This window comes from Phyllobates terribilis, unplaced genomic scaffold (genome assembly GCF_046119375.1).
Source record: "Phyllobates terribilis strain yellow unplaced genomic scaffold, ASM4611937v1 Scaffold_11__3_contigs__length_659146591, whole genome shotgun sequence".
Taxonomy (NCBI): Eukaryota; Metazoa; Chordata; class Amphibia; order Anura; family Dendrobatidae; genus Phyllobates; species Phyllobates terribilis.
In genome coordinates, this window is record NW_027362771.1 from 329,479,632 (window position 1) to 329,601,527 (window position 121,896).

The following is a 121,896-nucleotide window of genomic DNA, read 5'->3' on the forward strand; positions in this document are numbered from 1 at the left end:
TGGAGTCACACAGCTCCTGGTTGAGCTGTTTGCGCAGTCGTTCTAGGATTTGTTCGCGTCCAGAAACACCATTCTGCCGCGCCTCCTTCTCAAGCTTCAACTGCAAAACCTCTTCCTGGATTTTGCTGCGGTCCTCCTTAATTGCGTAGAACATTTCCTTCCACTGGTTAATTTCCTCGTTGCTTCCCTTTAGATCTCGCTGTAAGTCCTTCACAAGCTGGTGCATTTTCTGCTGTTCAGACTCCAGGATCAACTGGACTGAGGACACGTTCCCCAGGTTTCCACATAATTGCTGCCCGTCACTCTGACCCTGCTGGCCGATAGGTTCCAGCTCTTGGTCACGACTGGCCGCCTCCTCTTCCAGGGCTGTCAGATCCTTCTGACTCGGTACCGTACCGGAGGTTGCTACTGGCAACGTCACCTCTTCTTCTACCTCTAATGGAGGATCCACACTTGAAGCAAAGGCACACAGTACTACCCTCTCTTTATTTTTATTTTCAGCCAAGTATACAGGAGCAACCTTTTTGTGGCCCTTGCGCCGTCTACGAGATGGGGACTCTCTCACCTCGTCTAGTCCCTCCAGACTGAACTCACTTTTTACTTTCATAGTGTCACAGTCAGCTACGGGGTCTGTGTCACTACCCATGGTGTTGTGGACTAACAGGTCACCTCCCACTTTGACGTCACCCCCTTCTACTGGAGTTACCCGGTTATCAACGGTCTCATTGTCATTTTTAGGAGGCACCAACCCACCACCAGTAACAATTTTCAGTTTTCTACACTCCACACTCTTGTGAAAATCTGCCCCTTTTTTAGACTCCGCCCCCTTTTTAACAACCACACCGGCAGGGTAATTTTTACACAAAAAATCAGCAGTAGTCTTAGGACTCAGTTCACAACATCTCTTACCACCTCCCCGGGCACTCTGGGACAACACTGGCGCCCCCGGAGAGTCCATAGAATGGTCCACTGCCGCCATTCCATATGGTGCCCACAGCTCCTGCGGTTCCAGCACCATGTCCAGTAAAAGTTTCCCAAATACCTGCTCCGGTCCCAACCGGCCCTTCAACCGCTCAATAGCTCCAGACAGATCTGCTGCTTTGCTCACAGCCATCGCGGTACACTGTTCACACTAGCACTTCATCGCTCTCCCGGAAAAATTTTCGTGGCCCCACCAAGCCACCGCAAAACCGGATTTGAGTGCGATGAGAATCTTCGCAACCCCGCCGAGTTGCCGCAAGATGCTTTTTCCACACTCGTCGTCCTGTGCCGTTGCCCCTAGCAACTGGGGTTGTCGTTGCCACTAGCAACCGGGCTGCCGTTGCCCGCACTCTCGAACCATATGTAAGGCAGCGCTAGTCATCATACTGGGGGATATTCGCTTCGCTGCGTCAATCAATGCACACATGCAATGTCTTTACGTTTTTCACACAGTGTTGCAGTTTATTATGGCACTTCATAAACCGCTGTTCACACACAGTTCATCTTAGTCCGCCACCGGCATGTTTACACACATAAACACATTATTCATGAGCCAAGTGGCACACCGGCCCACTTGCTCCAGGTTACAGCTTACGGCAAGGTAACAATAGCAATGTTCATATCACAATGTCCATGTAGCACAGGGTATTACCTTTGCCGGGTTTAGCTGTCTCAGTCCGTTACTCTGCCACCACTGTAGCTCTGCGGCTTCCCAGGTGGGGGTCTCCAGCCGTCGTTCCCTCAAAGGCCACTGACATCCACACAGGATCCAGGCTCTGCCTTTCAGGACGCTTACTCAAGCCGGCTCTCCCTCAAAGGCCACTGACATCCACACAGGATCCAGGCTCGACCTTTCAGGTACCAGGCTTCACTCCAAAGCCGCTGCCTTCCAAGGCCACTAGCATCCACACAGGATCAAGTCTCGACCTTTCAGGCTGCCAGGCTTCACGGTATCACGGTATCCCACACACATGGGGAACAGGCCTCACGCCTCTCACACCGAACACACCTGTCTCAAATTAAGCAGGGTTTATATATGCTGTGCACAGACAGCCACATACTGACAGGACCTTGCTGATGTCACAGTCATGTGATCAGTCAGCTGTGTGTATAGGTCCTGTGTGCTGTCCTAGTCATGTGTGCAGAGCTTTACTGTGCATACAGGACCTGTGTGATGTCACAGTCATGTGACCAGTCAGTTAAAGGGGAAGGAACATGGTCCGGTAAACACATCCTGGACCATTTACAGTAATGCTAGCAAGCTGCTGCATTACACACACATATAATATAATATATAGTTTGTTAATCTCCAGTTAGCACTAGCCTTTATCATTATAAGTTGCTGTAGGAATCAATCTAAATTAAGCTAATTTCACTGACAATTAAAGGGGTGTTCCGCATTACATTTTTTTCAAAAGGCCGGGAATTTTATAAAAAAGTAAAGTAACATTAAAGTTACCACCTCCAACCCTTGCTAGTCCAGTATAGGCCATACCAGCGGCTTCCACCAGGATTGGAAGCAATGACATACCGTTCTTTGATCACTTGACCATTGAGGTATATGACTGGCTGCAGCTAGTCAAGTGACTAGAAGGGAAAATCATCCAGATCATGGTTTAAATGTCTGACAGGTTCCTTTTAAATGACATTGGTAATATGATGGCTTAAATAAACTTAGAATGCATATATATTAAGGTTTTATATGATAAAACTTTTCATTTTACACGCACATAGGCAGACACCTGTCACTCCAGGGCACTGGGTGGGGAGAAACCACCGGGGACCTGCCTGTCTGCCTACCTATGGTTTATGCAGCATGTCTCAGCTGTCAGGTTAGTTCCCCATATACATTATATGGCTGTCAGGCCAATGATTCTTTGGTTGATCGTTTAGCGGTCAACCATCTTGTTTTTTACTTCCAAACATAGAGTGCTCTTCAGCTGAGTGCTCATGTGTTCTCTACGAGAAAGCAGCTGACAGAAATCTCTGCCAGCAGTTTATCTCTTGGAGAATGAAGCAATTGACAGTCAGAAATCAGTCATGCCCAATCGATATCTCCAGGGACAATATGTTGACCAGCGCCCAAACATACATTAAAGTGTCAACCAAACCTATCGATATCGGTGTGTGCGGCCAACATTAGTTTAATGTGTATGGACGGCTTTAACCTATAGATACTGCTGGTGTCCCTTTCACCACAAAAGAACCAAAAACTATTATGAATTCTTGGCCTGAGGGAGATTTCTTTTGATAGGAACTGATTCAGTATTACAATTAAATGTATTCCTCTTAAAGTGAATGGATGATAACTTCTTGACCATTGAGGTCCAACCATTGGAACCTGGATCAATCGTAAGAAAGGGAATTTTTATCCTGATTAGAATTGAGTGGCATGGGCACGTGCAGCCTGCACTCCATTCATTCTCTATTGGGCTGCTGAGTGCTGGTTTAGCTTTGGTCGGCTGCCCTATAACGACTAAATGGGGCAGCGGTTCAGAGTCCGACCTACTGCACCATTTTGTAACAGGGATAAAATTCTCTGCTCTGCCGATTGATGCCGGTCCCAGCAGTCAGACCCCATGGGTGGTGACATATTTTCTTCACTGAACAACCCCTTTGATAGTACCTTTGATAGTAATGAAATCTCGCACATCTTTACCTTTGTGGTTGGCGTAGTATTTGGGAATGACAGCACGTTTATAACATTATCCACAATATTCGTTAGAAAATATTAATTTGATTTTTACTTATAAATGCCTGCAGACATACCAACATACCTTTTTATGTTTCACAATATGTAAGTAGTCTTCTTATATCCTTCTTCCAAATAAATAGAGCCTTCTAAATATTTCATGAAACAAAAGCAATATATTACTGTAAAGGACAATTAGGACAGTGTCAGAGTTGTTGAGTAGCCAAAAACCCGGAACACATTTTAGTGTAAATCATGTATTCTCAAAGTACCATAAACCTTACCCATATATTGTAATCCTGGTGGTGAAACAAATACATGTTCTCATTAACAACTGAAATATTCTCATTATCAAAACATAGCAACGTGTTGCTCTTTACATACAATATATAATTTAAATGTTCCTTTCTTCAGCAATCCTCTGTGTTGGTGAGACGCTTTCATCATAGAGGTTATCCTCCTGTTGACTAGCACAGCAAGTTTTATTTGGGCTGGCAACCTCCAGTATGCCTTTAGCAAAAGAAAAGTCTGCATGGGTGCCAAAAATTTTGTCCCAATGTGTAAAATGGGGCGCATAGTTGCTCATGGGTTTCTGGTGATGTACATCATGTTTATTTGGCCCCCCATAGATTCCAAATGGTATCAGATGTGAAGTGGACCATGGAAAATCATAACCACAATGGTCTTCCACAGATATATATACATGAAATACCATAAATATCCAGGTTGTGAGAATATGGCACCTGAAGATTATAGGGTTTATTGTAGTCCAGAATCCAACAGTCACCAATTCCCAGCCTCCAAGACACTGCGTGGCTAAGGAAAAAGGAGCCATGTAATCATGATGAATGGCATGGAATGTTTTGTATAGCCACCTGTTCTTGTGATGGATCATGTGCCAAATAAAATATTGAAAATCAAATAGCAGAAGGCTTGCCGTCACGCCAAACACTAGATCCAAAATGCTCGGAGCCTCTTCTGGCAACGGGCATGGAGGTCTCCAGTACCACTGGGCAAAAGCAGCTGGAAAGATAAAGAACAGGTGGTTGTATAGTGTCACTCCGAGGCAATGGAGAATCATTGGTCCAGTTGGATTTCTGTCCTGTTGGATCTTATACTTGTGAATAAAAGGCCACCTTCTGCCCATGATGTTGAAAACCAGGTAAGGTATGCAGGAGAAAGCATAGCATAACACTGTAAGAACTACCGGGAAGAGTGGAGACCTAAGAGTATCAGCATAATGAAGCCGCAGGTAGTCCCACAATGGCTGGAGAAGTGGTCCGCTATGGAGATATATGTCCAGAGCATGGGACAGACAGGAGAAGGCTTCCATCATCAGCACCTGCTTAGCTTTAATCTTCAATGGAAATGCTGCATAGGATCTTCCTTTTTATTATTCATTCGGATGGCGCTGAGCTGACTCCCCCTCCCATTCGCAGCTTTCACAAACCCAACAATTCAGACCCTTTCCAGCTCCCTGACAACACAGCCTGGCTCCAGGAGGATAATGTGACTGCTTTAAAGGGGCCACAATTCACAAACAACAGCTTTTAATTACAGCACTGAAACATTGAATAGATAAGTGGCTTTACATGTGCAATTTAATTCACATGCATACGAAATATCTGCATTTAAAGGAATTGTCGCTCATAAGAAATTATCTACCTTATCTACCTTCTTCAATTTAACCCTACTGCTTTAGGAGCACTGTACAAAATTAGTATTATGTTACCGTTGAATTATTTACTTACTGAAACCGTGCACTGAAACATCAGAATGGACTTCATTCTACAATCATCGCTATGATCAACATATTTCATACAAGAAAAGTATGACTTGTCGTCTACCATTACAGTTTGCAAAATAATGACATGTTTATTAGGTGAGTATTAGACATGTGGGATGTTGTAATTATATTCTCTTTTAGCGTCATGTGCTTAGTGCTATTGGTTACTGTATGGTACTTAGGGTTTGCCAATCTGAGAAGCAATTTTTGTAGATATTCTATGTCACTGTAGACTGCAAAAACCTGACAGTGTGTGATGGACACACAGTCACGATTCCCCTGTATTTCACGTGCGAGACGGCATGATATGTATGCGATTTTCATACTTGCGGACAGATGCTGACTACTCTCATCCTGCTTCTGTCAATAGATGAGTATTGAGAAAAGCTGGGTGAGACTAAAAAGCACTTGTCCACAAGTAGGAAAATTGCATACAAGTTGTTAGGTGACCGCCCACTAAGGGGAATCGTGACAGTGTGCACATTGCAGTCTGCAGATTCTGCAGTCCCATACGGTGACTATAGACTTTGCTTCTAAAACCAGACAACCCCATTATACTCGCAAATGTATAAAATAACTATTTCCCTGAAATAGACTTTGATTCAGATTCCATATTCCAGTGTTACGTTATAACACTGAAGTGTTTACGGTATAACAAAATATTTTATTTTAATGGTTTAATATCAATATATATTTTACTAATACATTGCGTAATATGACCATGATAAAAGTTACCAATCACGTTTTATGAATCTTAGACTGTAATCACACATGTACTGAATTGCACAGATGATTGTATATATTCCTTTGTATGGGTGGATCTGAATGAAATGCAGAGTACATAGTATATATACTGTATGTAAAAACACATTTTAAGAATCTTTTATTTCATGGATTAAACACCAGAAATCTCTATTGGTCTCTTGATTAATGTGTAATTTACTGTTTGGTTTCCCTTTACTTTGCTGTTTTACCAAGTATAGTAACTTTTACAACACAATTGGATATTAGGCTTTTGCACTAGTAGAGCAAGCAGTTCCACAAATTAAGTCCCAATGTCGAAAAAATGGAGCAAAGTTTGTTCCTGGCTTTTGATGATGCAAGTCATGGGCTAAAGTGCCTCCATATAAGCCAAATGGAAATATATGGTGAAAGGACCAGGGAAAATTATAGCCTACGTGATCATCTACAGACATCCAAATACTAATAATGTTACAAGTCCATGATGTCAATGGATGACATCCTAATTGAAGTGGATTCATGGTACTCCAAAAGCCAACAGTCATCAACTCATAGCCACTGAGGTTCTGACTAGCCCATGAAAATGGTGCCACATACTCGTGATGAACAGCATGGACCTTTTTGTATAACCAGCTGTTTTTATGGTGTAGAACATGCCATATAAAGTACTGTAAGTCAAACAAAAGCAGACATCCCAAGACCTCCCCGAAAAGAGTACAAATGGAAGGAGCACTTACTGGCAAGGATATAGGTGGCATCCACAACCAATTCAAAAATACAACTGGAAAAACATATATCACATGGTTGACCACAGCCCTCCAAACACAGAAAATCATCATCCTTATTGTTGGTTGCTTGTCCTTCTGAATTTTGTATTGATAGAAAAATTGGCATCTCTCTCCCAAAATGTCTATAACAGCAAATGGTAAACTGAAGCACAGAAAGCCAGAAAATGCAAGCAAGACAGGGAAAGCAGGGCTATTCACAGGGCCACCAAACTCCGCGAGGATGTAATCCCAAAATGGCTGAAGAACCAAATGTTGGCTGGAAGCAGATGAGTTCATTCTGATACTTGTGTTCAGAGGCTCTCACTGACCAATTTATCCGGCCACTAATCCATAGACCAAGATATAGGATGTATTAAAGCTATTTTTTCTACAAGATTTTTCAAGATCTGGTGGAACAATCTCATTACATAAAGACAAAATAAGTAATTGTGTTGCTTGCAGATTAGCTTGTAAGTAAAAGTGGATAAGTATTTGAAAGCCGCCAGCAAAGACTAGAAAAAATGCACTAGTCAAGATATCAAAGGATGAAATCTTAGTATTTGAAACTCTGTAGATATTAAAAGTATGTTAGGTAAATTTAATACAACAAAGTTTAATTTTTATTCTTTTGTCCCTTTCTATTATTAATGCACGGGAATCATTATGTGCCTTCATTTCAAGATATTTAGCACATATAAATAAAAAAAATATATAAATCAAAAAATGCTACTTACTGTTCCTACGTTCACTGTTGTAAAATTATAATTGTCAAATGTTTGGAAATATCTTGGGGAAGATTATTATTTAATTACACAAAAAGATTCATCTTTTTTATTTCATTCAGACTGCGGCAATCACAACATGGAGATGAAAATGGGCTCAGAAATGCATTCTGGCTTCTACAGTAAAGCAGCCCATATTGTTCACATTTATGAATCACACTGGCTTTTCACAAAGATACATCCACTCAAAAGCTGTTTGTATATCTCCAGAACTCTTTTTTTTTTCTTAGCAGAGGTGATTCCTTGTTAATTGATATTTAGAAATTAATTATAATTTGGAAAGTGTCTGGGAATAATTGTTCTCAGAAATTAGTTTATTATAATTATGCCCATAAATTCTTAAACTGCACATCATCAATATAACATAAATATACAAAAAATGCTGGTGTAATTTAGTGGCCGTATTAGCAAAATATAGTACTAAACAAAGAATATCAGAAATAGCGGTCATACATTAGCGTTAGCCAGAGGGCATATACTGTATGCTTCCCATCTTTGGCCTTAGACTTTCATTAAGATTACACTGTCTGCACAATTATTCGGTGAGTATTTTGACCATACCATTTTTATGCATATTTTCCCAGCTCCAAACTGTATAAACTTGAATGCTTATTGGATGATGCAGATCAGGTGATGTGTATTTGTGTAATGAGGAAGGCGAGCCCTAAGGACATCAACACCGAGATGTGCAGAATTGTTAATAGGTTTATTTTCTACAGGACTCTAAAAAGTCAAAAATTGTTAAAAGTATTACAGAGAGATGCAGCACTCTGGAAATTGCTAAGATATTGGGGCATGATCACAGAACCATCAAATGTTTTGTTGCAAATAGTCAACAGAATCACAAAAAACATGTTGAGAAAAAAGTTGAACATTAATTGCCAAAGATTTGTGAAGAGTCAAACAAGAAGCGACCAGGAACCCATTAACCTCCAGTGCTGTAATATTCCAGAACAGCAACCTCCCTGGAGCGCCCAGAAGTCCTCCACTGCTCGGCTACCAGTAAAGGCCTTAAAAATGGAAGAATAATGACATGACCCCTTCCTCATCTGACCTAAGCCCTATTGAGAACTTGTGGGTCCGGAGATTTATGGTGAAGAAAAATTGGACACCTCTCTGAACAGTGTCTGGGAGGGTAATACAAATTGCGTAATAATTGTGCACACAAAAAAGGAAAGGAAATCCAGTTCCACAAACTCGTAATCTTCTTTATTTAGGTAAGTATATACTAATGGACAACATGGTTAAAACATGCTTGCTACCAACATCTAAGTGTTTCTGGTGCTGTGGCACCCGTAATCATGATGTGCACATGTCATTACCTGTGCGAGTATAGCTTTCCGTATGGAGCTCACAGCAGTTGATTAATAGCATGTGATGATATAAAACTTTCTTCTAAAATAAACATAAATTAAAAACAAAGTTGAAATAAAGACAATTTCTAAGAATATTTTTCTATTATAACATAGGGCATAAGGCAGTGTAGAAATCTTGCCGAACATAAAGTATACGTTTATTTATGTTCGTAGTACTGATAGTAAGATTTCTTCTATTTAAAAACAGATCTCGGGGGCGTGGCCTAGCTCTTGATGTGAGAGGTCGGGTGGCAGTGCCTCTCCACCACCATTAGCTTCAATTATCCTGCACAGAGCCCGAATCAGCCAAATCCCTTATCAGGAACTGCTGTCTGAGGGTCCCGGGAGTCAGAGGCGAGCTTCTGCCAGACTCAGAGAGACCAACATGGGCCGCAAAAGGCAGAAGGATGCCGGGGCCTGCAGCAGTGCCTCAGCCCAAGATGGCACCGAGACAGAGGAAGAGGCGGGAAGGAGGAACACAGCCTATGCACGGAGGCTGGAGGCTTCAGCACGGCTGCACAGGTATGCGAGGGGCATGGAGGCAGATGAAGAAGGAAGTGAAGGCAGTGAGAAGCATGGAGATGAGGAGGAAGACGGTGAGGAGATGCCTGTGCTACATAATGTACAGCAGGAGGTTGGGGATGGTGACACTGTGCTGGCAGCTGTAAGTTCAGATGAGGCAGAGCCGACTCTGCGAGATGTATTCCAGGCTGTCTTATACTGCAAGACTGCTTTAACTGCTCTGACAAAGCAGGTGAATGGTCTGAAAGCCGACATGGGAGGCATTGAGGCTTCTATGCAGAAAGTTACAGCCAGATTGACTGAGGTGGAGGGCAGAGTTGGCGTAACAGAAGATCATTTAACCTCAGTGCAAAAGACGCAACAACAGCACACTCAGAGGATCACGGTAGTGGCTAATAAAAACGATGACCTGGAAAACCGGTCACGCAGGAACAATTTGCGTATTGTGGGCATCCCTGAAAGAGCTGAGGGTGCTGACCCCACGACCTTTGTTGAAACCTGGCTGCTGGGAAAGTTTGGGTCTAATATCCTGTCGAGGGTGTTTGCTGTGGAGCGTGCCCATCGTGTGCCCATGAGACCCCCAGTGCCTGGAGAGGGCCCTCGTACGATGTTAGCCAGAATCCTGAACTGCAGAGACCGGGACACTATTTTACGTAAGGCCAGAAAATTGACAGATCTCACCCTGGAGGGCAAACGCATTGAAATATACCCGGATTACTCGGCTGAGGTGCAAAAGCTGCGGCTACGGTATGGTGAAGTGAAGAAACAGCTCCGCTCTTTGAATGTGAAATACTCTACAATTTATCCTGCTAAATTAAGAGTGGAAGCCTTTGGAAAGGTCAATTTTTTCCCATCACCGGTAGAGGCCGCTTCGTGGTTGGAGCGGAACCGGAGCAAATTGAGAGAAGCTGAGGACTCGGCACGGGGAATACACGACCCTGCTATCCTGACTACTGGACAGGGCTGTGGTTCTACATTGCTCTGCGAAACCGAGGGGGAGAAACCCCCGCTGGGATCTACGTTTTATAGTTTTATAGTTAATTTGTTTGATTAATGGTTCGGGACTATGCATACTATTGATTATGTGGTGGAGAGACTGCCAATGCTGGAGGAGGACACGGCGCATGTTGATATGCGGTATACTACGATGTTGCTCAGGTTCTTTGAGCTCCCACTCTCACGTTGGGAAGAGAGTGACAAGAGAAGGGTGGGGCGAGGCAGTGGGGGGAGGGGGAGGGAGGGGGGGAGGTGGATGGGTTGGATTTGCGGGAAAATGGGGTTGCTTATGCTGTTTGACCTGGTATGCTGGGGAACAAAATGGAAAGATGTTACTTGATGATGGTGGATTGTTTTTTCTAATGCACAATGAGTAACCGTACGGTTCGGATTTTAAGTTGGAATGTACGTGGTATATCTGACAGGATTAAGAGGGCAGCAGTTCTGAATCACATCAGATCTTGTGATCCTATGATTGCGTGCTTACAGGAGACCCATCTCACTAGAGATACTAGGCACTGGCTATCGAGAGGGTGGATGTTAAAGACATATCATTCTACTTATTCCTCGTACTCCAGGGGGGTGTCAGTCCTAATACACAAAAACGCTCATTATGAAGAGCTGGCAGTGCAAGTGACGCGCCCCTGGGCCTGTGTCGCGCTGCGTTGCGCACGCGGGAGCTTACCCGGAGCCGGATCTGTTGAGGGTTGTAGTCTCGTGGCGGTGACCCGGTCCGTGCCCAGGAAGTCAAACTGAGCGGCGATGTATCAGCGGTAGATGTTGGACGACTACGCCACCCGTTGAGTACAGCTAAGGAGCTGCTGCTGCAGGGCAGACCGCTGAGGCTGGTGGTAGGATTGTGGAGCGTGATAGTATAACCCCCAACGGGAGGGGTATGGCCTCAGGGCAGCCGACGTGGATGATGGGGGTAGCAGGAACCACTCGGAGACGGTACGGTGTAGTTCAGGGTCCTTACTGGTGACAAAGATAGACCCTCCCGGAGTACTGGCTAGTGACTGGGGCCTGGTCAGTCCTTGGCCAGGCGGAGTTGTAGGCCTCCCAAACTAACTGTACTCTTCTGGCTACCTTGCTAGAGGCGGGTATAAGTAGCCCACGTCCCTCAGTGTACCGTGTGGTGCTCACCCGTATGGTCGGTGACTCGGGGCCTTCGGGTTTCTTGGCCAGATGACCTGGAATCCCCTGCCTGACGGATTCTGCTGCTGGGTAGGAGTTAGTCCCCACAGCCTCGGACTCCGGGTCCGGTAAGAAATCTTCTCAGTCAGGGCGAGCTCTGCAGCTGCCAGCCCCTGACTCCTTGTAACACTGCTCCCACAGAGCTCCTGATGTTCTGTTCCTATATTTGCTTCTTTTCTCTGTCTCTACTTCTTCTCTACTCACTAACCCTGCCTCAGCCCTAGGTTTATATAGGGGAAGTTCTTCCCCTCCCAGGACTGGGCAGGAGGTGTGGCATGCATAGGATCCCTGACCAAGAGACCTCCCACTTGCTCTCAGACGTAATATCTCTATCACTGTGGCAACCAGACCCCTGGGGTGTCACATTCCCCCCTAGTGAACTTTAGTACTCCGGGACTAAACATATTTTTAGAAAAAACATAACAAGGTATAAACAATAATAATACAATAAGAAAAACACATAAAGATGGTTACGGCGTGTCCGCAACCGGGTGCAGTTTTGAAGAAAACAAAGGTGTCCATTTCACCAAAACAGGGAGACGTAACCAGGTAGGGGTCTGTCCTGCCCCGAGTCCTTATCAGTCTTTTAGTCCATCCTGGGTTACGCTCCAACTAATTGTACAAGGATTCCCGGTAAATCCACCAAGGACTCCTAAAAATAACTAGAAACACATAATTATTTACAAGCAACAAGAAAAACAGGTAACCATAAATAAAACAACTTATACACTTCAAATCCTCCATCGTGCGGGTAACTGGCCTCTAGTGGCCCTAGTGGACCTACGGAGCTGACTGTCTAGCCCCGAACTACAGGGTGTAGGAACTGTCAAGGGTAAACTGGGCAGCTGTCCACGGGCCCTTTGGCTCACTAGAGGCATGGCAGGTTCACTATAAGCAGAGGGTTGATCCTCCTGGTCTGCTGGTGTGGGGTCTTCTGCCTCCTGGACCGGCTGTTCTTCCAGCTCTAGCTGTTGCTCCGTAGGTGCTTGGGATGCTGGTTGGAGGAAGGTGAGTACGGGTACCACAACTGCGCCATTGACTTGAGTCCAAGACCGAGGGAAGTCTCCGAGCACAGTACTAACCATATCTTCCCTTTCCTCTACGGGTCGAGGGTCTTCTTGTTCCTCTTCAGGGTTCCGTAGCTGTTCGGGACACTTCTTCAGGTGATCCCGGGATACAATGGTTGTGGTTTCCCCTCCGTCTTTACTGATGGTACAGACCTTTGGGTTGTCGTGGCTTGAGGGCAGTACGATGTACGGGTCCTTCTCCCACTGGTCGTCCAACTTGTGGAGCCGCCTTTTCCTCTTCAAGACCTGCTCTCCGGGTACCAGGGGAACAGCGGGAGCACACTGGTTGTAAGTTTTCTCTTGTCTTTCCCTAGCTTGACAGAGACTTCGCTCCACGCTCTCCTGTACTTTCCGGTACTGCTGCTGCCTCTCTGTGTCCCAGTCTGCTTCTGGTGAAGTGTCCTCGGGTGTCAGGACTCCCATCTCCAGGTCAACAGGTAGCTTCCCAGGTCTTGCCCTCATCAGGTAAGCCGGGGTACAGTTGGTGGAACCTACCGGGATGTGGTTGTATAGGTCCACTAGGTCGGGCAGCTTCTCAGGCCACAGACTGCGTTCTTCCAGGGGCAATGTTTTCAGAAGATCTATCACCACCTGGTTCATTTTCTCACAAAGTCCATTAGTTTGCGGATGATAGGGTGTCGTCCTTATCTTCCGGCAGCCATACAGAGTGCAGAATTCTTGGAAGACCTCCGCTTCAAAGGCAGGTCCCTGGTCTGTCAACACTTGGTCCGGGTACCCGTGTGGACGGCAGAAATGCTGCTGGAAGGCTTTAGCTGCTGTTCGAGCTGTTAAGTCCTTGACGGGGACGACAACCAAGAACCGGGAGTAGTGATCCACGATGGTTAGTGCGTAGACGTAGCCACTTCTGCTTGGGGTCAGTTTTACATGATCCAAGGCTACCAGTTCCAACGGCTGCCGGGTGACGATGGACTGCAGGGGAGTCTTCTGGCTGGCACGGTCCTTCCTCCTCAGGTTGCACGGGCCGCAGTCTCTGCACCACCTCTCGATGGTTCCCCTCATGCCTACCCAATGGAACCGCCCGCGCAGCAGGAACTCCAGCTTCTTCCATCCGAAATGCCCAGCTCCATCGTGGTATGCCTCCATCACCATGGCTGCGTCTCGTCGTGGCACCACTACTTGCCAGATTAGTTCATGCGTCCGGGAGTTAACCATCCTGCGGCACAACTTCCCCTTGTAAAGGAACAGTCTACTCTTTTCTGCCCACAGTTGCTTGGCTTCCTCCGGAGCGTCTGGGTCAAGGCGAGCCTCTGGCCGAGTCAGCATCTCCTTCACCAGCCGGACGGCAGGATCACTGTCTTGCGTTTCCGCCCAGTTGTAGTGAGGTAAGGGGTTAAGCGTAGCGCCTTGCTTACTCCTTACCCGATGGGAATACTGGATAGTCCCATGACGGTGAAACGCGGGGAGTTCGACTTCTTCCAGTCCCTCTGGATCTTCTCCTACGTCCGGTAGGTTTGGCATCCTGGACAGGGCGTCCGCGTTGGTATTGGAGCGTCCTGCCCGGTATTTGATGGTGAACTCGTAGTTGGACAGGCGGGCCATCCATCTCTGCTCTAGGGCACCGAGTCTTGCCGTGTCCAGGTGTGTCAACGGGTTGTTATCTGTGTACACGACGAACCGGGAAGAAGCGAGGTAGTGCTTAAAGCGTTCGGTGACTGCCCACACCACTGCCAGGAACTCTAGCTTAAATGAGCTGTAATTCTCAGGGTTTCTTTCGGTGGGTCGCAGTTTTCGGCTGGCGTAAGCGATTACTCGCTCTTTCCCCTGCTGGATCTGGGACAGCACGGCTCCTAGCCCGATGTTACTTGCGTCGGTGTAGAGGATAAAGGGCTGGCTGTAATCCGGGTACGCCAGGATTTCATCCCCCGTGAGGGCCATCTTCAGCTGGCGGAAGGACTCTTCTTCCAACTTCTCCCATCTGAAGGGCGGCTTCTGGTTCTTGGCCTTCCGGGACTGGCCTATCAGGAGGTCCTGCATAGGAGCTGCCTTTTTGGTGAAACCGGGGATGAACCTGCGGTAGTAGCCTACCAACCCGAGGAACTGCCGCACTTCCTTTACACTGGAGGGACTTGGCCATTCCTTAATTGCGGTGATCTTATCAGGGTCGGGAGCCACTCCGTCAGCGCTCACCACGTGTCCCAGGTACTGCACCTTTGGTTTCAGGAGGTGACACTTGGAGGGTTTCACCTTTAGGCCGTAGCTTGCCAGAGCTTCGAACACTTCCGCCAGGTGTTTCAGGTGGTCCTCATAAGTCTTAGAATATACGATGACATCGTCCAGGTACAACAGGACCGTCTCGAAGTTTCTGTGGCCCAGACAGCACTCCATTAATCGTTGGAAGGTTCCTGGTGCGTTGCAGAGTCCGAACGGCATACAGGTAAACTCGCTAAGTCCCATCGGGGTGGTGAATGCGGTCTTCTCCCGGTCCGCCTCTGCTACAGGAACCTGCCAGTACCCACTAGTGAGATCCAAGGTAGAGAAGAAATTAGCAGATCTTAAAGCAGCCAAAGACTCCTCTATCCTTGGTAAGGGGTACGCATCCTTGTGTGTGATACGGTTGATTTTCCGGTAATCTACACACATCCTCATGGTGTTGTCTTTCTTTTTGACTAAGACTAGTGGAGCTGCCCAGGGGCTACAGCTATCCCTGATCACCCCAGCCTCCTTCATGTCTCTAAGCATCCCCTTGGCGTGTTGGTAGTGTGCAGGGGGTACGGGTCGATACCTCTCTTTTATGGGAGGATGGTCTCCCGTGGGGATGTGGTGTTCTACCCCCTTGACTCGCCCGAAGTCTAACGGGTGTTTACTAAACACTCTCTCGTACTCTTGAACCACCCGATAGACTCCCTGTTTCTGGTGTGAGGGAGTGGAGTCAGTACCCAAATGTAGTTGCTGACACCAGTCCTCCATTGTTTTCTTAGAGCCGTTACCTTCCTCCGGGTGAGATGGAGGCAAGGGTTCCACAGATTGTATAGCATTTTGGTTAATGGTATATAATTTGGCTAGCGTGGCATACCGGGGCAGGTACACTTCCCTCTTCCCGATATTGATTATGCGAACGGGCACCCTCCCATGGCGTACATTAACCACCCCCCGTGCCGTCAAGATGGTGGGCCTACTGTCTGAGTAAACTGGTTCTACCATTGCCTGGTAATCTCTACCTCTCAGACCAATAGCTGCCCGGCACCAAATCATCATTTCACTTTTTGGGGGCATGGCAATAGGGAAAGGGTCACACATTCTCACGCTACCAATCTCACCGCCGGAGAGTTCCACCTGTTGCCGTCGCATCAGTGCCCGGATCTCTTTTTGGAGCACTCGCTGCTCGCCGGAGCTGGCGTTCTTGGCAACCTGCTGTAAAAGGAAAATCACCTCTGCAAGACAATTTTCAATTACATTAGTTCCTAGAGTTATCTTTGGGTGACTCTCGTGTTTGTCAATGTCTACAATGATCAGTCCCTGTGCTGCCAGTTCGACTCTACCGATTTTAATGGTCACCTCTTTAAATCCAATCTGTGGCACGGGCTGACCATTGCTGGCGATGATACTCAAGTCGTCGTCAGGGTAGCGGGTGATATCCGAGTCATTCCAGTACCGCTTGAAGAGCACGTACGGGATGGTGGTGACCTGTGACCCGGTGTCCAGTAGGGCACTCATAGGAATGCCATCCAGTACCACGGGTAAGACTGGACGTCCTCCCACATATTTGTCGCGCCAGTTCGATGGGCCTGGTGATCTTTTTCCTGGGGGTTGGCCCTCTACCCCAGGTTGTGCCAGTTTAAAGGACAGTACCTTGCCATATGTCCGGGGTGATTGCAGCGGCGGCAGATGGGTCGTCCGTCCTCGTTGTATCGGTCGCTGGGTCTCCCTCTGGCCGGTGGGGTCCTCCTTGGTCGACGCCACGGGATGTCCTCCGGTCCGGATGCCAGCTGGATCTTCCCTGGAGTGGAAACCTGTAAAGACTGCACAGTTCGGGTTAGCGCAGCAACGCTTTTAGCTAGCTCTTGAACCTGATGGTGCAGGTCTGGAGCCGGGTCATTGTTCAAAGCCTGCGCATCAGCTCCCACAGGCCCTGCCGACAAGGGTGCCGCCTCCTGGTGGTAAGTGGTAGTGGGGCGTCTGTGGGTCACAACGCCACCTGGTGCCGGTTCTCGGAGCACCCGGATGGCTCTGTCCTTGAACTGTGCAAATCCCAGATGAGGGTCCTGTAAGGCCATTGCCCGCAACTGGGTTCGGTGGGCATTGCAATATAAACCCTCTATAAATTGTTCAGTCAACAGCCTGTCCTCGTCTCCCACGCCGTCAGGGTCGGTCTGCTTAATGGCTCTCAGGGCCTCTTGTAGGTTCAGGGCATAGTCCCTTATACTCTCGTGTGCTCGCTGCTTGCACCCGTAGAATCTAAGCTTGATCTCGGCTGAGGTGCGGGTATCAAAGGTGTCCCTCAGCCGGGTTAGTATCTCTGCGACAGTCCTCCCCCCAGGTGGCCAGGACTTTACCTCCCTTCGGGCTGCCCCAGTTAATTGGGCCACCAGGATGCTCACTTTTTGCTCTTCTGTGAGGGGGTACACCTGGAAGAGGCTATCCAGCTTTTCTCTAAAGTCATGCAGGGTATGTGACTCCCCTGAGTACTGGGGTAGCCAGGCCGCTCCCGGGATATAGGGCATGGTGAAAGGCATGACTGCAGCAGCGGTGGCGCTGGCGGGGGTTGAGGCAGTGAAGCTCTCCTCCGTATCCGACATCCTCCTCCCCCCTAGTGGACCGTGGCCTACCTTGCGATGATCCTCTTCCGTAGGCCGCGGCTCCGCAGTAGATCGTCAGGGTTGAGGACCTTCCGTCGCGCTCCTGTGACGTCGGCGTCTGCTGGGCTCCTTCCAGGACCTTACGCGACGTCCGGACGTGAGGCGGGGCTTCAGTTCTCGCGCGCTTTCGGAGTCCACGCCCCTCTTCTTCCCGCGCGACGTCTTCAAGATGGCGTCCAACGGCGGGAAAACTCCACGGAAGGCGGGAAGAAGGCTGAAGATGGCGCCGGATGGCGGGAATCTTCACCACAGGTAAGTTTGAACAGTCTTTTTCAGGCACGCAGTACCCGGTGGTTGCGGGCACGAAATCCTGCCGACTACGCCAAAAGTTGACGCGCCCCTGGGCCTGTGTCGCGCTGCGTTGCGCACGCGGGAGCTTACCCGGAGCCGGATCTGTTGAGGGTTGTAGTCTCGTGGCGGTGACCCGGTCCGTGCCCAGGGAGTCAAACTGAGCGGCGATGTATCAGCGGTAGATGTTGGACGACTACGCCACCCGTTGAGTACAGCTAAGGAGCTGCTGCTGCAGGGCAGACCGCTGAGGCCGGTGGTAGGATTGTGCAGCGTGATAGTATAACCCCCAACGGGAGGGGTATGGCCTCAGGGCAGCCGACGTGGATGATGGGGGTAGCAGGAACCACTCGGAGACGGTACGGTGTAGTTCAGGGTCTTTACTGGTGACAAAGATAGACCCTCCCGGAGTACTGGCTAGCGATTGGGGCCTGGTCAGTCCTTGAGCAGATGGGATCTCCCCTGGCCAGGCGGAGTTGTAGGCCTCCCAAACTAACTGTACTCTTCTGGCTACCTTGCTAGAGGCGGGTATAAGTAGCCCACGTCCCTCAGTGTACCGTGTGGTGCTCACCCGTATGGCTGGTGACTCGGGGCCTTCGGGTTTCTTGGCCAGAGGACCTGGAATCCCCTGCCTGACGGATTCTGCTGCTGGGTAGGAGTTAGTCCCCACAGCCTCGGACTCCGGGTCCGGTAAGAAATCTTCTCAGTCAGGGCGAGCTCTGCAGCTGCCAGCCCCTGACTCCTTGTAACACTGCTCCCACAGAGCTCCTGATGTTCTGTTCCTATATTTGCTTCTTTTCTCTGTCTCTACTTCTTCTCTACTCACTAACCCTGCCTCAGCCCTAGGTTTATATAGGGGAAGTTCTTCCCCTCCCAGGACTGGGCAGGAGGTGTGGCATGCATAGGATCCCTGACCAAGAGACCTCCCACCTGCTCTCAGACGTAATATCTCTATCACTGTGGCAACCAGACCCCTGGGGTGTCACACAAGTAGACAGTGAAGGGCAGTATGTATGGATTGCGTGCAGATTGTATGGACACAAAATGATTTTAGTGGCTTTATATATCCCTCCACCATATTCTAAAAAGGAACTTCAAGCAGTAATGGACTTGACGGCCAGATGGGGGGAGGCTCCGATGTTGATTATGGGAGATGTTAACAACACCATGAATGATCACTGGGATAAAGTACGTCCGGCAGGTATGGAAGCTGGACGGGACGGAATGACTGCATTTGGCACCTACGTGGGGGAGCTGGGGCTGGTGGATCTGTGGAGAGTACGAAATGAGGGTAAGAGGACCTTCTCGTGTCACTCGGCTACACACGGAACACTGTCAAGGATAGACCTGGCTTTTGGGGATACTGCTATGGATGGGATGGTGGGGGAGGTGGAATACCTACAGAGGACTCTATCGGATCATAGTCCTATGGTTGTCACGCTTCTAGTGGGATCTGCTCAGGGTCAGAGGGGAGGTTGGCGTCTTCACCCGACGTGGCTTAAAGTGGTGGATATGGGTGGCATAACCAAAGAACTAGAGCACTTCTTCCAAGTTAATGAAGAGAGTGCTGAGGCTACAGTGGTGTGGGAGGCTATGAAGGCATTTACGAGGGGACTCTTTATAAGTGAGATCTCACGGTGTAAGACCAAAACTAAATTGGCAGATCAACAAATAAAGGATGACTTGACAAGGGCAGAGGCAGACATGATTTTGGCGCCAACGAGTGTAGCTCACAATAGACTAAAATTGGCACAGGAGGCAGTTAATAAACTGCACATGATGCAAGCCGAGAGGAAAAGGGCATTTCAGCAAGCCCAATTCTTTGAGGAAGGAGAGAGAGTGGGTCGCTTGTTGGCGGTGATATCTGCGGCACAGAGGGAGTCTTCCAGGGTGTACAGGTTGAGAGACCAAGCGGGGACGACTCTGACAGACACAAAGGACATATTGGAGGTCTTTAAGGAATATTACATGGCACTGTACAATTCAAGAGTACGGGACACAGAGGGGGCCGTAGAGGAATTCTTGGAGGGCATCTCACTGTCTAAATTGTCTGAGGAAGATAGGTTAAGGTTGGATGAACCTGTGAGTGTGGAGGAGGTGGAATGTGCAATTCTGTCTATGCCCAATAACAAATCACCGGGTGCTGATGGTCTACCTGGGGAGGTGTACAGGGAGTTGGTGGAACTGCTAGCCCCAAAATTGAAATCTGTGTTTGATGAGGCTTTGGAGAAGGGGGCGTTACCGAGATCAATGGAGGAAGCGGTGATAGTGGTTCTGCCAAAGGAGGGGAAAGACCCCATGGATGCGGAGTCGTATAGGCCCATATCGTTGTTGACAACGGATGTCAAAATACTCGCTAAGATCCTGGCCACCCGGCTCACCGGGGTTGCGCATACTGTTATTCACGAGGACCAGTCGGGCTTTATGCCCAACCGCTCCACGGCTGTTAACTTGAGAAGATTATTTCTTAATATGCAGCTGCCTGCTGATAATGGTGGCGGGAGAATAGTGATGTCGTTGGACGCTAGGAAAGCATTCGATAGCGTGGAATGGGAATATTTATGGAAAATCATGGAAATAATGGGATTTGGCCCCGCATTCATGGCCTGGGTGAAGTTATTGTACTCATCCCCAAGGGCGGTAGTTAAGGTGAATGGTGAACGGTCCGGGATGTTTGACTTACATAGGGGCACAAGGCAGGGGTGCCCGCTGTCCCCGCTATTGTTTGCGGTGGCTGTGGAGCCCCTGGCGGCCAAAATAAGAGCTGAGAGAGGAGTGGTCGGATTTAAATTTGGGAGGCTGGAAGAAAAAATATCACTGTATGCCGATGACATCCTGTTATTTCTGGAAAATGCAGGAGAGACATTGGGGTGCACAATGGATGTAATTAAACAATTTGGGAGCATTTCGGGACTGGAGATAAACTGGCACAAGTCTTATGTCATGGCTGTAGATAGACCAATAAAAGTGGAGGAGATAGATGAGAGGGGGAAGCAGCTCCAGCTGGTTTCACAATTTAAATACCTTGGGATATGGGTGGCGCTTCCATTGACACGATTCACGGATCTGAATTTAGTTCCTCTGCTAGAGAAATTTAAAAAGAAAATAGGCGCATGGTGCCAATTGGCTTTGACGGTGACGGGTAGAACTAACCTGATTAAGATGGTCCTTATGCCACAACTAATGTACGTTTTGCACAACTCACCGATATGGCTACCAAAAAAACGGTTTCAGGGTATTGATTCTATCTTCAGATCCTTGATATGGGGCAAGAGGCAGGCAAGGATTAAATTGGGAACGCTGCAAAATGGGAAGGAGGAGGGAGGATTGGCCGCTCCCAATCCCTGGGTCTATTTCTTGGCAGTACAAGGCCAGCATGTCAGGGGATGGAGAGAGCCCGATTGTGGAGGGGCAGCTTGCCGGGTGCTGGTACATGTGTCGGGGAGACGCCCACTGGTCCAGGCGTTAGAGGATGGTACCTTTAAGAAATTGGGAGCAATATATCCTACCTTAGGCTTGACTCAGAAGGTATGGGACACTATTAAAAAGATCAGGGGGGTGGACGGGCTGACTAAGTACTCACCGGTGTTGGGCAATGAACATCTGCCGGAACTTAATAAGCTGTGTCAAATGGGCAATTGGAAGGCGCAAGGAGTGAGATATGTGTGCCAGCTGCAGAGTGGAACGGACCTGAAGACCTTTGAGAAATTGAGAGAAGAATTTGATTTGCCTTTGGTATGGGGATTTCAATACTATAGGCTTCGACATGCTTGGAGGGCACAGTGTGGATTGGGAGACATGACGGTTCAGGGTGACATTGTACTAGACTTTGTGTGTATGAAGGGAGGGACGAGGGGAGTCATATCGAGCTTATATCATGACCTACTGCACTCCTATCTGGGGGGGAATCACCTCATTGCAAAGAGTAAATGGGAAAGGGAGGTGGGTACCCTCACAACAGAACAATGGGAGGCGATTCTAGAATATGTCCCGAAGATCTCTTTAAGCGAGCAGGCACGGATTTCCCAATTATACATAATACATAGGACATACAAAACACCGCTGCGCCTGTACAAGGCGGGCTTGAGGGGAGATTCCAATTGCCCTAGATGTGGCACGGACCAGGCCGGACTGCTACACATGCTATGGTCATGCCCACGGTTGGTGGCTTATTGGTTGTTCGTTGTCAGCAAACTTGAGAGGGCTTATACATGTACAATTGACAGAAACCCGGTGCTGTGTGTTTTGGGGGAGGTGGATGGAATACCTGTCTCAGAACATTACAAAGTGGCGATAGCGCGATTGCTATATGTGGCACGCAAACTAATAGCACGAAAATGGACAGATTCGGAACCCCCCACTAGGAGGGAATTTATTGCTCAGACACGTACGGTGATGCATTTAGAGGAAAGCATTTAAAGGCGGAGGCATGGAGAGAGAACTTTTGGGAAAATATGGTCCGCATGGATGGCGGTAATATGATTGTCAATGTTCCCAGGTATGCCCGGCATAAGGAGTATTGGCGGGAGGGGGGAGGGGGGAGAGGGTTTTGACTGTATTATTACACGTTATGTGAATTGTTATATGTATATTGATAACTGTTTGCTGTTAAAATTTTTGAAACCTAAATAAAAATAATTGGTTTAAAAAAAAAAAAAAAAACAGATCTCAATATATCAGACTGAGGGATTAGCTTCCTTGCAAAAGGGCAAGATATGTTCTGTTCAGAAATTAACCCTTTCAAAACCATTTGGAACCTTTCTAGTGCTTGCGTGTGAATACAAGGGATTAAAGGACTTTGACAAAATAATGTGTTTGTTGGGGGTGGGTTAAAAAAAAAGGGGGGTAGGAAAAATGCTTAAATAGTGCAGCATTATGTCTCTTCATAAATTTAACGCCTTCACCCCCAAGCCTGTTTTCACCTTGCTGATCAGGCCAAATTTTACAATTCTGACCAGTTGTAATGCCGGCATCCCTGCATGATCCCTCTCCCTCCTCCCGGCAGGGACCCGACATGCTCACTGCCACAGCCGCTCTGGTCCTTGCAGTGGCTTCTGGCTCACAGGGCCTGCACATGACGCACAAGTCTCCCGGTAACACTCTTAGGACACTCGCTCTCTCCACTTCTTAAAGGGGCAGAGAGTGCACTCCGGAAATGTCCCTAGCCTATAGCTGGGAGGGACCAGGTACTAAAGACACCATCCCCTATAGGGAGCTGTCTGTGCAATGTTAGTTCCTAGTTAGTGTTTGCACCCATTAGTCTGTTGTCAGGTCCCTGTTACTGAACCTGTTCCTAAGCCCGCCTGAACTTGATCCTGAATCTGCACTTTCTGAACCAGCACCTGAACCTGTTACCTGTTCTGTCAATACCTATACCAGAATCCTCACTGTGTGAACCAGCACCAGAGTCTGTCCTTTCTAGTGTCCCAGAACCCGCACTGTCTGAACCAGCACCAATATCCATTCTAGCCGAGATACTAAATCCTGTTCTGTCAGTGACTCCGAGTCCACACTTGCGTCCCTGACGCCTGGGGTCAGCTGCTCCAGTACCAGGGACTGCCTTGGAGTAGTACCTGGTGTCTACCTGCAGCTCAAGCATAAGGCTATGTGCCCACGTTGCAGAAATGAAGCAGAAATTTTCTGCTTCATTTCTGCAAGTCCTCTCCCGGAAAAACGCATACGGAATTCCGCACGCGTTTACCGCGCGTTTATCATGCGTTTATCGCGCGTTTTCCACATGCGGAATTGCCTTGCGTTTTTTAATGCATTGCCAAAGGCAATTCCGCTTACAGAAACGCAAAATTAATGGACATGCTGCGGATTTTTTAGCGCAGCATAAACGCTGTGGAAAAATCCGCAGCATGTGCATAGAACTTGCGGAATCCCCTTGGGGACCATGGGGAGTGGATTACCTAGCGTTTCACAAGCGTTTACGCTGCGGAAATTCCGCAGCATATACGCTTGAAAAACGCTACGTGGGCACATAGCCTAACTCTGAAAATCAAGTAGCCGCTTAGCCACACCCCTCCAGGGTAAGCCTGGCCCATGGGACAGTGGGTCCATGATCCACCAGCATGGCATCAGTGGCAACAACTCTGAAACGCTTCAATGTATTCCAGTGATTCTGAGATTGTACTTCATTTTTTAGAGAAACATTTTAGAGATAAATTTAGGCCGATATTTTTTGCATTTATTTGTGACAATATCAGAATTTTAGCGGAAATTTTGAAAATTTCGCAATTTTCAAACTTTTAATCGTTATGTTAAATCAGATAGTTATATTACACAAAATAGTTAATAAGTAACATTCACCACATGTCTACTTTACATCAGCATCATTTTATCATTTTTTAAACATACAGTATATATATATCCACTGCTCAAAAAAATAAAGGGAACACTCAAATAACACATCCTAGATCTGAATGAATGAAATATTCTCATTTAGAGAATATATATATATACGTATATAATTTTTATGAAGTTAGAATGGTTAAAAAATTCTCAATTTTCCAACATGATGTACAATACAAAGTTATATTGTGGTACCGTGTTAGCCAGAAAAATCGATGTAAATACTTGTATGCCAAAAATGACAAAAGTATTCTTGGGGTGATACCTTTATTGGCTAACCAGAAAATATACAGTCATATGAAAAAGTTTGGGCACCCCTATTAATCTTAAGCTTAATGTTTTATAAAAATTGGTGTTTTTGCAACAGCTATTTCAGTTTGATATATGTAATAACTGTTGGATACAGTAATGTTTCTGCCTTGAAATGAGGTTTATTGTACTAACAGAAAATGTGCAATCTGCATTCAAACAAAATTTGACAGGTGCATAAGTATGGGCACCTCACCAGAAAAGTGACATTAATACTTAGTAGATCCTCCTTTTGCAAAAATAACAGCCTCTAGTCGCTTCCTGTAACTTTTAATGAGTTCCTGGATCCTGGATGAAGGTATTTTTGACCATTCCTCTTTACAAAACAATTCCAGTTCAGTTAAGTTTGATGGTCGCCGAGCATGGACAGCCTCTTCAAATGATCCCACAGATGTTCAATGATATTCAGGTCTGGGGACTGGGATGGCCATTCCAGAACATTGTAATTGTTCCTCTGCATGAATGCCTGAGTAGATTTGGAGCGGTGTTTTGGATCATTGTCTTGCTGAAAGATCCATCCACTGCGTAACTTCAACTTTATCACTGATTCTTGAACACTATTGCCAAGAATCTGCTGATACTGAGTGGAATCCATGCGTCCCTCAACTTTAACAAGATTCCCAGTGCCGGCATTGACCACACAGCCCCAAAGCATGATGGAACCTCCACCAAATTTTACTGTGGGTAGCAAGTGTTTTTCTTGGAATGCTGTGTTTTTTTTGCCACCATGCATAACGCCTTTTTGTATGACCAAACAACTCAATCTTGGTTTCATCAGTCCACAGGACCTTCTTCCAAAAAGAAATAGGCTTCTTCAAATGTGCTTTTGCATACCTCAGCCGACTCTGTTTGTGCGTACTTGCAGAAACGGCTTCTTTCGCATCACTCTCCCATACAGCTTCTCCTTGTGCAAAGTGCGTTGTATAGTTGACCGATGCACAGTGACACCATCTGCAGCAAGTTGATGCTGCAGCTCTCTGGAGGTGGTCTGAGGATTGTCCTTGACTGATCTCACCATTCTTCTTCTCTGCCTTTCTGATGTTTTTCTTGTCCTGACACTTCTGGCCTTAACAAGAACTGTCCCTATGTTCTTCCATTTCCTTACTATGTTCCTCACAGTGGAAACTGACAGGTTAAATCTCTGAGACAGCTTTTTGTATCCTTCCCCTGAACAACTATGTTGAATAATCTTTGTTTTCAGATCATTTGACAGTTGTTTTGAGGAGCCCATGATGCCACTCTTCAGAGGAGATTCAAACAGGAGAACAACTTGCAAGTGGCCACTTTAAGTAGCTTTTCTCATGATTGCATACACCTGGCTATAAAGTTCAAAGCTCAATGAGGTTACAAAACCAAAAAAAGTGCTTTAGTAAGTCAGTAAAAAGTAGGCAGGAGTATTTAAAACAAGAAAATGATAAGGGTGCCCATACTTATGCACCGGTCAAATTTTGTTTGAATGCAGATTGCACATTTTCTGTTAGCACAATAAACCTCATTTCAAGGCAGAAACATTACTGTGTCCAACAGTTATTACATATATCAAACTGAAATAGCTGTTGCAAAAACACCAATTTTTATAAAACATTAAGCTTAAGATTAATAGGGGTGCCCAAACTTTTTCATATGACTGTATATATGCAAGCTTTCAGAGCACAGAGGCTCCTTCTTCAGGCAAGATTACAAATGAATTCATAAGACAAAAGGCACAACATTTGAGAGATGTTACAACAAGACATTTGTTCATGAGGTGTAAGTTGTGATGCCTCCTACAGATAAGTTAGGGAGAGCAAATTAGTTCTTTTTGTTGCAAAATGAGAGGCCTTGGGAATGTTTAATTATCTGGAGGTGTGAATTGTGTCCATGTAGTGAGTCATAAAGCCAGGTGTTATATTTAGTCCTGTTGTCAGTGAATTGAACATCCTTATCAATTTGAATTCCCAAATTTTTCTTTCTCTGTTGCCCTTGAAGTGACCTTTTAGTATTAAAACTTTTAGATCTTTCATACAGTGTCCCCGGCCAGAGAAATGTTTTCCCACAGGTGTATCCAGTTCATTCTTAATTGTGTGTCTATGTAAATTCATTCTCGTTTGCAGTTGTTGCATAGTTTCTCCAATATAAACTCCTTCCGTGCACCTTGTACATTGTATCATATACACCACATTGGAGGATGTACATGAAAAGACATCCATGATTTTGTAGTCCTGATTTGTGTTAGGTATACAGACTGTATTTGATGGTAATATGTGGGTACAAGTTTTGCAATTTTTGTTTTTACATGGGAATGTGCCTGTCACTGATGGTGATGAGAGGACACTTCTGACAAGGAGATTCCTTAAGTTAGGGGGCTGTTTGTAGGATAGAAGTGGTAGTTCTGGGAATATTTCTTTTCCGTTAATGTTTCGTAATGTTAATATCTCAGGCTGGGTAGAGAACATTCTGAAACCTCTGGTGAGACGCACACCCAGCTATATCCAGGACACCACGGATATTCTCTGCAAACTGTCAGCCATGGGCCCACTTACGGAGGACACAATACTAGCCACCATGGATGTAGAGTCTCTCTAATCCAACATTCCTCATGAGGATGGGATTGCAGCATGCAAACATTTCCTACAAAAAAAAACAATCTGGCTACAGAACCAACTCTGCAATTCATCAGGTTTGTGCTCCATCACAATTATTTCTCCTTTGGGAACAATTTATACCAACAATGTATGGGTAGCGCCATGGGAAGCAAAATGTCCCCACAATATGCTAACCTATTTATGGCTAAACTAGAGGAGGAGTTTTTGTCATCTTGCTCTATTAAACCCCTAGCATACTTCCGCTACATTGATGATCTGCTAATAATCTGGACAGGCTCAAAAGATGATCTGCTGACCTTCCACGATAACTTCAACAGGTTCCACCCAACCATCAAGCTCACCCTCAACTTCTCAAAATTCCAAATACATTTTCTGGACATGACCATATACATCAAAGACAACACCATACAGACATCAATTTACCATAAGCCCACAGGACGTCCTGCATATCTTAGATGGAACAGCTTTCATCCAAGACACACAAAAAAATCCATCATCTACAGTCAAGCTCTGAGGTACATTCAAATCTGTTCAGACAGCGAGGACAGAAAACTGCAGCTACTATCACTGAGGAATACATTCCTACAACAAGGATACCATCCACTGGAAATAGATGAGCAGATCCACAGAGCTACAAGGATACCAAGAAGTAGCCTCCTGGATTACAGACAAAGGGAGGACAACAACAGGGTTCCTCTTGTGGTCACATACAACCCCCACATGAACATCCTAAGGAAAATTGGTGCTGAACTCCAACCCATATTCCACAGAGACCACAAACTGAAAGAAATATTCCCAGAACTACCACTTCTCTCCTACAAACAGCCCCCTAACTTAAGGAATCTCCTTGTCAGAAGTGTCCTCTCATCACCATCAGTGACGGGCACATTCCCATGTAAAAACAAAAAATGCAAAACTTGTACCCCCATATTACCATCAAATACAGTCTGTATACCTAACACAAATCAGGACTACAAAATCATGGATGCCTTTTCATGTACATCCTCCAATGTGGTGTACATGATACAATGTACAAGGTGCCCGGAAGGAGCTTATATTGGAGAAACTATGCAAAGGCTGCAAACGAGAATGAATTTACATAGACACACAATTAAGAATGAACTGGATACACCTGTGGGAAAACATTTCTCTGGCCAGGGACACTGTATGAAAGATCTAAAAGTTTTAATACTAAAAGGTCACTTCAAGGGCAACAGAGAAAGAAAAATTTGGGAATTCAAATTGATAAGGATGTTCAATTCACTGACAACAGGACTAAATATAACACCTGGCTTTATGACTCACTACATGGACACAATTCACACCTCCAGATAATTAAACATTCCCAAGGCCTCTCATTTTGCAAAAAAAAGAACTAATTTGCTCTCCCTAACTTATCTGTAGGAGGCATCACAACTTACACCTCATGAACAAATGTCTTGTTGTAACATCTCTCAAATGCTGTGCCTTTTGTCTTATGAATTCATTTGTAATCTTGCCTGAAGAAGGAGCCTCTGTGCTCTGAAAGCTTGCATATATATATTTTCTGGTTAGCCAATAAAGGTATCACCCCAAGAATACTTTTGTCATTTTTGGCATACAAGTATTTACATCAATTTTGCAACAAAATTTCCAAAAACAATTTTTGTAGGGACCTCATCATATTTGAAGTGACTTTGAGTGCCCTATATGACAGAAAATACCCAGAAATTACACAATTTTAAAAACTGCTCAAAACCACATTCAATAAGTTTATTAACCCTTCAGGTGCTTTACTCTGGAATAACATCACTGTGGAAGGAAAAAATAAAAATTGTACTTTTTCCCACAAAAATGTTGATTTTGCCCCAAAATTTGCATTTCACAAGGCTAACAGGAGAAAATAGACCATACAATTGGTTGAGCAATTTCTCCTGAGTACGTCAATACCCCATATGTGGTAAAAACTACTGTTTTGGGGCACAGCAGGGCTCGGAAGCAAAGGAGCACCATTTGACTTTTGGAATGCAAAATTGGCTGGAATCGAAAGCAGATGCCATGTTGTGTTTGAAGAGCCGCCAATGTGCCTAAACAGTGGAAACCCCAAACAAGTGACCCCATTTTGAAAACTACACCTCTTGAGGAATTCATCTAGAGGAGTAGTGAGCATTTTTAAACTTCAGATAATTCCCAGAATTGTATAACATTAGGCTGAGTATATGTAAAATTACCATTTTTCAACTAAAAAGTTGCTTTGGCCCTAAGTTTTTTATTTTCAAAAAGGAAAATAGGAGAAATTGAATTGTACAATTTGTTACGCAATTTCTCCTGAATACCCCAATACCCCATATGCGGTCGAAAATTATTTTTGAGGCCCAGTGCAAATCCCAGAAAGGAAGAAGTGCCATATGGGAGTTCAGATTTTGCTGGAATGGTTTGAGGGTGCAATATCACATTAGCAGCGCCCCTGAGGTACCAGAACAGCAGAATCCCTCCATAAGTGAGCCCATTTTATAAACTACACCCCAATGAATTAATCTAGGGGTGCAGTGAGCATGTTGACACCACATGTGCCTGTGCCTCACAGAATTTTATAACATTGGCCGATGAAGAAAGAATAATTATATTTTTACTACAAAAATGTTGTTTTATCACCAAGTTTTAAATTTTTATAAAGGCTAATAGGACAAAATGGACTTCACAGTTTGTTGTACAACTTCTCCTGAGTGCGCCAATACCCTACATGTAATCGGAAAATACTTTTCAGGCACAATGGAAAGCTCAGAAGTAAAGGAGCGTCATATTACTGTGCAAATTCTGTTGCTATGATTTTCGGGTGCCATCACCCACTGGAAGAGGCTCTGAAGAGCAAAAACAGCAGAATCCCCCTAAATATGACCCCATTTTACAAACTACACCTCTTAAAAAATTCATCTAACGGTGCAGTGATCATATTGACACCATGGGTGGGTCACATAATTTTATACCATTGGGCAGTGAAGAAAAAAAATTGTTTTAGCCCCATTTTCACATGGGGAAATGGAGAGAAGTGTCATCAAAATCTGTCATACAATTTCTGCTGAAAGTGGCAATATACTGCTTAGCCACATGGCGAGACTTGGGCGGGAAGGAGGTGGATGTCCTCTGTGATATAAACCTGGAGTAATGCTCTAGTACACATAGTACTAAGAGGGGTTTATCAGCCATGACATTCCACATTTATTGTGAGCATCTGGCTGCTCACTGCCCCTGGGTGTTGTTCACATGGTAAAATGGGACCTGTTTGTCTCACATATGGTCTGTGTGTGGAGGTGCGCAAATCTCCAGGATTGTGTGCCTTTGCTAATGGAGTAAGAAGTTGGACTCTATCCCAAGCGGGCGAACCCACACTATTGTATGGACTTTTTCACTTTTTGTTTCACTTTGTGCTGGGCAAGGACTGTATTTAAGTTTTCCTGTGATGTGGTTTATGAGGAGTGAAATAAATCAGTCGGACTTTCAAATAGAAACGGTTGCTGTGATACCTCATCTCGCTCCCACATGAGTAGCATTGTTACACCCACTATATTTCCAATGACAGATGGGGACTTGCTTTTTTGTGGATTGAGTTGAGGCTTTTATTGGGAACATTTTACATAACATTTTGGATCAAATTTATTCTGCGTTCTACGCAGAGCACTTACATCAGGGTTTCCATCTAAATCCCCCAGAACTACCACTTCTCTCCTACAAACAGCCCCCTAACTTAAGGAATTTACTTGTCAGAAGTGTCCTCTCATCACCATCAGAGACAGGCACATTCCCATGAAACAACAAAAAATGCAAAACGTGTACCCACATATTACCATCAAATACAGTCTGCATACTAAACACAAATCAGGACTATAAGATAATGGATTTCTTTTCATGTACATCCTCCAATTTGGTGCACATGATATGATGCACAAGGTGCCCTAAAGGTGTCTATATTGGGGAAACCAAGCAAAACTACAAATGAGGATGAATTTACACAGACACACAATTAAGAATGAACTGGACAAGCCTGTGGGAAAACATTTCTCTGGCCCGGGACACTGTAAGACAGATCTAAAAGTTTTAATACTAAAAGGTAATTTCAAGGATGACAGAGAGAGAAAAATTTGGGAATTCAAACTGATAAGAATGTTAAATTCCTTGACAATAGGACTCAATCTAACACCTGGATTTATGACTCACTCCGTGGATTCAATTCATATCTCCATCAGATGGACTCCAGATAATTAAACATTCCCACAGCCTCTCCATTTGTAAGGAAAACCCCTAATTTGATTTCCTTGGCTTATCATTAGGAGGCATCACCCCTTACACCTCATGAACAAATGTCCGGCTGTAATATCTCTTAAATGTAGTTTGTCTTATCAATTAATTTGTAATCCTGCCTGAAGAAGGAGCCTCTATCCTCTGAAAGCTTGAAAATATATATTTTTTTTCCTGGTTAGCCAATAAAGGTATCACTCCGAGAATACTTTTGTCATTTTTGGGCATAAAAGTATTTACATCTAAATTCCCAAATGACGTGATTCAGAAGAAAACCCCTGAGGGATCCATTCACTATAATGAGGCAGCAGAGTTACTGTGGACTCCGTCTGGCCTCTGTTCAGCGGTCTCCTTATTTTCAGAGGTTCACAAAACTGTGGTCGACTGGGCTTTTATGCACGCTTAAAAAGATGGACACCGTCAAATCATAGGACAGACTGCATCCACGGTTTCTCTATCTGCATGATTTTAGGGAATCTTCAGCTAGGGGTTCTGTCTGAATCATTTCAGAGATTTACACATAGACCCCGGTGTAAGCGCTCAGCGCAGAGCGCAGGATAAATGTGAGCCGAGCCTTACTGCAATCTTTGGGAGTCAGAATAAACAAATCAACAGCAGGTGAAGAATTGGTTTTATTTATTTTTTTATGCCGTTCCTCATGTGGTATAAGTGAATAGACGACTTTATTCTTCGGATGGGTGCCATTATAGCGGTACCAGATTTATATTGTTTTTATTATGTTTGGCTGCTATCACACACTAAAAGACGCTTTTTTTTTTTGCAAAAAAGTTTTTGCATTGCCCTATTTTGAAAGCTATAATTTGTCTACATTTCTGCCAACAGCGTTATGTTAGGGCTTGTTTTTATTGGTACCATTTTTAAGCACATAACATTTTTTGATCGCTTTCTAGTTTAATTTTTGGGAGGCAGAATTATCAAAAAGCAACAATTCAGAATTTTTTTTTTAATGCCATTCCGCATGTGGTAAAATTGGAGCCTGCTTTATTCTTCTAGTCAGTACGATTACAACGAGACCACATTTATATAATTTTTTTAATGGTTTGCCGCTTTTCCCAAAAATTTATAGAATCGGTATTTTCTGAGAGCTATAACTTATTTATTTCTACACTAACTAAGCTGTAAGCGGGTTGTTTTTTGTTGGACAATGTAACGTTTTCAGTGATACCATTTTTATTTCTACTTGCCTTTTTAATTTAATTTACTCTACTTTTTTTTGGCGGTTGGATGCAAAAGCATAGTTTTTTTTGCCACTTTTTTATAAAATGTTTTTACTGAGTTCACTGAAGGGGTTAAACAGTGGGACAGTTTTATAGGTTGGGTCGTTCCTGAAGCGGCGATACCAAATGCTTCTTTTTTTTTGGTTTATTTATTTTTTTACATTTATAGACCTATTTATTGGTTTAATATTTTTTTATTTATTTACTTTATGGTTTTGGTACTGTGAAATAAACCCATATCATCAGGCTTCCTCCACTGAACTTGATAGTTCATTCAATTTCTCGATCCGTTAGACCCTTTTTCACTTTTTTCTTCCAGACCCATTTGCACCCATCAGACCCTAGATTTTCGTTTCATCGCTTTAAATCACCCGTTTACAATCTTCTACTGTGTCCACTTTTCATACTTTTTTGCGAATTTGAGCTGACGCTTCTTATGAAGATATTGAAGTCGAGGCTTCTTCACTTTTTTTCAGACCACCATTCCAAACTTTTGTAATGTGCATTGCAGGTGCTTAAATGGACGTCTGTGATCTCACTATTACGAAGCATACGAGTCACCTCCAGTACCATGTTTGTCACACCAGAACTGATAGACATTGTGATAAGCTAACTTGATAACTCCGATATTTTGCCTGGACGTTCACCTCTTGGCTTTTGAATGGATGGATGGACTTCATTTCGTATTCTTCCAACTGTCATGGCACTCACATGATGCAGTTTGTTAATTTTCTTGGCCGATATACCGCCATCGAGGAGCTGTAACAGTAACAATGATGTGACATGAAAATAATCTGCATAATTAACCATATGCTAATAATTTGCAAGTCTAATGTATGTATGAGATAGCCAAGATTATTGTCTATAAAATAATTGTAGTCTCACGTTCAAAACTGTAATGAATGGTAAGTTATGGAGCCTGAATGTCAAAAGTTAAAAACATTGTTATTCTTTTTCTCATCAGTGTAGTTCTGGATATCCTCATCATAGGTATTATATTTTTTCAGATGTAAATCCAAGGCATACAAAGCGATCTGATAGGGGGTGGAGGCATAAAAGGGAGACAAAATCATATCCTAGCCAAGAGAAATGTGAGGACCAAACAATATTCAGCATTGCAACCAGAACATCCCCAGTGTCCTTTAAATAGCCTTCTTCTTCTAATAGAAAAATATGCTCTGACATGGTCTTTGTTTTAACTTTGTTTTTAATTTATGTGTATTTGGAAGAAAGTTTTATCTAATCACAAGCTATTAATCAACTGCTGTGCACTCTGGAACAGAGAGCTATAGAGGGGCACAAGTAATGAAATGTGCACATTATGATTAAGGGTGCCATGGCACCTAAAACGCATAGATTTCAGTAGCAAGCATGTTTTAACCATTTTGTCCATTTGTATATACTTATCTAAATAAAGAAGATTACGAGTTAGTGGAGCTGGATTTCCTTTCCTTTCATGTATAATGTCCTGGCATAGACACCTCTGTGCGCCAGACAGTAAGGAGGAACTACTGCAGTGAGCTAGATCACTTTGATACAGTGAAGCTACATGCATATACTATGAACGCTGGCCATAAGCCGGCGTTTACAGGAGTATCGTTATGACAGGCACTGGGGTCTTATGCAGAACCCCGGCTGTCATAAAAACCCACCGGCGCCCAGGGATTACACGACGGGGCGCCAATGGGCAGGATTTATGATGCGCTTCTGGCGGGTGCGTGTTAAAAAAAACCTGAAAGATTGTCAGGGTGTGAGCCCGCATCAAAGATGGGTACAAAATATATAATGTTAACATAAGCCACATGTCATGAAGGGGTTAACAAAAATTTGCGGACTTTGAGATTGGTTCAGTATGGCATTGTGGCCTTTGGAATGACAAATGTTGTGAACTACTGGTCTATAATTAATCTGGAAATACCTAGAGCCCTTCTCGGATATTAGCTTTACATTATTTACTTGGCATAGTACCAGTCACTAGAGAGTGTCTAAAAATTATGCACAAGGGCATGGCTATAACCGAGCTGTGTTCTCATTGATTTTATTTAGCTTTGCCTGGACATTATCTATGTTTATTCACCTGAGTATATTAGATGTCAAATTAAGAGCACTAGGATACACCGCATTTGCCACTCTCTCTTCTTTGGTAAATACAGAGTTGAAAAACCCATTTAGCAATTCTGCTTTCTCTTGATCTTCACTGACTAACTCCTTGTTACCATTATTTGGGAAAGCCACCTTTACAGACTTTGCTTTTTTTCCCGTATTTATATATTGTAGAGATTCCATCTCTCTCGTAAGCATTAGGCCTTAGGTAGCATTCACACAAGCAATGCAATTTTGGTCCAAACATGTGCAGTTTTTATTGCTTTCCACAGGTTGCACAACACCAAAACAACAAAATCATAAACATAAATCCCTAGCCTTGTCCAAGCACTAAATAAACAGTATAAAACCCTGACTACTTCCCAGTTCGGTCAAACAAAACTGCTATTTTCCATAGTAACTAGTGTTGAGCAAGTATGTTCTGTTAACCCTTTCGCCGAGTATGCTCGGGCCGAGCTCCGAGTATTTACAGCTGCTCGGTGATATGTTTGAATCGCTCCCGTGTGCATGATTTGCGACTGTTTGACAGCTTTATTACATGTGAGGAATGTCTATTTCTTACACTCGCAGCTCGGCCCGAGCATACTCGGAACAGAACATACTCGCTCAACACTAATAGTAACCACTGATAATTGCAGTTTGGTGCACATGGCCTGTGCAGACTTCTCTCAAAGAGATTCTGGCTTATTTCTCTCTTCAAGTTCAAGATACATCCAGTCTGGTCAGCTTCCCTGAGATGACTGCCTTAGATTAACACCTAGCCTATTTACATGCAGAGCTAGCCAGGTGTACTAATCAAAGCCTGTAGAGCTAGGATTTAACCCTAGCCTACCTGGCATTGCTACATACCCTCCCCCTCTGCCCAAGGCCGAGGGCTGGGCACCATCTACCAACACAGAGCTTACAGGGCTTTAAAATTGACCCAAATGCGAGGCTCATGCTTGATGACACGAGGGTGACCTAGTAACTCCAAGAACCTGCCTCTATTTTTGAGTACCAATTTTCGGCTGTGCTAACTTTTGGAAGGCGGCAATTTTCCTGCCACTTTGACAACCGCAAGTTTGGCTTCTAACCGGGCTAACCAGCAAAGGGTTTCTAGTGGGTCCCTATCTTTCCAGGCTTTTAGTAGGTTGCCATAATATTGGGAAAGGCCTTCCTTTTTCCTGGTAGGTGTACTTTATAGTTAACCTCTCTCACTTTTTCCACCACTCTATAGTGCCCCTGCCACTGGGTAAGCAATCTACTCTATCTTGTGGGCACTAACACAAGTACCCTATCCCCAGGCTTAAATTGTCTCACTCCAATTAACCGATTATATCCCCTGGAGTTTTACTCTTGGGCCTTTTCCCTTCACTTTGCCCCCATGACACAATAAATCATTACTGGTGTTACATGCACGCCACTAGGTTCAGATAGGGCGAGACAGGTTTCATGAATTCTTTGGGGGAACTGTTACTCAGGGCGACCATAGGCTGCAGCTTCTCTCAGGCACACGATAGATTCAATTGCTGACCAGACACATCTGACGAGTCTTTTTCAACAGATTAACAGTGGGATTTAATCTGAAGCACAGCCAGTGAAATTCAGGGATATTACAGTAACAATCTTCATTGCAGTACAGTCTGAATTTCTTGAGCAACCGGCTCCAGTAACAATACAGTAGTTTCTTTACAAGGCACAGTATTACCGTCTCTTCAGTAGCATAATTCAGCATAGATTAGATCTCTTAGCAGCACACTTCTATGCATACACAACCACAGGCTTTTCCTTCACAAGGACTCAATAGTACACAGCATTCTTTATCCTGCATGGAGATGGAGGGGGGAGGGTTTGATGAGAGAGATGATGCCTGTGACAATTCATTCCAGTCCTTATCTTCCTGCCTGATAATACTCTGCACTGTTAGTTCAGTGAGTTTATCTGACCTGTGTTTAGTTTCTCTCCTCATCTGAATCCTGTTCAGTTGCCTTCTGTCAGATCCAGATAACACACCACCTTTCTCTTTGGCTTCAGCCAGACTACAATAACAAGTTCCCCGCAATCCTCCTGGGGCTCTGCTAAAACACTCCCTGTCTCCTGTGACTGTGTTAACCCCTCTAGTTGCTGTCTCCTGTTCTTGTGTTACTTTTAATAGTTGCTGGATGCTTTTGAAGCAACAGCACTACTTCTGCATGTCACACTGGCCCCTTGCAGAAACCGACTATTGACTCTCATCTCCTGGGGTACTACATTTACATTTTCCTTGGTACCTTTTACTGTTAGGTTTCTGAACTGGACAGTCCCAACGTTGTCCCAGCACTCCGCCAGGTCTGGGATATTGGCTTCAGGGGATGCTTCCTCATCCTCCTTTCTATCTAGCACAGTGAATGGAAATTTACCGCTTACATCATGTGGCTAGAGGCTGGGTAGGCAAAGTAGGAGCAGTGCTGGTCTACTCCGCAGTCCATTGGTTCCGAGGTCAGGGGACAGTTGCCTGATATATGCCCTAGGGCACGACACCACCAACAGATAATCTTATGAGATGTACCTCTTGAACCTGGCTCTGACTCCTCTTCGGACCTAGAGCGCTCCTCAGAGGTGATCTTGGGCCCCTTCTTTTGGGTATCCCTGACAGATGAACTCAAACTGCCTCGACGACTCAGGGAGTTCTCCACAGCTGAGTATCTCTCTACCAGGCACACCAGGTCATCTCCATGGTGGGGATTTCCCTGCGCAACCAAACTTTGCACCAGCTTCTGGAGTTAATGGATAAACCAGTGCATCACCACCCTCTCCACCATCTGTGGGGGGAACAAGTTTCAGGCTGCAGCCACTTCTGCACTAGGTGTGACAAGGTCACACATCTGGGACCAGGGAGGGTAGTCCCCTTGGTAGCACCAGAGGTGCACCAGTTGTGCTCGGACTGCCAGGGTGACAGCCAAACGTGTCATAATCTCTGTCTTCAGCTTGTCGTACATCTTAGTATCCTACAGGACAAGGTCATAGTACGCTTTATGTGGTTCTGCTCTCTCTAGTTGGCATGAAGCTTTAGGCCTTAAATAGCATTCCCATGGGCAATGCAGTTTCGTTTCAAACACGTGCAGTTTTTATTGCATTCCACAGCACCAAAACAACAAAATCATAAACATAAATACCTAGCCTTGTCCAGGCGCTAACTAAACAGTATAAACTACTTCAGACATCGCTGAGCCAGCTAAAGTTCGGCAAAACAAAACTGCTATCATCCATAGCAACCACTGATACTTGCAGTTTGGTGCCCGTGGCCTGTGCACACTCCTCTCAAAGAGACTCTGGCGTGTTTCTCTCTTCAACTATAAGACACATCGAGTCTGGTCAGCTTCCCTGAGCTGACTGTCTTAGATGAACACCTAGCCTGTTAATATGCAGAGCCAGCCAGGTGTACTAATCAAAGCCTATTCAGTTATTTAGTTACAGCAGGGTTTATACTCAGTGTTTCTTGTAGGATTTGTCTGTTTCATGGCCAATGTGAACATGCGCTTATATACTGCATGTATACCAACTCAAGCTCCAGCTCAATGTGTGTGTTTTTTCCTGGATTTTTTGAATTTTGTGCAACTGAGGGCATGGCCTTCCCTCATTGAGTAGGACATTACATTTAAAAAGATTCTCAAGGCTGAGGTGTCCACAGTTCAGGACCCAGTACTTTGTCTGCTCCTATTCACACAGGCCACTCTGACACATGGTAAGGTTTTTAATATTAGACAGTGTAGGAACGTCCCGAATAGGGTCAGCTTGCCGTGGTAGGATGGCTTTTATGCTATTTTTGATCAAAAACAGTGTTTCTAAGAACCCTATCCATGCTCTCGCCAGAGGTAGCTTGACTGCCATTAGATACCGAGATGAGATCCTCAGACCCCTTGTGAGACCATATGCTGGTGCGGTTGGCCCTGGGTTCCTCCTAATGCAGGAGAACGCCAGACCCCATGTGGCTGGAGTGTGTCAGCAGTTCCTGCAAGATGAAGGCATTGAAGCTATGGCCTGGCCCGCCTGTTCCCCAGACCTGAATCCGATTGAGCACATCTGGGACATCATGTCTCGCTCCATCCACCAACGTTACGTTGCACCACAGACTATCCAGGAGTTGGCGGATGCTTTAGTCCAGGTCGGGGAGGAGATCCCACAGGAGACCATCCACAATCTCATTAGGAACATGCCTAGGCGTTGTAGGGAGGTCATACAGGCACGTGGAGGCCGCACACAATACAGAGCCTCATTTTGACTTGTTTTAAGGACATTACATCAAAGTTGGATAAGCCTGTAGTGTGTTTTTCCACTTTAATTTTGGGGGTGACTCCAAATCCAGGCCTCCATTGGTTAATAAATTTGATTTCCATTGATGATTTTTGTGTGATTTTGTTGTCAGCACATTCAACTTTGTACAGAACAAAGTATTCAATGAGAATATTTCATTCATTCAGATCTAGGATGTGTTATTTGAATGTTCCCTTTTTTTTTTGAGCAGTGTATATATATATTTTTTGTCAATGATGACCTTTTTAACCATAGTTTTAAGCCATGTGGGGTTTAATTTTTGTCTATACTTGTTACTTATAGAAATACATTTTGCAGTATAACGGACCAATATACAATTCTCATGTTTACTATTTGTATCACTATCACTTTCTGACAGTAGCTGCTACCAGTCAATGTCTTGAAGAGCAGCCTTCATCCTGGAGAAATTGGCTTTTTTTAAATTAAGTGTTTTTGCATTCCCTGCCCGAGTATTTTTTTTAATGTGTAAGCAAAATTAATTTATATTTTAGTTGTTGGTAAAGTGCACAATACTGCAAGATTATTTTATCTTTTTTGGGGGGGATCCTGCAGTTTGTTGGTTTAAAGAGGACCTTTTACCAATTTTTGCCTTATAAACTATACATTCTTGCACATAGTAGCAGGAATCTATATAAAAAAAAATTTTCTCTGATCAGTTGTGGAGATACGTGGCACCACAATTACTGGAGCCAAATGTGTTTTTTTTTATCATACAATTGGGCGTTTAATTATGTTCAACTGTGTGGGTGTGTACTTTCATCCCTCTATGACACTGTCCAATCATAAATAGGCAGCATCATAGGGATGAAAAAGTGCATGCTCATGGTTCTGACTTAAATGAAACCCCGTTGTGGTCAGGAAATGTGATACTTACCCATATGCGGTCCCCAACTGTTCCCCGACGCTTCTCAGTCTGATGCTGCTGTCCGCCTCCTCTCCCGGCACTTTTACTAACAGAAAGAGCTTGGAAGGATGCTTGATCACATGAGTCAGATAAAGACTTGCACAATCACACTCCAGATCATGCTCGTGCGAAACTTTATCTGTCTCAGATGACCACGCCTTCCTCCCACTGCTTTCTGTTAGTAATGTGTTGGGAGTGGAGGCAGACAGCAGCATCAGAATTAGGAGCATTGCAGAAGCAGCTGAGGACCGAGGGGAAATATTACTGTTATGGAGGGAGGCATTGTCAGCGTGGGCCAGTCAAAGTCTCATGTGACCACACTAGCTCAGTTCCTGACCTTAAATATGAACACCTATCAAAGTTTTTATTCTATTAATATATTGCAATCATCATATTATATAACACTGTGTACGTACAATTGCTCAGTTTGCCTTTCTACCCAGTAAATTATTTTCTTTTCTCTGCTCAATGTAGAAACAGAAAGTATATTTTCACTCCATAAATCATTCCCCTTTTAAACTCCTGATCCAGTTGCTCCCTCCTTCCCATGCCAGATACTTTTGCAGTGACTCATGACTCATAAATACAACTCATGTTTCTACATAGAGCTTAGAAAGATTCAGATAGTCAGTTTTTAATCATGTGATGTCATAGACCTAATGGAAAACAGAAGAATTAGCTGGGTAGAAAGGCAAAATGACCAATTGGAAGTACACAGTGGTATATAATATGGTGATTGCAATATATTAAGAGGATAAAAACTTTGATGGGAGGGATTCTTTAATGGTTGTTTAATTTAGATCAGAAATGTGGGAATCTACTTTTTCCCACCTATGTACGCTGCCTTTTTATGATTAGTCAGAGTCATAATGGGATGAAAGTACATGTCCATGAGGCTGAATTTAAATAAATGCCCAGGTGGATAAAAAAAATTAATACATTAGGTGGCAGTAATTTCAGTGCCCTGTATCTCCACAATGGAGAGCAGAAATGTTAAAAAAAAAGATTTCTATGTACATTCTTGCTCATATGTGCAGTCGAAAATAGTCCCGGTAGCCACTGTGCAAGTTGCAAGACGCCAATTGTTGTATAAATAAAGATTGTGATACGGAATAAAAAAACATTGCTAAAAATTATATAAAATATACATGTAAAGCAAAAATGTGATTTAAACATGATAGCTTTCCTTTAAAATATGCTGTGTATTTGCTTGATATTACATACCTAAAGGCTGTAGATTCTAATGGGAACAAAGGGATCAGGAATTTGGTTTCAAACTTGTGAATTCTTCTCTCTCCTAACACATTAGATGGCTAGCAATTACTGCCAAAATCAGTGGATTAGGACAACTTTAATCTATTATATATGGGGCTTCATGATTTTTAACCACTAACATTAATTTTTATGCAATTTTTTTTCGAAGTAAAAGGAATCTGTTGGTAGGATCAACCCTCCTAAGGCGTCTACATGGGCATGTAGGTCATAGGAAGCTGCATAAAATATCTTAATATCTGCGATCTGATGTCTTATTCCAGAGGTTTTCTTATTATGTAAATAAGCTGTTAAGTTCTATGGGCCGGACACTGATCTGCATGAGCATCGGTCTCCACAGCTTATTATAAATAAAATGGGGCGTAACCGGTGTTAGACATGTAACTAACACAGAACAGTAGAACTGAACTTTGTTTCCTTACAAGCATTTTTGCAGCTCTCTGAGCTCTGCTGTATTGTACCATTATTACAACCCTTTCTGCCTGTGAGCTGGAAGTTGGAGCTGAGAGGAACCTGCAGATGTGTCGGGTATAATCACACACAGCTCTGCAGTGAGATCAGGAGAGCAGAGAGCGGCCATCAGACATCACAGTGGTAAATCCCTCTTTCATTTAAAACAAGCTCTGGGGGGGGCAGATTCTCATGCAGATCTATGTCCAGCCCATAGTCCTGAACAGCTCATTTCCATCTAAGGAAAAAGTGGATTTCTCTGGAGTAAGACATCAGTCCACAAAAATCAAGGTACCATTTTATTCAGTTTCCTATGACCTACAGATGCATCTCAATAAATCAGAATATCATCAAAAAGTAAATTTATTTCAGTTCTTCAATACAAAAAGTCCCTATACAGATGGAGTAGAAGTGTTGATCCTATTGACAAATGCCTTTTCGAGCACTGCTGGTTGAAAAGTCCCAAAAAGCATTTTTAAACAGTTAAAAAGGAAAATCCTTTTGTTTTCTCAATGTAGCAGCCCAAGGTTTCGTAAAATATATCAGTAATTTTAAATAGAAATACAAAAAAGTAGAACAATCAAGAATCCTACCCTTTAATGTGATTAATTTATAACTATAAATTCTTAATGTTGTTTTCGGAGAGAACATACAATGCAATTTTCATCATTCAGAATAAATTTAATATGACTATTGGCCATGTAACAGTAACTTTTTAATACAGATGGTTCTCATTCATTTTGGCTTGATACAATTAACACTCTGTTAGTTATCGAGGTTTAATTAGCTTTTTTGGATCAAAGGTGAAAACAAGGTTACACAGAATGGTCTGCCTTGTGTACAAATCATTAAAGCTATAATAAGGTTTTAAATCTGAAGAGAGGCATGTGGAATCCATAACACCAAGATTACCCTAGAAAGCACCCAATGAATCCTGGAAAAGGAAAGCTTAAATGTCTTACTGTGAATCTGTACAACACTTTGTTTCAGGGATTTATTACTAACAACTATTGGGAACAAGGGTAAAGGAAAGCAACTAACTGAAGTTTTATCATCAGACCTATGTGTTCCTTTAGGGTATGTGCACACGATGCAGAAATGAAGCAGAAAATTTCTGCATCATTTCTGCATCTCCCTGGCAGAAAAAACGCATGCAGATTGTGCATGCGTTTTTCCTGCAGAATACATGCGGATCCACATGCAGATTTACATGCGTTTCCGCATGCAGATTGACAAGCGCTTTCCAGGCGATGTTAGCATCACCTGGAAAGTGCTTGATAACTAGGTCACACTGTATAAATCCATGCAAACAGCATGGATTTATACAGTGTGAACCGAGAGAGTGTATATACTTACCTCCGATGGCCCGCGCTGTCCTGCTCACTCCGTTCTCCCGGCTGCCGGCAACTTTGAATTGAAAGACCTGCCGACGTCAGCGTCACGTGACCCGTCACATGACTCTGACGTCACCGCAGGTCCTACAACTCACTGCAAGTGCCGGGAACCAAGCGGGAGCGCTGCGCGGGCTGACAGATGGTAAGAATACATTTATTTTTTTATTCTTCTTTTTACAGCTTTTTCAATGGTACCTGGGTGTGGATGAGACTCTCCTCTCCTCCACACCCGGGTACCATCCGCACATTAGAACGCACCAATTACGCAAGTACAAATGCTGTCTTGCGGAATTGGCGCGTTCTAATGCAAGTCAATGGCGGCGAAATCGCCGCGTTTCCGCAAAATTAATTGACATGCTGCGGATTTTTGACCGCAGCGTTAACGCTGCGGAAAAATCCGCATCATGGGCACAGCACATGCGGATTTCCATTGGGGAACATTGCTGCCCTTCTACCATGCGTTTTTCATGCGTTTCCGCGGCGTTTACGCAACTGAAAAAACGCCGCGGAAACGCATGAAATACGCATCGTGTGAACACAGCCTTAGGCTGACATCTAGTAGTTGCACACTCAAAGCTTCAGCTGGCTCAACCATAAATGTTGATATGAAATAAAGAAAGATCATGTGAGAGGACAGTATGAGGGGAAAGTATGGGGGTGTTTTGCGCTTCGCAGAGGGACCCAGCAAGATCGGCACCTAACCAGCAATGGCGCAGCTACAGACGCACTTGGCACAAGTTGTACAGTTAGGCGACCCCTTGAGGGTCGGGAATGCTCTTCATCCAGCTCCCAGTAAATAGAAGGGGGACTTTGGCAGAGCCCTTCCCAGGCTCGCTGTTGCCAGACAGCTGGCATATGGTGACGCGGCTGGTGCCTAGTCGAGGACGAGGTGAGTACCTCTGCAAGAACCCCAGGAAGTGAGACCAGAAGAGAAAATGAAAAAACCTCTTTAACCCCTTCGCAACCTTGGGTTTTGTCATTTTTGCTTTTTCGTTTTTTGCTCCCCTTGTTCCCAGAGCCATAGCGTCTTTATTTTTTGGACAATATGGCCGTGTGAGGGCTTATTTTTTGTGGGACAAGTTGTACTTTTCAACGCCATTACTAGTTTTACCATATCGTGTACGGGAAAACGGGAAAAAAATTCCAAGTGTGGTAAAATTGCAAAAAAAAAGTGCAATACCACAGTTGTTTTTTATTTATTTTTTTTACCACGTTCACTGAATGCTAAAACTGACCTGCCACTATTATTCTCCAGGTTATTATGAGTTCGTAGACACCAAACATGTATAGGTTATTTTATATTTAAGTGGTGAAAAAAAATCCAAAATTTGGTAAAAAAACTAAAAAAAAAAATAGCGCCATTTTCTAAGACCTGTAGCGTCTCCATTTTTCGTGATCCGAGGCTGGGTGAGGGCTTATTTTTTGCGCGCTGGGCTGACGTTTTTATTGATAACATTTTGGGGTAGATCCAATGTTTTGATCGCCCGTTATTGCATTTTATTGCAATTTTGCGGCGACCAAAAAACGTAATTCTGGCGTTTAGAATTTTTTTCTCGTTACACCATTTACCGATCGGATTCTTTTTTTATATTGATAGATGGGGCGATTCTGAACGCGGCGATACCAAATATGCGTATGTGGTTTTTTTTTTTATATTTTATTTTGAATGGGGCGAAAGGAGGGTGATTTAAACTTTTATATTTTTTTTATATTTTTAAAAACATTTTTTTTTCACTTACTGCATGCTTCAATAGTCTCCATGGGAGACTAGAAGCAGCAGTTGTCTGATCGTCTCTGCTACATACAGGGGATCAGCAGATCCCCTGCATATAGCAGAAATGGTCCTGTGCTATGAGCGCCGACCACTAGGTGGCGCTCCTAGCGACGAGATCATGACAACCACAGGTGTCTGCTGCAGACCCTGGGTTGTCATGCCCACCCATCGGTGACCCGCGATCACGTGACGGGGTCGCCGATGGGTGGGGCTTATGACGCGCAACCCGGAAGAGCGCGTTAAATGCCGCTGTCGGAGATTGACAGCGGCATTTAACATGTTAACAGCCGCGGGTGGATCGCGATTCCACCCGCGGCTGTTGCGGGCACATGTCAGCTGTAAGAATCAGCTGACATGTGCTCGGTTCAGTGAGGGCTCAGCGCAGCAGCCCTCACTGAACGGGCAGTACGCAAATGTGCGTACTAATACGGCAAGGGTTGGAAAGGGGTTAAGGATAGCAAAACCTAATGCTAGCACCACTCACCACCAAGCACATAGGGAACTACAAACTGCAATAAACAGCAAAGGACTGAGCAGGGTTAAATAGCCAGCCTAATGATAAGGTGTTGATTACCTCCCAATCATCACCAGACAGCCACTTCCTGCCAGCTTCAGGAGACTGAACATAATTCCACCACTGCTCAGTACGAGACACAACAGCGCCCAGCATCCTCACACATCCTACAAAACCAGAACGCAACGCTCCACAAGATTGGGACCATTTCCCTGCACGCGTAGTAGCTACGCTTCCAGGGTCAGGACAATGGCGATGCTTGTGACCGGAGTAGCGTAGCACCAGACCTGCTCCATTCCCAGGTGGGAGCATAGAATCATCATTCGTAACAGGGGGAAGAAAATGTGAGGGATCGTATAAAGGAAAAATGTGTGACGGGACTATATGGGGGGAAGTGAGGAGTCAGTATGGGGGTGGAAGTGTGAGGGAGCAGCATGGGTGAATAGTGTGAAAGCACAGTATGGGGGAGAAACTTGAGGGGATATTATGAGGGGGATAAAAGTGTGAGGGGATAGTATGGTGAGAGAAAAGTGTGAGGGGACAGTATGGAAGTGAAAAGTGTGAGGTTACAGAATGGGGTGAGTCTCTTTTTACTACATTGTTGCAACTGCAACAGGTTATAGAAAAGTGCCATTAAATGATTGATAAGAATCTCGGTCAAGTAGTTTTACTGCCCCTATCCACTCTTACTAGTCATAATTGGGGGATTTCTGAACTCCTCTACATCTGGATTAGAGACTCGTACAATAGGCTAGAATTTTTGCAAGATATTTTCGATCCTACTGCTATGTGGGCATAGGTAGATGTAAAAGACTTACGTGTTATCTTTTAGGGTGTCAACCTCTGTGGCCAAGAAGGTGTGTTAGGGTCATCTCTCTTTTTTTGCACCTTAAATGCTCTAACGCTGATCCGGCTGTCAGTCAGTACCAGGGGTGCGGTTATAGTCGCCGCTCTCTATACACTGAGTGGTGACTGAATCCCCGCCGGTGCCACCCCTGTGACTGAAACATGCCGGGAGTTACCAAATGCTAAGTTGAGGGTGCCCACAATTTTGTCTGGCCCATTTTGGGGGTTTTGTGTGAAATTATGTCCAATTTGCCTTTTTTTCCTCAGTTGTTTTGTTCCAATACACACAAAAGAAAATAAACATATGTATAACAAAACGTGGAATTTGAATCATTTTCTGGGAGAAATACTTCATTTTCTGGAATAATTTCAATGGTGCCAACACTTTCAGCCATGACTGTATATTGTAAACCCCCCCAAAAGTGATAGCATTTTAAGAACAGCCCCCTTCAACATATTCAAAACCACTGTCAGGTAGTTTACTAACCCTTCAGGTGTTTTTCAGGAATTAATGCAAAGGCGTAACTAGAGTCCAATGGGCCCCGATGCAAGATTTGGACCTACCCAACCCCCTACTTCACCCCATTTATATCAATGTTCGGGAGTTATGTACTGATATCTTTTATTATTGAGTTGGCCTGTGGGTTCTTTGAAACAGTAAAATCAAAAAATTATGGGCGCGTGGGACAGATATAGTTCAATAAAAGGTTATCATTATTAGGATTTTGGATTTTTTTGCTTCCCTTTTTTTGGATTTATGACTGGAAATACCTTATTCTATATTAGGCCATTTATAGTACTTAAACCAGTTGTTAGATGACTATGTGTTTGCCTAATATACTGTATTTTTGGCTATTAACCCCTTCCCGACATTTGCAGTATACAGTTAGGTCCATATATATTTGGACAGAGACAACATTTTTCTAATTTTGGTTCTAGACATTACCACAATGAATTTTAAACAAAACAATTCAGATGCAGTTGAAGTTCAGACTTTCAGCTTTCATTTGAGGGTATCCACATTAAAATTGGATGAAGGGTTTAGGAGTTTCAGCTACTTAACATGTGCCACCCTGTTTTTAAAGGGACCAAAAGTAATTGGACAATCGACTCCAAGGCTATTTCATGCACTGGTGTGGGCAATCCCTTCGTTATGTCATTCTCAATTAAGCAAATAAAAGGCCTGGAGTTGATTTGAGGTGTGGTGCTTGCATTTGGAAGGTTTTGCTGTGAAGTAAACATGCGGTCAAAGGAGCTCTCCATGCAGGTGAAACAAGCCATCCTTAAGCTGCAAAAACAGAAAAAACCCATCCGAGAAATTGCTACAATATTAGGAGTGGCAAAATCTACAGTTTGGTACATCCTGAGAAAGAAAGAAAGCACTGGTGAACTCATCAATGCAAAAAGACCTTGGCGCCCACGGAAGACAACAGTGGTGGATGATCTCAGAATAATCTCCATGGTGAAGAGAAACCCCTTCACAACAGCCAAACAAGTGAAGTACTTCCCGACCAATGCAGTATATATATGTCATGGAAATCAGGAGGCTGTGCGTGAGCGATCGCTGCTGGGTGTTCAGCTGATGACACACACTGCCAGGAGCGGTGCCCGCAGTTTAACCCCCTAAATGTTGCGATCGATACAGACTGCATAGGCATGCAGCGGGAGGGAGCCCTTTCTGCTCTTCGATCGGCGCCCCAGCGACGTCATCGCGGGGGCTCAATCATTGCCATGGTGATCCGATGTCGTCATAACGACATCCTGGTCGCCAGAGCCAACAAACTTGTGACACCAAGTTCGTGTGTCAGTGCAGCATTGAGAGTTTATAAAGCTTGTGCATTGCTATGTTTTATAAGTGATCAGAAGCAATCAGTTAAAAAAGTGAGAGTTAAAAACGTTAAAAATTGTAAAAATATAAAAAAAACAAACAAATAAAAATATGTTGTACCCATGAATTATTTTTATGGAAAAAAACAAAAAACAGAAGTACGTACATATTTGGTATTGCCGCATCCAGAACGACCAGACCTATAAAACTGTCCAACTAGTTAACCCCTTCAGTGAACAACGTAAAAAAATAAATAAAAAAACAAAGCAAAAAACGATGCTTTATCATCATACCACCAAACAAAAAGTGAAATAAAAAGGGATCAAAAAGACAAATCTAAATAAAAATGGTACCGCTGAAAACGTCATCTTGTTCCGCAATAAACAAGTGGCCATCAGCGGAAGAATTAAAAAGTTATAGATTTCAGAATAAAGCGATGCAAAAATAATAATGTTTTCTATAACATGAAAAAGATATAAATGTAGTACTGCTGTAATCGCACTAACCCGAAGAATAAAGCTGCCTTATCAGTATTACCACAGGCGAAACGGTATAAATAAAAAAAAAAACAAAAAAACAACAATTCCTGAATTGTTGTTTTTTGTTTATTTTGCCTCCCAAAAATCGGAATAGAAAGCGATCAAAAAATGTCATGTGACCGAAAATGGTTCCAATAAAAATGTCAACTCGTCCCGCAAAAAACAAGCCCTCACATGACTGTCGGCCGAAATCTGGAAAAATTATAGCTATCAAAATATGGTGACAAAAAAGCCGGATTTTGGTAAGAACTTACCTGTAAAATCCTTTTCAGCGAAGGAAGGAAGGGAGACACAGATTCTCTACTTCGTGGGTAGGCGGAGCCCCATAGGATAGTCACCTCAGATTGGAAAAAGACGACCGGCCCCTCCAGTATATAGGCTCCTCCTACTCCCATGTTCATCAGTCCGTACACAAGCTAAGGAAGAGCAGACCAACCAGCAGAACAACATATCCCCTTCTGAAATTTCAGAAATGAGAGAAAACAGGTTATGTAATAGAAACACACAGTCTTAGGCATACCCCATTGGACCTGACAACTGTGTAGAGCTGGCGAAACTGGAAGGAGAGCCGTAGAGCGCTAAACCCAGTCCAGAAGATCGACATCAGGAAGGAGACGCGCTACATCTAGAAACACAAAAAAAACACTTCTGCCCTGGGAGGGTGCTGTGTCTCCCTTCCTTCCTTCGCTGAAAAGGATTTTACAGGTAAGTTCTTACCAAAATCTGGCTTTCAGCAGCAGAAGGGAAGGAAGGGAGACACAGATTCTCTACTTCGTGGGACGTCCTAAAGCAGTACCTACTTAAGGGTGGGAAATAGAGGCAGAAGCTTCCATACCCCAAAACTTAGGCAAGAGCGCAAACCGCGCTAAATAACGGAAAACTAAGTAAATGGATAACTTAAATTACCGCCGCCTGCAGGACCCTGCGTCCCAGGGCCGCATCGGCTGACGCACTTATGTCCACCTTATAAAACTTAGTAAAGGTGTGAACGGAGCGCCAGGTGGCCGCCCGGCAGAGCTGCGCTGCCGAGGCCCCCTGACAAAAAGCCCACGATGAGCCAATGGCTCTTGTGGAATGAGCTTTAACTTTAACCGGACAAGGCTCACCCTTGAGCCGGTACGCTTACAGGATAGCTGAACGGATCCACCAAGCTATCGTGTCTTTGGAAGCACGTTGACCACGCCGACGACCTGCCGGAATTATAAAAAGAGAGTCCGACTTCCGAAAACCTTGGGTGATCGTAAGATAGAACTTCAATGCCCGCACTAAGTCCAACGAGTGCAAGGCCCGCTCCCTTGGATTCTTAGGTCCTGGACAAAGAGAAGGCAACACAATGTCCTGATTAATGTGGAATTGTGACACTACCTTAGGCAAAAAATCTTCACGAGTACGAAGCACCACGCGATCCGGAAAAAATTCCAGAAAAGGAGGTGAGCAAGAAAGTGCTGCCAATTCCGATACCCTTCTCAAAGAGGTGACTGCCACCAAGAAGGCCACCTTCCAAGAAAGTAGTGAAAGTTTAGCAGAATCCATAGGCTCAAAAGGCCTATGCTGAAGGGCTTCCAGGACTAGATTAAGCCGCCATGGAGCCACAACTGCCCTCCGTGGCGGAAACTGACGTGCGACTCCGCGAAAAAAAGAGCGCACATCCCTACGAGAGGCAATAGCCTTCCTAAAAAGTGCGGAAAGAGCAGATACCTGTCCCCTCACCGTACTAACTGCCAAACCCCTGGCCAGACTAGATTGCAGAAAGGCCAAGAAGTTGGGGATGGAAAAAACCCTCGGGATTCTTGAGGATCCAGAACACCATGAATAGAAAGACTCCCAAGTTCTGTGATAAATCCTGGACGTAGCTGGACTCCGGGCCGCCCGCAAGGTAGCAATGACCTCGGGCGAAAAACCGCGACGGGTCAAGATCTCGGTCTGAAGAGCCACGCCATCAAACGAGGGGACCTCAGGTCCGGATGACGAATGGGCCCCTGAGTGAGCAAGTCCGGGCGAAGGGGCAGCGGAAACGGAGGTGCCGCCTGAAGAGACACCCGCGTCGAATACCATGTCCTCCGCGGCCAGTCTGGTGCTATCAGAATTATTGATACCCTTTCGAGTTTGATCCGTCGGATCACCAGAGGTAGTAAGGATATCGGCGGAAACGCATAGATCAACTTTAACTGACCCCACGGGGCCACTAAAGCATCCACCGCCACCGCCTCCGGGTCCCTGTACCTGGACATGAACATCGGAACCCTGGCGTTCAGCCTGGATGCCATCAAGTCCACCTGAGGAGTCCCCCAACGGGAACACAGCAGAGAAAACACTTCTGGATGGAGACTCCATTCCCCAGGGTCCACTTGCTCGCGACTGAGGAAGTCCGCCGAGATATTCAACACCCCTGGAATGTGAATTGCAGAGATTGCTGGAACTTTGGACTCGGCCCAGACCAGGATCCGAGAGACCTCCGACATGAGACTGGAACTCCTCGTCCCACCTTGGTGGTTGATGTACGCGACAGCCGTAGCGTTGTTCGACTGGATCCGGACCGGTAGACCGCTCAATAAGACCGCCCAATGTTGGAGGCAGAGAAATATTGCTCTCAACTCCAAAATGTTGATCGGGAGAGACGACTCCTTTGGCGACCAGACTCCCTGAATCCAGAGGTTGTTCCAAACTCCCCCCCAGCCTGTCCGGCTGGCATCGGTTGTCACCACCGACCAGCTCGGAGGAAGGAAGGATTTCCCCACGGATAGAGTCTCCGGACGTAACCACTATCCAAGAGATTCTCGCACCCTGCGGGAGATAATGACCGAGCGATCCAGAGAAGTTAGCGATCGATCCCAATGGGTCAGAATAAGGCTCTGGAGATCCCGGGAATGAAATTGTGCAAATGGTACTGCTTCCATAGTTGCCACCATTTGACCCAGAAGGCGCATGCATTCCCGAAGGGACATTGACAGCGCCGACCTCATAGCCTGGACCAGAAGACGAAGGTTCGTCTGTTTGACAGGAGGCAGGGACACAACTGCCCGAACAGTATCGAACTGCATCCCCAGGAAAAGAATGGACTGTGCTGGCTCCAATGACGATTTCTTCCAATTGATCAGCCACCCGAAGTCCATCAGGTACTGAAGGGAGAGATCGCGAGCCGCTATTGCCTCCTCCGCTGTGGGTGACACTATGAACAGGTCGACCAGGTAGGGGAGGATCGTAACCCCCTGTCTTCGAAGAAGCGCCATGAGAGGAGCCAGAATTTTTGTAAAAACCCTGGGAGCTGAGGCCAACCCGAAAGGCAGGGCCACAAACTGGTAATGGGTTTGACCTATAGCGAAACGCAAGAAACGCTGGTGAGCCCTGCCGATAGGGATATGCAAATAGGCGTCGTGGATGTCTATGGACACCAAGAAATCGTACTGCGACAGGGTCGCTATCACCGATCGGAGAGACTCCATGCGGAACTTCCGTGTCCGGACGTAAATATTCAAATCCCTGAGATCCAGCACCGGACGAAACTTGTCCTCCTTTTTGGGGAACACAAAAAGGTTGGAATAAAAACCCTTTCCCTGGTCTTCCGGAGGAACCTGAACCACCACACCCTGCTGTAGGAGAGAGTCGACCTCCTGAAACAGTGCGGCAGCCAGTCTTGGCACGGACGGAATGCCCGTCAGACGAAACCTGTCTGGAGGCAGCGAATGAAACTATGAAATAGCCTGCCGACATAACCCGTGTCACCCAGGCGTCTGCTATGTGGGATGCCCAGATCGACCCGAATTGTAGCAGACGACCTCCCACCCGAGAGCCCTCGGGGGGATCCCTGGCGTCAGTCAGCCTTAGCGGACTTTTTATCAACCTCCCGTCTGTCCTGACGGGACCGTTACTTCCAAGGAGTACAAGATTTCTGGGCGGATCTGCCGGAGGATGAGGGACGACCCAATCTCCAAGAAGGCTGACTGAATCGTCCCCTGGCCCGAAAGGACCGAAGACCTCTGCTGGGCCCTGTCCTGCTGGCTGTGGATGCCACTGCCTTTTTCCCAGGCAGAGTAACATCCTTAGCTTTAGCTTTGGCAATTAGTTCCGAAAGATCTGAACCAAAGAGCTGACCGCCCTTTTATGCCAGACTAAGCAATCCCTGTTTGGATACTGCATCCCCGGTCCACTGTTTAAGCCACAGAGCTCTTCTAATCGTGACTGCCGAAGCCTGAGCCCTGGACAGAATTGAAGCAGTGTCCAGTACTGCATCTCTGCCATAACACATAGCTTCTTCCACTTCTGAACGCGAAGTCCCATCCTGCCACGCCGCACGCAGCTGATCCAACCACCGCAGAGAAGCCTCACCGGCCCACATGGCCCCCAAGGCCGCTCGGAAACCATGACCCGCGGCTTCATAGATGGATTTCGCCGCTGACTCCGATCTTCTGTCCAAAGGATCCTGAAGATTGGCTCTCCCTTTAACAGGAAGCAGGGAAGACTTGGTCAGCTGAGACAGAGATATATCCACCTCAGGAGAGGGAACCCAATTAGTAACCATCTCCTTGGCACAGGCATCAAAAAAACGCGTTCCTCAGAAGCGTTTATCCGGACACTGACGCTCCTTCTCCACCACTTCGTTAAGTTCCTCATGCGCAGGTAATGTAGAACAAACACGGCGCATCTTCGGATACAGATGGCCCGACCTAGACGGTCTTGTCGGCTCTTCAGACAGCTCTAATACTTCCCGCATGTCCTTAATAAGCCCATCTACGCGACCAGAAAGAGAAACAGAGCGATCCTGTTGATCCTCCTCTTCGGACTCAGAAATTTCATCAACCGAATCTGTTGGTGAATCTGAAGCCTCTGATGCGCTCTGCGAGGGAGACAACGCCACCATAGTCTTGCGGCGCTTTTTACCTCGTGGCATTGGGTGTGATCTAGCTGACACCCACTGTCCCAGGAGACTAGAGAGACTATCAATGGAGCGAGTGAGCGCCTCCACCTTAACATCACTGAACATTGAACTTGATGTAGTAGAAGGCCTGAGTGTATCAGAGGCGTGGGACTGAACCTGAAACTGATCAGGAGACCGATCCGCACTCCCAGGCCCCTGATCCGACATGCCACCCACACCAGATGCCAGGATGTACAACAAGGATGGCAAAAAAGTGTGAAAGCTGCACAGCCTGTTTTCAAAACTCACTTTTTTTTTTTTTTTTTTTTTTTATATATGCGACAGGCTCTGAAGGGTTAAAGCTCACCCTTAGAAAAGAGCTACCCCAGAAATGCCGAGCAAAAAATCAATAGGGGGAAACTCCCTTAAACACCATGTGTTTCCCCTAAAGTTCCACTTTTTCAGAAGGGGTTAACATCACAGCAAATATAATACTACACAGCCTAAAAGGTCAGTGAAGTAAATAGCTTTAGGAGAGAAAGCGGCAGTGCTCCTGAGGACTCCTAATAGGTAGCCTGGAGAGACAGCACTGACAAAGAACCCCTGCCAGAGGCAGAGGGGACTCACCGGTACTGCGGCGACCGCTCCTCCTAAGTGTGTGGACGGACGGGGAGCAGAGAGCAGGAGGCGCCGCTGGACGCCGGAGGGAGAAGCAGGGACCGCCAGCGCAAGCTCAACCAAGTGCTTCCTGCCTAAGTAATGACGGCAGGAAGCCAGGAGACGCTAGGCCACGCCCCCGCTAGGCCACGCCCCCCGCCTTATTCAAACAACAAAAATGAGGGCAGAAAACTTCCTACCTCTATGAAGGCAGGAAGCAAGTCAATAAAAGCAAGAAAACGCGCGCCAATACAGGGAGCTTCCTGCCTCAATGAAGGCAGGAATCAAAAACGAAAAAGCATGCGCAATTAAAAAAAATAAAAATTACTGGCCTCCGTCTCTGCTCCCCAGTCAAGGCAGCGTCTGAAATAGACAAGAAACACACAGGCAGTACACTTGCCGTAGCCGTCAAAGATACTCTTTAGACCAAAGAGCACTTACCTGGTTGAACGCCACAGGGATCCTCAGGGATGTGTGGCGTCATGGCCCTTTGCTCCCCCCTATGGCGGAGCACGCAGGGACCCTCTCAGATGTGTGGTGTGCGCCTCCGCCAGGGAGCGCCCTGTATCCCCCGGGGCCGGCAGGCATAAGTGGGAACCTCCTCAAGGGGTACACAGAGCTGCCAGGGGAGGGTCAGGGGTCTCAGCAGCGCCGAGACCCCCAGAGACCTCTAGACCACGGGGGGTCCAGGACTCGCTGGATATAAAATAACAACTCTTCTGAGGAGCTGCCGAAGCAGCGACTATCCTCTGAGACCTCAGATAAAAAGACTGATGAACATGGGAGTAGGAGGAGCCTATATACTGGAGGGGCCGGTCGTCTTTTTCCAATCTGAGGTAACTATCCTATGGGGCTCCGCCTACCCACGAAGTAGAGAATCTGTGTCTCCCTTCCTTCCCTTCTGCTGCTGAAAAACACCTAGTTTTTGCAATAAAAGCGTCCTTTAGTGTATGACACCAGCAAAACAGAAAAAAAACTATATAAATCTGGAATCGCTATAATCACACCGATCCGAAAAATAAAGTTGCCTAATCACTTATACCGCATGAGAAACTGCGTAAAAAATAAATAAAACCAATTCTTCAGCTGCTGTTGATTTGTTCATTCTGCCTCCCAAAGATCGCAGTAAGGCTCGGCTCACATTTATCCTGCTCTCTACGCTGAGCACTTACACTAGGGTTTCTGGGTCCATCTCTGAAATACGTGATTTAGACGGAACCCCCGGCGGAAGATTCACATAGTTTAGCTTTCACGTTTGGCATTTTTCTAGCGATGAGAGCTCGCCTAATTTACAGGTGCGGGTTTCCAGAAACACAAGCTAGTCACTACAATGTACTGATGACTACAACTTACTGTTGACTACAACGTACTGACTACAATGGCAGTTTGCAATTTTCAGTCACCAACATCCACTACTGCTTGTTTCTAGAAAACACCCACGGGGTCAAAATCGTCACTACACCTGTCAATAAATTCCCAAAGGGGTATGATTTCCAAAATAGAGTCACTTGAGGGGGAATTCTGCTCTTCGGCATTTAAGGGCTGTGTATATGGCGCCCGCAAACTATTTTATGAAAATCTGTGCTCCAGATTTGTCCTCCAGATCTGTCCTCCAGGGACGGAGGCAAATAGCTCTCCGTCCCTCCCGAGCTACTGTACAGCCACATATGGAGTATTTCTACATTCAGCAGAAATTGTGGGACAAATTTTGGTGCCATTTTTACCCATTTCTCAGTGTGAAAATGTAAAATCTGAGACTAAAACTAAATTTTGATGGTAAAAATGTAATTATTTTTTCTTCACTGCCCAATGGTATAAAATTATCTGACACACCTGTGGTCTCAATATGATCACTGCACCCCTAGATGGATTCATTAAATGGTGTAGTTTGTAAAATGGAGTCACATATGGCTGGTTCTGTTGTTCTCAGGAGAAATTGCACAACAAAATTTGGGGACCATTTTCTCCTGCTATCCTTGTGAAAATGAAAAAAATTGTGGCTAAAAACATTTTTTTGTGGGAATTGTTTTTATTTTTTTTTCATTTTCACAGATCAATGTTGTAAAATTCTGTGAAGCACCTGGGGGTTCAAGGTGCTCACCACATGTCTAGATAAATTCCTTGAAGGGTCTAGTTTTCAAAATGGGGACACCTGTGGGGGGGTTTCCACTGTGTAGGCACATCAACGGCTCTCCAAATGTGACATAGCGTCCACTAATGATTCCAGCAAATTTTCAATTCAAAAAGTCAAATGGCCCACCTTCCCTTCAGAGCCCTGCAATGCGCCAAAAAAGTAGTTTTACCGCACATATGTGGTATCGGCATGTGCAGGACAAATTGAACAACAAATTTTAGGGTCCATTTTCTCCTGTTAGCCTTGTGAAAATAAAAAAAATTGTGTCTTAAATAAAATTTCTGTGAAAAAAAGTTACATGTTCATTTTTTACTTCCACATTCCATTAATTCCCGTGAAACACCTGAAGGGTTAAAAAACTTCTTGAATGTGGTTTTGAGCACCTTGAGGGGTGCAGTTATTAGAATGGTGTCACTTTTGGGTATTTTCTGTCATAAAGGCTTCTCAAAGTCACTTCATTTGTGATGTGGTCCCTAAAAAATGGTTTTGTAAATTTTGTTGTAAAAATTAGAAATTATGTTTCAAAAATTGTGCTGGTGTAAAATAAACATGTGGGAAATGTTATTTATTAACTATTTTGTGTGACATCTCTCTCTGGTTTAATAAGTGCACAAAAATTAAAAGTGTGAAAATTGTAAAATTTTCGCCAAATTTCCTTTTTTTTTCTTCACAAAAACGCAGGTCATAATCAATACATTTTACCACTGTTATGAAGTACAATATGTCACGAAAAAACAATCTCAGAATCAGTGGGATCTGTTGAAGCGTTCTAGAGTTATTACCTCATAAAGTGACAGTGGTCAGAACATTTGGCCTGGTCATGAAGGTGAAAACAATCAGAGAATATGAATAGCGGTACCAGAGCGCCAATAACAGGGCAAAAATAATAAAAGGACTGATTAATACACACACAACGCGTTTCGGTGGACACAGCCACCTTCATCAGGTGATGTCCTGAATTTTGTCCACCGAAACGCGTTGTGTGTGTATTAATAAATCAGTCCTTTTATTATTTTTGCCCTGTTATTGGCGCTCTGGTACCGCTATTCATATTCTCTGATTGTCCTTTTCCCCCTGTTGGGGTGCGGTAGAGCTGCCTTTAATCTATTGTTTTTTCACCTGTGGGAGCAATTTAATTAAAATTACTACCCTGGTTTCCCAAGCTGCGCTGCCTTAACCCCTCCGGAACGCTGCCGGGGGTGTTGGTGAAGCTGGGCGTCTATCTCGGCATTACATGCTACTAACCTGACCACGTGATATACCACCAAGAGATCAGGATCTGTGAACGCCGCTGGAAATAGATGACAGCCACCAACAGAGCGGAGCTTGTGGAGCTTTACACTGGGGTTGTGCAGAGGTGCACAACTTCATAAGGTTAGTAGCCATCCCCACACCCCTCTACAAATTGCATTACTGAGTCACCCATTGCGCCTTGTTCTCTCCTCTCTTTACATGAAGGTGAAAACAGGCTCGGGTTGAAGCGGTTAAACCATTGGTAATCAATGATCTGTATTGGTTTGTCATACTATGCATGTGCATTATTGTACATTAACGGTTTCATAGTGAAACATGACTCAACCATAAGAAACTAAACTTTATACAGCCCTCTTGTTCGAAAATCAACAAGAGTATATAGACCCGCTGCTGATTTGTTGCAGAGATTTCAGCTACGTTTTTATGGTAGGCACATGGATTTCTGCAAGTAGATAAATGGTACAGTCACAAAAATCTCTGCAACAAATCAGCCACTTGTGAATATACCCTAAAAGTCAGAAATCCCTTACTGCACAAATGTTAATTCTAAAGGGTGTGTGCACATCACGTCTTTTAGGCGTCAACACAACGGTCAAGTTTATCAAGCAGAAGACGCTTCAGGAAAATGGTGTTTTTACTGAAACGTCATTTCTGTTGTGCTTTCGCAGCCGCTTTGTTGTCAGCACTTTTTTTTTTATTGTGTCTTACAATACTGAACTGATTGAAGAATAGTCAAGGCACTTCTTTCAACTGCTTTGTAGCTTTCGAAACCTGAAGCGGTTCCAAGAAAATAAAAAGACTGAACAAGTAGTTTAGACATTGCCGTCAATATGTTCATTCTTTTTAGCATTTTTTAAGAACTCCCACCTGAAAAAGACATTGTGTGCACACACCCTCACATGTATCTTTCCATCATTGTGAATGGATTTCTCCCGTACAAACCAAGGGGCTTTTTTTTATTTTTACACCTACACTGTTTCTTCTTACAACTTGTTCTGCTTGATGTTTTGTTTTTGAGTAACACTGTATCTTTAAGTCGGCATTCAAAGAAAGAAATACCATGAGAAGGTGAAAAAAAAATCTATATTTTTTTTAAGTCTTTTACCAAACATGCATATTAGTTATATCATAACAGTCCTAAATATGTGTTATTTATAATTATTGTGACATCTAATCTCATTGGGACTTTACCTCTGATCAAACAAAAAGGCAGACGATTACACATTGGCTGAAAGCAGGAGACAAATCATTTTTATTGGATGTAAACAGTATTTTACAAGTTCATTTACAGGTTCATAAGCAATGAAATTATTTAAAGAGTAAAGAGAGTAATAATTATTTTTCCACTCTTGTGTTCAGTAAATGTACTTGTTCTACGACAGATACACAGTAACTCTGTTCACTCCATGACTGTTTTGAGAATAGATTGAATTATAGCGTAACACAATGGAGATGTTCCTCATATACAACTTTAGAATGGTAGTGTATACTCCTACATGCATTGTTTTCTGTACTAAAGAGAAACAGATTGGAGAAAAACTATATTGGCAAAAGAGGAAACATTTCACAAGGAGCAGTCTTGGATAAGTCACAATTCTGACTTGGATATCGGCATATCATCCTGTAATTCAGTCATGAATGATTGCAGCTTACTGATTGGAATGTCACAAGGGACAAGGCTGCAGTGCCACCTTGTGGTAAAACGTGCATTCTACAACGTAAATGGATATTTCAGAGCTGAATGACTAACTTTAATGGAACCAGTCACCCTGACAATGCAGTCCATCTGGAGGCAGAATGCTACACAGCAGAGTGATATATAGGCTTATGGGAAAAGAGTCAGTTTTTTTTAATATCTACTTATTCTGGGCTTTTCAACCAGGTGGGTGGTCCTAACCAGTGATTGACAGCCATCTCTGTATGCACACTTACACAAGGTAACCATCAATCACAGATGACGGCAGCCCACCAGACAGCAAAGCCCAGAATGAAAAGCTTGAACACAGGTTATACTGTATGTTTCCCCACAAGTCTCTAGATCACCCTGCTCGGTAGCATGTTGCCAGAGAAGGATTAATGCTGTAGATCAGGTGCTCATTTTTGCACAAAATTGATTTTATCTTAATCCAATGAGATGGAATCTGATTCTGGCAGTAAATTTAGGACTCAGGCATAACCCCACCACATGCATGAGTCAAGTCCTGGCCACAGATATGAAGGTTATTTAATGAATAAAGGTTTGTGTCAATCTAACAATTTACTGCAAAGAAAAAAAAAGTATTATTTCTGAAGGAAAACTATTATACTGGTTGGGAAATATAATGGATCAGCTACAGAAAAATAATTTCTCTAGAGGATATTGTTATATCAAAGTTAATTAAGGGGGCAATGCAAAATCAGAACTCATTTTAAGACTAATACATGCTTTATATTGATGGCTACGATAGGGAAATTATTGGACCGTTAGTCTCTCTACCATATGGGTTTAAAAAAAAGATTAAAAAAAAAAGACAGTGAAGAGACACTGGAGATCTGTCAGGCAGAGAAATCACATCAAATGGATTTGTCACCAAATATCACAATACAAATTACATGTATCAAACAGATTTCTCAGTGTACTTACTAGGAAAATGACTGTCAACGTGGCTTTATTATCCCGACAATAAAATGAACATTTCATGAGCCCAGCTACAGCTAATGCTGGACTGGAAATGCTCATTTTAATATTAGAAAATCTTTCAAAACTGATACAGGTAGTCCGACATGGAATTTCAAAGTAAGCACATCAAGCTCATCAGGTCAAAGAAATCTATTTAATAATATATGCACTTTGCATTGCGACCAAACCTCTTTAAATGTAGGGTCTAAACTGCAACATCACTTGGCTAACTTATATGGACTTAAGGGGGCTTTGTACTTCTCTCTTTATTTTCTAGCTTTATGTATAAAATATCACTATATGATACAAACCATACATTCTTTTCAGATCAGTGTCATAGTTTCCATTACAAATGGAAACAACAATGTCCTGGATCTGTTGCACACCCCAACAGACACCACCATATCTCACTGACATAACGCAGCCCATCGAGGTGACCATCATGCTGACTAGAAAGATTTATTTTTCGTCTTTTGCACTGTATTCAGAGAAATTTTTAACCCCTTCAAGATGAAACTTTAAAAAAAAAAAGGAGTTTTCCAATAAACCATGTTTCATTTTTCCATCAACAGACATATAATGGCTTCTTTTTTTGCAGGACGAGTTTGGGCATCACTTTCGTACAGGATAGATTATACAGTATATTTATAGGTGGGGTTGTTATGGAGAAGAGGATTCTAAGAAAGCAGTTATGTTTCCATACTAAAGCAACAATTATGGGGGAAAAGCTGAATATTTTTTGTCTGTAATTTTTTTAAACTAAATCATTCATATAACACACAGTAATTCTTCAGAAATACAGAGTATTATGCCAGCCAGTCAGCATAACGCAGACAGACATCCTATTAGGCTCTAAAAGGAGGACTATGATAGCGCTTGCGTGGGCCATTGTTCGGCCCAAAAATGCAAATGTAAAGGTACCATCAACCCAGCAATCACATGGTGGGTGAACCAATGGACTGACAAAGGGAGCCCCCTCTCTCTAGTGAGTGCCGCATTAAAAAGGTTAAACTGCAGGGATCGATAAGTCTCATCAATATTCAAAATCGTCGCAGGAGCCTCACATGTATAATGGCAGGACCTGCAAGAAGAGCATGACATATATGGAGAGGGGTTTAAACCTCACGATGGCTATACACTTCACAGAATGGGAAGGGGTGACAATAATGCGTGTTTTCATTCCGGTTGGATTTGCCACGTTCATGGTTATGTTCAACTGGACTGTAATTTTGTTTATTTTACATTTTCCTAAGAAAAGAAGCCTTTGCATGCTTACTAACCCTAACAAATAAACTGTACTGCCTGTGTATGACAGACTGAAAAGTACAAAACATTCATCATTTACTGCTGGCTAATGAAATGGTTACCAGTGCAAAACAGTAAAGGATTTTCACCACATTAAGACAAATATAACTAAGCAGCCTTTCTCCATTAACATGTTTATAACCCCTTTAATGAAGCAACAAAAGCAATGCATTAATAATTTTTATACTGAAATTTTTGGTATTTTTTCTGACTTCTTGATTCCCGTACTATGATCTTACTTTCCATCAGAATGGGATGTGAACCTTCATAGGACACTGAGGATAAAACAAGATATAAGTGAGAGAAGATAAAATGTAGAAAGATCATACAGCTACTAAATAACAGTAGTCACACAGGCACTCATAGAACTAGCCACATTGGGAATACAGAGCATGCTATTAATGCTTTTTCTTTTAATCTGGAAGCCATACGCCATATATTGGGAGTAGTCCGCTAAGAAACCACGCCACCTTCGGGACTCCTAGGTCCACCAGAGGAACGGACTCCGGCCCCCTTTCATCTACAAAGACCTTGTACGCCTCCAGTGTTAACTGCATGGTAAACTGAAGACATTACCCACACCGGACATTAACTCCTTCACCACCGTGCGATTTTCAGTTTCAAGAGCCATAACTTTTTTATATTTCCGCCAACATGGCCTTATGAGGGCTTGTTTTTTGCGGAACAAATTGTACTTTTGAATGACACCATTGATTTTATCATACCAAATACTGGAAAACGCGATAAAAAATCCAAGTACGGTGAAATTCCACAATTGCTTTTTTTACCATGTTCACTATATGGTAAAACTGACCTGCCATCATGATTAACCAGGTCAGTATGAGTTCCAGGTATCAAAATGGTATAGATTCTTTTTTTAAGTGCTGTAAAAAATCCAAAGTTTGCAAGAAATAAAAAATGGCGCCATTTTCAGGATCTGGAGCTGGGTGAGGGCTTATTTTTGGGTGCTGAGCTGACGTTTTTATTGATATAATTTTGGGGTAGATACGATGTTTTGATTGACTGTTTGTGCATTTTATGGCGACCAAAAAAACCGCAATTCTGGTGTTTTGATTTTTTCTCTCGTTACGCCGTTTACCGATCGGATTAATTCTTGTTATATTTTGATAGATCGGGTGACTCTGAACGCGGCGATACCAAATATGTATATTTTTGTTTTATTTAGAATGGGGCAAGAGGGGGGTGATTTTAGCTTTTAAAAAATACTAAAAAAATATAAAAAAAAATGTTTTCTCTTTGCTTCCTTCAATAGTTAATTTAACATATCATTAACTTTTTCATGATCGGGCTATTTTACATTTTTTATTTCATTTTCATCTTTTCCTCCCCCTTTTGCAAGAGACATAACTTTTTTATTTTGCCATCAATATGACCATGTGAGGGCTTGTTTTTGTGGGACGAGTTATACTTTTGAATGACACCATTCAATTGATCATGTGATGCACTGGAAAGAAACAAAAAAATTCCACATGCATTGAAATTGCAAAAAAGTGCAATTCCGCAATTGTCTTTTTTCTTTTTTATTTACCATAGTCACTATACGGTAAAACTGACCCAGGTTAGTACAATTATGCAGATAACAAATATGTATAGTTGTTTTGTTTTTTATTTAAGTGGTGAAAAAAATTCAGAAATTTGTAAAAAAAAAAAATGTTGCTTTTTTTTGCCATTTTCTGAGACCTGTAACGTTTTCATTATTCAGGATACATGGCTGTGTGAGAGCTTATTTTTGTGCCCTGAGCTGAGGTTTTTACTAACACCATTTTGGGGTAGATACGATGTTTTGTTTGCCTTTTATTGCAATGCTGTGGCAGCTTAAAAAAACAAAATTCTGGCGTTTAGATTTTTCTCTCGTTACGCTGTTTACCAATTGGATTAATTTATTTTAGATTTTGATCGATCTGACCTTTTTGAACACAGCAATATCAAATGAGTATTTTTTTTATTATTATTATTTTATTTTTAATGGGGCAAAAAGGGGGGTGATCTGAACTTTTTTTTTTCCTCATATTTTTAAAAACATTTTTTTTTCTCACTTTTTAGTGTATTTGTTAGTTCCATTAGGGGAACTAAAGCTGCGATCGTCTGATCGCTTGTACTATACATAGCAGTGCATGAGCACTGCTATGTATAGCTAAAATCACGATCTCGTATGAATGACAGCTAAATACTGGCTTGCAAAGGAAGATCGTAATGACAGGCATGGGGTGCCGATGGGCACAGGGAATGATAAGCCCCCACCCTCCCCCCCATAATCACGTGTTAAATGCAGCGGAGCTCTCAGTGCAGGTATGCTATTCACCCGCAGATTAACCGTTTTTTTTTTTACATGACAGGTTCCCTTTAAACATTATTACATGTACAGTTGTGCTCAAAAGTTTACATATCCCGGCAGAATTTTTCCTTTCTTGGCCTTGTTTCACAGAATATGAATGATAACAAAAAAACTTTTTCTCCACTCATGGTTATTGGTTGGGTGAAGCCATTTATTGTCAAACCTCATCCACAACCAATAACCATGAGTGGAGAAAAAGTTTTTTTGTTATCATTCATATTCTCTGAAACAAGGCCAAGAAAGGAAAAATTCTGCCGGGGTATGTAAACTTTTGAGCACAACAGTATAGTATTGTGTTAACACACCATCTCACTCAACATGTGGCAAATGAACAAGTAAATAAATGCCAGACTAATCAATAAATAATTCAGCTTCTTCAATAAACTTACCACTCATGTTACCTGGGGAGGAAGGAAGCTACTTCTTGTTCACACTCTTCCGTGACAAGGTCTTTGAGGCGTTCGCATATTTTTGTTTATCCTTTCTGCAAGTAAGAAGTCAATACAATGTTTGGAAGAATGGGAGGGACAAACGAAAACCGGAAAATTGCTTGGGAGTGAAGCCACCTAAACTACCTCCATTTTAAATACATGAACTAGCAATGTTTCTACATATGCTACACATGCTACCGGGGTGCTAAAACAGATATAATAATAGTGATATATATCTTAACATATCCTTCTATACTAAATATAATTCGGTTAAATAGCAAAATAAATAAATAAATCAACACTATGTAACTAGCTACTGAAGAGTCATCTGGGAGGTGACAATATCTATAAGTGTCATATAGCCCAAGCTCTAACCCCACACCTCTTACAGCAGTCCTATGTCACCAGCTTCTAAATCTCACGCAGCCAGTTGGAAATAGCGTGAGGCACAGACACATAACTTCCTAAGATAGTAAATTCCTGCTGGGACATACAGACTACGTCATATTCAGCATGTAGTGACATGTTTAGATACTTTGTCAGCTTGAGTAATAAGGTATTCATTAATTAGCAAAAGCATGGGATAATCAAAAATTGCGTATCGTTTGGACCTCCGTCTATTTTACATGCTGGCCATTCATCTTATTACTAATGTAAAATTGATCACTTGCTGTCCATCTCAGCAGCAAGATACTGTATGCTCAGATTTTTTTCAAATTATCTTATTCACAAAAAGGTGAGTTAGGTTAAATCTCACACGTAGCGTTTTCGCAGCAGTTTTTTGCCGCGAAAACGCTTGGTAATGGGTCTGCCATCTATTGCAATGATAATCCTGATGTGCTGTGCACATGATGCGGAAATTTCCGCTCAGGATTACCATTGTGGGAAAAAATGCAGCATGTCAATTGTGCGCAGCGTTTCCCGCCCATTGACTTCACTTGAACCACAGCAAATCTGCAGGTATAATATTTAATGGGCGGTGAAACGCTGCGGGTGGTACCCAGGTTGGCAGAGGAGGAGGATAACAGCGAGAGCGGCACGGCTGAGGGGAGCAGTAGTCTCCTCAGCCGAGCCGAGTACCACGCGTGTAAAAAAAGAAAAGTAAAAAAGACAATAAAAAACACTATTCTCACCTGTCCAGCGATGTCCCCTGGCGATGTCATCCTCCCGGTGGCTCCCAGCAGTGTACTGCGCTGTCATGACCTGCTGTCACATAAGCTCTCAGATGAGAGCTCACGTGACCTCACTTTATGGCACCGATGCTGCGTGGGAACATTATGAAGAATGTTCCCACCAGTATTGGTGTGGAGGTCACCAGGGCTGATCAACTGATCTCCAGTGACCTCAGTCCTGCAGCAGCAATGTACACTGACAGGATGATTTTACACTCCTGTCAGTATACATTGCTGTCTTCTACAGCAGTGACATCGGTGATTGCTGATGTCACTGCCGTAAAAGTGACCCGGATTGCCGAGGAATAATCGTGACGGAATAGTGGAAAACGTCGTGACGCCGGACAGGTGAGGGATATGGTTGTTTTTTATTTTCCGTTTTTTTCAAGAGACGAGGAATTTGGGGACTGAGCGTACAATAATTTTTTTTTTTTTTTCAAAAAACTGTTTTTTTTTTTTAAATTAAAATACTTTATTTTGGCGGTGTATTTATTGAAAAAACAACGACCACTTTACTTCGCGGTTAGTAATGGGGGCGTTTTATAGATGCCCTCCATTACTAACCTGGGCTTCACATCAGCCGTCAATACAAGGCTGGTGTGAACCCCAACCCCATTATCCCACTCGCCACTGCTAAGCGCCAGATTTGGTGCATCTAATGGATGCGCCATTTCTGGGACTGCTGAGGGGTGATATTATTAGCCGCGGAGTGGCCTAGTATCCATGGCCCCTTCCCTGGCTATTAATATCAGCCCGCAGCTGTCTGTTTAGCCTTTTCTATGTCAATTTTTTTCTGGGGTCCCCCTGTAATCTAGTCAGTAAAGGCTAAACAAACAGCTGTGGGTTGATATTAATAGCCAGGGAACATTTTTGGCTAATGGCCCCTTCCCTGGCTACTAATATCAGCCCCCAACGGTCGGCTTTCTCTTTGCTTGTTATAGAAATGACGCCATTTTTTTTTTTTATTATTTTTTTTTTACATTTTAGGCTCTGTGCCAACGATCCGGAAGTAGCAGCGCTTTGGATGCAGCATATGTTTGCTGTGTCCAAAAGTTGCATTCTATTGAACGCAAGTAAATAAGCATGTGTTCGCTGAACCATGCGGATTTATCGCATACAGTACATTCTAGTGGTCAAATTTATGTTGCGGAGACTAGCGACTCCGCAAGAGAATTTGACATGCTGTGGTCCTGAAAGATGTGCCGCATGTCAGTGTCCACGGGTGATTCGCAGCCTCTGATGCACGCATAGTGGACATGGGATTTCTAGAGATCCCATCCACTACGCTGTAACATCTGGACGCTGTGGGTTTGACGCTGTATAAACATTCAGCATCAAACCTGCAGCGGCTCCTGACCGTGGCCATGTACCCAAACTCACCTGCAGCAAGTCAATTTCTGTAGCAGACACGCTAGTCTCAGCTGCAGATTTTGACCGATTGAAGTGTCATTATATGCGGTGGATTCACATGTACCGACAACAAAAGTGTGGCATTAGAACACCGCATTTTGGACGCAGCAAAAATACGCTACGTCCAAAATGCTGCTAAGTGCTGATTGGTGGGACGTAGCGGCTAACGAAACAGCTGTGAGCTGTTAATAATAGCCAGGGACCATGTTTGCCTAATGGCACCTTCATAGGCTAAAAATAGCAGCTGCCCCAGAAATTACATGAACAGGAATGCCAATGAAGATTGGGATTAGATGACACCTAGCTCTTTTGTTTGGTGATGACAAGGTGTCAATCAGACCCTTTCATCACCAATCCTAATTAAAGTAAAGTAAAGAGATTAATAAACACACAGACACAGAGTAAACACTTTATTTAAAATACAACAGACATTCTTTAATCATTTAAATTAACCAATATACACACCCCAGTTCTGAGGGTAATCCAAGGGTTAAAGCAATGTCCCACCAAATAACTTTATTAAGCACCAAAAAGCAGTCACTGATGAACAAAAACGCGCCAAAAACCGCGGCAAAACCGTACGTTTTTTTCCGCAGTGTTTTTCCTGCCAAGGAGATGCAGAAACACTGCGGAAATTTCTGCTTCAAATCCTGAACGTGTGCACCTAGCCAAAGGCAGTGAATGCCTTTAAATGCTGTTGATAATGTGCATGATCTCCTGCTCCTTGCCTTGCTAGTCTCTATAGATATATTTAAAAATAAAAAAAAATCACATAGGTGTTAAAACATTCCTTTTCAGAAAGTATAAGTAGAAGCAGGACCTGGATTTCACTTCTGTCAGACTACATGATTGAAAGACCACAGTTTCATTATGATTATTTACAGATATCTGTTCCTAAATTTCACTTCACTAGAAATAAATTTGGATAAAATACACTGGCTGGTACGGACGCTGGCACAGGTACGAGTACTTGCATAGGTTAGTGTTTGTATACATGGGATCTAGGCTATGAGCCATACCTTGACATCTTCACTTTATTTCTGCAGCCCTTTCCTCCTTCCCAATGTATTGAGTGGATATTCTTGTTCATCATGTTTCCACATGAAACACATGGTTTCCCAGTACTGTAAGGCTGTATGAAACAGACAAATGAGGAGTTTTAACACTATAGGAATGTGATGTTAGCCCTTCCCCATTTTTGTGTGGTTTCCTCTTTCCTCCCCTTCTTCCAAGATCCATAACTTTTTAAATCTTCATTTGACGTAGCTTTATGAGGGCTTATTTTTTGTGTGACGAGTTGTAGTTTTAAGTGACACAATGTTTTTCACCATTCAACATACTGGAAACACGGAAAAAATTCCAGGTATAATGAAAGGTATAATAGTTTTTTTGAGGTTTAGCTTCTTTCTACAGTGTTTGTTCCAGATTAACCCCTTAAGGACCAGGTGTGTTTTTTTTGTTTTGCGCTTTCCTTTTTTCCTCCCCTTATGCCAAGAGCCACTACTTTTTTTATTTTTCTGTCGACATTGCCGTATGAGGGCTTGTTTTCCGCGGGACAAGTCGTACTTTTGAATGACACCATTTTGTGATATCATGTGTAGTGGAAAACTAGAAACAGATTCTAAGTGTGGTGAAATAGCAAAAAAACCGTGCAATTCTGCAATTGTTTTTGGTTTTTATTTACAGCGTTTGATCGTGCAGATACCAAACATGTATAGTTTTTGTTTTATTTAAGTGGTGTAGACTAATTCAGCAATTTGTAAAAAATATATATATATATATATACATTGCTTATGACAACATTTTCCGAGAGCCGTAACGTTTTCAATTTTTGGTATATGAAGCTGTGTAAGGGCGTTTTTTGCGCCCCGAGCCATTGTTTTATTGATATCATTTTGAGTTAGATACAAGTTTGTTATTGTCTTCATATTTTTTTTTTCCTTTTCACTGAATTTGTAAGTCTCCTTAGGGGACTTGAAGCTGTGATTGTCTGTTTGCTAGTGCTACAGAGAGCAAGGCCACAGCATTGCTGTATATAACAAAAATCACAATCTCCTATGAACACCAACTGCAGGCTTGCTTTCACAGGAGAACTGTCATGACAAGCAAGGTCTTCAGCAGACTCCCAGCTATCATGGCAACTCAACGACAGCCCAAGATCCTGTCACGAACGCGCCAATGAGCACTTTGAACACCCCCCCCTGCCAGCGCGCTGTCAAAGACATTCGACAGGTTAACAGCTACAAGTGGAGTTAGAGGCATATGATGACTGATTAAATAAGCCATCATCTGCCGGCAAAGATGCAGGCTAGGCTTGCGAGACAGCATCAGGAACAGGGGGACGGCATATGACGTATCCTGTACGTCATATGCCATTAAGGGGTTAAAACAACCTGGCGAAATGATTCTTCTTGTCAATGCAATTCATGCGATAGCAAACTTATACAGCCTTAGAAAAATTCTGAACGTTCTAAAAAAAAGAATAATTTGGGTTTGTCTTCATAACTTTACTTTTCCATTGATGGAGCTATACAATGGCTTTTTTTGTGTGGCAAGCTGTAGTTTTTATTGCTACCATTTTGTGGTATGTACAGAGTTTTGATAATTTTGTATCGGGATTTTTTATATTTTCATTTCAATTACTGTACTTTTCACATTTTTTTAGTAGGGGACTTGAATGTTTGTACGGTTTAGTGTAAAAGTAAAGCAGGCACTTGGCTGCCTTGACAAGCCATCGGGACCTGGTGCTTGAGGTGTGAGAGGGGGGTAGCGGGAGCTATTGCTGTCAGACCATAGACTCCCCAGTGAGATTGTGCCACTCAATTACTGATGTCAGAGACTGGCAGAGGCATTTAAGTGGTTAACCAGCAGGTGCCAGGGGCATAATAAACAAAAATGTTAATATTTGTGTAATAAGTGCTTACCCGTGTATGTTCCAAGCATTATCTTCACAATGTATGATCTGAGTGTACCCTCGTTTGGGTAAGGAATGTTACTGGGGGAGTTGGGGTGGTTTGGCCCATTGTAAATAAGCTTTGACACTAAAACTTTCACCAAATACCAGCTAAAAAAAGAAAAATTCAGGGTGTGAGATATATGCAAACCCTCACCTGTTCTTTAGCACAATAGCCACATAACATGCGTGAAGCCAGCTCCATTTCATGGTTTTCGGCTTCATCGTGGCAGCCATCACATGGGTAAGCCTTCCCACAGCATGGGAACCTTTCATAAAAAGGAAATGCAGGGAGAATGTGATCAATTATTACGTGCAACAAATGAATCAATACAACACAACTTCGTATACACATAATAGATATAAATATCAGAATCCGTAGAGAAAAAAAGGTAATGTGCAGGTTACACATGAACAAAGATGTATAGATTAAATGTATTTATTTTTTACATACTGTAGGAAGTAGGATTTACTAGGAGTAGTATTTATAGTAGAAAGGATAATAGGTGTTAAATGGGATTTCCACTTTCATAAAAGTAATGCCCAAACCATTGCATAGCTGTAAAAGAAACACAGATAATAATCCCTCTCCCTGGGTTCACAGCTGGCTCTCCACCGCCACAGCGCACATCACTGCTGCAGCCAATCACTGAGCGGTCTACATTAGCAGAGCCTCTGCGTTCAGTGATCGGCTTCAGCGGTGATGCGCTCTGTAGTCGACGTAGAGAGTTGGCACTGGACCTTGGGAGGAGTACAACCTGTGCTTGTTCTTTCACAACTATACAATCATTTAGCCTCCACTTTTGTCCAATAGTCGTTACAATTCACTTACAATAATTGGCTAGTGTAAATGAAGGAAAAGCCCAATGAAAATGCTATGGTTTATTATTAATCTTCATAAATCACGCCATCGCTAACAAAAACGACATGCCTTATTCAGGACCCATCAGCTATGTATGAAAATTGAAATGTACCTTCTCTGAAAAAAGTATAGGTGCTTGAATAAGAATGTAAATGACATTATAGCGACAGTGACACACAATACATTGATGTCTAATGTGTGGCAAGAGCTTTCACCAAGCACCTATCCGCTGGCAGAACAAATAATCATACCGTACACAGGATGTTATCATTAGAAGGCACAGACCCGGCAACTGTTAGTGCACAACCCATTAAAGTATTGTAGTCCATCTGGAAAACCCTTTTTAATACAAATATTCACCCTTGCAAAATAAAAAATAAACATATTCTCACCTCACATGTTCACCTCCTGCACTGGCACCATAACAGAGATACAGTATCAGCGTTGGATCTCCTGAGACTTGTTATGCCACGTGAGCGCTGCAGCAAATCTGTAGCTGCTATTGGGCTGCTGTGCTCTCACTACTTCTACTTGTCCGAGGTCAGTTTGAGCGAGGTACAGTGGGGGAAATAAGTATTTGATCCCTTGCTATTTTTGTAAGTTTGCCCACTGACAAAGAGTTGAACAGTCTAGAATTTTAAAGGTAGGTTAATTTTAATATTGAGAGATAGAATATCCCAAAACAAAATCAAGAAAATCACATTGTATAAATTAGATAATTTTTTTTGCATTTTGCAGTGAGAAATAAGTATTTGATCTCCTCCAAACCATTATGAGTTCTGGCTCCTACAGACCAGTTAGACGCTCCTAATCAACTCGTTACCTGCATTAAAGACAGCTGTCTTATATAGTCACCTGTATAAAAGTCTCCTGTCCAAAGACTCAATTAATCAGTCAGACTCTAACCTCTACAACATGGGCAAGACCAAAGAGCTTTGTACGGATGTCAGGGACAAGATCATAGACCTGCACAAAGCTGGAATGGGCTACAAAACCGTAAGTAAGACGCTGGGTGAGAAGGAGACAACTGTTGGTGCAATAGGAAGGAAATGGAAGAAATACAAAATGACTGTCAATCGACATCGATCTGGGGCACCAAGAAAAATCTCACCTCATGGGGTATCCTTGATCATGAGGAAGGTGAGAGATCAGTCTAAAACTACATGGGGGAAACTTGTTAATGATCTCAAGGCAGCTGGGACCACAGTCACCAAGAAAACCATTGGTAACACATTACACCTTAAAGGTTTAAAATCCTGCAGTGCCCGCAAGGTCCCCCTGCTCAAGAAGACACATGTGCAGGCCCGTCTGAAGTTTGCCAATAAACACCTGGATGATTCTGTGAGTTATTGGGAGAAGGTGCTGTGGTTAGATGAGACAAAAATTGAGCTCTTTGGCATTAACTCAACTCGCTGTGTTTGGAGGAAGAAGGAGGATGAGTACAACCCTAAGAACATCATCCCAACCGTGAAGCATGGTGGGGGAAACATTATACTTTGGAGGTGCTTTTCTGCAAAGGGGACATGACGACTGCACCGTACTGAAGGGAAGATGGATGGGGTCATGTATCGCAAGATTTTGGCCAACAACCTCCTTCCCTTAGTAGGAGCATTGAAGATGGGTCGTAGCTGGGTCTTCCAGCAAGACAATGACCTAAAACATACAGCCAAGGCAACAAAGTAGTGGCTCAAAAAGAAGCACAGTAACGTCATGGAGTGGCCTAGCCAGTCTCCGGATCTCAATCCCATAGGAAACTTATGGAGGGAGTTGAATCTCTGAGTTGCCAAGCGGCAGCCTCAAAATATTAATGATTTAGAGATGATGTGCAAAGAGGAGTAGACTAAAATTCCTCCTGACATGTGCGCAAATCTCATAATCAGCTACAAAAAATGCCTGACTGTGCTTGCCAACAAGGGCTTTGCCACCAAGTATTAAGTGTTGTTTGCCAGAGGGATCAAATATTTATTTCTCACTGCAAAATGCAAAAAAATGTATCTAATTTATACAATATATTCTATCTCTCAATGTTAAAATTAACCTACCCTTAAAATTATAGATTGTTCATGGCTTTGTCAGTGGGCAAACTTACAAAAACAGCAAGGGATCAAATACTTATTGCCCCCACTGTAAGTGCGTAGCAGCCCAACAGCAGCCATTCATTAATAAGCCACGTGAGCCCTGCAACCAATGTCATGCAAGCGCCAACACCAAAATTGCTGGAAAGGCACTGGTGTAGGAGGGGAATATATGATATTTTGATTTTACAAGCTGTACTACTCATTTTAAAAAGGGGTTGTCCAGTTAGTGGACAACCTCTTTAATCCCTTCATGCTCCATCATGGAGCTTGTCAGAGACTTTTGAGGGTGTTCAGAAGCAGAGGAAGTCAGATGCTGGCTATATTAAATAACAGGTATCTGCCTCTAACAACAGTGATTGATGCCATCCACCTCTTAAATGCCACTGTCATTCACGGGAACCTGTTTGGCCGGCATGACAATCGGGGCCAGGTAAACACCCCAGTGCCTGTCATATGATCCCTTCCTTTGGTTAGGTGTCATAGAAGACTGTGATTTTCACCATATACAGCAATACTGTTGCATTTCTGTATATAGTACAAGTAGGTTCAAGTCCCCTAAGGGGACTAACAAAATAAAAAGTAGAAAAAGAAGTGTAAAACAAATCAATACACTTTTCACCAGTTAAGAATAAATAAATCTAAAAATATATATATCTGATATCACTGCGTTCAGAAAAGTCAGATCAAAATATAAAATAATTAAGCCGATCGATAAATGCCATAATGAGAAAAAAAAAATCAAAAAACAACACAATTCCGTAAATTTGGTCACCGCAAAACACAAAACGATGCAATAATAAGCTGTCAAAGAATAGTATGTACCCCAAAATTTTATAAATAATTGTCTAAATAAGAACACCAGCTTGCCAAGGAAAAGACCAGCTCTAGTGATGGTGATTTTTAAAAGATACTGGTGTTTTTTTACTGCACCTTTAAAAAATAAACCCCCCTAAAAAATGCAAGCATTGCGTTTTTTTTTCCACCATTTCACAGCACTTAGATTTTTTTTGCCATTTTTCCTTACTTTATAAGATTATAGGTATGGTGTAATTCAAGACTACAACCCATCCTGCAAAAAATCAAGCCCTCGTATGTCTATAATTGTGCAGAAATAAAATAAATTATCGCTATTTAATAAAGGGAGAGGAAAAAATTAGAATGGAAATATGAAAACTGGAAGAGGAGGAAAGGGGTTGTCCGGGACCTTAACACTGATGACCTTTTCTTAGGACAGGTCATCAATCTCTGAGTGGTGTGGGTACGACACTTGGCATCCTCGATCAGCTGTTCCTGGCGTCGGCGGTAGTCAGAACTGCTCAGTTGCGGAGCTGTACAGCTACGTTGACAGAATAGTGGCTGTAGCTGGGTACTGCACATCCACCCCCTATTGATTTGAATAGGTGGATGTGCAGTACCTGCCTGCGGCCACTATACAGTCGACAGGGCTGTATAGCTCCACAACTGAGCATTTCCAGTCTCCGCTGACACCGGGAACAGCTGATCGGCGGGGATGCAGAGTTTCACAGCCTACCAATCAGACACTGATGACCTATCCTAAGGATAAGTCATTAATATTAAAGCCCTGGACAACCTCCTTATTAATGTTACTTCATTTATAAGGAAGCATGATTATACACATGGCAATATTCCAAGATCTAACCAGACATAATAATAATTATTATGGGTAGCACAGTCAATAAATAAGATCTCCGGAATTATTGTGTGTACCGGCCTTTAGGAAATTGATCTGATCATTAGTTATCGGATTAGATTACTTTGACATGGGACGGCACGTCTTAATTTTTTGATATGTTATAAATAACTGTAGAATAAATAGGAATATAAAAGCTCACCTCAGCCAACGGTAGCTCTTTCTGTAGTGTCTACAGGCACCTCGGTCAGGAAGAGGTTTCCCAGGTTGTATAAAAGGATCTCTCATTGCTTTCTTTCTGATATATCCTTGAGCTTTGTTACCTGTAACATAATTAAAGATGCAAATACATAATACTTTTTTCATTCACAATATTAAAATGACATGCCTAATAGTGTAATTCTCTCTCGTACTACAAAAACAGATCTGACCTATCAAGACATGGACCCAATAGACCATACCAAAGTCAGCAGCAAATCCTTTATGTTGCGAGCTTGAGCACCATAGATGAGATTTACTTGTTCAACACATCTCACAGATATTTGATTGGATTGAGATCTTGGGACAATGAAGGCTACTTTTCCTAGGAATGCTTGTTCCCGTATAGAAGACTGTCAGACCAGGCCAGCAATAACCCAATTAACGAGCAAAACACTCATTTGTCAAGTGCAATGTTTTTTAGCCTGTGGCTTGCTTTCCAGACGTCCGAAAATGGCGGAGGAAGTATATTTTTGGAGCGCTAGAGAGAGAGAGGCAGATAACGGACGCTGTAAATGATATAAATACAGTTATATGAAAAAGTTTGGGCGCCCCTATTAATCTTAAGCTTATTGTTTTATAAAAATTGGTGTTTTTGCAACAGCTATTTCAGTTTGATATATGTAATAACTGTTGGACACAGTAATGTTTCTGCCTTGAAATGAGGTTTATTGTACTAACAGAAAATGTGCAATCTGCATTCAAACAAAATTTGACAGGTGCATAAGTATGGGCTCCTCACCAGAAAAGTGACATTAATATTTAGTAGATCCTCCTTTTGCAAAAATAACAGCCTCTAGTCGCTTCCTGTAGCTTTTAATGAGTTCCTGGATTAAGGTAATTTTGACCATTCCTCTTTACAAAACAATTCCAGTTCAGTTAAGTTTGATGGTCGCCGAGCATGGACAGCCCTCTTCAAATGATCCCACAGATGTTCAATGATATTCAGGTCTGGGGACTGGGATGGCCATTCCAGAACATTGTAATTGTTCCTCTGCATGAATGCCTGAGTAGATTTGGAGCGGTGTTTTGGATCATTGTCTTGCTGAAAGATCTATCCCCTGCGTAACTTCAACTTTATCACTGATTCTTGAACATTATTGTCAAGAATCTGCTGATCCTGAGTGGAATCCATGCGTCCCTCAACTTTAAGAAGATTCCCGGTGCCGGCATTGGCCACACAGCCCCAAAGCATGATGGAACCTCCACCAAATTTTACTGTGGGTAGCAAGTGTTTTTCTTGGAATGCTGTGTTTTTTTGCCGCCATGCATGACGCCTTTTTGTATGACCAAACAACTCAATCTTGGTGTCATCAGTCCACAGGACCTTCTTCCAAAAAGAAATTGGCTTCTCCAAATGTGCTTTTGCATACCTCAGCCGACTCTGTTTGTGGCGTGCTTGCAGAAACGGCTTCTTTCGCATCACTCTCCCATACAGCTTCTCCTTGTGCAAAGTGCGTTGTATAGTTGACCGATGCACAGTGACACCATCTGCAGCAAGTTGATGCTGCAGCTCTCTGGAGGTGGTCTGAGGATTGTCCTTGACTGATCTCACCATTCTTCTTCTCTGCCTTTCTGATGTTTTTCTTGGCCTGCCACTTCTGGCCTTAACAAGAACTGTCCCTGTGTTCTTCCATTTCCTTACTATGTTCCTCACAGTGGAAACTGACAGGTTAAATCTCTGAGACAGCTTTTTGTATCCTTCCCCTGAACAACTGTGTTGAATAATCTTTGTTTTCAGATCATTTGACAGTTGTTTTGAGGAGCCCATGATGCCACTCTTCAGAGGTGATTCAAACAGGAGAACAACTTGCAAGTGGCCACTTTAAGTAGCTTTTCTCATGATTGCATACACCTGGCTATGAAGTTCAAAGCTCAATGAGGTTACAAAACCAAAAAAAGTGCTTTAGTAAGTCAGTAAAAAGTAGGTAGGAGTATTTAAAACAAGAAAATGATAAGGGTGCCCATACTTATGCACCTGTCAAATTTTGTTTGAATGCAGATTGCACATTTTCTGTTAGTACAATAAACCTCATTTCAAGGCAGAAACATTACTGTGTCCAACAGTTATTACATACATCAAACTGAAATAGCTGTTGCAAAAACACCAATTTTTATAAAACATTAAGCTTAAGATTAATAGGGGTGCCCAAACTTTTTCATATAACTGTATATGTCCGGTGACCTCCATATTTTGACATGTGGGAGGCTTATGACCCTAGGATATGGACACAATAGGAGGAAAAGGATCACATGGGCATTTCTCAGTAATAAACAGGATGCCACAACGATATTAGCATTATTTTAAAAGCAGAAATGGAATTAGATCTTTATTAAAAGAAAATATATAGTAGCATCTAAAAAAAGTGGAGGGTAACGTCCTGTAAGAAAAAGGTTGTTATTTATGATAATGACAAAGCAAATTAAGCCCCACCCCGGAAGTGACATGGAACGCCCAGAAATGGAGGGAAAAGAGTATATTTAAACAGAGAAGTAAGATGTGGAGGACCCCCCTTTTCTCTTTGCACTTTTGAAGGTGGTAACAGCACTCTGTACCACAAGAAATTGAAGCTCACCATTGTGAGGTCCATTAGATGATACTTTTAAACCAAATAGCACTTTATAGCACTTAGTCACTTTTTTGTAGTGCTCTCCAAGATACTAGTCACACTCCCCTGATGAATCCTCTTTGAGGAGGAAGAAAAGCGTCGGGAGGCATTATTTTGTGGGGTAATAGATACACCTGGGTACTGCGCTTGTCAGGGCGGGAGAAATTATCAGGGGCATGACAGGGTAGATTTATTTTCGGTGATACGAAACAACTGGAGGATGCCCACAGATAAGAGAACGGGTGAGATCCACACATATTGTTAAAAATTTTATATCACTATGTTTAAGTTCTATATGTACCAGATGGGATTAATACTGCTAGTTTCCCCCAACATGTCATAAGAAGTTTACATAGTGTCATGTTTTATATCCTTAATAAGGTTTGCTATAAGAGAAAATATATTTATCAGGACCAAATTAATTTTTGTAGGCCCTTTCTACTATACAAGGGGTCGGTCGTGATATTTGGTTTGTAATAGGGGTGTATGAGTGATTTATATTGGACATTGGAGGTACAAAGTCATTTTTAAGGATTAAATAAAAGTTATATTTTAAGAGTTTTCCTCTCAGCTGATTTATATATGCTTCAAAAGAAGCCATAATTTTTCCTATATAAAGCAATACTGTGGGATTGCTGTATATAGTACAAGTGATCAGACAATCGCAGGTTCTAGTCACCTAATGGGACTAAGAAATACAGTATAAAGTTTAAAAAAAAGTTCAAATCACCCACATTTTCCCCCATTAAAAAAGGCTAATAATAAACAAAAAATTTCTCGGTCGCCTAATTGGGGGACACAGAAACCGTGGGGATAGGCTGCTGCCACCTGGAGTATGATTACATCATAAATGAAAATTGGCTCCTCCCCAGCAGTCTATACCTTGCCTGTTAGAATCAGGCCTCCTCAGTTTTTTGTTGTGTCGGTTGGAGGCAACATAGGTCTTCACAGACCTGTTCCAAAGCCTTTTGACATGTTAGGTTTTTTAACCTTTTCGCTTTTGTATTTCAGATGGATCGTAAGAGTAACAGGGTGTAATTGCGTACTCTGTTTCACCCCGCCTAGTGATGGAGAGTACAGACTGTAGAATGACGAGCAAGAAGTGGCGCAGTATAATATTAAAAATTAACTTTTATTTATCTATTTAAAAAGTTCAGTGAATGTATAGAATTAATATAAAAAACAAGCAATAGTAAGTATTGCAAACGATACTTAGCAGCCTTTAAAAGTAAATATATCTGTGGAACTAGTAGCACACCTGGTATAGTTCCTATTGTCTAGGGAACTTGATGGACCACAGGTATATAATACTGTAGACCACCACCTTAATTTTAACTAGGTGGTCTTGGTCTATACCCAAGGAAATCCTGTCATGCAATCAATGTTTTCTCTATTCTGATGGTCTGGGTCCTTCCAGAGGAAATGAGTCCTGCACTCTACTGGATAATGGCACTTCCAAAGGGTCCTCTTTAGAACTGCTTAGAACTGCACAGATACGAGTCAACAGAGATGATATTGACACTTTAACGGTGAGATTGTTCCATTATTTTATGCCACATCTAGACTCTATATGGCAGTCGGTCTATCTTTTTCTTTCCCCCACCCATTCCTGAGTTGAAATTATGGGCATGGGAGATTTTTGATGTATACCTGTGTGTTCAATATGCTCTAATGTACATATAGAGAAAACATTGATTGCATGACAGGATTTCCTTGGGTATAGACCAAGACCACCTAGTTAAAATTGAGGTGGTGGTCTACAGTATTATATACCTGTGGTCCATCAAGTTCCCCAGACAATAGGAACTATACCAGGTGTGCTACTAGTTCCACAGATATATTTACTTTTAAAGGCTGCTAAGTACCGTTTGCAATACTTACTATTGCTCATTTTTTATATTAATTCTATACATTCACTGAACTTTTTAAATAGATAAATAAAAGTTAATTTTTAATATTATACTGCGCCACTTCTTGCTCGTCATTCTACTGAATATTTGTGGAGTATATCCCTTTGCTTATACTACTAGAGTACAGACTGTACTGTTCAGCCTATATCCTCTTTGATCGAAGGGTCTGGACCTTGTATCAAGACATAGTCGGCGGTCAGCTACCGGGGCGGTGATGGCTACTGCCCAACCACTCTCTATAGCCTGCGTGTCGCATGGAGCCAAAGAGAGAATTGGCAGCCTTAAGAGATCCTACGGATAGACGTATGAAGTCTATGGCCAAATCTGCCTTTGAAGCGGCAGGCTTTGCCTTGTGCCTAGCTTTTCTTGCCACGTGGGTACCTAAGGCAGATACCACATGGGCAACACACCTGCGTGGGGGTATTCTTTAAGGGTCTCAAAGAGCAGAGTTGGCAAAGGTAGCTGACCAGATTGCTCAGGCAAGCAGGTACTTGTGTTCAGCATCTTTGGATGCTGCGGAGTGCTCAGCTCATGCCGCAATACTGGGCCATCTGTCGGATTTTATGGCTGAAAGCATGGAAGGCAGATCTTGCCTCAAAATGTCTTTAACAAGTCTGTCTTTTCAGGGCTCACATCTTTTTATGACGACATTAGACAAAATTAATCGCTGATGCTACGGGAGATAGAAGCACTCTTCTCCCTCAGGCCAGGGTGCACCACCCATTTCTCATGCTCCAGTTTCGTTCCTTTCACCAATTTCGGTCACCAAGTGAGGTCAGACAGGTTAGACAAAAAGCCTATCAGGGAAGAAGGAGGTTAGCCTTCAGGTCCACACCCTCTGGGCAGCCTCAGGATCAAGAGAGACAAACCCCCTCCAGATGTAACAGAGAAGCCAATGCATGACGGGCTGCCTCCTCTTGGGAATTCTTCTAGAGTGGGAGGCCGCCTCCTGTGCATCCAAGAAGTACGGCTGGAGGCGATTAGCAATGTTTGGGTAAGAGAGGTAGTCTCTTCAGGGTACTGGATAGAGTTCGCTGCCCTTTCACCAGATTAATTATTTCAGATCCAGTACCCCCACATCCCCCACCATAAGAAACAGTTTTGACCAATCTTTTTGTGATACCTAAAAAGGATGGTTCTGTGCGACCCATCTTCGACTGGAGGTGTCTGAATAAGTGGATTCGTTTGCGCCATTTCAAGATGGAATCTCTTTGTTCGGTAATTGCTTCCATGGAACCCAGATAATTTCTGTCCTCAATAGATATTCAGGACACCTATTTTCATATACCCATTTTTCAGACTCATCAGAGGTATCTTCACTTTGCGATCAACCAGGATCACTTTCAGTTTGCGGCCCTCCCTTTCAGCCTAGCCACGGCTCCCAGAGTATTTTCAAAGGTTCTGGCACCAATCATGGTGCTTCTCCAAACCAGAGGAATTACGGCGATCCCTTACCTGTACAACATCCTTATCAAGAGCCCATTTTCTCTCAGAACTTGTGGTTAACGTCGCCTCTGTTAACTCAGGATCATTCTTTCTGCCCCATCCATTGGCAGGTGCTGACTACGGATGCCAGTCTTCAGAGATGTGGAGTGATCTTCTGCCATTCATCCATTCAAAGATCCTGGAGGGGATTAGGAGAGGCTTCTCTCGATCAATGTACTGGAACTCAGAACCATTTGTCTGGCTCTTCTGCATTGTCTATCTCTACTCTCAGGGTTACCAGTTAAAATTCAGTCAGACAATGTCAGAGCTGTGGCATACATCATTCGGCAGGGCGGGACGCGAAGTCAGTCCGCCATGTCAGAAGCCACAAGTATTCAGGAGTGGGCAGAACACAGGGTATCGTTGGTCTTGGCCATTTACATACCTGGGATGGACAACTGGGCAGCAGCAAATTTCCTAAGCTGCCAACAAATAGCCACAGAGAAATGGTCTCCACATCTGGAAGTATTCAGCGTAATCTGCCAGCGGTGAGGCACCCCGGATATCGATGTGATGGCATCCAGGCTAAACCAAAGTGTGCTCAGGTTTGTCGCCAGGTATCGAAATCCTCTGTTAGTCGCGATAGATGCATTGGCGATCCTGTGGTCCCAATTCGCTCTGCCCTATATATTTCCTCCTCTAGCCCTTCTGCCCAGACTTCTCAAGAAGATCAGGGCAAAGGCATTCCAATTATCCTCGTCACGCCAAACTGGCCTCGAAGGGCCTAGTATGCAAACGTGATCAACCTCCTGGCAAATGAGGACAAGATTTTAAGAACAACAGGTTTATTAGGGTCAGTGATCCAGACATGATGAAGGTACGAAAGCCCTCTTCACTGTGCATCTATCATCACACTTGGAAGGCCTACTTTCGGTGGCGTGAGTCTAATGACTTCACCCAAATGTCATTCTCCTTGCCTGTACTTCTCTCCTTTCTCCAGTCAGAGTTAGAGGCTGGGCTGGTGCTTAGTTCTCTCAAAGGTTAGGTCTCCACTCTGGGTATTTTATTTCAGAAGGATCTGGCATCTAGGCCACAGGTCAAGACTTTTTTCAGGAAGTGGCGCATACAAGGCCGCGGTACAGGCATCTCATTGCTTCTTGGGATCTCAATCTTGTCATGGAGGCACTCCAGTCTCCACCTTTTGAGCCTATTAAGGAGTTCTCCACTCTGTGTCTCCTATAAAATTGCTTTTCTGGTAGCCATCACTTCCATCAGGAGAGTATCAGAGTTGGCGACTCTCTCCTGTCGCACTCCTTATCTAATTCTTCACCAGGACAAGGTAGTTTTACGGCCAATTCCATCCTTTCTCCCCAAGGTGGTTTCGGCTTTTTATCTTAACAAAGAAATTGTCTCACTATCTTTCTGTCCTGCGCCCTCTCAACAAATTGAGAGAGCTTTCAGCAAACTGGATGTCGTCCAGGCAGTGCAGACCTATCTGTCCATTAATGACTGGTTCAGATGGTGAGACTCCTTGTTTGTTATTCCAGAGGGGCCTCGAAGGAGACCAACCGCTTCTAAGGTTACCATTACTGGCTGGATTGGAAGAACAGCCATTATTCAGGAGTATAAGTCAAAGGGTAGTGTTCCTCCTTTTAGAGTCAAGGCCCACTCTGCGAGAGCGCTGGGAGCTTCCTGGGCAGATCGTCACCACGCATCGGTTCTGCAAGTCTACAAAGCAGCCACCTGGTCATCTCTGCATACCTTTAATAAGTTTTACAAGTTCCACATTTTTGCTCTGGCAGATGCAAATCTGGGCAGGAAGATACTACGGTTGCTCAAACGTCAGATTGAGCTACAGTGGAAAAAATTTCTGTGGTAAAAGTAAAATTAAGTTTCTTTTCCACCCCAGGGACAGCTTTAGGACGTCCCACAGTTTGTGTGTGCCCCAATGAGGTGACCGAGAAATAACCGTAAAATCTCTTTCTCGTAGCCTCTATTGGGGGGACACAGCATAAACCCTGGGTTGCCCGGTTGGGCATGTTTTTATGTTGTTGATCGGATGGGGTGTAATTGAATTACTTTTCTGTTTCTTGCATCAATACTTTCTTTGCTTTTCCTACTGCTTTCTCACTAAACAGAGGAGGCCTGATGCTAGCAGGTGAGGTATAGTCTGCTGGGGAGGAGCCAATTTTCATTTATGATGTATTCTCGTGGGACAGGTGAGGAATATGGTGGTTTATTATTTTTTCCTTTTTCCATAATAAATGGGTAAAAGAGAGGAGTTGTGCTTATTTCAAATAAAGGTGTCAGTGTCATTTTTTCTATTAAAGGATTTTATTCAGGCTGTGTATTATTTACAATTTAACTATGGGGTTAGTAATGGGGACGTCTTATAGACGCCTCTCCATTACTAACCCTTGGACGTGATGTCAGCTGCCAATACAAAGCTGACATCAACCCCAATACTACTACCCCACTTGCCAACGCATGAGGGCAAGTGGGAAAAGCGCAGGCTAAGTGCCAAAATTGGCGCATCTTACGGATGCGCCATTTCTGGGGCGGCTGAGAGCTGATGTTTTAATCTGGGAGGGGGCCAATATCCATGGCCCCTTCCTAGCCTATTAATATCAGCCAAGAGCTGTCTGCCTAGCCTTTGCTGGTTATTAATTATAGGGGGACCCCACGTCTTTTTTTGAGAATCCCCCATTTTATTAACCAGTAAAGGCTACGTATACAGCTGTGAGCTGATATTAATAGCCTGAGAAGTTCCATGTGTATTACCCCCTTCCCAGGCTAAAAACATCAGCCCCCAGCTGTCTGCTTTCCCTCGGCTGGTTATTAAAATTTCAGGGGACCCCACGCAATTTTTTCTTTCATTTACTGAATTATTAATTACACTGTGTTCCAAATTATTATGCAGATTTTCCCAAATTATTCTGTCCTCATGCAAAACAATTGAAGCAGAATCCATCCAAAACCTGACAAATTCAATGGACGAGAGAGTTCAGAAGCTCCTTTCGAACAAGGGGTCCTATGTGCAAATGTAACATCACCTAGAATAAAGTATTGAGTTGAAAACTGTTTGATTTCAGTTTGTAATAACCTGCTACTGCTTATAATTTCAAAAATGACAATTTTTTTGTTCTTTATTAAAATGAAAAGGTTGAAAACTCTGCTGTGCATAATAATTTGGAACATGCATTTTGAGTGCAGTTTGAGTTTTTTATTTTTTTAAAAATATACTGTTATCATAGGCAGTTTGTACAAAAACCTTTCAATTGTACTCTAATAGTTATTTGACTGGAAAATTACAATGACTGAAATTCATATAGGTAATTTGGGAAAATCTGAGAAAATATTTGCATAATAATTTGGAACACAGTGTAAATACATGTACAGTAAGCTACACATGCAAAGCAATGATTATATATCTCACTCACATATTTCTATCCATCTATCTATATAAGTTTTGAAGAATATTTACTTTGAAAACTATCTTTAAATGACATACAGATTTACTCTATGTAAACGCTAATGTTAAAATTGAATTGCATTCAGATTGCATTCGCATATCATTCAGTGATTAGGTGAGAAAAATCGCATTGTATTCGCATGACACTCGTCCGACTTTTCAGGAACAACATCAGACAGTTTTATTAACACAGATGGATATGAGCCCCTACATTGATACCTTTGGTGAAGAAATCCGCTTTGTTGTTCTTTTTTAATCAGCATTTGAAGTTTTCTGCTACTTAGATTTCAGTGCACAGGGGCCGGACTGTACACTGGGTCTTCTCCTTCCTGTCTGTAATCCTCATCCCTCCGCCTGCCCCCAGACTTTGAATAACTGCCTTTTTAGTGACCTGCCTCCTCTGTATGAAATCTCCACTTCCAACAGAAGAGGCAGGTAGAGGGGCTGGGGAATCACAGACAGAGAAAAGAAGACCCAGTGCACAGTCCGGCCCCTGTGCACCAAAATATAAGTAGCAGAAAACTTCAAATGCTGATTACAGAAGAACAAAAATGCGGATTTCTTCATCAAATGTACCAATTTAATCTGTATTACAGGGCCATTAGAGCTATGTCTTTACTTTACATTACAAAATTGTGCTGACAGGTTCTCTTTAAAATATTATTTCTGTTAAACCCCCAAATTTTATACAGCAATTGCATCATACCGATATCTTTCCCAGGGAAACGTTGAATCTTTTGAAATCTGGTTGCTTCAATAAGAATGCTGAGCTTGCTGTGACACTGGACACAATTCAAGTCTTTAGTAATGCCATAAGAGAGACTCTGCAGAACAAGTAAAGAGAAAAAGAGATGACACAACCATTAACTGAGGGAGAAAAGAGCATTGGATATCATAAAATTGTCTCATCTACACTTTCCTACGTTAGGTTACTCGTACCTTTACTGGTTCTTCATGAGAACAATTTAAGCAGCTGATTATGAAGGTGCACTCCAGCAATACCAGATCTCTGGCAGTGGCTCCTTGTATATCCACATACCCCAGCACAGTTGAGTATTGGTGCAGGATACTAGAGAGGAAGGTCCCAGATATACGGCTGTTACATTTTTCACATTGTGCTGTACACGGCTGCTTTCCAGTCAATGACAGATCAGCTGTAACTTTACACCTGAAGAAACATAATTAAAAATTAGTACAAGGCCCGAAACGAATTTCCAGCATTTTGGTAGTATTTTTTATTTAGTCGCATTTGTAACATGCATATGAGCACACACAAAAGTAAAACACTTTTATTCTATGTATACACTTAGGCCCCGATTCATCATTGCTTTTGCACCTATTTTTTTTGGTCTAGTTTTGTGTGGTTTTTTTGGTCACAGTAAAAGCACTAACACTAATTTACAGAGGTTTCCATTGTATCAGCATGGTACATTACCACCGCCGTACATTTTTTAAGTTTCCCTCGAGAAATTGTGGAAGTTGCTGAAATGACACTCTGGGACTCCGAATTCTTACCTGCTGCACTCTGCGGACACTATGATGACCTGTGCAGTCAAAGTGCCCACTCCAGCTCCCAATTTTAATCCCAAGAACAGCATTTCTGTCCCCTTTCTTGGACCGCCTGCAGCTCCTCCTTCCACACTTCTCATCCCATCAATGGTGCCATCTTGGTCATCATCATCGTCATCATCATCACAGCTTATCCAGCTATCAGAGTCATCTTCCTCCAAATCTTCTTGAAGGTCAGTCTCATGTTCTGCCTCTTCTTTAACATTTTCCTTCTCGCTTGATTTAACTGTGACTGCTGCTTGCAACTGCTGATAAGGCACAAACTTTAATCCAGCCTTTTCTACGTCAATGTCTCTTTTTAACTAGAGCAATGAAAAATTCCAGAATTACAGTTAAGATACAAAACTGGATCAATGTGCATTTTATGTTACACAGCAAGGAAATAACGTTATTACCAGACGAGCTCCTTCTGTATACAAGCGCTCCAAGTTGCGATCTAACCAGTGTAAAAAAGGTCTAAACAAAAGCTCCACTTTTCCAACCAACTGATTAGTTGCATGCTTTCCTTCCAGCCATGCCTTCGAGGCGTCACACACATGCCTATAAAGAATTATTAAAATAGGTTTAGGCTCTGTTCACATCTGCATCATGCCATTAACATTAGAGTTCAGCTAATGGACCCATAAGGAGAAACAGGAGGGAGGGTTAGGAGCCGTAACGCTGAATCCAAAGAAGGTGAAGATAATCCACTGGAGGTCCCGCTGGTGAGTACAGCCATATGAAGAAAACAAAAAGGAGAAAAACGGCACTCCAATATGTAAAATATGAAAAACCTTTATTGGATCATTTTAAAAACAGGGACATTTTTTTCTCTGTTTTTAAAATGATCCAATAAAGTTTTTTCATATTTTACCCATTGGAGTGCCGATTTTCTCCTTTTTGTTTTCTTCATAATGAACCCATAAGTCAATGTTATTCATTGTAATTCTTTGGGAATTTATTATAGCTGTCATGGCTCATTATAAATGGAAACTCTGATGTTAACCCCTTCACAACATATGATATATATTTATGTTATATGTCGAGTCCCTGACTTTGATGCGGGCTCACACTCTGAGCCCGCATCTTTACTTACATCATGTGCCTTTAACAGCCTCGGGTGGATCGGTGATCCGCGGGGCACCTATAGGTTCTCATGACAGCTGGGGGTCTGCTGATGACCCCTCCTGTGCCTGTCATTATGATGCTCATGTGAATGTCGGCCCGTGCCGGCGTTGATGGGAGATTGTGATTTCTGCTATAAGTAGCAGGGCTGATGCATTGCTACGTATAGCACAAACGAATGGACGATCACAGCTTCAAGTCCCCTAAGAGGACTATTCAATACAGTAAAAAGTGCACAAAAAAAAAGAAGTTCAAATCACCTCCCCTTTGCCCCTTTTGAAAACAAAACAACTGAAAAAATAAAGAAATACACATATCTGGTATTGCTGTGCTAAGAAATGTCCGATAATCACATTAATAAATGGTGTAATGAGAAAAGGAATTGAAATGCCAGAATTATGTTTTTTTTGTTGCCACAACATTTCAATAAAGTGCAATAAAAGGCGATCAAAACATTGTATCTACCCCAAAATGGTATCAGTAAAAACATCAGCTCTCACACAGCTCCATATCCCAAAAATGAAACCACCACGGGTCTCGGAAAATGGTGACAAAAGCGGAAATATTTTTTCATACAAGTTTCCAGAAAAGTTTTCACCACTTACCGTAAAAAAAAAAAATATTATAGTGTATATAACATTGGTTCAAGAATGTAGTATGGCTGTAGGTGATTGGCTATTGATATACTCAAAACAATATATAATGTAAAGTAGAAATAAACGGGGCTAGAGATTCTCAAATCCTCCCATACAGAGCTTGGTCTCCGTCTGGTTTCCTGATTGCAAGGTAACATAATAATTTGACACTCACTTGGTCAACCGTGAAGGGTCATTGCTGCCCTCCCTCAACACTGGATCTGAATGAATGAAATATTCTCATTGAATACTTTGTTCTGTACAAAGTTGAATGTGCTGACAACAAAATCACACAAAAATCATCAATGGAAATCAAATTTATTAACCAATGGAGGCCTGGATTCGGAGTCACCCCCAAAAGTAAAGTGGAAAAACACACTACAGGCTGATCCAATTTTGATGTAATGTCCTTAAAACAAGTCAAAATGAGGCTCAGTATTGTGTGAGGCCAGGATTGGCAAAGTCGCCACTGGCGCCCTGTGCTCTTCACAGATGAAAGCAGGTTCACACTGAGCACATGTGACAGACATGACAGAGTCTGGAGATGCCGTGGAGAGGGATCTGCTGCCTGCAACATCCTTCAGCATGACCGGTTTGGCAGTGGGTCAGTAATGGTGTGGGGTGGCATTTCTTTGGAGCCCTCCATGTGCTCGCCAGAGGTAGCCTGACTGCCATTAGGTACCGAGATGAGATCCTCAGACCCCTTGTGAGATCATATGCTGGTGCGGTTGGCCCTGGGTTCCTCCTAATGCAGAACAATGCCAGACCTCATGTGGCTGGAGTGTGTCAGCAGTTCCTGCAAGATGAAGGCATTGAAGCTATGGACTGGCCCGCCCGTTCCCCAGACCTGAATCCGATTGAGCACATCTGGGACATCATGTCTCGCTCCATCCACCAATGTCACGTTGTAGGGAGGTCATACAGGCACGTGGAGGCCACACACAATACTGTGTGTATATATACACACACACACACAATACTGTGTGTATATACACACACACACACGTTTGGTATCTGCGTACTCGTACTGACCTGGAGAATCATATTGCCAGATCAGTATTACCATATAGTGAACATGGTAAATAAAAATCCCCAAAAAATAATATTGGAATTGCACTTTTTTTTTTTTTTTTTCAGTACACTATATGGTAAAATGAATGGAGTCATTCAAAAGTACAACTCCTTCTGCAAAGAAACAAACCCACATACGGTTATGTGAACAAAAAAAAGTTATGGCTCTTGGAAGAAGGAGATGAAATAAATCAAAACTAAAAAATGGAAAATGGCCATGGCGTGAAGAGGTTAATATGGATGCAGCATTACTTGTTCAATGTACCATCAGTATGGAGTTCATAAGTACTCCCAGTGTTTATTTCCTACTATACTCTGTTCTGTCTTCATGAATGGAAAAGACAGATACTGATCAGACACCAATGTGAGATGTGTTATTCACTCAGAATATAAATAGAGTGGCTTAAAGCAGTATTCCCATCTCGTACATTTATGGCATGTTACCATACCTGCCCATGATGGAGGGTAAATCTTGGTCTTCAGGAATCTGAATTGTGAAGACCTGCAAATAAAATGAATAAGTAAAGTTTTTTCTAGAATAACGACAGTCTTGAAATATTCTTTGAATGCAACAACAGTTAAAAAAAATAGGTATCCAATAAAAAATTAAGGGATATTCCGGCTTCATTTTCAATTTATGTATAGGAAAATATACAGTTTCCTAATATACATGTATATAAATCTTACAAACCTTTGCTATATCCATATAGAAGCCTCCATCTCTGCACAGTAGTAGATAAAGACTATGGATCAGTCGTGTGTAAGGCTGCGTGCCCACGTTGCGGATTACAAGCGTTTTTGATGCGGAATTTCCGCAGCGGAAACGCTTGTAAAACGCTTGGTAATCCGCACCCCATGGTCCCCAATGGGATTCCGCAAGTTCTATGCACATGCTGCGGATTTTTCCGCAGCGTTTATGCTGCGTTCAAAAATCCGCAGCATGTCAATTAATTTTGCGTTTCCGCAAGCGGAATTGCCTTTGTCCAATGCATAAAAAACGCAAGGCAATTCCGCATGTGGAAAACGCGCGATAAACGCGTGCGGAATTCCGCATGCGTTTTTCCGGGAGAGGACTTGCAGAAATGAAGCAGAAATTTTCTGCTTCATTTCTGCAACGTGGGCACATAGCCTTATGCATCTCATCTATAGGCTTACTGAATAGGATTAAACATACCAGTAGTCAACACAGAGGACACATCCATGGGATAGTTACATTTGCAGACCTGCTGCTTTTCCTTAAGTGATGCTGTTAAAGATGACCTGTCACTTGCAATAAATAAGTAATTGTTTTTATTATTTATCTATTTAAAGAGAACCTGTCATGTCCCATCTACTATCTACACTGCCCCCATTGCTTTGTTAGTGATGCAATGTGCGTCACTAATCAGCTATTTTCATTAAAATTGGTGGTAATATAATGATTCTATAACCTTTTAAATACTTGTATCCAACCTGCTCTTTTCAGTCATAGGGGTGTGATCCTCATATTCAGTGAGGGGCGGGCGCCGCATTCAGTCACTGCTGGGGCCACCCATGTATTTGAAATTTGTTCCCGGCGAGCGCTGATATAAGTGGGGCACATGCGCAGTTTTACATATTCGGCTTCGGGTTCCCGTGCGCGCAGCGAGACTGTGTAGTTCACAATCGCGGGGAGCCGCTGGTCATAGCGCAATGGCAGTGAAGCTGTGAAGTACACAGCCTCACTGCGCATGCGCGGGGACATGTAAAACCGCGCATGCGCCCCACAAATATCAGTGCTCGCCGGGACTAAATTTCAAATATTTGGGCGGCGCCAGCAGTGAGTGAATGCTGCGCAAGCTCCTGACTGTACAGTATATGAGGATCATACCCCTATTACTGAAAACGAGCAGGTAGGATATAAGTAATAAAATGTTATAGAATCATTATACTACCACTAATTTTAATGAAAAATGCTTGTTAGTAATGCACATTGCATCACTAACAATGCAATGGGGGCAGTGGTAGATAGTAGATAGGACATGACAGGTTCCCTTTAACGGCCTTCGGCTCGATCTTGAGGCATGGCAACTTGATGGATGAACGATCTGTAGGAAGATCAATCTTGTGCAAGCCTAGATGGGTCCAGCAAGGTCTCCTGTGCCATTATTTTGATTGTATCAAGCCATCGCGCTGCTTGTCAATTCTAAATACTGCTGATCTGAATCTGTCTTTTTTTTTTTTATTCTTATTCCTGTGCCTGTTTGTGAGATATGGTCAACGGATTTTTTGTGCCCAGTATGTAAACTTGGTCTTGTTAGCCAAGGAGGCGCAATCCTCATCTTCTTTCTGTGGAAGTCTTCTTGAGGATGACAACACCCTGGCTAACAAGGCTACACTTTATTAATGGCCTATTCCTTGTGCAGTACCCGGCTGCGGCCACTGGAGAAATGATGGAGCTGCTCTGTTCCGCCGGTGGTAAAAATTGATTGGCGGAGGTGCTGGGTATCGCACCCCCACTAATCAGATATTGATGGCCTATATTAATGATAAGCCATCAATAAAACAGTAGTAGTCAATCACTTTAAACTGAGGGTGCAAAAAAAAGAAGGGGTGGTGGTATATCTAAGGAACAGAGAGGTGCCGAAACAAAAACACTACTGCCAGATTCAGGAGAACACCAGCATTTAGATTAGTGAAAAAAAATGGGCATGTCTTTTTGGGTTGTCCAGCGACACTCACTTGTAGATAGGGAAGTTAGAGACGCTAAGCAAATAGCTGTCAGGATACATGCGCGATCAGGTATGTGCAGAGACAACGTCAATTGTGGCACTTACCCCACAATGCAGAAGTGCACCCCTTTAATTTTTTGAATGTATAGAAATACATACATAATGAGATATTGCTGTAGAAAGTAATACTTTTGGCTCTGCTCCTTAAAAAAAATACCAAAACACTATTAGTTAAGACACGTGGACAGTGCTAACTATGACCTGAATGCTGTCACAGGACCAATGCAACGTGGAGTAATTTTTTGCTATCCTATGGATGCATTACGCAGTAGTAATCGGGCCTTTATATATTTATAAGTAAGGATTACTGCATCGGTATAAGTAAAATATGAAAGCAGAATTTTAAATACACGTATGTTAGAAAAGTGTATGATTTCCTATTCTATAAAACTAAACTGGGTATTCTGGGTTTTTTTTATTTAAAGTATACAAAACTAAGCATTTAATATTTCTGTAGAAGAAATCTAACAGCTAAAAGTAAAAAGATAAAAAACTCCACGTCTGCACTGCAGAAATAACAAGAACTAGCTGGTCTGTGCCTGACAGAGGAAAAGAAATACAGTTTCTGCTAACTGGATGAAAGCTTAGTATGGCACTAGTACTGAGAGCGTTGGGGTTCTGCCAGGGTCTGACGCATTTGACTGCAAGAATACTACAACATGCAGCGTTAATTTTATCATAAAAAAATAAAAAATAGAAACCTTGATGAAACCGCAATGCAAAGCATTAGAAGTCAGTAGGGGTCAGTCCGTTATTCCTGGATCTGTCAGAATGTCTTAGATTCCATTAAACAAAAGCCAAGATCCAGTGGGAATACAGCCTACTTTGAGCACAAAGTATGATCAGCTACAATTCTTGGATTATTATTCAGACCCCATTTCTCAAACATGTGTGCAACATAGACATGCTAGAATGGTTCGCTAGAAAACATTCTGGTTAACAATTACAAGTCTGACATTGGCTGTTACATGTGCACCTTATCTACTCAGCTTTCCACTGGCCGGTGTAAAACACAGGCCCAGGTCCTGTTCTGCAGCCGTTTATTTTGAGAACTAGTTGACACACAGTGAGGCGGATAGCTATAGATAGGGATCATCCTGGTTGGGTACACCGTGTCGCCGGGGGATGACTTTTACGTTTTTTTGATAAAAAAAAAAAATCAACTGAAAAAGGACCCTATGTTTTTTACATGTAATACTACTACTATTTATTTACTGCAATGCTTCTACGCATTGTTTTTATTCTAGGTTATATTTGTCTGTTAATGGCCACTGTGTGTATGTGCACCTACATTTTACACTTAAACAGCTGTGCTAGCCCTTGCTTTTGGTTCAGTTTCTTGGACTCCGGATATTTGGAGGTGTGGATGCCCCCTTGGGCTGTGCACCTTAATCTGACCAGCTTTCCACAGGCAGGTGTAATACACAGTCAGGCACAGGTCCTGCTCTGCCCCTGGCTGTTTTGAGGCCTGTTGGCACATAGTGAGGAATGGCTTTTACACTTTTTTGATCAAAAAATTGTCAACCAAGTACTCTATGTTTTTTATATGTGTTCTATTTATTTACTTACTACAGTGTTTCAACGCACTGTATTTATTCTAAGTTATAGAACAGCGTTTCCCAAACTCCAGTGCCCGTGGCCATGTTTTCAGGATTTCCTTAGTATGGCACAGGTGAGAGAACCTGTGGCAATCTCTGCTGCCTTGATAATAATGCCATCAATACTAAGGAAACCCTGAAATCATGATCTGTTGGGGTCTGTTATGTTCTAGCATAAGGTATAATCAGCTAGTATTCTTGGATTATTATTCAGACCCCATCTCTCAAACATGCATGCGGTAGCTATAGACATGTTACAATGGTTCACTAGAAAACCCTTGGGTTAACAATGAAGAGTCTGACACTGGCTGGTATAGGGTGCTCTTGGTTCTAGGCCTCCCTTCTATGCACCAATTGGATATATGGACAGGGGATGTCTTCACTATGGGTAAGACCTCTCTTGAAGCAAATGGAAAGAAAGAGCTATCAGACACTCCTGGCATAGCTACCCATTATAAAAACTGGTGCCACATTGTGGAGAATAATCTAAATGTAACAATATCCTTAAAAGGGTTGTCCGCATCAGCTCACTTCCACATTTGTAGGTCGCACTGATGAGGTCTTCACATGTTTGTCTGAATGCATGGACAATCAGCAGGTATCGCACACCTATCTTATTCATTAGAAAGTGTCATCAGGCCCGATGCAGAGGAGAGCAGCACCAAACAACCCATGTAATATTTCATGTTATCTGGGATATATAAAGATTTCTTGTAGTCCAACTGCTGTTTATTCCCTCCCACTTAAATTCCTATAGTAATAACATAAATGTAAGCATGCCTGTCTCAAAGAACAATCCTATAAGATACCCTTGCTTACATATGCCCTTTAAAATGTGGTTGGATAAAACCTAATCCAATGTGCGTCTTGTTCCCACGTAGACGGATGTTTGGGACCAAATCAAGAAATCATATCTACAGTCTTACCTCATTTTAGTGGGCTGCTCTCATAGAGAACCAGAGAAAAGTACAAATCCTTAATACATAAAGGACCAGCGTCTTACATTACAACCAGCTATGACATGTGTGAAGATTTTAGATTGCTTAATAATATTGAGTGAGACGGGAACAGAGATTCGAGGTTTAATAAAGAGGGGGCAAGACAAAATAGAGCTATCTACTGTCAATCACGGCATTTTATAATTCAACACAGAGTGCTGCCGAGACGCACAAAATGATGAAAATACATCAAACATCATCTCAAAGCCAACAAACATCTTATTGAATCCTCTCTGGGAGAAAGTGTGGGGACAGCTTTAATCTCCTGAATGTAATCTTGTAAAAAAGCTCAGAGGGGAGGGAGTTGGAATTAATTGCATTGAGCAAAGTTGTTAGAAGGATCCCAGTTCTCTGCATGAGGAAGATGAAAGAGCAAATCAGACAATCAGGATGGCTTCACAAGATGATGGGAGAATTCAAGTTTATCCACAGTAAAAAAAAAAAAAAAAAAAACACTTAACCCCTTAAATGTCTAACATAAAATTAACCTCCAACCTTGAGCATAAGAGATGGAAGGTACATTCTTTACACATAAATTTAACGTGGCAAGTGGAATAAAGGCTCATTGGTTTGGCATTAAAGCTCGAAGGACAATGTTAAATACCTGCATGGGATAGTCCTCAGGGAACTCCAGCAAAATCTCTATTTCCCTTAGATCAAAAGGCTGTGGAAGACAAATATATGCATTAGTTTTTTATCCAAGTGTTTAACGTAAAATTATAAAGAAGCCAGATGAGATATGTAGCCAGTCTCTGGATGGGGACTCAAAATAAAAAAGAGAGATGTGGATGAAAATAAGAACAAGACCTCTACATAAGCTTTTAATTTAAGTGTAGCTTTAGTTCCAGGTGACTTTTCAGAATAAGCCATCATAAAAATGAGAAATAACACTATTTCTGGCCAGTAAATGATCTGTAACCTGTATTTATCAGAAGTTTTCCCCTCTGCAGGCTGCATGTTGAATTGTCAGTTTTCCCTGAACTCCGCTCAAAATGGCCAGAGGCTAGCTGCTATGGGGGTCTTCCCTACACTGAAACCACAGAAAAGAGGAGTCCTGCTCTCCATCTCTCTCACACATACAGTCGTGGCCAAAACTTTGGAAACTAACACACATTTTGTTTTTCACAATGTTTGCTGTTTCAGTGTTTGTAGACCTTTTAATCAGCTGTTTCTATGGTTACTGACATACTGTATAATTATAAGCAATTCCTAGAATTTCACACTTCTATTGACAAATATATCAAGTTTATACAAATATTTACCCTTTGACCCTTATTTTTCAATACTTCTGCAGTTTGCCCTGGCTGCTGGATGTCACCTTCTGGGCCAAATCCTGAATGATGACAACCCATTCACGACTCATCAGTGCTTGGAGCTCATCACAGTTTCTGTGTTTTTATTTGTCCACACGCTTTTTGAGGATTGACAACAGGTTCTAAATGGGATTGGCATCTGGAGAGTTCCCTGGCCATGGACCCACGGTCTCTAGTTCACCGGGGCTCATCAGCTGATGAACCACAGTGACCCCCTGCAGCATGTACACTGACGGGGTGATTTTACACCCGTCAGTATACAGTACTGTATTCTACAGCTGTGACATCAGCGATTTTTGATGTAGAAATGATCTGGATCGTCGTGGGACTGTCGTGATAGTGGACTGCATCGTTGACGGCGGACAGGTGAGGAATATTTTTGTTTGTTTTTTTTTCCAGCAGATCGAGGGCTTCACGGAGGCGGGTAATAAAAAAAATTATAGAACCGTGTGTATTTTTTATTTCATTAAAATACTTTATTCTGGCTGTGTCTTTTATTGAAAAAGCGGTGACTATTTAACCACGCAGCTTGTAATGGGGGAGTCTTACAGCCAATACAAGGCTGACGTGAACCCCAACCCCATTACCCCCTGCCACCGCTACAGGGCAGTGTGGAAGAGCAAGACTAAGCGCCAGATTTGGGACTGCTGAGGGGTGATATTAATAGCCGCGGAGGGGGCTAGTATCCATGGCCCCTTCCATGGCTATTAATATCAGCCCGCAGCTGTCAAGTTTAGCCTTTGCAAGCTAGATTTTATAGGGGGACCCTACGTCAATTTTTTTCTGGGGTCCCCCTGTAATCTAGCTAGTAAAGGCTAAACAAACAGCTGTGGGCTGATATTAATAGCCAAGGAACATTTTTGGCTAATGGCCCGTTCCGCGGCTACTAATATCAGCCGCCAGTGGTCGGCTTTCCCTCTGCTGGTTATAAAAATGAAGCGGAAGTACATGCCATTTTTTAAAAAATTTTAGGCTTCGCGCACATAATTCAGACGTAGCAGCGCTTTGGACGCACATTTTTGCTGCGTCCAAAATGTTGCATTCTATTGAATGCAGGTAAATCCACATGTGTTCACTGAACCATGTGGATTTACCGCATTCAATACATTCTAGTGGTCAAATTTCTGTTGTGGAGACTAGAAACTCCGCCAGAGAAATTGACATGCTGCGGTCCTGAAAGACGTGCGGCATGGCATTGTCCACGGGTGATTCGCAGCCTCTGATGCACGCATAGTGGACGTGGGATTTCTAGAGATCCCATCCACTATCCCGTAACATTTGGATGCTGTGGGTTTGAGCTGTAGATACACGCAGCGTCAAACCTGCAGCGGCTCGTGATCGTGGCCACGTACCCAAACTCACCCGCAGCATGTCAATTTCTGTAGTGGACACATTAGTCTCCGCTGCAGATCTTGACCGATTGAAGTGTCATTATATGCAGTGGATTCACATGTACCGACGACAAAAGTGCGGCATTAGAACACCGCGTTTTGGAAGCAACATAAATACGTTGTTTCCAAAGCGCTGCCGAGTGCTGATCGAGGGATGTAGTGGCTAACGAACCAGCTGTTACATGTTATTTAATGGCCAGGGAAATGTTTGCCTAATGGCACCTTCCCAGGCTAAAAAAAAAAACAGCTCACAACAATCACATAAATTACATGAATAGAAATGGTAATGAAGATTGGGTGAATGGGCTGACACCCAGCTCTTTTGTTTGGTTATGTCAAGGTGTCAGACCTTTTCATGACCAAACAAAGTAAAGAAACACACACAGTGTAAACACTTTATTTGAAATACAACAGACAAATTCTTTAATCATTTAAATAAACCAATATACTCAACCCAGTTCTCATGGTAATCCAAGGGCTTAAGCAATGTCCCACCAACTTTATTTAGCTCCACAAATCATTCACTGATGCTCAAAAACGCATGCATTTTTTTCTGCCAGGGAGAGGCAAAAACGCTCAGGAAATTTCTGCTTCAATTTCTGAATGTGTGCACATACCCTGACAATGACTTTTAAGAGGGTAAATTGATGTAAGTACAGAGTAGCTAGCTCCAAACACATTTGTTACTGTAGGGTGCCAGACATGCAACATAACTAATATCTACGATGTGTGGAGCAAGCTCATATCAATTTTTAATGTAGGCTATTAAAATTTAATCTGTCAGATGGATCTACCCTCCTAAGCTGTCTATATGTACATACAGATCATAGAAAGTGGAAAAAAATGATACTTTGATATCTACGATCCGATGATTTATTTTAAAAAAAAAGTAGATTTCTCTGCAATATGTAAATCGGATGTCAAGATCTATGGGCAGGACCTAGATCTTCCCAAGAGTCTGCCTCCAGAGCTACTTTAATGATTAGCGATGCTTTTCTATGTAAATTGATCCCTTTACTGGATGTGTGACAAGGCTCAGTTCATGGAAGCTAAGGCATGTGCAGATCACCACTGTCCTCACTTCTGCGCAGTGTTTTGCCCTTCTATAGGCACTGACTTTAGCTTCTTTCTGAGCAGGTGCTGCCCAGCCACGCAGAAGGAATTTTCTTTAATTTACATGTATAGTAGTTATGCCTGCATCTTTCAAGAAAACCATGATTTTTATGCAGGACAATGCTCTATCACATGCATCGAAGTCTCCACTGCTTGGTTGCCACTTAAGGCATTAAAGATGAAAGAATAATGACATGGCCCCTTCCTCACCTGACCTAAACCTATTGAGAACTTGTGGGTCCTTTTAAAACAGAAGATTTACAGTGAAGGAAAACTGTACGCCTCTCTGTCTGGGAGTCTGTGGTTGTGTTGATTGTCAAAGATTACGAAACTGAGAGACTCCATGGATGGAGGGCTTATGACTAGTATTGAAAAGAAGGGAGGCAATATTAGTCATTGATATATATTTTTTTAAAAGTCAGAAATGTATTTTCCCACAATTTGAGTTGTTTGGTTATCATCCTCACTTTAACTGATAAAAATAAACAATTGAAATGGGTAAATTTCCAATTTTCATTTAGTTACATAATAATTCTGGACACATCGTTATTCTGAGAAAGACAAAACCTCACTTTTACTTCAACTATTCAGGTTTATTAACCTTTTGGATTGACCAACAGCACTGTAGTTGTTCAATAATAAAATAATCATGAAAAAGACAAATTGCTTAATAAATGTGCACACAGTGTATATTTATTCTAGTTATTTTTGGATTGGACTGAACATATTTTATGTATTTTGTCTTTTTAATATCACTTAGTCTTTTACATTATGTATATATTATGTGTAAGTGGTATTTGTAATGAGTAGTGTTGAGCGAGTATGTTCTATTAACCCTTTCGCCGAGTATGCTCGGGCCGAGCTCCGAGTATTTATAGCTGCTCGGTGATATGGTTGAATCGCTCCCGTGTGCATGATTTGCAACTGTTTGACAGTTTTATTACATGTGAGGAATGTCTATTTCTTACACATTCCTCACATGTAATAAAGCTGTCAAACAGTTGTAAATCATGCACACTGGAGTGATTTAACCTTATCACCGAGCAGCTATAAATACTCGGAGCTCGGCCCGAGCATACTCGGACAGAACATACTCGCTCAACCCTAGTAATGAGTATATTTAAATAAAGCTTGTGTTTTAACAAGTTTTACAGACATATGGTCATGCTTCTGGATTCGAACCCTTGATTATGTGATCAGCGTATTTTTCCACTGGGCCACAGCAGATACACCTTTTCTTTGGGTGTTTTAGTTCTGTTATCTCGGTTTCTTTCGGTTTTTGGTAACAGCTGTTTTTCATTTACTCTGTTTGTCTCTCCTATCACCTTTCGGGTGCAGCTTTAAATACCTTCCCCCTACAGGTATTTCCTGCTGGTGATAGACTGTTGGATTCATTCACTATGCTGTAGTTTGCATTGGTTGCAGTTGCTTTGTGTGCGATTCCTTTTCTCCTTAGTGAGCTGCTAAGGACATTCAGGGTAAACAGTCGTTGAGTGGGGGCATCATTGTGTTACTTTAGGGTGCAAACCTCCGCGGTCAGGCAGGAACAGTCCAGGGTCAGAGGAGGGCTTCCCTAGTCTGCCATTTGTCTTCCTGGTTTGTACGTTACGTTTGTGTGAATTTGCTCTGGCAGTCATAACAAATATATATTAGAAAAAAAGAAATGTGTAATATGCTAATGAGTTGTACCAAATATTATTCCACTTTGCAATATGCTAATGAGTTGTACCAAATATTATTCCACTTTGCAATCTTTATGAGTCATATTGAGTCATATAACAAATGTTAAACAATTCAACTTGGTCACAGAGTAAGAATAGAGCGGGTATGTATATCACTGTAGGACAGTGATTTCTGTCTGTAAACAAACAATATTAATTCTTATCTTAAGCAATTCATTTGAATAAAGTCCTTTCCTATGAATTTTCTAGTAAAATGATATACTCTAATCACCAGTCAAGTATATGAATCAATGGCGCTTACAACGATTTCACATTGGTGCGTTGGAAGAGTCTCTCATCATGTGCACTCTTGCACAACATTGCACAATGTAAATCTGCTTAATGGCACTGTGAGGGACATATATCAATGCAATGATGGCGGTTTTTTGAAGTCATCCCATTAAAAACAATGGTGCTTTTTTCTGATGGTGGGTGCACAGCTTCAGTGTTTAACTGTGTTACAACCTGGCACAGTCCAATAGCTTTGTGCAGTCTTGAAAAGCATAGTGACACCATAAGTCCTTGCTGACACCGGTCAGCTGTGTGTAACAAGCCGTATGTATTGTAGTTTCCCCATGGGTTTCTGCCTAAGTGTATGTTCACACGACATGTAATAGACACCGGTGTACCCTCCTAGTTTTGCCAGAGGAAAATGCTTCAGAAAAATGATGGCGGTGATTTTTTGGTGGAATCCGCCTGAAAAAGATGTCGAGTGCACTAACCTTTTAAAGGGGTTTTCTGGTTTTGGAAAACTACTCTCTCGGCTACACTTTGTTTACAAAAAAAAGTTAATATTTACTTACTTGTTGCCCCTTCAGTGGAGGCATGGCTGGGATACTTAGGAAACATTGGTCGCTTTTGTGCAGAGGACATCAAACAATTGAAATTTTTAAACTTCAGCCCCTTTTGTCCTATAGATGTGGAACTAATATGACTGGTTGTGTCAGATATTGGGTCTAGTAAAAAATTAACACAAAGAACACTGATCACCCCCAGGATGGGCAATGTCTCATGCTTGGGTGTGTGTGCTGTAGCAACATGTTGAAGGGAGATTCTCTCTCACACCCCCGGAACTGTAGGAGGTACATGATAAAGAACCTGTATTCTTGTTAATCCAGTTTTGTAATCAATCTGATATTTTGCCCGTACAATCAGAAGGGTCTTCCTGACCTACCAATACCAGAACATTTTTTGGAATATAGACAATCAGTAAATTAGCTTAGGTTCATGGATTTGCGATCCATGTGTCTATGGAATGCTATGATGTATATGTAATGTTCTCATTTGCAATATATGTTGTATATTTTGTATTTACAAAGTTTGATGTGTAAAGTGTTTGTTGATGGGTGGTTTCTTGGTAATGGGGAGGATACATAGGCTCGATTTGGTGTTTTTCTATCAGCATTATTTAAACTTGCTGTTTGCGCTATGTTTGTATGCTTGACAAAGACTTGTATCTGGTCGAAACGTTGCACTGTATTTGGCAGAATAAAAGAAGATTTATTTGCTTCACCTGAGCATGGACGCTGTCTTTCACTTAGTTTACAGGGGTTGTCCAGGTTTTCCACGAAAGACTGCAGCCACTCTATGAATTGAATTAAGCGAGGCCAATACTCATATCACTTACCTCTGGCACCTGCGAATCTTGACAACATGCGCTGCGCATGCTGTGAGGATTCACAAGTCTGCAGTTACATAGATTAAGGTATAAAAAAAGAGAAAAAGCCAGCTCACCCAGCAATGCAGTTCAGTCTGTACAGAAGCCCACAAAATGGTTTCAATGGTTCTTCTATTTTCTTGCCCTATGCCACCCCTTCCATCTCCTCATATGGAGAGTTTTTGATGTTTTTTGTCTATTCTTGATATTGGAATTTTTTTAAATCCTTGAAATAAAAACTTTATGATGTTAACCACACCATCTTAAATTGTGGACCAGAAGCTGGATCAACTTCCTCTCCTTCCCAGTTACATAGATTGACTGCAGACTTAAAACCTGGATAACCACTTTAACACTGGTTTTCAAGGTCACTACAAATGACCTATCAAAAATTAGGCTTCATTCAGATGACCATTTTACACTTATGTGTTCTACTTGTGTTTTTCTCAGAAAGAACACCTAAGCATTAAAGTCTTTGGCGCTGTTCACATGCCCATTTTTTGTGGACTTTGTGTGATGAAAATCACACACCAATGTCACCCATACAAGTCTATGGCAAAAAAGCGGTGGACAGGCACATCCATTGATAAAAAAAAATCTTCAAGCTTTATTCCAAATACATATCTTTAAAAATCCATAGAAGGATGATGTGGTACAGGAACCACTCTGACGCGTTTCTGACGCCTACTGCGCACTTAGTCATAGAGCTCTAAGCCCGTCCACCTCTTTTTTACATTGGATATTTCTGGTCGGTCAGCAGCACTGGAATGGCACTCCGGAAAATAAAGACAGGTTATTCCTAAAATATGAACATGATGGAAATTTTATTTTCCATTTTTATGGCACACAAGTCTACGGGTCAGTGAAAATTATGGACAGCACATGGACACCATCCATGTGAAATCTGCTTTTAATTATTTCATTGCTAGGAGAAGCTTTCTTATTTTTTTTTTGCATATGATGCATACTGAGGAAACTCTGATGGTAAAAGTGACAGTGACCAAACTCATGAAGATGTGACCCAAAATAATTATGAAATTCTGTATTTTTTTTCACTAACATGAAAATAAGGATGTGTGAAAGAGACCTTAGAGTCATGTATGCGAAGAATGAATCCGCTAACGTTTCTGCTCAGATGTCATAAGAGTTAGCCACTTGCTACTTATTTTCATGGCTTTTTTCTCGTACAAGAATTTACTGTTACATGTGAACAGGGTTGAGGTCATCCTCATTGACAAGAAGAGGATAAAGATTGTTGTTGGAACTTGCTTGGATTTCATGGTGTCAAAGCCTAAACATATCAAAAAACAAAAGCTTAATTTTCTATTCAAAACTGCTATGTAAAAACGTAAGCTCAACCATTACTGAAAGTAGGTGCCCCATCATGGAACATTGGTCCCATATCCACATCGTCTGCTGTCATGTCTTAATCACACGTGTACACATGCATAGGAGTGTTTGCACAAAATTACAGCTACTGTAAAGCCCGCAATGTTTACACACGTCTGAACTGCAGAAAAAAAACAGTAGTTATTAACATTGTTTGCATAAAATTATTAGTATGAGTGAATATAAGACAATTTGTAGTTATCTCACTAAACAAAAAAATGCCTCTTTCTTATTGCATGCCACATTCCCTCCTCCTAAACGGGTAGTTCACTTTTAAAACCAGCTAAATCTTTCCGGATATATGAGTCGGCTCACTGAGGAATCAGGTTACAAGCTGCCCATAAAGGTCTTTGGAGAGGAGAGGAAAAGCAGTAGCTAGATTGCGACAGACAGATACACACACACATACGTTGCTTTTTAGCAAGTGCTTTATCTCACCAAAGCTAGATTCACAGCTACACTGCTCAGAACTGAGGTATGATGTTCTCCCTGCTGCTACTTCTGAACATGTGCTACAAAGAGATAGGGGATCAGGATCACCTTATGTCTGTGTGTATGGGGGACTTCATAGCAACTAGTCTCCACCCACTAGAAGGGAAACTAACATTTGCAGATTGAACCTGCAGAGAGGAAACTGGTGAAAAATACAGGATATAAATCATGTATTTGCCAGAAATGTACAGATGACCGCTTATTCAAGAGTCATGTGAAATAGCAGGTGCGCAGAAATAAAGCATAAAAATAAAAGTAGAACTAAAACAGACACATGTACATATACAAGTCTTTGGTCGATTACCTTGTTTTGCCTCCTTTACAATGAAGAATGCATTTATTATGGTTTCTCATAAACAAGACTATAATATGCTGTTTTTGGATAAGGGTTCCTGTGTACTCACCCAGTCTGGATCTGTAGGCTCCACAGTTATCCGATAATATGTTACTTTTCCATCCTCTCTCTCTTGGATGATCAGTTTGTCCTTTGGAAACCGCTTCAAGAGTTGGGCTATCTCTGTGTCTCTAAGCTTAGTGGCCAACTCTGCAGTAAGATTTGTAGTCCTTATTTCTTCTGGAATAACTGATGGTCGCTCCACCTTAGCTCTAAAAGGAGGTTTCTTATTCCCAGAGAAGTTTTCACGTACTGCTGGAAGTGTCTGTGGATGCCAAAACCTGCAGTTTTGATCCATAGAGCAGTATCCAGACGCAAAGTATCGGCAAAGCTTTCTGTTTCGATATTGCTTGTTTGGCAGTTCAGTTCGATTCTTTGGCAGAACAGGCTTCGGTTCATCTTTGTTATGAGGAACCAGCGGTTCTGTAATTTTATTCTCTTCCGCAGTTACATTGGGTAGGACTGGCTTTTTCTCAGGACGTCTGTCATCAATACGTTGGTGTAGAAAACGACATCTTCGTCCAAACTGACAGTAACGTCCCTGGGAGTAAAACCTGCACAAGCGAGGCGGCTGGGCATGCTGCGTCAAAATCGGATTCTGAGCAGGGACCTCTTGTGTGGGAGAAGGGAGTTCTGTACTTTGTACTTCACTTTCAGCCATTATAGAGGAATACGGAAGAAAAGTAACCTAAAGTGAATAGATTACACAGTCAGCAGTGCTTGGATTCGATAAATCATCCTCACCATGGTCAAAGTGTTATCAACATACTAGAAAACTATCTGTTACGATGTCCTTAAAAGTAAAGAAACGACCCATCAAGGGCTCCATCATCATGAGGGCAAGAATAGAGCAGCATGCAGCTCTATTCTTGCCATCATAACGATTGAACCTTGACAAAACCGGTTCTAAGTCAATGGAGGCCCTCATGTGCTGTTTGGATCTGTACAGCTGATCCGACACAAAGCCTTCCATTATAATCAGTGTGAATGTCGGCTAATAGTTATCCCTGTGTACCATTTACCAGATTCAGCAAGAATGAAATGGTGAGCTCAGTGTTCCATCAACAGTATGCACATGCAGCAATGTACAGTGCTGGCCTAAAGTATTAGCACCCCTGCAATTTTGTCAGATAATACTCAGTTTCTTCCTGAAAATGATTGCAATCACAAATTCTTTGGTATTATTCTCTTCATTTAATTTGTCTTCAATGAAAAAAACACAAAAAGAATTGTCCTAAAGCCAAATTGGATATAATTCCACACCAAACCTAAAAAAGGGGGTGGACAAAAGTATTGGCGCCCTTTGAAAAATCATGTGATGCTTCTCTAACTCATGTAATTAACAGCACCTGTAACTTACCTGTGGCACCTAACTGGTGTTGGCAATAACTAAATCACACTTGCAGCCAGTTAACATGGATTAAAGTTGACTCAACCTCTGTCTTGTGTCCTTGTGTGTACCACATTGAGCATGGAGAAAAGAAAGAAGACCAAAGAACTGCCTGAGGACTTGAGAAACCAAATTGTGAGGAAGCATGAGCAATCTCAAGGCTACAAGTCCATCTCCAAAGACCTGAATGTTCCTGTGTCTTCCGTGCGCAGTGTCATCAAGTTTAAAGCCCATCGCACTGTGGCTAACCTCCCTAGATGTGGACGGAAAAGAAAAATTGACGAGAGATTTCAATGCAAGATTGTGCGGATGGTGGATAAAGAACCTCGACTAACATCCAAACAAGTTCAAGCTGCCCTGCAGTCCGAGGGTACAACAGTGTCAACCCGTACTATCCGTCGGCGTCTGAATGAAAAGGGACTGTATGGTAGGATACCCAGGAAGACCCCACTTCTTACCCCGAGACATAAAAAAGCCAGGCTGTAGTTTGCCAAAACTTACCTGAGAAAGCCTAAAACGTTTAGGAAGAATGTTCTCTGGTCAGATGAGACAAAAGTAGAGCTTTTTGTGAAAAAGCATCAACATAGAGCAGGGTTCCCCAACTCCAGTCCTCAAGGCCCACCAACAGGTCATGTTTTCAGGATTTCCTTAGTATTGCACAGGTGATGTAACTATTGCCTGTGCTGATGATGGAATTATCACCTGAACAATACTAAGGAAATCCTGAAAACATGACCTGTTGGTGGGCCTTGAGGACTGGAGTTGGGGAACCCTGACATAGAGTGTACAGGAAAAAAAAAGAGGCATTCAAAGAAAAAAACACAGTCCCTACAGTCAAACATGGCGGAGGTTCCCTAATGTTTTGGGGTTGCTTTGCTGCCTCTGGCACTGGACTGCTTGACCGTGTGCATGGCATTATGAAGTCTGAAGGCTACCAACAAATTTTGCAGCATAATGTACGGCCCAGTGTGAGAAAGCTGGGTCTCCCTCAGAGGTCATGGGTCTTCCAGCAGGACAATGACCCAAAACACACTTCCAAAAGCACTATAAAATGGTTTGAGAGAAAGCACTGGAGACTTCTAAGGTGGCCAGCAATGAGTCCAGACCTGAATCCCATAGAACACCTGTGGAGAGATCTCAAAATGGCAGTTTGGAGAAGGCACCCTTCAAATATCAGGGACCTGGAGCAGTTTGCCAAAGAAGAATGGTCTACAATTCCAGCAAAGCATTGTAAACTCATTGATGGTTATTGGAAGCGGTTGTTCACAGTTATTTTGGCTAAAGGTTGTGCAACCAAGTATTAGGCTGAGGGTGCCAATACTTTTGTCCGGCCCTTTTTTGGAGTTTTGTGTGAAATGATCAATGATTTGATTTTTGCTTCATTCTCTTTTGTGTTTTTTCCTTGCAAGCAAATTAAATGAAGAGAATAATACCAAAGAATTTGTGATTGCAATCATTTTCAGGAAGAAACTGAGTATTATCTGACAGAATTGCAGGGGTGCCAATACTTTTGGCCAGCACTGTATGTGAATTCATCAGTGAGATCAGACTAATTTTGCACCATGAGAGCCAATATTGTCAACTATTATTATTTACAGGCGGCTAGTTCATAATTTTATTACATGCATTGGACATATCTTGATCTTGTAAAGCATGTTCCCTTTAACCAATTCCTGCAGTAGCCAGTTTTCACCTTTTGAACAGGATTTAAGGGGCTTATATGTCATAAAACTCCAAAACAACACGCCATTTTCAAAAGTGCACCCCTCAAAGAATTCAAAACCGCACCCCTCAAAGAATTCAAAACCACATTCACTGATTCCAGTGATGTGTAACTTAATAGGCTGCTGGATTCAGTTTCAATAAGATCAGTGTTTTATCAGCAGATCATCACTGGAGGACTAGGTTGTCTTGTGACATGTAGTTATCCTGCTCTGTATAAACCTGCCCCCACTGATTGGCAGCTTTCTGTCAATTTACAGTGTACACAGAAAGCTGCCAATCAGTTGTGTCGACAGGCTTATACAGAGCTCAGCACTCAGAGAACTAATAAAACAGAGAATGTATCAATATGACTGCAAGTAACACATCGCTGGAATCAGGAACTCCGCACCAATACCATGATACTCTCAGATTCTCTTTAAGTAGTGTCACAGTTTTATAGTTCTGGCCAATCAGAAAGTGGCAATACCAAGTGTATGGGTATTTTTTGTATATTTTATATGCGATGTGTCACTTAATGGACTCCGTGCTGTGATTTTGATAAAATTACTGTTTTCTAAAAGGCAGATCTAACATTTCTCTGAATGCTGAGCTCTATATAACCCCACCCACCACTGATTGGCCTATGCATGGTAGGCTGTCGGTGTCAATCATCATGCTGTGTGGAGGACTATGGGGGGGCCCATCATTCTGTGTGGACGACTATGGGGGGCCCATCATTCTGTGTGGAGGACTATGTGGGGCCCATCATTCTGTGTGGAGGACTATGTGGGGCCCATCATTCTGTGTGGAGGACTATGTGGGGCCCATCATTCTGTGTGGAGGACTATGTGGGGCCCATCATTCTGTATGGAGGACAATATGGGGCCCATTATACAGTATGGAAGACTATGAGAGGCCCATTATTCTGTATGGAGGACTATGTGGGGCCCATTATACTGTATGGAGGATTATGTGGGGCCCATTATACTGTATGGAGGACTATGTGGGGCTATTATTCCGTATGGAGGACTATGCGGGGCCCATTATTCCGTATGGAGGACTATGCGAGGCCCATTATTCCGTATGGAGGACTATGCGAGGCCCATTATACTGTATGGAGGACTATGCGGGGCCCATCATTCTGTATGGAGCACTATGTGGGGCCCATCATTCTGTATGGAGCACTATGTGGGGCCCATCATTCTGTATGGAGCACTATGTGGGGCCCATCATTCTGTATGGAGCACTATGTGGGGCCCATCATTCTGTATGGAGCACTATGTGGGGCCCATCATTCTGTATGGAGCACTATGTGGGGCCCATCATTCTGTATGGAGCACTATGTGGGGCCCATCATTCTGTATGGAGCACTATGTGGGGCCCATCATTCTGTATGGAGCACTATGTGGGGCCCATCATTCTGTATGGAGCACTATGTGGGGCCCATCATTCTGTATGGAGCACTATGTGGGGCCCATCATTCTGTATGGAGCACTATGTGGGGCCCATCATTCTGTATGGAGGACTATGTGGGCCCATCATTCTGTATGGAGGACTATGTGGGGCCCATCATTCTGTATGGAGGACTATGTGGGGCCCATCATTCTGTATGGAGGACTATGTGGGGCCCATCATTCTGTGTGGAGCACTATGTGGGGCCCATCATTCTGTATGAAGGACCATGTAGGGACCATTATACTGTGTGTCCTCCTATGCTAAAAAATACTACTCTAAAGTAAAATTAGTATTTTCAATCTGCTGTAGCCCAACCTGTGATTCTAATATTATTTTTGGATTTTGCTTTTACAGCATACATTGTGTGGAAAAACACAACCTGGTAACATGATTCTTCAGGTCAGTATGATTAGGGCGATACCAAATGTATATAGTTTTTTTTATTATTATTTTAGGGGCTTAAAAAATTTGCAGTTTTGGAGTTTTTTTTTTTTTTTTTTACTGTGGGTTAATTTCAGATTTTTATCAATCTGAATTCTATGTACAAGTCAATAGCAAAAATGCTTATTTTCTTTAATTTTGGATGGAGAAGAGAGGGGTGATCTAACATTTAACAATTTTTTTTTACTTTTATCTTTATTTTTTAGTCCTTATAGAGGAACTTAAAAGGAATGCGTGACCAGGTTTTTGCCACCTAAACTGAGAGCAGCCTCATGTAAAGAAATAGACCCTGATTCCAGCGATAGGTCACTTATCGGGCTGGTTGCTGTAATTTTAATTAAATCATTGTTTTATCAGCAGGAGATTATAAGTAGAGGGATAGTAAACCTGCTGCCATGTAGTCCTCCTTATTCATGAGCGGTATAGCCCCACGTCCACCACAGATTGTCAGCTTTCTGCCTATGCACAGCGTACACAGAGAGTTGCCAATCAGCTGTGTGAGGTGGAGTTATACAAAGCTCAGCATTCAGGGAATTACTAGATCTGCAGCAGAGAACACAGGGATTTTATCAAAACTGCAGCAAGCAGCCCAGTGACACATCACTGGAATTAGGATCTCTGCCCCTATATCATGCTGCTCTCAGATGGTAAACCTACAAAAGACAAAAAATATCTCATACCCTATCATCATTATATATAAAATATAGGGTACTTAGTGAACTATTTTTGATCAAAAAAAGTATACAAGCCGTCCCACCAGCATCTTTTTGCTAGTGTGAACATGCTCCTATTTCTTGCATGTGTACCATCTTAGACCTCAGTTCACATTGCTTGGTTTTTTGTCTTGTTTGCATTCTGTGCAAATTAGGGGTGTGGCATGCCCTTTGTTGAGCTGATTGGTATATATGTAGCTTACCACGGGCTTAGGTGGTCTGATATTGGAACTCGGTTCTATTTGTCTACCCTTTTATATGCGTTACTTCAACTTTGATATACAGTAAGGTTTTTAATATAGACAGTGTAGGACCGTCCCAATTTAGGGTCACCTTGTCGCTGGTGGGACGGCTTGTATACTTTTTTTGATCAAAAATAGTTCACTAAGTACCCTATATTTCATATGCAACTTTGCTTTACATTTATATATAATGATAATAGGGTATGAGATATTTTTTGTCTTTTGTAGGTTTTGCATCTTTTTGCTAGTGTGAACATGCTCCTATTTCTTGCATGTGTACCATCTTAGACCTCAGTTCACATTGCTTGGTTTTTTGCTCTCAGATGGTGTAGCAAAAACCTGGTGACAGATTCTCTTTAATTGGACTTTGATTGCTGGTATACAGTAAAAATCACAATCTCCATGATATATACACCATGGAGTGAGTGGGAAGGGGTTAAACAAGAGATGTGGCTTGACACTATGAGTTTGTGCAAATGGGGTGAGTCTTAAAAAATTGTGATACTTTTCCTTTATGTTTTGTGTTAATGTAGAAAAGTTTATTTATAACTGCTTAAAATTAACTGCTATAATATTTATTTTTTCTTATTATTTATTAGTTTGTGACGTGGGGCTGCCATTTTTTATTTGCCGTTATGGGTCAGAGCATGACACACACAGCAAATACAGCAGACACTATCTCCTATGCAAGCAGCTACCTCAGCTGTCAACTGTGCGCACCCCCTGGCATGTCCTGATGACTGGCAGTAGTCAAAGCCACAGCCCTGGATCTCGCTCACCGTTAATTACTGTGATCACAGTGCAGCAGCCAGCAATGATATGACTGCTCCGCTCTGATCATAAGTAGACACAGGGAAATTGTAGCTCAATGCACAGCGCTGATCTACATTAAAATGAAATTAGGCTTCACCTAAGGACCAGCAAAGTGTGTTAGGGAATGCAAGCTACAAAATCCTGTTACTCTTATAAGTATCTGTTTCTCAGAAAGCAGAGAAGCTTTCCCAGTAAATATCTTTCCCAGGTTTTGATACAACGAAAGCCACGTTCAGTATTTGTTCAGTATTTTACATCAGTATTTGTAAGCCAAAACCAGGAGTGGGTGATAAATACAGAAGTGGTGACGTGTTTCTATTATACTTTTCCTCTGATTGTTCCTCTCCAGATTTTGGCTTATAAATACTGATGTAAAATACTGATCAAATACTCAATATGTGCACATGTCCTAACAGCAGCTGAAAACCTAATAGCACAGAAGGAAGCACACTGCTCACCACTTATAAAAAAAATTATATCTCCTCTTCTCTCCCAGTAAAAAAATAAATAAAAAAAAAATACAAAAATAAACATAATTAATATCACTGCATCTGGAAAAGTCTGGTCTATCAAAATATAAAAATTAACACCTACGGGAAATTCCATGAACAGAAAAATAATCGAAAGGCGAGATTTGCCACACTTCCCTTAAAAAACAATGCAATAAAAAAGTGATCAAAACATTGTTTGTACCCCAAATTGTCATTATAAATACGTTAGCTCACTAAGCAAATAAAAACAAATCTCCACTTTTCAGAGACGGAAAAATAAAAACGTTAAGGTTGTCTGTAAAAAAAAAAAAAAGTTTATGTCGCCATTTTCAGGCTACAGATTTTTTTTTCCACCTTACAATTAAAAAACAAGCAACAAAAAAAAAACTTACATGTTTGGTATCGCCATAATGAAAACGAACCTGGAGAGTCATGTTACCAGGTCATTTTAACCACACAATCAACAAAGTAAAAACGAACATCAAAATACAAAGGAGGAATTGCGTCTATTCTCTGCATGTTTTTATTGTATTGTGGGGAGGGGGCAGCATTTATATTTTCACCTTTGAATCAGCCCCTGCGGCCGTCCTCGGTGACACTGTTCATGTCAGTATTACATTGCGGTCACCAACAAAATGGCTCCGCACTGTGATCCTAAACTTCATCCTCCCTTATCCTTTTGCAACAACCCACAAGAAGAGAGAAGCAGTGACATCAGACACGAGCAGTGACAGACAGACACATGTGAGCACATCCCGCCCACATTACTGCAGTCAAAATACGAACTAGCACTACACTAGGTTTTCATGGCAAACGTGAGAAGCTGCTCCCCCTAGTGCTTAACCCCTTAACGACATATGACGTACAGTGTATGTCATTTGCCAGCTCCCAAGTCCTCACACGGCTATTACAACCAGGGCTGTGGAGTCGGTAAGTCAAACCTCCGACTCCTCAATTTCCATGACACCAACTCCGACTCCCTCACACATGGCTCATGTTTAAGTGATAAATTTACTGTAGCACAAATTCATTTCCGCTAAAAGTCTAGACCCTTAAGGATCAGGAATAGGACAGACATTTATAGGACATTTCATAACTTTCCCAAATTCTTATGAAAAAATATTCACCACAAACAGCATTGAACTACCCAATTTATTATATATTTTAGGAGTCGGTCCATTTTATACCGACTCCGACTCCAAAGCCCTAATTACAAAGGAAAAGAAAAACATAGTTATGGCTCTTGGAATAAGAGGAGGAAAAAATGAAAGTGCAAAAACGGAATAAAAAAAATGCCAGGGGTTAAAAAAGGAAGAAAAAAAAATCATTGCTTTTTAAATAGTTTGTCGTATTTTATACCATAAAATTTTTTAAAAATAATTGAAACATTATTACTTTAATTGTTTTTAGATTGTTTGACATGATACATGACTTTTAAGATAGGAGACTGTATGGCAAAATGTTGCTACAAATTTCTGGTGCCAAGTAAGCAATGCCTGACTAGTTGGTTACATAGTCTAAAAATGAAGGGTGTTTTAGTAAAACTGCCCCAATATCTCAGTCCAATATGACGCCACATAACCGCCCGTATGTTTGGGTGGGGAGATCGGGCACTGCGGTCCATTTACGGATCATGAAGCACGCTGCTATGAACCTGGCGTTATATGGATTATAGGGTACATTGTACACCAAAATCCACTTGACTGAAAGCGTCACCTGTCCTTTGAATGAGCGCATAAGCTGCGGCTGTTTTCCTCATTTCCTTGGAATGAGCGCACAAGCTGCGGCTGCTTTCCTCATTTCCTTAGAGCGCACAAGCTGCGGCTGCTTTCCTCATTTCCTTTGATTGAGCGCACAAGCTGCGGCCGTTTTCCTTATTTCCTTTGATCGAGCGCACAAGCTGCGGCTGCTTTCCTTATTTCCTTTGATCGAGCGCACAAGCTGCGGCTGCTTTCCTAATTTCCTTAGAGCGCACAAGCTGCGGCAACTTTCCTTATTTCCTTTGATTGAGCGCACAAGCTGCGGCTGCTTTCCTCATTTCCTTTGATTGAGCGCACAACTGCGGCCGCTTTCCTTATTTCCTTCGATCGAGCGCACAAGCTGCGGCCGCTTTCCTTATTTCCTTCGATCGAGCGCACAAGCTGCGGCTGCTTTCCTTATTTCCTTCGATCGAGCGCACAAGCTGCAGCCGCTTTCCTTATTTCCTTTGATTGAGGGCACAAGCTGCGGCCGCTTTCCTTATTTCCTTTGATTGAGCGCACAAGCTGCGGCTGCTTTCCTTAGAGCGCACAAGCTGCGGCTGCTTTCCTCATTTCCTTAGAGCGCACAAGCTGCGGCAACTTTCCTTATTTCCTTTGATTGAGCGCACAAGCTGCGGCTGCTTTCCTTATTTCCTTTGATTGAGCGCACAAGCTGCGGCAACTTTCCTTATTTCCTTTGATTGAGCGCACAAGCTGCGGCTGCTTTCCTCATTTCCTTTGATTGAGCGCACAAGCTGCGGCCGTTTTCCTCATTTCCTTAGAGCGCACAAGCTGCAGCCGCTTTCCTTATTTCCTTTGATTGAGCGCACAAGCTGCGGCCGTTTTCCTCATTTCCTTAGAGCGCACAAGCTGCGGCAGCTTTCCTTATTTCCTTTGATTGAGCGCACAAGCTGCGGCAGCTTTCCTTATTTCCTTTGATTGAGCGCACAAGCTGCGGCTGCTTTTCTTATTTCCTTTGATTGAGCGCACAAGCTGCGGCTGCTTTCCTTATTTCCTTTGATTGAGCGCACAAGCTGCGGCTGCTTTCCTCATTTCCTTTGATTGAGCGCACAAGCTGCGGCCGCGTTCCTCATTTCCTTCGATCGAGCGCACAAGCTGCGGCCGCTTTCCTTTTCCTTCGATCGAGCGCACAAGCTGCGGCTGCTTTCCTTATTTCCTTCGATCGAGCGCACAAGCTGCGGCCGCTTTATTTCCTTTGATTGAGTGCACAAGCTGCGGCCGCTTTATTTCCTTTGATTGAGCGCACAAGCTGCGGCCGCTTTCCTTATTTCCTTTGATTGAGCGCACAAGCTGCGGCTGCTTTCCTTATAGCGCACAAGCTGCGGCTGCTTTCCTCATTTCCTTAGAGCGCACAAGCTGCGGCTGCTTTCCTCATTTCCTTAGAGCGCACAAGCTGCGGCAGCTTTCCTTATTTCCTTTGATTGAGCGCACAAGCTGCGGCAGCTTTCCTTATTTCCTTTGATTGAGCGCACAAGCTGCGGCTGCTTTCCTTATTTCCTTTGATTGAGCGCACAAGCTGCGGCTGCTTTCCTTATTTCCTTTGATTGAGCGCACAAGCTGTGGCTGCTTTCCTTATTTCCTTTGATTGAGCGCACAAGCTGCGGCTGCTTTCCTTATTTCCTTTGATTGAGCGCACAAGCTGCGGCTGCTTTCCTCATTTCCTTTGATTGAGCGCACAAGCTGCGGCCGCTTTCCTCATTTCCTTCGATCGAGCGCACAAGCTGCGGCCGCTTTCCTTATTTCCTTCGATCGAGCGCACAAGCTGCGGCTGCTTTCCTTATTTCCTTTGATTGAGGGCACAAGCTGCGGCCGCTTTCCTTATTTCCTTTGATTGAGCGCACAAGCTGCGGCCGCTTTCCTTATTTCCTTTGATTGAGCGCACAAGCTGCGGCCGCTTTATTTCCTTTGATTGAACGCACAAGCTGCGGCCGCTTTATTTCCTTTGATTGAGCGCACAAGCTGTGGCCGCTTTCCTTATTTCCTTTGATTGAGCGCACAAGCTGCGGCTGCTTTCCTTATAGCGCACAAGCTGCGGCTGCTTTCCTCATTTCCTTAGAGCGCACAAGCTGCGGCTGCTTTCCTCATTTCCTTAGAGCGCACAAGCTGCGGCAACTTTCCTTATTTCCTTTGATTGAGCGCACAAGCTGCGGCTGCTTTCCTCATTTCCTTTGATTGAGCGCACAAGCTGCGGCCGTTTTCCTCATTTCCTTAGAGCGCACAAGCTGCAGCCGCTTTCCTTATTTCCTTTGATTGAGCGCACAAGCTGCGGCCGTTTTCCTCATTTCCTTAGAGCGCACAAGCTGCGGCAGCTTTCCTCATTTCCTTAGAGCGCACAAGCTGCGGCTGCTTTCCTCATTTCCTTAGAGCGCACAAGCTGCGGCCGTTTTCCTCATTTCCTTAGAGCGCACAAGCTGCGGCAACTTTCCTTATTTCCTTTGATTGAGCGCACAAGCTGCGGCAGCTTTCCTTATTTCCTTTGATTGAGCGCACAAGCTGCGGCAGCTTTCCTTATTTCCTTTGATTGAGCGCACAAGCTGCGGCAGCTTTCCTTATTTCCTTTGATTGAGCGCACAAGCTGCGGCTGCTTTCCTTATTTCCTTTGATTGAGCGCACAAGTTGAGGCCGCTTTTCTTATTTTCTGAGTGTTTTTTTCAATGTGGAAAAACATCAATTCTTGAGGAGTTTCTGTTCGGAAAAGCGCTTTCAATGTGACTTTTGAATCCATTGAAGCAAAAAAAAAAAATACAAAACACCGCCACGTACACATACCATGTAAAAAAAAAAATCACACCCAAAACTGATATGTAAAGCTTCTTTTAACGTGGATTCTTCTTCCAGAAAAGTCCAATTAAAAAAAAACTGTGTGACCCTAACAGATGATCCGTCCTAGTGAGGGGTAATGGCAGCTGTGTTGGGGGCAGCAGCCTGGCACAGGCTCTGCCACGTCTCACACATACACCATGCTCTTGTGCTGGCACCAGACTCCGGGCCGTGCCCTCAGCACTGGGAGCGGACGCTGCGGTCTCTGTGCACACAGTGCAGCGGCCGGCCATCTACAAGCAGTCTGCGGTATTCCCTGTATGTCACACACTGACTGCGCTCCTCACACAAACTAGTTCTTCTAGTCCCCTGCGCCGACCAGCTCCTGTCACCCACCTGCACGCTGGTACAGCACGTAAACCAGTCCCCCACAGCAACCTTGTCCTTCAGAATTACCTTCCCCGGGTGTGCGCGCGGCCGCCGTTGGTTCCGTGTCAATAACCTGCCGGGAGGGCAGAGCTGCTCTTTCTCAGTGCTTGTGGATTTCACAATGTCGGAATTGCCAGGAATGATTGCAGTGTTACTTTTTCATTAAATTAAAACTCTCATATTCCCAAGTGCTGTACATATAAGATCAGTATTTGATCAGTATTTTTTCTCAGGAGTGGGAGACAAAACCAGGAGTGGGTGATAGATGCAGAATTGGTGACTTGTTTCTATTATAACTTTTCTCTGATTGTTCCTCACCTGGTTTTGGCTCCCACTCCTGAGAAAAAATACTGACCGAATACTGATAGTGGGGCCGTGGCCTAAAGCTGCACAACGACTTTGGCATACCTCCCAACTTTTGAAGAACAGAAAGAGGGACAAATTATGTGGCGCGCTTAGTGTACGCCACGCCCATTTACCATTTCTTTGACCCCGGGCAGGAGGAGTTGTCAGAGGGGCGCTGGCAGTGAGGGACATTCAGCAGATGCCCCAGACTGCAGGGCACAGACCCAAATCTGGGACTGTCCGCTGTATCCCGAACAGTTGGGACTAGAGATGAGCGGATGGATTCCTGGGTCTCTGGTCCAGGTCAGTGCTACCTGGCGGCTGGACGGGAGGCTGTGAATCTCTAACCATACGGCGTCCCCAGCGACTTTTGATCACACAGGGAAGCACGACGTCATCTGTGCGTCCTGCTCATCTCTAGTTGTGGATTATTTTTTGTTCCCTCATTCATAGTCGGAGCCACCAGAACTTTCTCATCATTATGTAGCTTCACTATACGACATCCGACTTTTATGTGTCTGTAAGGCCGTGTTCACACAGTGCAGAAATACTGTGTTTTTTGTTTTCAGCAGGATCTGCACCAAACTACTCATAACAATCTTCTCCCCCTGATTTGATGCATTTTTGGTACAGATGTGAAGCTGTGTACTTTTTATAGTACAGAAAAGTTTTGATTCTGCCCTTAAAAAAGTAACTGAAGTTTTTTACAGGCATTTTTTTTCAGCTCCACATAGAAGTCATGAGAAAAAAACAAAACACCAAAACCGCCCAGGTCAGCAGCATCTTTAGACCACAGGATGCGCAGTTCTCATGGAATCACATCCACTTTGCTTGGACAGTTAAACAGCAGAATTTATGTGCAAAAAAAGCAACAGAAAATATGCAGCATTTACGCTACATGTGAATACGGTCTAAATTTTTGGCAAATGTGATTCCATGAAATCTCCACCCCTTGTGGTCTGAAAATGCTGCTGAACTCTGTGGTTTTGGTGCATTTTTTCTCTAGGCTTCTTCTGAAAAAAAAAAGACATGTAAAAAAAAAAGTTGCACTTTTAAGCTCAGAATCAAAGCTTTTATGAACTATTAGAAAAGCATTAAAAACTCTGCTTCATATCTGCCCCAAAATCGCATCAAATATGGGGGAAAAACACATTAAAGAAACGCAGCAAACATGCAATAATCAGAGGAGATTGTTATTGGGCTGTGTCGTGAGGACTGCAGAAAAAAAGCAGCAGAAAGAACGCAGCATTTACGTTACGTGTGAACGCGGCCTCAGCATTACAGTTTATTACATTTTTTATGGGTTTAATAGAGAAAAAATATTAATCACGCCATTTTTTTTTATGCCATTTATCATTTCCCGTAAATAATCTGATCGCTGTATTGTGCCGGTCGTTACGGTTACAGGGACACTAAATATGTCTATTATTTGCTGATTTGTGATGTTTATTATTTAAAAAAAAAGCATTAAAAATTACATTATTTTTCTCATTAGTGTTTTTCATTATTATTTTTTAGTAATTTTATGGGATGAAAAAATCTCTTATTTTCCCTTTATAATAAAAATACATAGATTGTGCACAGTAGAGTATTTCTATCAGTATAATCTACCTGTGAAATCAGAGCCTGCAGTACAGATCAAGTAAACAAAATTCTCCCCATTAGGGTATGTCCCACAATCCGGAGCTGCTGCGGCTTCCGCCCTCATTATGCAAATGAGCAATTTTTTTTTCTCATTGATGTTAGTCTATGGGGAAAGCCCGCATGCAGACCTGCAGGAGAAATTGACATGCTGCTGTCTGAAAGACGCGCCACATGTCAGTTTCCGCAGCTGATCCGCAGGTGCACAGAGAAGCATAGTGGACATAGGATTTCTAGAAATCCCATCCACTATGCTGTAACATCTGGACGCTGCCTGGTTTGACGCTGTATAAACACGCAGCTCAAACCCGCAGCGGCTCCGGATCATGGGCACATACCGTTACATCACCAGAACTTATGGCTCCTGCCTGTAATGTTAAGTTTGTGGATTCGAGACCTGGGAAGAAGCAAAAATGGAGAAAATTATATTTTTGTAATTTCTTATTATTTCTTATCCTTTTTACTACTTTTGTAGGAACAAAAAATCTTTTTCTTCATCTCAGTATACAGGGACCATAGAAATACATTGTTATAAATACAATGTATCTCTATGGACAAGTATATTCTGCTTCTGGGTTGACTGCCTGTCAAGATTACCAAATTCTCCAATGCGTATCGTTATAAGCTGTGGCTCACTGGTAGAGCTGCAGCTTGCGAACATGGAGATGCGGTAAGACCTGATCACAGGAGAAGCAGTGAATATATAATTTTATGCACTGAGCAGAGATATGTGGCCCCGCCCTCGAGGAGAAGGCGCTTAGAAGCGATGAAGACATCTGAGCGAAGTACCAGAATCAGACAAAAGCTCTGACGTGACGCCGGACTGAGCCCTCAAAGTGGGACAGTCACACTGAATCCGGGATGGTTGGGAGCTATGATTTTGGCTAGGCCAATATTGCCACCATGAAACGCATGTTGCAAAAAAATCCGACTTGTCAGAGTGCGACCCTATTGCTTTGCATTGTGCTGTCTAAAGAGAACTTAATAGAGTTGATGCAAATTGCAGGAACCGGTCCAGTAGCCACATCAGTGATCTGTGACTGTTGGTATGGAGCCCTAATAACCACCTCCTACCTGACACCATCTTTGGCTCCTTTTTTGATCAGCCGGCCTGGCACAATGTCATTGTTGTGGCGTGATGCACATATGACGTCACGCCAGGCCGGCCAATTAAAAGAAGAGCCGCGTATACTGGGAGGGAGAAAGCAGGACGGTCACAGTATACTGACTTGGCAACCGGACCAGATCCTGCGAATCCATGAGTTCTATCTCTACAAGGGACCCACTCGAAGGTGCAATACTTATTCCAGAGTGGGTCAAAGTTCCCTCAGAACAATGTCACAGACTGATAAAGTAGATAATGCTTAGGTGGTTCTACAAGCCATTGATTCATGGGGTGTACTTCATTTTTCACACTGCTTCAGCATTTTGGCCTAGTTCTTTTTAAATAAGGACACGTAATTTGTCATGTGTTGTTAGTATCTGAGGGCTTATTTACCTAATAAAAGATTTTCAAAATGTATCTGATCTGCACCAGTCATGTTTTCCCAGGCGAAGCCACTTCAGGAGAGCGCCGGCGATTGTTTTCCTGATGAGTTTTGTTATTGTTCTTGCAGCGGCACTACCACCGCCATCTTTTACTCTATAATTTCAAGTATAGAGAAGAGGCAGCTTGCTAGCAGAACATGTCACTTCTTTTAACTGCTTATGGGTCTCTGGTTAAAAAAGATGACGTAAGACAGAAAATGTGCACAGCAATGTTCTTTTGACATTGCTGTGCATTATGTTCATTTTTGTGGGTCAGTAACCCCCTAAAAAGACACCATATTCACATACTCTAAGGACCAGAAGTTTTTATTCTGCCCTGATATGTACAACTATAGAACTCAAAGAGAGTGTGCTTAGTTTTTCTCATGACTATATGTACACCTTTGCACAGATTTTTTTTTTTATTATTCATTTGCTTCCTAAATGCAAAATTTAGCAACTTTCTAAATAGTCTTCGGAAATGTTCTCTACCATTCGGTTATTTCGTCTGTCAGAGCTCCTTCTCAGTTGTGACGGCCCTCTGCACTCCCCTCCCTTCTCTCAGCGTTTAGCCAAATTCATTTGTCGAGGGTTTTTTTCTTTCTCATATGCAAAAAAACAGGCCAGTTTTCATCAATATACTGGATCCAGTTTTCATTCATTTTTTGGTCTGGTGTGTCATCCATTTTTCCAATATACAGAAGCAAGAAAGAAAAAGAAAAAAAAACAGCTGGACATTTTTAAGCTTCTCCTAGCAGTCAGTGAAAAGTACACAGATGCAAATGGATATTTATTATTTATTTTACTCACTTATATAGAACCATTCACTCTACAGCACTTTTTCAGACATAATCATCACTGTCCCCATCGGGGCTCACAATCTAGATTCCCTATCAGTATGTCTTTGGAGCGTGGGAGGAAACCGGAGAACCCAGAGGAAACCCACGCAAACATGGGGAGAACATACAAACTCCTTGCAGATGTTGTCCTTGGTGGGATTTCAACCCAGGACCCCAGCGCTGCAAAGCAATAGTGTTAACCACTGATGTAAATATGTTGCCCATTTTACAATGACACATTTCCTTTAGTGGGAAATTCTGTTGACAAAAGGGACCAGAGTAGGGAATGTTTCCTTTTTTATTTTATGCAGACCATCAGAAAGGAAAAATAAAGGAAATGTGAATAGTCCCTTAGTGTGCCATAAGCGAAAAACACTGATCACAATCGTAATTGAAAAACAGAGGTGAATGAGCCCTTAGAGATAATAGCAGGTAAGGGGAAGACATTATACACAGATCTCCAGTGGAGAGGGTAGAAAGGGGCATTATAGTCCTAGGTAGGGCAGAGAAAAGAAGGCTATAGGTGGAAGACTGAGGCTTGATTCCTCAAGCAGTTTTTTGCCAGAATTCTGGCATAACATTGAAATGTCACAAATATTTTGCACAACTCAAACTTGTAAAAAAAGGTTGCTACTTAGGCATTCACGCCAGTTGCAGCCAGCTGTGCTAACTTTTTGAAAAGTTGAAGGAGCTTAGAGAGAGGGCAAACGAGCCCAACAAATTTATCACAATTTACACTAAAAAACTGGCATAAATTATGGCAGGCATGCCATCTGGCGTACATTTTTGGTAGTGGAGCACGCCTCTTAATGAATTTGGCATTTCTTACTTCAGCGCTCCCTTCTTTAAGACACTATGTTCTGGGTGTGGTTTGGCACCTGTTTCAATGTAATATCTGTATTTTAGGCATACACACACTAGTTAATAAAGTTACATATTTATAGAGGTAGCCCAGGTTTAAAAAAAAATTGTGTTCATTGCTTAGGAAGTCATTTTTTTTGCTATATTGTTTACTAAGCAGAGGCATTAATATTACATCTGCTACTTATAAGGCCCCCTTCACACATCAGTGTCTCCAGTACGTGTGGTAAGTTTTCACACATACCGGAGACACACACGCACATCCATCATAATCTATGGGGCTGCACACATGTCCGTGTGACTCACACGCAGATTGTCCGTTTTTTCAGGTAGCACGGATGTCAATACATTCTGCACAAGTGCACAGGGATGACAAAGTGTGACTTCCCTGTGCTGTCCGTGTGACACGTACAGGAATAGAATGCAGAATAGAAATGACAGATGTTTAGGTGTTAAAGATGTGCAAAGATGGAGATAGATATCCATGAGATATATAATTAGTGTTTTGGGTGTGTAGCTTACTGTACTTGTATTAAGCAAATGATAAAAAAATGGATGCGGGGTCTTCCCTATTTTTGATAACCGGCAAAGGTAAAGTAGACAGCTGCGTGTTGATATTATCAGGCTGGGAAGGTCCATTGTTATTGGGCCCTTCCCTGCCTAAAAATACAAGTCTGGAGCCTCCCCAGAATTGGTGCATCACTGGGGTTGTCGTCGTTCTCTGCGACTTTGAATATCAGTAACTTTACTGCTATTCACAGTTTCTGGGGCCGGATTCGGTGAACAACATCAGAGCTGCGTGGGAACATTTCTGGTAATAAATTAGTGAATGTGGGATCATCTCTTGTTTTTGTTCCTTTCTTTTTCTGTTTTTCAGGTTTACATTTCTGGACTACATTGGATTTGGTAGACTACAACGGACCTGCGTGGAATTTTTTTTTTTCAATAAATTGGTGAACCAGGGATAGTGTGGTGGAGTCTTTATTCAAATAAAGTTTTTTGTGTGTGTGTATTGTTTTTTATTACTGGCTTAGTAATGGAGTTGTCTGATAGACACCTCTCCATTACTAACCCCAGGGCTAGTTGCCAGCTGTGCTTTTTGACGAATCACAGCTAAAATCAACCCCATCTACCATTAGCCCGGTTAACACCGCATCAGGGCAATTTGGAAGA

At 42.9% G+C, this 121,896-nt stretch overlaps 3 protein-coding genes across 6 annotated transcripts; all 3 read right to left on the bottom strand.

Moving 5' to 3' along the window:
- Positions 1-1,499: 1,499 nt before the first annotated feature.
- LOC141165130 (cholesterol 25-hydroxylase-like protein 1, member 2) lies at positions 1,500-5,093 on the bottom strand. The gene has a single exon (XM_073650770.1). The coding sequence runs from the start codon at positions 5,007-5,009 to the stop codon at positions 4,068-4,070; it is 942 nt and encodes a 313-aa protein (XP_073506871.1). The 5' UTR covers positions 5,010-5,093; the 3' UTR covers positions 1,500-4,067.
- A 1,373-nt stretch (positions 5,094-6,466) lies between these two features.
- Positions 6,467-7,264, bottom strand: LOC141165131 (cholesterol 25-hydroxylase-like protein 1, member 1). Its single transcript, XM_073650771.1, has one exon. The coding sequence runs from the start codon at positions 7,262-7,264 to the stop codon at positions 6,467-6,469; it is 798 nt and encodes a 265-aa protein (XP_073506872.1).
- A 51,553-nt stretch (positions 7,265-58,817) lies between these two features.
- Positions 58,818-115,641, bottom strand: LOC141166205 (uncharacterized). Of its 4 annotated transcripts, none has more exons than XM_073652669.1 (13): positions 115,538-115,641; positions 103,323-104,000; positions 94,447-94,506; positions 88,946-88,998; positions 86,082-86,226; positions 85,633-85,988; positions 85,057-85,285; positions 84,824-84,941; positions 74,646-74,766; positions 70,010-70,121; positions 67,919-68,031; positions 64,276-64,370; positions 58,818-61,805 (listed from the first exon to the last, which is right to left on the bottom strand). In XM_073652669.1, the coding sequence occupies exons 2-12, from the start codon at positions 103,971-103,973 to the stop codon at positions 64,304-64,306; spliced, it is 2,025 nt and encodes a 674-aa protein (XP_073508770.1). In that variant the 5' UTR covers positions 103,974-104,000; positions 115,538-115,641; the 3' UTR covers positions 58,818-61,805; positions 64,276-64,303. The 4 variants fall into 4 exon arrangements, with proteins under 4 accessions (XP_073508770.1, XP_073508772.1, XP_073508771.1 ...); XM_073652671.1 differs by having other exon boundaries at positions 58,819-61,805; positions 64,288-64,370; positions 115,478-115,579; XM_073652670.1 differs by lacking the exon at positions 115,538-115,641 and adding an exon at positions 115,429-115,485 and having other exon boundaries at positions 58,819-61,805.
- Between the last annotated feature and the right edge of the window lie 6,255 nt (positions 115,642-121,896).

Coding starts and splice junctions, on each gene's coding strand:
- LOC141165130 (XM_073650770.1), bottom strand. CDS start 5,009: ATGATGGAAGCCTTCTCCTGTCTGTCCCATGCTCTGGACATATATCTC.
- LOC141165131 (XM_073650771.1), bottom strand. CDS start 7,264: ATGAACTCATCTGCTTCCAGCCAACATTTGGTTCTTCAGCCATTTTGG.
- LOC141166205 (XM_073652669.1), bottom strand. CDS start 103,973: ATGGCTGAAAGTGAAGTACAAAGTACAGAACTCCCTTCTCCCACACAA. Junction 86,227..88,945: donor TTACCCTCCATCATGGGCAG/GTATGGTAACAT, acceptor AATTCTTTATAG/GCATGTGTGTGACGCCTCGA. Junction 70,122..74,645: donor AAGAGCTACCGTTGGCTGAG/GTGAGCTTTTAT, acceptor TTTTTATGAAAG/GTTCCCATGCTGTGGGAAGG.